Here is a 144,179-nt window from a genome sequence, read left to right on the forward strand (position 1 = left end):
GGTACAAAATGCATCTGAAAACATGGTCAAAATCTAATATTTGTGAATGCGACTTTCACCTTTTACTGCTTGATCAAACTAACTGATGTTGTGGTTCTGCTCTCCCTTTGTACCCCCTGCACATGTCTCTTGTCTTCGTGGTGTTCTAGATGAACAAAAAGCTCTACATCAATATATGGAAGAAAACACGACCTCACAGGCAACTGTGGCTGTCGGTGAAGAAACTGATGATCCGGATGATTGCAACACATTCATAGATTATGTTGACATCAACATCAGCACAGAATGACTAAGAAACAGTGTAAGTGCAGTAAAACTTTGTCTTGTTTCTTCAACTTTATTACTATGTCAATACACGCAATAACAACACGTTTCATTGTTATCGTTCTCATAATAATCATCATTACATCACAACTATCATCATTATTGAAATGAACATGACGCGATGTGATAGCTCAAGTGTTACACTTCATTATAAAAACAACCCCCAAATGAATATATCTGTTATTTCCTAAGATACACAGGTTATAAAGTAGCAAAATTTTGAATCCGTTTTTCTGGCATTTTTTTAAAAGTGGCGCTTCTTCGCTTCACCGTATGATTCTGCGGGTTTTGATTGATTGAGATAATTTCCTTTTAACTTTTGTAATTTTGTAAACATTTCAACTTATCTGACATTTGTTAAGTTTAGAGATACCTCTTGTTTGTCTGAGGCGCCCTCACCCGGGAATGCCAACAAGGTCCATCACGGCAAATTCTGTACCCATCCAAAGTAACATTCGGAGGGGGCGGGGGGGGGGATGGGTATTGTATTTATTGCTATTCGCCCGAGGCGCCTTCACCAGGGACTGGTAACAAGGTTCATCACAACAAATTTTGCATTCATCCAAAAGGGCCCCTTTTTGAAGAGGAGGATCTCCATTATAAACTGACGTCTTATTTTGCTGCACTTGTAGGCAGATATATATATATATATATATATATATATATATATATATATATATATATATATATATATATATATATATAGAGAGAGAGAGAGAGAGAGAGAGAGAGAGAGAGAGAGAGAGAGAGAGAGAGAGATAGATATATATATATAATCATTACTGCTACAAAAAAAGTAAACGAACATTAATTTAAAAAGTTATAGTAATAATTGCGCAAAATATATTTTGTAATTCTGTTGAAGTTCTAATGCATAATATTGGTTGGAGTTTTCGTATCTGCAGCCATGTATCAGCTGGTCCAGCAGTCCCACGGCGCAAGCTGCCATGGGCGTCGTAGTCGCATCATTTTCTGCTCGAAAACAAATGACAAAAATGAACGAATTGTCGCGGTTCGGTCGTTTCAGTTGTTTCGGCGATCTCCATTGCTGCTTTCTTCAATGTGATTGAGAGCCATGGTTCGTGTATTTAGGTGTTTCGGTTTCAAAGCTCAGGTGGTGTTGCCCGTCGTCGAAGAACCGATTGCCGTGTGTACTTCGACCAATTCCGTTTATGTGGCAACATCGGCCGGATGCTTGGAGGTTTTTCGATTACAAAAAGGCAAAGGTTGGAAAAATGTCTGTACAATCAACACAGAGGGACTCGCCCAACAGTTGGCTTACAGTGAGAAAGGTACCATTTTTTAATTTTTTTTTTAAATTTGATTTTAATCATCGTAATCCTCCATTTACCGAAAAAAAAAAAAAAAGGATGATCTCAACATTTACATACCCGCCCATCGTCTCGTCATTGTTACGATGGACAACAATAACCACCTATTGATTCAGTTTGTGAGGTATTAGTTTATTTTTCTAGGAATCTGAGGAGAAAAAATTAAGTAAACGTTACTCTTGACACATAAATTATTTCATACTCACGCAAAATACGGACCGTGCTAAAGTAATAACATTATTTGCAAACCCATTGTTTACACGGGGAGGGCGTTTTATAACTATTCTGCATTTTTAATAAACAAAAGATACGGGTTTGTATTGTACACATAGATTCGAAAAAGTTGTCACAAAACAAATATATAACAAATCAATGTTATCAAAGGCAAGATAAGTTACTTTTCCACCAAACTGGATATAATTTTCATGTTTTTATTCAATGTAACATGTTTATTTAGCTCGAAAAGCATACAGTGTTTACCGATGTAATGGAAAATTCAAAATGGCGCCCGACTTTCTCTTTAACACGGTAAGTTTGGGAAAAGGTGTTATAAATAATAAACTAGACAAAATACTATTAAAAACCCACCGAATATATGTCAACCTATGTCACGGTAATATATATTGAGCGAATTTCTAACAGTATTTTGTCTAGTTTTATATTTATAGCACCTTTTCCCAACCTTACTGTGTTAAAGAGAAAGTCGGGTGCCATTTTGAATTTTCCAATACATCGGTAAACACTGCATGTTTTTCGAGCTGAATAAACATGTTACATTGAATAAAAACACAAAAACTATATCCAGTTTGGTAGAAAAGTAACTTATCTTGCCTTTGATAACATTTATTTGTTATATATTTGTTTTTTGACAACTTTTTCGAATCTATGTGTACAGTAATAAAAACCCGCTCAGAACTGTTATTTACGGTAACTTGAACGGAACCTCTATTAAATAATATCTTTTAAGCACAAATAGGTCACAAACGAGTATAGGTAAGCAAAGACATTGTTTTTGACTAGTTTCTCTTCCTTTAAGAGTAATTTATATCGCCGATGGTAATGAATATTAAATATAGTAAGTTTTCACTTAAAATCATATCTTTAAAGAACAGAACGTCCTAAAATATGAAAAAAAAAAAAAATTTGATTTCTTTACATTCTATTTTATTTATTCTTTATTGATATTATTATAATATTTGTCAACTCTAATAAATTACATTGGTGGCTTCCAAATTATGCAGTCGAAGTTACCTGAATATTACTGAATTATTAAACAAAACAACTTTAATCGTATTAGCAGGTGAAAATTGCCGCCATCTTGTTTAAATCAAAACTGAAAATCACCCCCTTTTTGAACTCTCCTGTGTCTTACGATTGTTTTCATCAAATTCTATTTTTTATTTTCTTTACTAAATAATTTTCTACCTTATCGATTTTTGTAATTTTTGGATATAATCATCTTAAAAATACGAGGAATACGTAGATACCATTGTTTTCATGTGAAATTCAGTATTACGATTTCCTTTCCGAAATCTCGTCCCAATAGTGTAGAAGTGCAACTGCATTAAAGTAAAATGATAATAATAGTAATAAAATACCCGCGTGACTAAAAAAAAAAAAAATACCACCCGAAAACAATAATTGCATAATAGTAGTAGTAGTAGTAGTAGTAGTAGTAATAATAATAATAAACAAATTACACACGCACACTGTAATAAGTGTTCTTTTGCGTTTCAGGAACCCGGGTTTAATGCTGTGTGTTTATTTATTTATTTATTTTTTTCAACTGTTATAAATCTTAATCAGATTTTAGCGAGCCAATATTGGCGGCCATGGGGGGCTGATCTCGTATATAAGTACCAAAAAAAAAAAATAAACAAAGAGACAAACAATGAATATTGTGTGTATTTGTCTGAGCTTTTACATAGTCGAAATAAATATCGACGCTAAATAAAATATAGATGATCAATTGATCTTGATTTTTATTGACATGATAGTAGCAGTAACATATGTAGTATAACTCGTACATTCCCTTCCCATCCAAAAAAGAAAAGAAAAATGGGAGCATTCTTTTTCTCTCCCCTTTTCGTTCATTCATTCATCAAATCGTTTGGTAGTAGTAATTTGTAAGCTTGCTTGTATTTATTTGCTTTCCCACTGACCAAATTAGGCACAAGGCCGTTTTTTTTAATGTGGGGAGGAAAAACCAGCTCCCCCAAGGGGGCACTCTGGCAGGGTCCAAAATTAGCAAATTGTTGTAAGCTTGCTGCCTCTAACAGCAATCAACAACAGGTGTCTTTTTTTTCCATCTCAATTCTCTTGTCGGTTTTCGTCATATTCGTTTACGGGGGATTCTGGATGGTCACGATTCTTGTCGGAAAATACAAAAACGAATGGGTGAAAAAGAAAGTCTTATACATTTTCAAACATTTATTTATTTTTTACAAATTTAGAACAAGATTAAAAAAAAAACGACTGTCATTTAGTTCAATTACTACATAACATCATCATCACCACAATTTATAATGATTTTATCAATAACGTAAACAAAAAACAACAAAACGCTTAAATTGTACCTTTTGCCCCCTCGCTGTCACCAGGAAATAGGGTGCTTATGCAGTTTACAGACCGTACTGAAATAATAACGTTATTTAGAAAGTCAAGATTTTTTAGCAAGAGCAGGGGGTTTATTAACTATTATCTACTTTCACATAAAAATCAAACAAATAAAAGATACCATAAAAATTGAATTTAACTTGAAAATCTTATCTAAAAGTAACACGGTTCGTAAACTGCACAAGCACCAACAATAGACATGAGATTCTATTATTTTTACGTGCGATTACACGTCCGTCAACATACTAGTAATATCTGGTTAAATACAAATTAGAATGGGGGTTCATTATGGTGAAGGTGCAGAATAGTTAATAATAACCCTCCACGGTAAGAATGGGTCTCTAAATAATACCGTTATTATTTGAAACTCATTCTTAACCTGACTTTAAGAGTGGCGTTCTTATCAAGTCGAGGATACGTGCCCGGTGTCCTTTTTGTCTGTTTGACTGGTGTAACCCTGTGCAGTAGTTCTAAAATGTCCACTCTCCTAGACTTTACCTTCTCTCTCTTGATTGCTAATCGCACCAGGAACCTCTACCAGGAAATGCCGACGAGACTGCTCAGGCATTTTTTGTAAGCTAGAGTTCTGTCTCTTGAGCGCTGGCTTTTCAACCTCCTCCTCCCAACCTTGTGTCAGGTCTTCTCGCAGAACTTGATTTTAACTACTATTTCCTTTTGTATTTCCAAAATAAACACACTTTTTCGTTCTAATTTTTTAATAGAAAAAACACAAAATCCTTAAAGATCCTTAATCTCAACACTAACCCTAGCAATACGAGAGAAAAAATGGGTACTTCTTTTTTACGACCTGCCTCAGCGTAGTATAAACACCTCCAACCTCTCCATGTTAAGAACAGATTTAGAAATAAACGTCCCCAACATCGAAAGCCGTTCTTAACATGGGGAGGTTGGGTGTGTTTATATTACGCTGGGCCGGGGCAGGTTGTAAAAAAATACCAAAATATATACTGATGGTTCTGAAACAAAATAATGACTGAAATTTTTGGAAATATTAAAAAGAAAATGATTACTTGTTCTGTCCTATTCTATTGGGTGATCATTATGGCTATGACAACAGCATATTTTTTTCATTGTTTTGATTCTGGAGTATATGTCCGACACAGACAGAGTCTAACTTAGACACACTTAATCAGCCGAGAGAACCACATCAAAAGCATATAAGATATCAACAGATCAAAACAGTGAAAAGAATATGCTGTTGTCCTAGCTCTAATGATTATTAACAAAAATTTTTTCCGAAATATTTCCGTAGAATTGCCGTAAAATAAATAAACTCTAATTTTTACTTTTGCATTCTGATCATGGGGGCTAAGGGTAAAATTTTTTATCAAAAACAGATCTTTAAAATTTGTTTTTGTTGTTAATCGTTGCCGTCAAACTAATTACCCGGTTGGCCATACAATAATTCCGCTATGGAAACTGACACCCTCCTCCTAAACAGTCCAGTTTTTGGAGTCGATCCTCTATTAGTCATAAATCCTTACAATTTATGTATTTTTCGATTATTAACAACTTCTTATTTGGAATTTGGTTGCGTAAGAATCCCTGTTTTTGCAGCACAAAACGTTCACTCTGTTGACGTTTCGAGTGCTTCGTCCATACAGTGAACATTTTTGCGTTGCCGTAGTTTTAACACAGACAACATGATGGTACTCGTAATAATGTTGCATTTAGAAAAAAAAAAAAAAATGAAAAAAACAAAACAAAACAGAAACGTTTGTTTGAAAATATTTTTAATTATTATTTTTTTAAAAAAAACGTACCCATATTTATTAATCACACATTCTAAAGTTATATTCGTCATTGCCTGGCAGTAATTTTTATTTCGCCTCCCCCCCCAAAAAAATTATTTTTTAATTGGATTTTGAAATCAAATTTAGATTTTGATGTTAAATTGGTTATTAAATTATTGAAACAAATTGTTATAAAACTTGTTAAGGTAATGTTATTTTCACCTCTATTTATAAATTTATTGGATCTAAAATTAAATTTCGGATTTTTTTTTAGATGAGGATTGATAACTTCAATTGTTCGGATTACTCTTCTTGTTTTCTGAACCAAGTTCAGAGTTCAGTTTGAAAGTCCGTAGGTCACGATTAGATTCTAAGTTTGAAAAAAAATGGACCCAAAGAAAATAGGTTACATCGGTTAATACGTTATGACTATAACAACTGCGACGAGAATAGTACTGACTCGCAATAATCCAAAGTCGTACCCGGCATTGGCCATGGCCGGGTGGATGCTGTAAATAAAAATAATTCAGACAATAAAATAATTCTTGTAAATAGGACTAAAAAAAATTTGGTAAATTTTTATGGCTGCCCCAGTGCCCCAGCGTATTATAAACACCCCAACCTTCCCATGTTAAGAACGACTTTCGGAATAACCCCCCCAACCTTGAAAGCCGTTCTTAACATGGGGAGGTTGGAGGGGGGGGGGTTATACTACGCTGGGGTAGGTCGTAAAAAATACCCAAAATTTATTCCACTAAAATATGAGATGATGACTCAAAATTTATTCCATAAAATATGAGATGATAAAAAATGATCGTTTTTACCAAGGCGAGACAAGCGGACCCATACGATCTTGTCTGATAGTTTTAATACAGATATTATAAGAGCAAAGTATTTCTAGTTATTCACGATACTGTTCCTTTTTCCTTTCACAAAAACGTAAAAAAATATTTTTTAAAAATAACTTTTAAAAAAATAGGGGGGGGGGGGTAAATGTACGTTTCAAAGTGAAATCTATTTCTGTGGGAAATCCCCTGAAAAAAGCGCGTGTTGATTATCAGTCACAAAAAATGAGACGGAGGAGGGGGAGGTGAGAGGAGACAGCAGCAGCATCTATTATAAGGAGAAGGAGGAGGGCTGGGTTCACCCTACCTCGTGACTTGGGGAAACTTATTTCCTTTCACCTTATTATTTATTTTTTTGTTGTCTCCTGATGATATTTAAATTATTACTATTTTATTATTGTTTTTGCCTTTTTTTTTTTTTTTTTTACGAACAATAAAAGACAAATGCATACCCCCTCTGCCTCTCTCTTTGGAATGTGTATTTTTTTGTTTTTAATTTTAGACATGGGAACTTTTTTTCTTTTTTCTAGTAAATTTTTTATTCTTATATTCGTATACATTCATTAAAAATATTTTTTGCATGCTCACTTGGCAATATCAGCTCAAAGGTAAGGGTTACGTTTCACCCATCATCCCAGAGTTGATATTTACCACTATCCCCAACATTTTTTGTTTTATAGAAATTACAATACTGAACACTAGATTTATACATATACTAGCAGGTCGGCCGGCCTTGCCCGGTCATGAAATACGCTTGAATAAGATATTTTAATTTGTAAAGATTTCTTATTTACTAATATAGAACTATTTCTCTATTGATTATATTGTACCCATTATAAAATAATGATTTCAAATGACTTGGCTGCCTTCAACTAGAATCGAAACCATAATATTTACTGCTCCAGTCTTATTCGTTACCGTCTGAACTAACCGCAGATAGGTAAAAAAATCTTTAAAAATTAACCAACTTTAACATATAAATGTATATTTGCGCATGCGTAGAAGTAACATGTTTAATGAACTTATGTTTGTCAAGTTCCAATTTTTTTCAATTTTGATTCTTTAGCAGCTATTTTTACTGGCTAAAAACCAAATCAAATTTGAATTACAAATCAAAATCTCCTATATATCAACTTTCAAGTCTGTAGATCAAAAATTGACAGGTTAGTTTGGTAGAGATCATTCTGCACACAGACAAAGCCATTTATATATAGTCAGTTACTATTCACATAAACAACCTGTGACTCTTCATGACATCATTCAGAGTGGGGGGGGGCACAGCACAAACATGATCCACAGAGTTTTAGTAGTATACTAGACTCTTCAGATTTACGAGTAGTTCAGATAAAGGATCTGGTACATTTTTGATAACAGGAAGCCATTCATATTTGTTTCAAATGAATGATATGTGTGTGCGTGGTTGGTTTAATCCATGTGTGTGCGTGTGTATAAAGATATTCAAGTGTGTACATGGAGTTTGGCTGTAATACATTAAACTTATCATCCATCTTAAAAATAGCCAAAAGGGGCGATGGTGAAATTGTTTTTGTTTGTTTATTTATTTATTTATTTTTACTCATATTCACCCAAACAAGTCACAATGCCACTTGGACATGAGGGGTTACTTTTCGGGACCATATCTGGAGGGATATTATATAAGAAGTTGAGCAGTGAGATGTCTGTTCGCATTACGCTTGAACTTCTGCATGTCAGTACAGTCAGAGAAACGGTTGACCGGAGAGGAATTCCAAAGTCTGGTAGTTTGAGGGAAGAATCTGTTAGAGTAGAAGGCTTTCCGGCATTCTAGGTATCTCTACAGTGAGGGGGTAGGATTTTGCTGCTTATTGGGTTAGTTAGGGAGTATTTAGGTGGGGGGGGATCAAGTGCTATGAGTTCGTTCAAACCCATTGCTGTTAGTGTGTGATTCTGTGTCTTTCACATAGTTGCTGCTGGAATTTGTTGTATTTTACACACTGACATAATAGAATAAAATGTAAGAGGGTGAATTTTAGGCTGGAATTCTCAAACTATTTCAACGTGAAGACGTCAAGCAGTTAGACTAGTGTATCAAGTTTTGATGAGTATTTATAGAGCTCCCTCAGAACTTTCTAGAAACTTGTCATCACCAAGTAAGAATCTCTGCTAGGAGTAATAGTTTTAACAACAATAACAACAGATTTCCTTCGCAGAAAAAAAATCAAATTTGGGGTACACCATTTCGATGATGAGACAGAAGTCAGAGCTTGACTGAAAATGAGGATTTGAGACTTTTTTTGGATCCTGTTTAAGAGTGAATGCTTTATTGTACACATACAAGCATGCTTGTTATATAAAAGAAATATCACAACAATTTATTTGAGGAGAGTATTTAGTTTCATCTTGTAACACTACTGTATGTTGAAAACCATCCAGCAAATTCAGGGATGGAAGGATCAAATGTAACTATCAGTTTCTGGCGCAAAGGCCTCTTGGAATTTTCTGTCATATTTTCTCTGCAGTAGTATTCATTGTCGATGATAACCACAGGAACTACAACTAAAGGATAGGTGTTTTATTGAAGTTTAACTCCTCTAGATCTTCACAATATTCAGGATATAAGTCAGGTCAGGGGAGAAACTGACTCAACCCAACCAGGGTACACAACAACATACTTAGTGGGAAAAGTCCTATCAGTACTGTATAGTAAACATGCTGGAGTAAATGCACTATCTTCTCTTGATAATACTCCTTAGACAAAAAGACAATCAAAAGATTATTGATCCAGTTTTTAGAATTCACATACATTGCAAGTGATGCTTTAAGTTGTCTTTAAGTTGTCTATTCTACCATTCCATTGGAATATGGATGGTATGCAGTGGTATTCATGTTTTATCCTAAACGTCTTAGTAAATTCTTTGAATAAGAGTGACCATAACTGGGATCCTCTATCAGTTATCATATCAGGTACACCGTAATGAGAAATCCTTTCTCGCACGCCTGTCTCTGCCGATGTATCTTCTAAAGGTGTTGCTGTTAGCTACTAAGAAAATTCAATGACAGTCATGAGGATATATTTTTGGTTTTGACAAGTAGGTAGTGGTCCAACTTTGTTCACGTAAATGTTTTAATGTACGTTGAGATTCTAGAAAATGTGTCAAGTGGGGACTTTGTATGTTACTGTGTTTTATTTTGATGAAATTGTATATGTGCTGCAGTGTGTTTAATATCTATTACCATGCAAGGTCAAATCAAATGTTCACAAGTTAATGTCGAAGAGGCAGGCTTTCCAGGATGTGATAAGTTATATAGTCATTCAAATATAATATGTCAACGGATGTATATAAGGTCTAGGGCAGTTTCTTGGAGTATCATACATGCAAGATGAATTTAAAATGGAACAGGATATTTCTTCACTGTAAGTGATGAGTTGGAACTGAACCTAAGCAATGAAGGATCAGATTTCTTGCAAACGTTTTGCGACTAAGTGTATATTCAATTATAGCAGAAACTTGTATGAAATAGTGCGTTCGCTAACATGTTATCAACAACTTTAACGTAGTATATTTTATGTTTTGCTCCCTTCAGTTAGACCAGACTGCACATTGAGATGAGCATTCTCATGACAGTTTTCTAAGCCTTACTACTTCCGTGCTGGCTTCTGACAAATTGGGAGCAGGTGTTTTGTTTGTTACATAATCAATAGAAGATTACTTTACAGGACTCTTTCTATCCTGTTATGTTTTTAATCAGTTTCCTTCTCTTAAATGGATTGCCTTCCCCATGGCTGAGGAGCCCCCCCCCCCTCGGTGTTTATCTATGGTATGTTCAGAAACTAGCAGGCTTAGCTCATTCGCTATCATTTTGCCATTTTATTTCTAATCGTTACTTGAAATCATTGAAATTAATCTAATCAACAAAAAAATAAAAACGACATTTTCTCTCTCGTGAGAACTCTTAGTGAGTACAAAAAATAATAATAATAATAATAAGGAAACAGTTTTTAAGCTTATTAAAAGTGAAAGAAATCTTTGCTTTTTTATTTTTATTATCAGATATTATTGAGATTAAGCCTCTCCTTCTTTGCTCATAAAATTAAGATTGTATATGTGCTTATTGAAATGAATTGGATACATGCACATTCACTTTTATTATATAGATGAAGTCTAGCCACCTGGTTCTGTATACGAGGATTTGTCAGAAATTGAATTATTCATAGCATATATCAAGTTTATGACCCATATAGACCAATATATGTGCCACATATATATATATATTTATATATATATAAAAGGCAAAATGTGTGTGTGTTTGTATGTTTCTTTATACAGAGGCGATGGATTTTCACGAGATCGGTATCGTTTTAAAGCTCAACCCTTCGGATGACAACTATCGAAAAATTGGCTAAAAACATTAATTCCTCCACCCTCAACTGGACACTTTTCCATAGGGAGAGGTAGCAAAAAATCGTTCCTTTATTTAGCCATACACGCATGCGCAAAAAAAGTTCTGTCTTGAATTAGTTTAAAGTTTATAAAAACCGACCCAATTTGGCTGACGTGGTCATAGCTCAGTTGGTTAAGTAGCAGTGGCGTTATCTTAAGGTTGCATGTTCGAACCGAGATGTAAGATTTTTTTTTTTCGATTTTTAAAGTTTCAACATTGAAACAGGGTTATTTATGCCATTTTTCTGGGTTTTTTTCATGATGTTTGCCGTTTTTTTTTTTTTTTTTTTTTTGTGTTTCCAATTTTTTAAAGAAGTTTTAACATTCGCTTATTTTGCTGTTTTCATTGTTTTTTTTTTAAATGATATTTAAACAGGGTTATTACGTCCGCTTATTCTTTATTTTCTATTTTGTTTGGAGTTACCCCCCCCCACACACACACACGCACACCTCACCACACCCGGGCAACGCCATGTACCCCTGCTAGTCTATGATATAAATCTCACCTGTCTGTTTAAATGTGTGCATGTATGTTTGCCTAAAACTTTTGGCAGAGGCGATGGATTTTCACGAGATCGGTATCGTTTTGAAGCTCGACCCTCTGGATGACAAATATTGAAAAATTAACTAAAAACATTAATTCCTTCACCCTCAACTGGGTACTTTTCTACAGGGAGGGGGTCGCTTTTTTCGCCAATATTTTCGAAAGTCATCTCCTCTTTTCGATTGACTTGCCTTAATTTAAACATTCATGACTTCCAGTTTGGTGATGGGCAAAACAGCAAAGACGTAACATTTTTTCTTTTTTACATTCTTTTCATCCTTCGCGGTATGGGTTCAAGCCTGCTTGCCTACTACCACTTTTTTGTTTGTTTTGCTCAACACACACCTCCAAACACCGGGGCAAGCCAGGCACCCAGGCTAGTAACTTATAAAGATATATATATAGTGTATAGTTGGCAACAACTGTTTTTTAAAATTTTTTCTGGTGTGTGTTAAAAGCAATGTCTGTTTTTCTCTTAATTGAGATTTATTTTATATCTTTACCTCTTAGGGGGAAAACATATGTAAAAATGATACGGTAGCACAATTTTGACTGCTCATATAAACTTCATTTCAACAGCTACACATATTGAATCTTCTTAATGATTCATAGTACATTAATAATCAAGTTTGAATTTTGTTATAATAAATCAATAAAATAGCCCATATTTATATCATAATGCAATGCAATTTTATAATCGGACAGAAGACAACTTGAAACCCACTATATCGATGAAATGAATGTCTTTATATGCATAGATACACAGTATTGAATACACGAAATTTAAAAAAAACACTATTGCTTTTTTTACATAAAAATAAATTGCCCGTCACCGAAAATATTAACCTAACAAGATACCACAAGTTGAAATTGAAGGAAATTTCACTATATTTATCTACTTTCATATCATAAATCCTTTGTGATACCTATTTTTAATTGATTTTTCTTTATATATATATATATATATATATATATATACACTCATGTATATTTAGGCAGCATTAGTTAGTTACGGTAATCCATCCATATGTCTTCATTTATTTATTTATTTCAAAAAATTGTTTTATTTTTTATTTTATTTTATTTTTTATTTTTTTTAATTGACTCTGTGACTCTCTTGATGACTGAAGCCCAATACATGATCTGCACTGCTTTGCACGGATAGAGCACAGGAAGATGGGTTTTGATAGTGAGTGGCTGCCGCTCATCGGTGTCTCAGTGTGCGACACTCCAATTATTATTGCAAAGTTGTATTCTGAATAGACCACTAGCTGGAACAAAGGAGGCAGAGAATAGATCAAATAATTCTGAAAAACATGTCATAATAGTATTTATAAAAAAGACCAGGATTAGCAACATCACATGAGAGAAAGAGTGCAGAAAGGATGAGGCTAATTGTTTCCGCGCCTTTTTAAGAATCCTAAATCGGACAGAGATTCAGCAGATCAAGCATGAGAATAATAGTACATTCACGGTCCTATAGTGAATTGTACAGATAGAGAATAACCTCAAGTGTGAGAAAGTGTTTATGAATTACTACAAAGAGAAGATGAAAAAAGAAAAAACTATCCATATTTTATCCTGATTACCTGGCAACCCATTTTTTTTTTTTTTTAATGACTTGAAATGTTTCAACATTTTTTTTATTTATTTGTAATTTAAACTAAATTTCCTTTTCAGATTAATGCAGACTATTTAAGCTGAAAAAAAAGTTTAACAAAATCAGATTAATTTATTTTTTCAATAATTTTCTATTTTGTTTGTCTGATCCGCTTTTGTTTAGCAGTTTATTTTAACGAGAAACAACAAAGAGATGATATTCAATTGATGCAATCAGGAATGTGTGGCGTGGGTAGTTCCTGAAATTAAACATTGAGAGAATAGAAAGGTCACCAGTTAGCAAATGTTACCTAAAGCATAAACAGTTTTGTAGATGCAAAATTGGGAAAAACAAAATTTTACAACAAAACATTTTTATACAGGAGATAAAAATATAAAGGCTTCTTTCAATCATGAAAATATTCATTTATGCAAACTTGTGTTTGGATAAAAAAATTTGAATAAGTAGTCAAAAGTCAAAATGTTCATAGTGTGAATAATATGCATATGTGTATGCAATACACATATCTGAGTATTTGACAATGTGGCATTGTGTACGTGTGTTGGTTTACCTTATTCTTGTTACTGCTGTCAGTAGCAATTCATCTCGGTTTGCCTGACACCTGTTAGTGTGCAAGAATATGTATGCGAGATGAAGAAAGTTGCTATGTGAGTCATTGAGTTTGTTGTTCTAGTGGAATTTTCGACTTTCTACTTAATTTTAGCATCATGTAAAAAATACCTTATCTAACATTATTTTCACACACCTACATATAATCTTTTTTTTTTTACCTCTGGTTGGAATGAGATTCAAATCATAATTAACAGACATAAAAATATACGAAAGAAAAAGATTCATTGTATGTTTTTTTATTTAACTTTATTACAATTTATTTGTTTTCTGGCAAGGAAAATCAATGATTTTTTTAAATTTTACATTGAAGTTAAAAGTATTTTCTTTATAAATTGTTTTTTTTTTTTAACTTATTCAATGCAACGATGTTTACAGATTTTTTTTTTGTTTTATCTTTTAGCTATTGCTACAGATTTTGAAATGGAAAAAGCGGATTAGGATAGGGTTAGTTTAGTATAAGTTTAAGGTTATGATTAGTTTAATATTAGTTTAATGTGAGGATAGTTTAGGTTAGGATTAGTTTAGTGTTAGTTTAAGGTTAGGATTAGTTTAGTGTTAGTTTAAGGTTAGGATTAGTTTAGTGTTAGTTTAAGGTTAGGATTAGTTTAGTGTTAGTTTAAGGTTAGGATTAGTTTAGTGTTAGTTTAAGGTTATGATTAGTTTAATGTGAGGATAGTTTAGGTTAGGATTAGTTTAGTGTTAGCTTAAGGTTAGGATTAGTTTCGTGTTAGTTTAAGGTTAGGGATTCTGGATATGACCTTAAACTATATCCAGTGGTGAGGTCCCAGCTTGCCATTGCTCCCAGGTCCACTCTGACCCGGAGTGGTAGTACCTGTTAGGGTCCTATAGGTTAAATAGAAACCGACTTGAAAACAACAAATATATTCTTTTAAAAAGATTTCCTTCAAAATCTTTGGATTCGACATTAAATAACCTGAAAAGGGTTAATATGCCGTAAAACAAAAACAACCAACCAACTAAGGTTAGAATTAGTTTAGTGATAGTTTAAGGTTACGGTTAGTTTAGTGTTAGTTTAAGGTTAGGGTTAAAAAAAACAATTTGTCTTTTGTTCATTTAGCAGATGTTTGCCTACTAGGAGTATTAAGAATCACTCAATTTATATGAAAATTTCTGCTTCTCAAGCATTTTGATTGGCTTCAGCATCTTTCGACTGTTTATGTAAATTTTTTGTCCCCTGCCTCTCCTAATATAATGCTCAAAATTTTTGTACGCCTGTTTCCTGATATGGTGCTCTGAATTTGGCTTTTCTGGATATAATGATAGAAAAATTAATGTAATATTTTTTTTCTTTTTTCAGAAAACTATCTGGCGACACTGGAGATGAAGCAGTATCGCCAACAAAGTCTCACATACATTAAAACCTACCTTGAGCTGAACAAGTGGGATAACAAGAAGGAATTTCTTACAAGTCTCCGATTGGCAGAGAAGACGCCTGTCATACTACCCGACCAACCTGTACTTGAAGTGATTGAAGTACTTACCACCGAGCGGGCCGGAAGCATTTGTGTTTGCTCCCACACAGGTGCCCTGGCTGTGGCCTGCTACAAAAAAATTAACGTTTACCTGGTCCAGGAAAAATACTCTGCTGAATGTTCTCGCTCTTACAAAGACATTGTCCACAGCCTCGTCATTGATTGGGGCCACGAAATTCGACGGGTCATCATCAATGAGAGCTATATTGCCGTCTTCTCCCACCGTTATGCACACGTCTTCAAACTTAACTTCCACAATGGAAGTCGCAAGTCTGGAATACAAATGAACAAGTCAGCTTCTCTAATGGTTGCCAGTGCCTGTTCATCCACATCACAATTGCCCCAGCAACAGCCCATCGATATTTCACTCCTTCCTAGCGAACAGGTTCCTTTTCAAACCGGTTGCTTATCGAATTCTGCATCGACTTCGTCTTTCGTGGGTGGAGGAAGCCGAAAGCCGCCCTCTACAGACAGTGGTGCCTTGGTCAGTATTCAGAATGATGAGAACTATGTCCAGTGGGTGTTCAGCAGTGATCACCATGGGAGTCGGAACAAGCGTAGAAGTTTTGGTCAAGGTACTCGTCACTTGGCTCAGATATCAGGGTTAGCAAATATGCCAGCTCCCATCTACCTCCCAAAACTTCATGGTAACAGTGGAATCAATGGCTCTACAAAGTCTTTACCAAAAGTTATTGTTCATATCAAAGGTTGGTTTTTCAGATTTTTTTTTGTAAAATAATTTAAATAATTTATCTTTTATATATTATAATTGAACCCTTTTTTAACTACTCTGTTGATCGCTCCAAAACTAATTTACAGAATTACAGTAAATGTTGAAGAACTCTTGAGATGTGTTATGGAAATCAGATGTTAATACTACTGCTAATGTAACGTGAGATGCCCATTACTTTTTGACTGTTTTGCTACAGTTCAAACCTGTCTCGAACACCCACGCCATCTGGTAGCGTCGCAAAAGAACAAACAAACAAAAATAAATAAATCTAACTCTGTATTTTTTAAAAGTGGAAATGAAAGGCATTAATTCTTGTTCTTCCAAATTATTTCATTATTTTTCAAAAGTCTCTTTGCACACACATGCTTTTTTAAAAATCTCTGTTGCTGCCACCCCATGCTGAATTCATGGAAATTTCACAAAATGAGAAATATATTTAGTCAACAAATATCTCTACTATTATATAAAGGGGACTTTGTGTGTGTGTGTGTGTGTGTGTGAATTCATTCCCTATGGACTCAAACGACTGTGTTGATTTTTATGAAATTTCACACAAAGATACTTTATATGCCTGGCAGTGTTCTTAGATCGGTTTTGTATCGAATAAGTATTGATAATCGAAATAATCCGATGAAAGAAGGAACAAGCGATTTTGATTAAAGTTAATAGCTTACACAGCTTACACAGGCGATTTTGATTAAAGTTAATAGCTTACACAGCTTAACATCACAAGTTCATTTGAGAAGGCTCGACATACAAAATCAACGCGATGAAGGCCATCAACTTCCCATATGTCCTCCTATAAAAGACAATACGCTATGCAACGTACAAATATCTGTGCGTGAGTAGTAAAGCAACTGGCCCTGACGGCATTCCAATTATAGTGTTGAAATAGCTTCAACCAGAACTTGCCCCCATACTTACAAAACTGTTTAAGCATTGCCTTAAGGAGAAGTGCTTTCCAACACCCTGGAAAACATCATCAGTATGCCCTGTATTTAAGAATACAGGTGGTAAGTCCTCTCCCTCTCAGTAAAGACCAATAAGTCTCCTGTATGCTATGAGTAAGCTGCTGGAATCCATATTAAATAAAGTGGTACTTATGCAGAGAGTGATCCGGACGTAACTCACCGGACGCTCGGCTTGCCCCGTAAAACGACGTCAACAGCCGGAGTTAGCCGAGCGTCGGCGCTGAAAACATAACAAGAAAAGAGAAACCTACCTTAATGTAAAATTTGTTAAAACTTTTATTTACTGTAACGGAAAACAAATTTTTTTTGTATTTTTTTTTGTAAATGTAAAGTGTTTTTTATATACGTCGTGTTACGGGGCTAGCCGAGCGTCCGGTGAGTTACGTCCGGATCACTCTCTGCATAAGTACCAATAAAGTAGTAGTCAACCACCTCAGCAGAAATAACCTTCTTAGTGACATGCAATATAGTTTCCATTCTGCTAGATCTACAGCAGATGTGCTAACGGTTATATCTCGTAGGATTAGTGAATCTCTCGACAAAAGCTTCCTTTCTAGGGCAATTGCTCTTGACATATCAAAGGCCTTCGATAAGGTATGGCATAAAGGTCTACTTCACAAGATTTCCAGCTATGGTATTACGGGAAATGTTTTATCAATCATTAAATCATTTCTCTCTGATAGGCTCATAAGAGTAATGATTGATGGGCAGAAATCACAGACCCACAGTATTAATGCTGGAGTCCCTTAGGTGTCCATCCTGGGCTCAACTCTCTTCCTGATCTACATCAATGATCTCCCAAAACACATACTTAAATCATTCGTTGACATCTATGCTGATAACACGACTATCTATGGCAACACATCAAAGGCCGTAAATTACAAAGTTCTCTCTGATTCTCTCTCTGCTGATCTTGAGCGCGTGGTACAGTGGGGGAAGAGATGGCTGGTTACTTTTAATGCATCTAAAACCAAGCTTCTATTTTTACATCATCAACGCTCTGATCCCCATCTGGAATCAATTGAAATGGATGGCTCTTGTCTTGGGGAGGCTCCATGTTTACTGGGATTGACCATTACTCCTGATCTGAAATGGAATATGTACATCAAGTCTGTTGCCAAGGCTGCTGGAAAAATGGTGAGATCCTTCTAACGATCCAATAGATATCTCACTGCTGATGCAATTCTCTATCTATATAAGAGCCAGGTAAATCCAAGGATGGAATACTGTTGCTACATCTGGACAGGAGCTGCTAAAACAACCTATTCTGCCTTGACAGAATACAAAATAGACTTTGTAACTTAGGGGGGGGCTGGGGGGGCCCTTTCTCTTCCCTGCAACCGCTCTCCCACAGAAGAGATGTTGCGAGCCTGTCTTTGTTTTATCGTTATTTCCATGGCAAGTGCTCGTCTGAGCTCCAATCTCTGGTCCCTCCTTGTGAATCTTTCACGAAAAACACCCATCTAGCTGAAACCACTGTCATTAATTTTCCCTACTCTTTATCTGTGCCTAAATCAAAACGTAGATTCCATGAACAAAGCTTCTTTCTTAGAAGTGCATGCCTGTGGAACTCTCTTGCGTTTGCCTGTTTCCCACCTGACTACAATTTGGATGTCTTCAAGTCCAACATAAACAAATTCCTGATAAACCTCCCCCTTAAGTAAGACACTCTATCAAATATCCATTACTAACGATTACTACGATATTATCCCATTGATTACTGTACATGCAATAACTCTTATCCCCGAGTGGCCTCTAGGCCTTGATAAGTGGTGACTACTATGTAAAAAAAAAAAAAAAAACAACAAAAAAAACAGTAGGGTCTTTGATATGACTAGAGCATGTTCAAAATGAATATATCTGCTTAGAGCATAATTTAAACATGATACTTGATTTTTGCATTTTAAAATTTAATTCAAGCCATTATATATAAAAATAATTTTATAAAATCCAGTTGGTTAGCTACCGTGCAATGTGGACTACAATGTATTGCAGACTAAGTCACTGTGAGGAGGCATGTGAAACTTCCTCTTAGTGCACTACGATGGGTCCCCAACTAGAGCAGGCAATTAATCAATTAGATTATAAAATGGATGATTTTACCGATTTCGATGACAATAAAAATATGTGAGTGTGAAATATTTGTTGATCATCATTCAATCCTGGGCAATATCGCGTATCCTGCCAGTGTTTTGATAAAGCTGATATTTTTCTGAATAACTGAAGCGTTGAAATTAATGTTTTAACTTGGCGAATAAAAAAAAAAAAATCTGTCCTTCATACTAACGTGTACAAAAAATAACTGATCGCATAAAGCAATCTTCTCTTGATTTCTCAACTCTTCTTTTTTGTCATCATCACAAAATCACGATTACATTTCGACCTTATCGCAAAAAAAGAAAAACATCTTTGTATACAGACTTTTAATTGCGACAGTACCACGATTTGCATATGACGGTGGTTCTTGTGCACATCATTTTGTAATCTCAGTGTTGTTCAGCTCTGCTACAATAACACAAAAACAGGTTTTTTCTTGACAGAAAAACCAGTAACACGCAGCAAATATGAGTTTATTAACATTTTTATGAAAATAGTATCCATTGTATTTTAAATATAGAACTGACCAGCATTAGATAAATTAATAAGTACTAACATCTACTTGGAGAATCATATTGTGCTACATAGTTAAATACAAATAATAAAATCACTTTTAAGAGACAATCTTTAATTTACTCCTTCAGTCCAGCAGCTCTTTGCAGACAGTATTTTTCTCTGTTTCTTTCAAATGTTTTCTTTTTTTACATAATGTTTTGCTGACTTCTTTCTTTGGTGAAAACCTCTGCATGTTGAAATTCTTACAAGTTCCTTTCTCATAATGATCATATGCTATTATTATAATGATATTTTGAAAACAAACAAAGGCTATATCAAAGGAAGGTTACTCTTATATTCTTGTCCAAGGTTGCTAGATTGGTCTTTGTAAGGCCAAATTTAGCAAATTTGGCTTTTTAAGCAGTTTGGCTTTCAAAAATTGTATTTGCCCTTTTTAAAAACGTAACGTACACACTAACTAAGTAGGAAACACAGAATTTTATAAATATACTATTAATGTAAGCTGATGAAATAGATGTAATTTAGTAATAAGTTCACTTACAAAGGAGACAAGAATCAGGACTATAAAATAAAATGGTGAATCCTCATATTAATGAATTATTAAAACCCAATTAGTTAGGAAGTTTTTATGATGTCCAAATTAAAGTGGTATTTTGTGTGTGGTAAGACAAAAATATGAAGAAATAAATTGAATGAAAATGCTTCTGCATATCAACAATAATAATAATTTATATAGATACAACTGAAAAGGAATTATACTAAAATGAGGAGAAATTTAATTATATGTCGCTGAACGAACTTCTGTCTAAATGTTTTTGATTATCGGTTGGCCCAAATACATGAGCAGATAACTCTTGCTTCCAAAATGTTTTGGAGGCAAGGGAGATAACTTAAAGGGAAATAGATGCTTTTCTTTAATCACTATTTTTCCTAGATAGCATAGATTCTACCCAACAATATAACTTTTCCTGTGGAGCTTGGTATGTACATATGTAGCAATTACAATAAACACTTATAGACTTCTAAATTATTTTTATCTTTTAGAATTAATCGATATTTATGAAAATCAAAAATGCAGTAGTATAAAATATTAAAACAAACTTTTTAAAAAATCCTAAAAAAAATATAATTCAACAATAATTGGATTTCCATTTCTTTATAAACAAATCAGCCATTTTAGTAGTTTGAATTGAAAAAAAAAAAAAAAAAAGAATTACCACATGACACGTAGGTATTGAAAGGAATTTGGAAGCCTTTAAGCTGTTGAATACAGAATCGTTCCTTTCTTTAAAATTCTTAAATTCTCATTTACTTAATACATTGAAACTTTGGGAAATTATTTGCGTCAAATAATTTTATAAATAGAGATTAAAACATTACCTTCAGAAAATTGTAGTTGTCTAGTTGTCTAACAAGTTGGTTCATATAATAATTTCATACCTAAATAATTAAATATGACTTTCCAAATCCTATTAAATAAATAACTAATATGCCTTTAAATTAAATAACCCAACATTATTATAATAGAAAAAAAACTTCATTCATTTTTTTTCCAGCTAAAACATCTGCAGGAACCTGCTGATTCTAAAATATAAATTGGTTTTACTGTGAGATCAACCACTGATAACGTAGACATTTTTGCTTCATATGTTAATTTTCAAAAACTTTCAGCAAAAATTTTCTTTGCAATTATATTAAAGTAAAAAAAAAGCAAAGTAAAAAAAGGGTGCATATATTTAATTGTTTTATGATTTTGTCATTTCTTTTTTCTATTTTTAGATAAACTTAATTTCAAAAATGGAAAGGTAAAGGCTGACACACTGTTGTATAAAATAGCAAAGTCAGGAATTCCATGGGAACATTTTCAGTTATTATGTATATACTCAGGTAAGAATACCTTTGATTATTATACAAGTGAGAATCCTGTGGAAATTTATTTAAAATTGTCTTTTTATTTAAAATTTTAGCAGTCTTTTTCTTTTTAAAACAATAGATGTTCTCGACATTCTTACTGTTAAAATAATTTTGAGTTATTCTTCAAATCAATGAGCTGGTTCTAACAGATCAGGAGGCTGTTGCACCAAACATTGGTGTAATTGTTTCATTTTGTTGCGTTTTCCTTTGTAAAACTCAAGTCATGTTCCGCAAAGCCAAAAACAAAAAACAATTTTCCTCAACAAAACAACCAATCCAAACATCATGTGTAAATATCAAAACATTTACCATTAATTAACCAGAGAAGAGTTGATATGCTGTTAAACAACTAAAAAAAAACAAAAAAATCAATAAAATAAATATCATTTTTTTTTAAATATAGTTATTTTAAATTCTATTTAAATTCATTTTAAAATGCATAAAGTATAATTTGATTTGAGAAAAACTCATTTAAAAATGCATAAAAGCAGAAGTTTTCCTCATCATGGTAGTATCACGGACTGTGCTGACATTTCACTCTATTTTCCATCAGGTATGTCTTCATAGATGCATTGTGGGTTCTTTTCTAGTTGCTTGATGTTTGTTTTGTACAGTCTCTCTACTGAACCACATCCCTGTTTTGGCATCCACAAAAGAACATCACTGATGATTTCATCCTTTGCCCTCAAAAGATCTTGTTTGTGGGGTGCATAGATACAACGCATGTAGACATTAGGCTGGGATAGGAAAAATATCTTGCTTGGAAATTGACCACCTAAAATTTTATGTTTTTTTTACTTAGAAATGTTTTTGCCTCTTTAAATGAGTGTTTCTGTTAAGAAATCGAACTACTTGAAATCCTAAACAAATTAATGTCTACTCCAAATGCAAGACATCCTGGGCAGTAATTTTGTATGTCTATTGAATAACAGCTGACAAATCTTTAATGGTTTTATGATGTGATCCAACTACTATTTATGCATATTCCAGCAAGAATAAATTTGATGGGTTTAAGAGACAGATGGGCCTTTGGGCCTTAAACTGGTGGATTGCTTGTGTTTGGTTAGTAGATATGTTTGCCTTGATTTGCAGGTTTATTATTTAGCAGAAGAAAACAACTTCTCAAAATAAAAACATTATCAACTATTTTAAAATGGAATTTTGGCTTTGTTTGGAGGGAAAATACTTTTGTTACAGCAGTGACAGGAACCATATGATTGACACGCCACCCGGTGGAGGAATCAAGCACCAAATTTGAACAAAGACAATTAGTGGACAATAATGACATTTGCAGTGAATGCCGACAAACGCAGGTCCACATACTAAGTTTTAGTTTCTGATGAATTGTTTATCAAAATGATTACAAAAAAATAAATGAGGCAAATTTACTAGTTTAGATTTATCGTGCAATTTTAAAAACAGAAAAGATGTTATTAAAAACTTTTTAAAAGTTTTTAAATTTATTTATTTTTTTTGTCTCCAGCTGACGGTAATGAATTCCCAAACAATGCAGACTCTGACTTCCCTCTGCAATCATCAAAGTGTAATTCAAAGATGGAGATGTTTTGTTATTTGGGCAATTATCAAGAGGGTTGCCTTTATTCCTTGTCCCCACCGGCAGTCCAAAGGTTGTCAGCATATCGGTACACATCACCAGCCCTTCAGGTAACAAAACAAATATGTCATTATTTACTGATTGTGACTGTTATGCATGTAATTACAAATCTTGAAAAATAATTTTTGGTGTAGATAAAATTAAGCACAACAATATTGGGTAATTGTGCATAAAACCCGATCCTAACTTTCAAACACGCTGCAAGCTGGCATCCGTGTTTCTCAATTGAGGTATAGAATCCCAAAATGGATACAATTTTCAAAGATATTTTATGTTTATTTTTTTTCACCCCTTTATAATAAAAATATATAAAAATATGTAAACTTTTTTATCAATTTTTTATTTTTTAATCGCATGTCTTTTCAAATAACTATGTTTATTTAAGTTACTATGTTATATTAATTTATATATATTTTGTTAAAAGATTTAGATATTTTAAAAATATATTTATTTACAGAAACATGAAAAAAAAACTATGAATGTGTCACATTTTTTACAGTTTTAGCAGTTACAAAAAGGTGAATATGCAACAGAAAACAATTTGCTCTCTTTGTCCTCCCCTCAATTTGCTCTCTTCGCCCTCCCCTCAATTTGCTCTCTTCGCCCTCCCCTCAGTTTGCTCTCTTCGTCCTCCCCTCAATTTGTTCTCTTCGTTACAAAAAGGTGAATATGCAACAGAAAAGTTCTCTCCAATTCTCTCTCCTCTGATCTTGAGCATGTAGTACAATGGGGAAAGGAGTGGCTGGTTACTTTTAATGCATCTAAAACCAAGCTTCTCTCTTTACATCATCAACATTCTGATCCCCATCTGGCATCAATTGAAATGAATGGCTCTCGTCTTCAGGAGGCCTCAAGTTTTGACAAGCTTCTGGGCTTGACCATTACTCCTGATCTTAAATGGAACACGTACATCAAATCTGTTGCCAAGGCCGCTGGAAAAATGGTGGGATCTTTCTATCGATTCAGTAGAGATCTCACTGCTGATGCAATTCTCTATCTATATAAGAGCCAGGTACGTCCAAGGATGGAATACTGTTGCCACATCTGGACAGGAGCTGCTAGAAAGGACTTGTCCTGCCTTGATAGAGTTCAAAATAGACTTCGTAGCCTCGTAGGAGATGTCCTTTTCTCTTCCTTGCAACCTCTATCTCACAGAAGAGATATTGCGAGTTTATCTCTGATGTATCGTTATTTTCATGGAAAGTGTTCGACTGAGCTTCAATCTATGGTCCCACCTCGCAAAACTTTCACAAGAAACACTCGTCTGGCTGTAAACACTATCAATAATTCCCTCCACTCTTTATCTGTGCCTAAACCTAAACATAGATTCCATGAACAAAGCTTTTTTATTAGAACTGCACGCCTGTGGAATTGTCTTCCGTTTTCCTGCTTTCCGGCTGACTACAATATAGTTGTCTTCAAGTCTAACGTAAATAAGTTCTTGATGAGCCGTTCCATATAAGTTATCAAATTTAACAAATTTTCATTACTAATGATTATTATATTGTCCAATTTCTACTGTACACTCTTTAACCCTTATCCTTGAGTGGCCTCTTGGCCTTGATAATGTGTTGATACCTATGAAAAAAAAAAAGAAAAAGTCCAATGTAAACAAGTTCTAATTGAATCGTCCCCCTAAGTAATCCAAGTTACAAAATTCCCACTGTTTACTATGCTAAAATCACAATGACTAATGTATACCTATTAACCCTTGTCCTCGAGTGGCCTCTGGGCCTTGATAAGTGGTGATACCCATGTAAAAAAAAAAAAAAAAAAAAAAAAAAATAGTTTTTGCCGGCAAAGATCATAATAGATTACACAGGTTTAAATAAAGTATATTTAAATAAAGTACATTATATTTGAAAAAACAAAATGTAAATATGTTAGAAAAAATATATTAACAAAAAATATCTTAATACTTTGCCCAAATATATTAGTAAGCAGTTATGAAGAATAGCAGAAGTATTGTATCCATTTTGTGCTTCCATACCTTAACTGATAGATGCGGGTGCCAGCTTCCATTGTGTTTGAAAGTTAGGGTCTGGTTTTATGCACCCAATATTGGAATAATGGTAAAACATTGAGCAATAATTAATGAGTTTTTTTCATTCATTTTTATTTCCTCTATCGTTTCTTTTCTATTTAAAAATTGTCTTCTCTTTTTCTTTCTATATTTTCTTTTTCCTCCCCTCCCTTTGCACTCTTCCTCCCCTCTCTTTGCCCTCTTCACCCTCCCCTCTCTCTCTTCGCCCTCCCCTCTCTCTCTTCGCCCTCCCTCTCTCTTTGCTCTCTTCGCCCTCCCTCTCTCTTTGCTCTCTTCGCCCTCCCCCTCTCTTTGCTCTCTTCGCCCTCCCCCTCTCTTTGCTCTCTTCGCCCTCCCGTCTCTTTGCTCTCTTCGCCCTCCCGTCTCTTTGCTCTCTTCGCCCTCCCGTCTCTTTGCTCTCTTCGCCCTCCTGTCTCTTTGCTCTCTTCGCCCTCCCCTCTCTTTGCTCTCTTCGCCCTCCCCTCTCTTTGCTCTCTTTTCCCTCCCCACTTTTTGCCCCCCCCCTCTCTTTGCTCTCCTTCAGACCTCTCTTTTCTCTTTTCCTAAACGATTTCCTGTTCTTTCTTGTTTCTTCCTCTTAAAAAACGTTATTCTTGTTTAATATGTTTAATTATTTAATATAATTGTTTAATATAATTGTTTAATATGACCATTTTTGACACATGTACACCCTTTCTCATTTCAGGTCGTCATCAGTCCGACCATGTTGTTTGTTGTCACCAAAGCTGGTATTGAGACATACACATCTCGAGCTGCTACATTTGCTCTTTTCAGGAGAAATACTTTTGATAACATCGAACGAGTAATTCCTTTTCTTTTCATTCAACATTTTTTTCTTTTATGTTAAAATGTAAAGTTGTATTTTAGCCAATATTTCACTAGACTTATAGCACCATAAAAACATGCTTGATTTTTTGAAAATCATTCACTTAGAGTTTTCATGATTTTCTATAACAATAGTTAAAAAAAATATTTGAAGTTTAAAATATTGCTTAATAAGGTCGCAAAGTAATTCATTTAAAGTTTTTTTTTTTTTTACAAAAGATTAGAATTGTTGACTTGTTTACAAAGCAACTAAAAATATTCTTGTGGATTTAATTTTGTAATTATTTTTTTAAATAGAATTTTTAAAATTTATTGAATTTATTTTACAATATTGCATTTTTATGAATTCATTTATTTTAACTATGAAATTTATTTATTATTTTTACAATAATATTTTGAAAGTTAAATTTTATTACCATGGCATGATTTGGTCATTAAAAACGATTAATTGAACCAAACTTTTATAAAACTTAAACAAATTTTTGTTATGGTAATATTGTTTTAATCTCTATTTATAAAGTTATTGTAGCTTCCACAACTTTCAATATTTTAACGTGTGAGGATTTGTGAAGAATTTTAAAGCTAGAAATGAATTTCTATTGAACCATTTAAATGCTTCTAAATTCCTTCCAAATTTAAAGCATCACAAAGTATTAAAAAAAAAATTTTTTTTTGTTTCTGACTTTTTGAGATGAGGATTGATAATTTGTATTATTTCGACTACTGTTCTCCTCCTGAGTGTTATTTGCACAACGTTTTGGTTGATCTCTGAATTTCTTTAGGTGTACCTTGCCAAACTTCTTCTGTCAAACTTGGAAACCCGTGGCATAGTGGATAAGGTACTTGGTGAAATTTACTTGTAAGTTACACTCTTCTGAAAGTTGAAGGTTCAATCTTCACCGCTTGTGTGATACTATAGGCACCCCCACCCCCGGTGTTAGGAAGTAAAAGAAAAAACAGATATATAATAAAAGAAAAGGAAGTAGCTTTAACAAGTAACAAAATGCTTTGTCAATAGACAATAGATAGGAAGCTATTTACTTTGGTAGACAAAAGAACAAAAGGATTGAACAATGGACTTGAGATATATTTAGATTTGGTTTGCAGGTACTTTAAGATTGACTGGGGAGTGGCTATAGGTTTGTGACAGTCAATAGGATTTTAACAACAATAGGAATGATTTCCAGACAAAAGTCCAATTTACGGCAATACACTTGATGGTTGGCAGTTGAGTTGGACGCTTGCATCAGTTGGAGTTAGGATGCAGTTGAAGATGGATCGTGGCTAAAAGCAGATGGGGAGATGAATTGATCAATCGACTGACAGACAGCCTTGACAGAACGTACATGTGGACCTTAGCATGTAAAGGGTTGAGTCCAACTGATATATATGTGAAGTGTTGGAGTCTGTATTTTCTTTTGTTTTCTTGTTTTATTTTTATATTTGTGAGCCTGTGCGCTTCCTTCGGTAGCTGCCATTGTGAAAAACTGATGATACAGCCATAATAAGAAGATAAGACGATAACAAATCCATGCCACACAATGTGTGTGATTGACGAGTTGTCAGTGGGGAACGTGTGGTATCACGGGTGACACTTAAAAAAAAAAATAGAACTGCAAATTACTTAGGAATTCTACTCAGTTATAGCTGACAGAACGAGAGCATACTACCTTTGTGGGTTAAATAAAGGGTTCCATTCTAAATTCCATGCAGATGGCCGAGTCTGATAAGATACGCTTGAAACATTGCACGAATAACACTCATGATGAAAACAGTAGTCCAAATAATTAATGCAAAACAAAATTGTTTTCTTTTTACAGGAAATTAAAATGGTTGCCAGAAATTTTTGTAATAATTTTTTTTAAACAGAATTTTAAAACATTATTAAATTTATTTTACAATATTGCATATTTTTTTTTTATTCCAATGAATAATTGATTAATAATAAAAAAAATCTAATGTGTAAATATCAAAATTATATTGAGGTAAGAAATGCACACACACATACATGAAGTTATCTCATAATGTTATATTAATATAGAGATTACCATTTTCACCATCTTATAATGACATAACTCCATAGAATTCTTATTTGCTCTCTCAAGTCATTTTCTTTTATTTTGTTTTTTGTGCTTATTTAGAATAGCACTTTATTAAAAAAAACAAAACTACAAAAACTCTTTATGATGTACGTACTAGTTATAAAACAAAGACGTCATATTCCAAAACTTATGTAAATTGATGAAGTAGTTTAAGAAAACCAAATTTTATGAGGAAGCATGGAGAAGGCCGGCAGTGGCCATATTGTTTTAAATTTTGCCCAAATTCAAGGCTGACAATTCAATTCGCCTACAGAGACTTTTTGTTTGTATTCAAAATAATTAAAAATTTTTAATTGCTAAAAATTATAAAATTTGATTTCTTAATTAAAAAAATAACTACTTGATCAATTTATGTATCATAAAGATGTTTCTGTATTTTTTTTTTTTTAAATCAAATGTAATTCTAAATAAACACTTTTTTTTAAAAAAAGTTTTTCCACTTTCTCTTCTGTTCTAGACCATTCCTCCTGTTGACCTTGAACCTTGTCTATGTGGAATACAGCCATTTTTAGGTGCCGTTGAAGTTTCTGTGATTGATTCTCCTCCTGGCACAATTATGGAGTCACATGTCATCTTGCTATCAAAGGTTACAGAAACCAGGTAAGTAAAAGTATATCAAAATATTTCTTTTTATTCACTTACTATCCTCCTTGTTTCCAGATCAAAAATGTCAAGATATTTTGAAAAATTCGTTGAAAATTTTTAAGAATGTTCCAGGTTGTGGAATTGGTAGTCCAATTGGCTAATTCCAATTCAAGCTCCTGAAATTTTTAAAAAGGAGCTTACTCCAACTTCAGAACTTTTTTTTTTACTACTAATAATTTATATCTACTATAATTTATAGCATTTTGATTTTTAAAGTGTATGGTATATTTTTTAATGAAAGAGCCCAGAAGAATTTGTCAGCTTTGAGTAACAATACAAAAATTATTAGATTATTTTAGTTGAAGTTAATTTTCACTCAAACTTTTAAGGCAATAGATTTGTCCCAACACAGACTCCATTTATTTATTTATTTACAAATGAGACCTGAAGAATTCAATTTTTAAAAACAATACAATTGCTTTAGGATTCTGAGTCTTTGAAAATTTGTCAACTTTACCTAACACAAAAACAAAAATATTAGATTACTTTTTCATTTTAATTGAAGTCAGTTATTTTTCACTGACTTGGACTCTTGAAGCAAGGATGTGCACATACTCAGACTCCATAGTTCGAGTTAGTAATGCAGAACACAGATTTTAAAATTGTAAATTTGTTTACGCCATTTGAGAAATATCGCACAGATCAGAGGCATTTAAAAACAAACTCATTGTAACTTTTTTTAAATAAGCTAGAATAACTATCTTTTTATCATAAATAAAAATATTTAGGTAATACTATTATTATTGTAACTAGAAAGATGAAAACAAAACCTTACTAGCTTCAAAGAATATTAGATGTTTCTCATGTCAGGCAACTATTTTCCAAAGAGAAATAAGCTGTGTCCAGACTTTTATAGTTGGAACAAGTTTATGTGTAAACAACTAATTTGCATGCGTTAAAGACATAATTGAATTTGAAAAAGATCAATTAAAAGTAGCGTTGGTGTTGGAAATTTTGTCTGTTGTTACAATGTTGGATGGACGGGAGTTCCTTCTGATGTTTGGACTGTCATAGTGACCTTATGATAGGAGATTTACGTACATCTTTGTTTTTTATACCTATGCTAACCTATAGTGTATCAAGATTGGATATGAATTGGGTACTTGTCCAGAATTCTCCCTTTATAAAAAAACAAAACAAAATAAAGAAAAATATGTATGACGTATGTACCCATAACAAAAAGAAAATATCATACATCAAAAAATCACATAAATTGTTTAAGTAGTTTTATTTTTAGAAAGTAAATTATTTTTTAACAAATTCAAGTTTTTCGAATGCCCCCTTGCCTCCCCATTTTAAAAATGACTTTCTAAAATTTTTATTTAGCGTTATCTCTCTTCTTCCTTCAGCATGTTTTCAAGATGGTTTTAAGAGATTGTCAATCATATTTAATCATAAAATTTTATTTCATTTAAAAACTAGCGCGGGTGCCCGACGTTGCCCGTGTGTTTGTTGGTGTAAAAGAAAAAAAAAAAGATTTGGTATGGAGGTAGGCTCGAACCCGAAGCCTTGAGGCGAAGGTGGTGGAAAAGAAAGCGTGAAAAAACCCGACATTTTACTGCTTGGCCAGGATGAGAGAAGAACTGAAAAGCGTTTTAATTTCACAATTAAAAAGTTAAATGACAGGTGCATGAATTTAATGAGGTCAAACATCACGCAACTTGGGCGCTGCAAGCCAGTTTCTGTGTATTTGTTTGTTTCCTCTGCCAAGATGTTGGGGAAAACAGCTCCGCTAAAAAGGGGAGTGTCCAAATGATTAACAATTGTTTGATATAACAGGGTTTTTTTTTCCCTCACATTGATCAAAGCTGATTGCTTTCTGGATGGCTCGGCACGAAAGGCCGAGAACTTGACTTTGTTTTCATAGTTTCACTTTTTTTATACGGAAAAACAAAACAAACATGCGGCAATTTAAAAAAAAAAAATCGCAAAAATAGTGTGTAAAAGTCGCCCAAATTAAAGATATATGCGACTTCGTTTTGTAAATTCTAGATATTATAATCTAGGTAGCATATAAAAGGTTCTAAGAAACAGTAACCGCCCCGAGCATCTCCCAAAAGCTTTCCCAGACATACACAAAAAATGCCCACACTAACACACATTTTGCCTTTTTATATATATATATATATATATATACAGATAAAACTACTTAATCAGTTTACGTGACATCCTTATGACTAATCAGTTATAATTTGTATGGTCATGTAGAGTGTCTGTCTTCCTGGATAAATCACTGTAAAAGCATGGGTGCCTTAAATTGCAGGAAGATTGGCCAGCCAAGGAAAACTTGGAAGCAAGTGATTAGACAAGACTGTAAAGAGTGAAATTTGGAAATGGTTGAACCACGGGGATTGAAGAGGAATTTTGTCAAATATCAAGAAATGTCTGACCTCTGAAGAAGGAACATGTAACGTTAAATGAATAGAAGAAAAATGCCATGTAACTTTAAAATAGGATAATCGGTTCTTATTTAGAACTCGACTGAATTTAAAACCAAAAATACAGAAAAATCGTCATGATGTACAAATCCATCATAGAACGAAGATGTTACATACCAAAAATCATGTAAATTGATTAACTAATTTTATTTTTAACCAAGAAAATAAAATTGTAATGAGTATCTGAGAATTAGCTGTCTTGTCTGCCATATGAAAAAAAAATCAAGAATCAAAGGGACAATAATTCACCATCATGTTATAATGCCTACGAATTCCCATAATTGCTTAAAAATGATTAACTTTATAAAAAGAAAATTACTTGATCAATTTACATAATTTTTGGAATATGATATATTCGTTTCATCGTGAGTATGTACATCATAAGGATTTTTCTGTATGTTGTTTTTTAATTAGGTTGAATTCTAAATAAGAACTGACTTGTATATATTGATTTTTTTTTTTTTTACAGTCTGCTATTGAGCAATTTTTTTTGTTTGTATTTGAACCCCCCCCCCCAAAAAAAAATAACCCAAACTGTTTTATTTCTTTGTCAGCTTTAAAAAAAAAAAATGAACTTTTACTATTTTCAGTAACACAATGTGGAGTTTGTATGCCTTAGAGCCGTACACTGCAATGGACACGTACAAGGACTTGGTAAGTTATTTTATTTGTAATTTTAGGTATTATAAATATTTATATTGCTTGGATATTTAATATTTGGTGCTTAGTTAGAATTACACTTGATTAAAAAAAAAAAAAAAATACAGAAAAATCATGAATTGAATTCTTGCCCTTGAATTTTAGCAAAATTTAAAGCAATATTGCCGCTCCAGACCTCCTCCTTATTTCCTCCATAAATTTTCATTTTCTTAATTAAAACAAAGCTATTTGATTAATTCACATGATTTTTGGAATAGGACAGCTTCGTTCCATGATGAGTATATGCATCACAAAATTTTTTTTCTGTGCTTTTGTTTTTTATAACTAGTTACAATTCTAAATAAGCACCAAATGTTTTATTAACATAAAAGTATCACATACACACACCCTCTCCAATATTTGCATTGATTCAATTTTAATTTCATAATTATTTCTTCCAGGCTTGTAATAAGACCAATGCAGTGTTATAATAAACAAAAAGTGTATTAACAAAAATATCTTACAGAAGTAAACATGATTCTGGGGCCATAACTGCCACAAATCGCTACCCAGTAACTATAGATGTAACTATATTTATAATCTCTGGGTAAGTCTATTATTACTGAAATTGGTATATCAGCTTGTAAGAAGGATATATAATTAAAAAAAAATATATATATCTTACCTAGCGGCTCTTGGTGTACAATATGATTTGGCATTAAATAACTCATTGATCATTGCTATTCTGTAAGAACAAACAAGACAAAAAAGGATTTATTTTTTGTTACTGTTTTAAAATGGGTGTCTGTGCAATAAACACGTAAAAATCATGCAACAACAAAATACGATGAAAATTATGATACTTAGTCACTGGATGTGCAATGATAGTCCTTCAAGTTGCAACTGCATGACTCAATCTCAAGTTGTAATCGCAGCTCTCCCTCTACTTCTCCAACCAAGCATGATCACTCTTATTCCGTCCAAGGGGAATAACTCTTTTCTTAGATGGAATCTAACATTTTTATAAAAGTCTTATTTATTTCTTAAATGATTTATTTAATCACAAATCATTAATCTTGCATACCCACAAGCTTCTGGCAAGCGACTGGAACTTTTTTGTGAACCAAATCCTTTCAGTTTTGTCAAAATCAAAAGAAAATACATGAATGTTTCGTATGTATCATAAGCATTTTTGACTCTTCATTAAATCATCTTTAGGCAACAAATAAATCAACCAAATTAAAAAATAAACAAAAAACTACCGAGAATGCACTAAGTTAAGCCGTTAGATGTGAAAACAATAAACCGATACGTATCGCATTGTTGGCTGTTTTTAAAGTTCTTTTCTTTTCTCCAATTTTTTTTTTTTGTTCATTTATTTCTTTGTCACCTGAAGATGATTAAATAAAGAATCGAAAGTGCTAGTGATACTTCATTCATTTTTGTTTGATTTTGACACAAAAAAATTATTAGAAAAATTAAAAAAAAAAAAAAAAAAAAAAAAGTTATAGTCAAGCAGAAAATTATTTTATGCATACACATATAGTTTTATAAGGGGATATAATATATTATGTATAGATTTCCAGTATTTACTTAAACAGTGTCAATATGTGATTAGAATTAAATATAATAAAGTATGAAAATATATTTATGGCAATTAAGCTACACAAAGTCTTACTAGTTTCAACCCAAGAGGGAAATATTAAGCTATATATATATATATATATATATATATATATATATATATATATATATATATATATATGAAATAAAGAATTCATAAAATATGTTGAAAAACCCTTTAGCAAGAGTTAAAAACATATTTAATTTTCAAAAAGGAAACACAAATGAAGTGGATTGTCCTTAATTCACGGAGTTTCAAAAGAAATACTTTCCTTCTCATCATAGGAGAGGAGTTAGCACAATGCAGAATCAGATTTTGGTTGCAAAGTATTTAATGAAACTCCAAGTAAGCTGTAGAACATACTTCTAAAAAAAAAAAAAGTAAAAAACAGTGAAGCAGACGGAATGGGGGAAAAAAAATGAAAAATAATTTTACATGAATAGATGTTCAAGTGAAGAGTGGAAGATCTAAGGATGGTAAAATCCAAAAAGTTAGTAAAAGTGGAAGATCCAGATGTAAAAAATCCAAAGGCATCCCATTAATTGAAGATGTTTTGAGGTAATCCAAAAGACAGAATTCCGTGAAATAATTCACAAATGAGTACAAGGAGAAAAAGTGAGTCCGAGATATTTTTAAGAAAGATAAATTGTTGGGCAAATGGAAAAATAGAAGGTTTTTAAAACGCTGCTGTCGAGCTGATTTGAAAGCTAACAAATGAAGTCAATAACGATCAGCGGTGACTGAACTATTTTTAGAACAGAAAAGACAATATCACAATGACCCAGACAAAATGACGTTATAGTAATACAAAATTTAATGCAGAAAAAGGGGTCAAATTAAACTAGACAGGTAATGACGTTACGATGAAGTTATCAGTAGGAGTCGCAGGATTGAAGCTAATCATTAAATGAACTGGTTAGTCATAATTAGAATTGCTTCTAAATTAGGGGCTATGAGTTTATTAAGAAGATGTAGATATCTAATAGATTGGAAAGTGTATTTAAAGTTGTGATAGAATTAAAAAAAAAAAAGTTAAAGGTGGATAAAGCGACAGCTAGGAGGGATTGGCCAGCACCTACAGGTTCTGTTATAATGCATGAAATAAAAATTGTACACAAATACATATACATAAGTACATGTACAGGCATATGTACATACCAGCATATAAGCAAGCACATATATAAATTTATAAATATGTAAGTACGTACATACACAAATATACATGCAAGCATATACACTACAACAAAGTCTGCATATATATATATATATATATATATATATATATATATATATATATATATTTATTGGTAAATCTGATTTAGATGAAAGTTACTTTTCAGGCTAACTTTATTTTGAGAGCTCAATATAATTACAGAACAATATTAGAAAATTTGTATGGAAAAATCTCAAAGCATCATGTAAAGTATATGTAATAATTTATTTCATCAATGGTTCGATGGGGGTCTTCAGACATATGAACGAATTCAACTATCTCTGAAAGAAAGTATAAAAATGTTTAGAGTGGAAGAAAAGGAAGGGGAACTTCTTCCACAGCACTGGTCAGTATATCTGAAGATTCTGTCCAGAAGCAAGTGAAGTAAATTATTATGTAATGACTCTGATTGATGACCTGTGTATGCCAAGTTTGAATTCAGTCAGTTCCATAATACCACTTTGACTTGGGGATATTGGCAACCATGAAGATAGAATAATGCCGATCAACAAAGATGTATCATGCTGACTTTTATGGATTTACTTACTGTATTTATTGGTCTGATTTCTCTCCATATATATATATATATATATATATATATATATATATATATATATATAGAATAAATGACAAAAATTAATTAAAATTGTTAGTACGAATAGTTGGGTTTAATGACTTTGTTTGATAAAAATTCAAAATGGCGTAATGGAAAAATATAAAGGTATTTACAGCTTCTCTTCCAATTTTCGGATTTTAATCATGTCAAATCACACTTCATTTCCTTTTGACGAACTGATTGTTGCTATTTCTTCTGGTGAGTTAAGGGCATAATAGATTCACTGATTGATATAATAATTAAGTGATTGATTTTGCGCTACGAAAAAGATACTGTCAAGAATTGTATAAGTCAACTGAATTAAAGGAATAAATTATAAGATGGTCAACATCATGAATTTTGGAATATAACTTTTTGTCATTTATTCTCTATATTGCTCTGTAATTACACTGAGTTTCTTAAATAAGGATTGATGGATATTATAAGAAAATATATTTCTACAGAAAAATATAAATATATATATATATATATATACCATACGTGTCAAACATCATTTCCTGGATGTTAACAAACAAGCAAACAAAAAAAATGTTGAAAACAAAGCATACAGACTTTTACTACTAAATCTTTCCTGTTAATAACATGTTTAATAACAACATGACACGGAAAAAAATATTCTGATGAAGGCGTATTATGTGGAAATTATAAATAATTTTACACAAATAAATGTTTGTTTATTTTACAGAATCTTTGCATTGTAATTTGGCTTCAAGCATATAACATAAGTATTTTATTTTAATATATAGATATATATTGGGTGATTGGAAAGTGCATTCTCTATACTTTAAATTTATTACTGAAATATAATTCTGACAAGATGTTATATTTTTATGATAAGAAAAATGCTGTTTTTGGCGTCAGCTGTTGTTTTGAGTTGGTGATATGTAGAGATTTTAAATCCCCCTCATAGTATTCGTCACAATTCATCTTTCAATCTATCCATTTTGTTAACTTTAATATTCAAATGAATTTTTAGCCTTAATAAAGTGTTGACTCACAAGAAAAAAAAGTTTTTTGTGAAATCAGTTGATGTGGTTCTCAGTTGCCTTGAAAAACCAGCGTCGAATTCTGGTACCCAGATTTAATTTTAAATAAAAGTTCATGGTATACACTTTCTTATTATATCCATTTCTCATAAGAATTTTATTTCAGTAATAAATTACAAACACTTCATAATAGGGAGTTAATTTCCAATCACCCTGTTTATGTCTATATTTGAAAAGCTAACCTGATTTGTTTAATCCTTTTCTTTTAATTAAAAAAAAAACAGGACAAATCTTGTTTTGTAGATCAATAACAGTAAGTAAAAAAAAAATCGATTTATTTTTAATGAATTTCATAATAATTCTGTTAAATCTATGAAAAGATATTAATAACTTTTAATGGACTTAAATTTGTTTTTCTTGCATTAGACTTCTGTAATTTTTCTATTTTTACTAAAGCGCAATCATTTCTTTTTAAATTTAATTCTTTTCTTTTTCTATATTTCGGAAAATCACAATATCCTACAAACTTAATATTTTTTTATTTTTAGTTACAAATTCAAACCTCTAAATTAATAGAATTATAAAACAACTTCCTGTGTATGTGTGTTCCGCACGCCAATATAACTTTGATAATTACATATTGGAATATTATTTTTTATATTAAGTGAATATTTATTGAAATAAAAATGGAATAGCATAAGATAAAACAAGTTTTAAAATCCTATTTAAAAAATAGAATTGAGCTACAAAATTAAATCCATCAGAATGCATTTCAGTTTCTTAGTAAAAAGAAAAAAAGCTCCTTTCTCTTCACTTCCATACTAGGTTAACAGCATGTAGCCAGATTACCTCTCATTACATTTATCATGTAAATCTTCATTCTTTCTATTAGCCTGCCTGCTGATATTGTAAGCAAATCAGTTTTCTAAAGATGACAAAATCTATGTTTTCTTGATTTTTAGTTATAATTTTATAACAGTTTTATTAAATTAATAATTTTATGATCAAACAATATCATAATTAAATTTAATTTTCAGAATTTTATTCAATAAAAAAAAAAAACATCGAAGCAAAACAAAAACGGCATAGTTAAAATATGGTTATAAAATTCTTAGCAAATTTTCATGTATTAAAAGTTCCAAAATTTCAAAAGATATTTATATCCAATAATTTCATTGAGATTAAAATGCTAGTATAAAAATTAGTTTTATAACAATTAGGTTCATTTAATTTAATAACCAAATAATACCATAATAATTAAATTTGACTTTCATAATTCTATTAAAGATATATATATATAATTATTTACTATAATAATCATTAAATACCTACAGACACTAGTGTTTCATACTTTTGGAAATCATCAGTGCAGGGTGTCATGATTAATACCAGTCGAGAGATTCGAACCCAGCAACAGAAGTCATGTCTGGCTTCATTAGTGAGGACCCAATCCATTTGGCTATCGTCAACCGCAAGAAATACAGTTGAGATTTAAACATTCTTTTTAAATGCTTTTAACATCAATCAGTGATTTAATCGTTATATGACGATCTGCACATATGCTAAGTTGACCAATTTATTTCAACTGAAAGTGCTCAACGATAAGAAACAAGTTCAACTTAGCATTTGTGCAGATCGTCATATAATGATTAAATCACTCTGATTGATATTAAAAGCATTTAAAAAGAATGTTTAAATCTCAACTGTATTTCTTGCGGTTGACAGTAGAAGGGGCTGACATAATTATTTACTATGATAATTATTAAATACCTACAGAGACTAGTGTTTCATCCTTTCGGGAATTATTAGTGCAGGGTGTCATGATTAATACCAGTCAAGAGATTCGAACCCAGCAACAGTTCATTAGCGAGGACCCAATCCATTCGGCTACTCAGTTTCCCTGAGAATCTTTACTTTGATTTTGTTTTATTAATTATGCCATTTGCTTTTTTCTCCTTCCTACTATATATATATATATATATATATATAGTAAGAAGATAAAAACAAATGGCATAAACAAAATCAAAGTAAAGATTCTCAGGGAAACTGAGTATAAGTACAGATAGTTTGTCTCTATCCCATCGATGAAATGTTGCATCCCTCTGCCTGTTCTACAAATACTTTAATGGTGAATGTTCTTATGAACGACAAGCACTTGTACCTCCTCGACGTGACTACCCCCGACAAACCTGACAAGCAACTAATTACTAATGATTACTATATTGTCCAATTTCTACTGTACACTCTTTAACCCTTATCCTTGAGTGGCCTCTTGGCCTTGATAATGTGGTGATGCCTATGTAAAAAAAAAAAAAAAAAAAAATAAAATAAAATAAGTCCCATCCCTTTACAGTAGAGATCCCTATGTGTAAGAAAGCCTTTTACTCCAATAATTTCCTCCCCAGAACTGCAAGTCTTTGGAACTCCCTTCCAGGATTTTGCTTTCCCAACTGTACTGATATGCAGAAGTTCAAGTGTAATGTGACCAAACATCTTGCTACTCATTTCCCTTCATAATGCCCCTGCAAATTACGTCCCCGATAGTAGCCCCCTACTTCAAAGTGGCACTGTGCCTTATTTGGGGTGAAAATTGATTTAAAAAAAAATTAAAAAATTGAATTTTAATGGTAATGTAATTTTCTGGTTAAATTTTTTTTAAGTGATTTTCATTTGAAATGCGAGACAAAGAAAATTATGGAATAAATCCTTTTCTTGTGACTATCTTTATTTGTTCTAGGCTTAAAAAAATTGTATTTTCTTTTCTGGACAGGCAACATTTTTTTATAAAGCAGAGGTAGAGAATTTGCTGTAAAATATCCAACATATAACTCAACAAAAAACAAAAAAAAACAACAAAACTGACTGCTTCTTTTGAAAAAATTGCTACCTCCTGATCTTGATTCTCTACCTCTGGTAAAAACAATTTTAACATCAAACACAATAATTTGGCAGATATATACGACCTGTTCCCCCCTCCCATCAAAATGTTTTATTAGTGAATTTAAAAAAAAATAAAAACGATTCTGAATATTATTTTTATTTATTTATGTTTTTATTAATGAGTCATCGCTTATAAAGGATAAAAGCCACTCAGGGATCAGGCTTAATGAGATAGATGGATTGCCAGTTTAATGATGAAAAAAAGCACCAAATTTTCAGATTATATATATCTATAATATAAAGCTGTGTGTGTGTGCGTCTGGTCACGAATAGGCTCCTATATGGTTGACTATTTTAAAAAACTGATTACTTATAATGATAGAAGATGTATCGAGACACAGAAATGGGTATGTTTCATCTGGCAGAACGGTGGTTCATTAAAATTGTGGAGTCTGCATTTGCTAGTCCGGACTAGCTATAATAATAAACTCCAACAAAGTCAAGGGAGAAAACTTTAAGAAAATCATACACAAGGAAATGAAAAAATTAGGCCTAAAAGAAGACGTATCAGCTAACATAAAAATAACAAACTTCCCGGACGTCACATTAAACTTAGATAAAAACACATATGAACCATACTTAAAAAATAACATTACTCCAATTTACGTAAACCCTAAGTCCAATCACCCACCATCAATTATAAAACACATTCCTAACTCGATTGTAAGTAGACTCAGTAATAACTCAAGCGATGAAAATGCATTTAACAGGTCAACCAATATCTACGAAACAGCCCTAAAAAATAGTGGATACAAAAATATCGATATCAAATATATGCAACAAAACACCAATAACTATAATAAAATTAAAAATAGAAGAAAAAGAACTATAATTTGGTATACGGCCCCATACAATCAAATGTTAAAAACAAAACTTGGCAAGAAATTTCTAGATCTTATTGAAAAACACTTTCCCGCAACCAACCCCTTACACAAAATCTTCAATAAAGGTACCTTAAAGTTATCCTGCAGTTGTTGCGAAAATTTAGAGATGATAATTAAAGCACATAATAACTAAATACTAAATAAAAACAATGTAAACAACAACAAAATAAACAATAAAAAAAGTAGACACCATGACAAAAATAAAACCAACACTAGCAGAAATAATAATAATAATAACAAACCAACCCTGGACAAGAACAACCATACCATAAATAAAAATACTAATAACGAACAAGATAAATGCAACCGTAGACACCGCACACTTTGCCCAGTTCAAAATAAATGTCTAACAAAAAGCGTAGTTTATCAGGCAACAATATTTGTGAAAGAAAACCCGAATAACAAGAAATATTACGTAGGCATGACTTCCTTAGATTTCAAAACCCGATACATAGACCACAAAAGTACATTCAACAATAAAAAACACCATATAAAAACAACACTAGCGAATAAATACTGGGAATTCAAAGAAAGCGGACATTCGCCAGTAGTCGAATGGAAAATAATAAGACAAGCTACCACGTGTAGGCATTTAGTCGACCCATGTAAATTATGTCTTCAGGAAAAATTTACTATCCTGTACTTTAAAGGACCCCAAAATCTATTAAACTGTAGAAGAGAAATAGCAAATAACTGTGTTCACAAAATAAAACTTCCTCTATGATAGCGATACAAAATAGCTTTAAAACTAACAAAAACAATAGAAAATAAACAAATAAATAAATTAAATAAACATGAATATACATAAACGATCACACATATATGTATGTATATATATATATATATATATATATATATATATATATATATATGTGCATATATGTATGTACACATATGTATATTTATATATATATAAAAAAAAAAGGGAAAGGTCTGCGTTAAACCACTAACCTAGTTCTAAAACAGATCCTTTGTTCGATAAAATGCATGTCCATTGGCTGATAGGAAGGGGCGCGGTGGATACTAGAAAGCTGATTGGCTAACTAAAATCCTCAACAGAAGAGGACCATATAAAAACGAGAAACAACCACAGAATTCGCGCATAAGCCTGAAGAATCCTAGAGTGGATGAAACGCCGAATATTCAGTGTAGCTTAATCGCCATATATATTTTATAAATTACTAACTAGCTCTACCTATGTATTGAGCACTTTTGAAGTAAATACTTAAAGTTTACGCATAAATCTATACTTTCGTATATTAATTTTATGTGAGTAATTGAAGTAGTTATATATATATATATATATATATATATATATATATAAGGCTTTTGAAAAATTATTTGTTTAATTTTTAGATGAAATGAGAAGGGTTCAATTTTCTATTTAAGTTTAATGAAAATGTTTTTTTTTTCTACTTGTTAGTCTTTAATGAAAATAATCCTGTGGAACTCTGATAATAGCATAGTATCAAATTGAAAGCTGAATTTAGGATGCTAAAAATACATTCACTCGAAAAATGGTTTCAAATTTATTGTCTACATTTTCTTTTTTTATGTACATTAATTATAATTCATTTTTAAGAAAATTTATATTTATTTTTATTTGTTATTTATTTAAAATCAACAAAAGAGGAAACAATTTTTTTCGTTATCATTTAATTCCTTAGCATTAAAAGACTTAAAAATGTATAATTACAATGAAATTTTATTAATTATTATAGTGCACAGATCTTTTCAAAAGATAAGATTGTTCTAGTCAAATTTAAATTTCATTTTTATTTAATGGTCTCAAATCCAGAGTTGAACCTATTGGAATAATATAATCACCTTTTAACTAAAGTCTAATGTTTAAAAACATAAGATGTGTTTGTTTGAAAGTCAAATCCAATATCAACAAATACTTGTCATAAACAGTCTTTATTAGTCATCAAATTTTGTTCATTTTCATTCATCATTTTCAATCCCCTCATAATATTCTTCCTCATTCAACTTACTATCTATCCATTTCATTAAACTTTATTCTTGACAATTGGTGATAATTTTTGTGTAAAAAATTGATGTAATTTGAAAATTATAATAAAAATAAAAACGGTTTCATGGAGAAATTCTCAAGAAATATCAACTCAACTATTTTTATAGCAAACTGAATATCTTACCTAAAAATTGAACAAGTCAGTTTAAAAAAAAAAAAAAAAATCTGTTCATAATATGAAAAAAATGATGCTTGCTTATTATTAATCCTAAGATTAAAAAAAAAAAAAAACATTTTAGAAGATGAGGAGTTGGGGGTGGGGGGCATGTTGTATATTTCTGCTGATAATTTGTTAAATCTTATTCCTTCTTTTTCTAATGAAAATAAAAACAAAACAAAAATGTTAAGACATTTTATAAAGCAACGTTTTCTCTGTTTCTTGTATTTTAAAAATCTGTATTCAGATGTGGGTAAGTATTGTCTTTTCTCAACTTTTTGTAATCTATTTGCATGCTTTCAGTATTTATGGATCGCTACATCTTTTCTTGTCTAATTTTATCTTTTTGCTTAAATTTATTTTGTATTACAAAATACAGCGCCATTTTAAAAATCCCCCGTCCCATTACGAGTACAGGTTTATTTAAAAATTTACTTCGTACTAAAAGCACGGCTTTTTAAAAAAATTTATCTTGTATTACAAATACGACTCTTATTGGTGAATAGTGGAAAGAATGTTTTTGTCCTTTATTCCAATGAATCATAGTTGTTAGAATTCAAAATGTGCGATGTGTTTATGACACAGAAAGATCATTGAGCCGTTTACATCTTTGTATTAATTCAAGTCTGTGCTGATTTGATATAGTTTTTCTGAATTTTTGAGATAAGGATTAATAATATGTATTATGTAGATTGTTTGGACTAGTGTATCTTAGAGTATCAGCATTATTTTTTAATTTTTAATATTGTTTGTTGGAGGTAGCATGGCGAAAACAAATAAAGACAGACCCTCTTATGACAGGAAAGTAGGTTAATGCTGCTTCCACTGCTCAATCTTGGCTCATCACAACACTCTTTAAACTTTTATAAATAAAATTGATATATTATGTCTGAATAGACTTTGTAATTAAGAAAAAGTGAAAGGGATGAATGAAAACTTCTTTTCCCTCTTTTTTTTTGATAGCATATATCAAAAAAAAATTTTTCATATTGTAAAAATGAAAACCTAGCACACACATGTTCTTTCAACTAAATAATTTACGTGAATGAAATAGGAATTAATTACCTAAATATGTCTTTTAGTTTATCTATAATATAAATCTCACCTGTCTGTTTAAATCTATGTATGTATGGCTGCATAAAACTTTTGACAGAGGCGACGGATTTTCACGAGATCAGTATCATTTTGAAATTCGATCCTTTGGATGACAAATATTGAAAAATTGGCTAAAAACATTAATTCTTTTACTCTCAACTGGCCAGTTTTCTGCAAGGAGGGTCGATTTTTTTTTTTTTTTTTAATTTTTTTGTGTGTCGCCATTTTTGCAAGTCATAGTATTGGTTGGAATGACTTTACTAATTTCAATGTTCCAAACTTCTGGTCGCGTCATGGAGTAGTGGTAAGATGTCAGGTTGTTTTTCACTTTCTTTTCAGCCTTCACGTCACGGGTTCAAGCCTGCCTGCCTACCTACTACCACTTTTTTTTTTTTTGCTCAACACACACCTTCAAACACCCGGGCAACACTGGGCACCAAGGCTAGTTTTAGATATAAAAGTTTATTTTTTTAATTGAACTTTAGATCAGTCTCCAGCAATCAGCTTATATTCAGGCTCTCAATGTACAATGCTATGGTTATTTTTTACTTTTGATACATTTTTTTTTGCTATTTTCTAGCATATATCCCCCCCCCCCTCCGGGGAAAAATATGAACTAACTGCAATGATTCATCATCTAAAAACTAAGGCTTTAACTTTGTGTGAGCTGATCATTTTAGTCCGTTTGTAGCTTGCTTCATTTCTGGGCAAATAAACATGGCTTCTTGCTTTGTACTAGTTGATATCATTGTATCAGGATTATTTTTTTCAAATAATATATTTCTCTTTATGATGTTAGATGTTTTTTGTTTTTTTTTTTAACACAAACAATTGTTTCTGCTTATAACAGAATTAACTTTTGAGATTTAAAATATTTTATTTCTTACAGTTACATATTCGATCTATACTGTATTAGTGTCAAGTTTTTATTGATGTTTCACGAGTATAACCTCTTTTACAAAATGTTGGCCGACATGAGATCCCTATTGCTCTAAAATGGAGATACTTTAAAAAAGGTTATACATAGGAACGTTTTATGTGCACACACATTTTAACTCTTCTATCTTTGCTGCCCATGCTCCCGGGCAACGCTGGGTAACCATGTTAGTATATCCTCAACACATCAATAAAAATTTGCCACTGTTTAACATGTATTTGTATTATTCAGACTACTGTTCTCATTCTGAGTGTTATTCTAATAATATTTCAGCATATGTAACTTCCAACTTCCTCAGGTGTACCTTGTCAAACTTGAGGAATCTTTCTGTTAAATTTCATGAATATGGAACAGAACTCTTTATTTAATCGACAGAAGTAGCATGCTTTCGTCCGCAAGGACCCGTGACATACCAGGTAAAGTACTTAGTAAAAATTCAGTCCTAAGTGACCCTCTTCTGGAGGTTAAATGGCAAGTCCTCAGTGTGGACAATAACTAAGAATACAATTGCGAATTACTTCAGACTTTTATCAGGTCATGGCTGACGAAATGAGAACATGTTTGCTTCCGTGGATTAAATAAAGGATTCTGTTCAAAATTTTGTGCAGATTCCTGAATTAGACAGAAAATTTCTGAGTTTGACAAGATACACCTTAAGAAGGTCAGAGGTTACATTAGCCGAAACATTGTGAGAATAATACTCAAGATGAGAACAGTAGTCTGAATAATACAAATAATGCAAACTATAAATCTTTATCTAAAGAATTCAGAAACATAATACTGTGTAATATATTTTCATTTTTGTTTTTTTGTTTTTTGTTTTCTTGACATATTTCTTCCTCCTTGTTTGAAATGCTGAGTCTTAGTCCAGAGATTTCTAATCCTCAAATCTTTTCTAAAAAATAAATGATTAATTTTTTTATTTTAAAAATTAATCAAAACACTTATTTATGAAAATTGGACTTTTATTGTCCAGATGACCCAAATGACAATTGTTTTCCATCTCTCATGAACACTTACCCAGTTTAATAATAATCCCTCTGTGATGAACCGTGATTGAGCAATGGAATTGAGCACTGTAAAAGGGTTTGCTTTTGTCTTTGGCATGTAATTTGAAATAGGCTGTATCGCTTTGTCAGTGAGAATTTGTAGGTAGGCATTTCTCAAATCCAGAAACGGCACATCATTCCCTTGTTGCTCTTCCTACTCTCGGAGTCCTTGCATGTACACCTCTGAATTAGCAATAAACACATAAACAAAGCCATTCAGCTCTCGATAGTTGAACACCGGTCGAACCTTCTGCTTGTGCTCTTGCACAACCATCATCTATGTTTGTGCGAACAATGTGAGTTTGAAAGCCATGGTTTGCACTTGGTTATATTGATCGAGTGCCTGCACTAAGCTTGGCATCACTATGGAGGTAGCTCAAAGAGAACAAACAAAGATGGACCCTTTTATGGCAGTGATAAGGTAGGTTGATGCTGCTTCCACTGCTCAGTCTCGGCTCATCACGTCCATGACACCCTTTAAACTTTTATTTATGAAACTAACATTTATTGTTACAGATGAACTAAATTGTATTTATAAAGTTAAGTTAGATTTTACGTCCTCATCCATTTGTTATCAATAGGCTTTGCCTACAACTTATCAAGAAAAATCAGTTCTGTCAGTTATATTAGGCAAATATTAGTCTGTGTTGTTAAAAACAAATATAGTCAATTTTTAGATTTAATTTTAATCAATATTTTCTTCTTTATTAGATATAAATAAAGAAAGATGGAGGAGTTTTTACCCTCACAGTCAGACATTCTAATACTGCTACCCAAATCACAGAGTACTAATAACAGAAAATTATTTTTTGATATATGCCGTCAAAAAAAAAAAAAAAGAGGGAAGTCCCTTTCACTTTTTCTTAATTACAAAGTCTATTCAGGCATAATATATCAACTTTGTTTATATTTTGTTGAACAAATAAAAATAATGGGTAAGAAACGTTCACAGTTCTAAACAAAGAAGTGTTATCTTTGTTTGTACATAGACTTTTGAGTGAGTGATAAACTGTCATTATACTTAGAAATATGTCCAAGACTTATGTTGTTTTATTGAAATGCTGGTAGCAAGGAACTACAACAATTTTTTTTCTGCACCAAGAATCTGTGGCAGTCAGTAACACTATGCTGTGAATAATGTAGGCTCCTGTGCCTCTCACTGCATCTCTGAACAACATGTGACTGCTTGTTTATATATGAATACTATGGTTATGCAGCATTGCCTGGGGCAAAAGTGTAACATATTTCTATTAAAACTTTTATCTACCTCGTGCCTGGTCCCCCCCCCCACCACCACCACCACTCCTTTCTTCTCTGCTCAACCCATTCCTCTCTTAGGACGTACACACACTTTTCTAGATTACTTGAGAAATGAGTTGGCATAAGGAAAAATAAAGCACTAAAAGAAAAAAAATCGTAGTTACTTCTTCTTAGTTAGTACATCAAATGACTGGAAAACAGACCCCTTCCCTGATGAAATCTGTGACAGTTTAAGGTTACAGTATGAATGATTTTTTTTTTTTAAACTTAGGTATTAGGTCCGTTTTTTTTTTGTTTTTTTTTTTGTAGTTTTAGAGTTTTAGCTAAATGTACACATAGACAACTTCTCCTTATATAATAGATAACAGATGCCCACCTCCAAGAAGCGATTGTTTCTGATTGGTTGACGTCTGATATAGGAAGCAAATTGAAATTGAGTATTTTGATCCAATCAACACCAAGCTTTTCAACGACATAAATGAATGTTTCGGAAATTGTTTCTCTGGCACTGTTGTTATTGCTGGAATAGATATTCCACAGACATCTGTAAATACGTTAAATAGAAAAACAAAAAACAGTGTGTATTGAGTTGCCAACAGCAGATGGAGGGTAAAACAGATGAGAAAACTAAAAACAAACAAAACAACTATGCAAACTTTTCATTGTGAAATCTTTCAAATTATTTGCGTCAGAGATCCAATTAGATATGTGATTTTTATATTCAATTTAATATTTATGCATCTTATTTTTTATTATATTGTTTTCTTTTTGTGTTTTCTTTTTTTTTTTTAATTTGTTTTCATTTTCAAATTTGTGGCTTTTATTTGTTGCTGTCCATTTTTCATTAATGTTGTTCAAAATATTTTGAATAATATTTGTGAACATATTACTTAATTATAATAATCAGAATAATGTAATACTTCTACTTATCTGCTGAGGTCATTCTTCTAACCCCTGATCCATCAATCATTCTGTACACCCAAACTGCAAATTTTCATTATGTAAAACTTTTAGTAACAAAGCAAATCATCATCATCAAATTAAAAGTACAACAGATAAAAACAAAGGATGAATGCTAATTTTTTAAAAGGTTTGCTCTTACCTGTTTCGAAACTGATTTTGTGAAGATGTCTTGTGTTGCTTTTTGTGTTAAATGTATGGTTATTTGTGCTTTTATAACCTCCAGAAGACAATTTCTTATGAAATTTTGTTGTATTATTATTGTATATCTAATAAATTGAATGCTGTGAGCCTTGTTTTCTTATCATTAGGACTATGACAACAGAATATTCTTATCATTTTGATTCTCTAGTATATATATATATAATATATATATATATATATATATATATATATATATATATATATATATATATATATAATGATTCAGTTAGACAATCGAGAACCACATCACTCTATATAAAAGCATATAAGATATCAATGGATGTACACTCGAGGGTCAAAATAATGAAGAGAATATGCTGTTGTCCTAGCCCTACTTATCATATATTGCATCATGTAACCTTACAATAAAAACAATTACTTTGCATGCATTCATTGACTCTAAAGAAAATATTGTGAAGTTGCTATGTATGTAAAAGTAAATAAATCGTAAAACATGTAATTCATATAACTAAAACTTACTGACACTGAAACCTTGATTTTTATTTTTTTTTAACTTTTAAAAATTTTATTTATTTTTTATTATTAACTTGCTCCAATTTTGAGGTCCTGTGTATGACCTTCAAAGATATCCAATGCTGAGACCCACATTTAGGCAATGTTGAGTTGCCCCTTAGTAACCATTGCTCCCAGGTCTACTTTAGCCCGAAATGGTAATACCTGTTAGGGCATCTGGTGCTACCAGAATCAGGCTGTCTGAAGATATCGGCTTCCTGACTAAAATGCACCAAACATTGATGTTTTTTTTTTCCTTTCTCTTTTGAAAATTCAATCATGTTTTGCAAAGTCAAAAACAAAAACAAGAATTTTCATCTACAAATCAACCAAACCAAACACCATGAATAAATATTTGAAGATATTAAGAACTTGAAGCATAAACATTTATTCCAAAATTATTGGATTCTGTATTAAATAACCCCAAAAGTGGATGATATGCTGTGAAACAACCACTTTTTTGAACAATTATTTTTCAAAATTATAAGAAATGCTGAAAAATCGGTTTGTAAATAGTTTCTTTGTAGTTTTAAAGATATTTATTGTTAATACAAAGTTTTAAAGATATTTATTGTTAATACAAAGTTTTAAAGATATTTATTGTTAATACAAAGTATGGAAAATAAAAATGAAATTTGAGCATGACGGGAAAATGACAATCACTGATAGTGAAATTGCAATGCTAAATTCATAATCACAAGAGAAAAACAGCTTTCTAATATACTGATCATGTGTATGCGATTGACGTCAGGTGGATAACTAATTTGCATATTATTTTGCAAGAGGATATCTCATTAATTAACTTTTATTTTTTTATCATTTGATGATTGTTTCATTTTACTATCACACAAAGTTCTATTTACAGATATGCTTGTGTCCTGGATAAATGCTTAGCATTTTGGATGAAAAAGGGTTCTAGATTGTAAATTAGAATCAGAGCCCCATCCCCCAAATGCACATGTAAACACACACTCGCACACACTCAATGGCTCAGTAAAAAAATAAAAAATTCTGACACCTACTACCCCTATCTCTCCTCACACAGATAACCTTTTTATTTCAAAATTGTATTCCACTATAATGCATTTTGGTTCATTTGTAAACAAGTCAGCCGTTTTATTCTTTTGTTAAATTGTAAATTCAGACAATAGCACATCTCACTCTCAACACACACACATACATAATTCACATAAAGCAACCCCCTCCCACCACTTACAGCAATGAATATGGTACCACACATATATTACGTCATCCTTTCAGTAATTTAGCAGTTACAAAGAAAACATAAAAAATGACTTGTCTATAAAAAGAAAATATGAAGAAAGGATTTTAATGCATTAGTACTGACATTTTTTTTCTTTAGCAATTGTGTAGCCATTTTGTGAGAGGCTTCTACCAAGTATAATTCAGTTTCCATTCAGCCAGAGTTAAAATATGGCATTCAATTTTGCTTATATTGAAATAATGTTAAATAATTACAAAATCTTTTAAATTTGATAAAAAGAATGGAACTCTGCATGTTTTTCTCTTTCATTCAAGCTTTTCTTGAGATTATTTTTTGTTTTGTGTTCAATGTAGTAAACCTGCATAATCTTTCTTTTTTTTTTTATGTATTTGGATTCCTCAGACTATTTTTCTCATCTTGAGTGTTATTTTCACATTTCGGTCAATGTAACCTCCGACCATCATCAGGTGTATCTTGTTGAACTTGGGAATCTTTCTGTCAGACTCTGAAATCTGCACAGAATTTTGAACAGAATTTTTTATTTGATCCATGGGGATAGCATGATTTCATTCCATCAGCCATGATTAGGATAATCCTAAATAATTTACAATTGTTTTTTTTAGTGTTGCTCGTACTGAGAATTGAACCTTCAAAGTACAACTGAATTTTGCTAAGTACTATAACCACTATACCACAGATCCTATATTTTTATATCTTCAAAATGGTGGTATATTCAAATTGTTTTTCTACACAAGTCATAGCTATGGTGTCACCAGATTTGCGGTTTTGCATGCGTTTAGTCACAGTGGTGTGAATAAGTCTGCTGATGCCCAAGTGCAACTTTTTGATTGCATGCCCCAAAGACTCAAGTATAACTTCTAGTTATGAGAAATATTATGAGAAAAAGAGATTATTGCCCCCCCCACCTCCACCAACCAACCTAACTATGCGTGAATATGGAAAGAAGTGTTGTTATTCAAAAACAACTAGCCAGATCGCTAATCAGGGTTTATTTGAAATCCATACAACTTACGTGTACCTTCACAATAGATGTAAACACAAAACAAAAAATCTTGCACTTTTAAAATAATATGTAACCTGACGAACTGCAAGCACTTGTACCCCCCTCGACGTAAATACCTCCGACAGACCGACAAGCACCTAAATCTCACTCTTTCATAGCAGAAATCCCTAGATGTAAGAGAGCCTTCTACTCCAGTAATTTCTTCCCCAGAACCGCTAGACTTTGGAACTCCCTTCCAGGACCCTGCTTCCCAACTGTACTGACATGCAGAAGTTCAAGTGTAACGTGAACCGACATCCCTGTAACTTATGTCCCTGATAGTAGCCCCCCTACATCAAAGTGGCGATGTTGTTTGGGGTGAAAATGTTATAAAAAAAAAAATTTTTTTTAAAAGGAAATGATTTGAAAATGTTTATTTTCCAGTGACAACACTTGACAGCATGGAGGGGATCACAAGATGGGGTGTGTGTGCAAAATGGCAGAGAAATGATGTGTCTGCTTGTCCTTGTTGCTTCTCTTTTCTCGTCATTGTCTGCTGCCTCTATTTTATTGGCACGGATGATGTTAGAACATTCCACCACGCATTGTCTAAAATGTCGGTCAGTCCTGCTGATATAATCTCCAGGGATTCTACGTCTTCCATTTTGACTTCTTTGACGTCATTCCCAGAGCACCTGGATCCAGAATCTGACCGACTTTCCTTTGACGTCATCTTTGAAAGCCTAGACAGCTGACCACCCCCTCTGCTACCTACAACTCCCCCCCTCCACCTGTAACAGGAGGATCATATGATGTAGCACTGCTGTACATTTATCTTCTACTACTCAATCAGACCAGCTTGAACAATCTATCCTCTAGTGTCTAAGGTCTCTCTGTACAGAGGTTTGTCGGGACAACTTGGCATGAGGATACTTTTCCCTAGAACTAAACCCTGACCAAATATTCAAAATCGCATAGTATTCGTGGCCCAAATAAGATCTGCTTGGTATGGCTAACCTACACTGGCTTTTACAAGAAATGGTACACCTTCTCCAAATGATGTTGCCTCAAGTAGCAACATGAAACTGGATACTCCACCAGACTATATGAATTCTTGTCCTGGAATCCAGTAAGATTAAGAGACCAAAAAAAAATATACTACAACATATTTAAATGATCAATTAGAAAGGAAAATTATGTTCTCATTAGTGTCTGAGAGATAAAGAACTTTAATGGAACATTCAAATATCTATGCAGCTCGTAAAGAGAATAGTGTTAGCACCAGGTGGGGGTTCCTTGATTTCTGAGAACTTCAATTGAAATAAAATTAATCAATCGAGGTACATGCTTAAAAATTACACAAACAAAGATAACTTGACTGTTGCTCAAATTGAATGATGTTTAGCAGAGTTATGTTGAGCTGGGCATGGGCACTAGATATGTTCTAGTTCTGTATTATTAAAATGTACACTAATGTCCCAAACTATTATAATGAATATTGTAATGTGGAGTGGATAACGTTCACTATTGATTGGCTCAAATCTTACCAATTCAGTCAAACAATATTTAAAGAATTTGCTTGTTTTTACTTTTTAAATTTAAAAATGATATTCTCCGTTTTCAGATTGTATTCTCTACCAAATACCAGGACAGTGGCCAGGAAGCTTACCTCCACGTTCTACAAGAAGCCCACCTTATTCTTCGAGGACCTGTGATTGATTCTGAAATTGAATGCCTCGGAGAATATCAAGACTTATTTGACGAATCTTGCCAGAAACTTGGAGATTTTTATGCTTGGTAATTCTTTTCCTTTTCCACCTTCATTGAAATCATGTATAATTAATTTGATTTGGTATTCGTTATAATCGGGCCGTCAGTGTTACACTCTGTAACATTACCATAAGTGACTTGCAACATTGCCTGGATGGGGGACCTTTGTCAACAGAAAAAGTTGTTTGCCTCTTTGACAGATAAGTAGTTGCTTAGTGGATCATGATGTCTAGTTGTAAAGGTAGTCATAGTGGTGATGTAGCAGTTGACGTTTCTGTGTCTTCCCTCTTTCTCCTTGTAACTGTAATAATGTAACAAAATAAAAGAAAAGCTGCTAACACCTTTGCTCAATGGCATCATGCCATTTGGTGTTTTATTATTTTGCATTTTATGCTCCTAAGGAGGGGGGGGCAAATAAAGAAAGAGCGTGTCACTTCAGGCTTCCTATAAACGATACAACTTTTGGTACATGTAGCTCTAGGTCTACACTTTATTTCTAACGAAATATTCCATTCCTTTGCTTAATTGTGGGGCCAATGAGAGAACAGTACAAAGTCGTAGCACTCCTTCTGAAGCCAAGCCTGGGTTTCTTTGGACTTGTGGGCCGGCACCGAGTCCTGCTGCCACACTCAGGGTCTGTCAGCGGCTACCTGAATGCACCAGGGGATCACCACACTCTACAGCACACTAGGTACACTTTGGTGTTGACTTTTAAACCGACTTTGAAGATGTGAGGTGGCATGATGTCACCCTCACTTGAAACCATACCAAAGACCATAACCGAGGCTAAAACTTTGAGCTGTGCCTTCAAGCGTTGAACCGTTCAGATTTCCATTTTGAGGGTGCTAGCAATATTCCTGTTGTCATAACTTGGGTCAGTAGAGAGCATGAGTTGTACAGTGGTGCATCTCCGATCTCGCAGGTTGAACATTGTATCACTTTCAGACATGATAGAAGGCTCCTTTTACTCTTGGGATACAAAAAAAAAAAAAGAAAACCGGTTTTCATCAAATGGAAATGGAATCATATCATCTTTTCTGGGGTGACAATTTTATCATTACATCCTGTACATCAGTTTCATCAGTTATATAAGCAAATATCGGTTTGTATTCTAAAAAAATATAGATATTGCATTTTTGATTTCTTTTTATATTTAATCCTAATTAATATTTTATTTTTAATTAGTCATAGGATCTTTTACCCTCACACTGTTGCCTATAACACCAGAAACAAATTAATGAGATAATCTTTTGATATTCACTGGTAGTAAATTATATTTTAAATTTTCATTGCCTGTTACTCTCACTTCTCCTTTTTTTGATACGTGATTGACCCACATTTGATTGTAAAGGAGGAAATTTATGCAATTGATAGTGTCACCATTTCCTAATGTTGCATTGTTGTGGTACTTTTTTAGTCTATATAATTTTTCCGCATGCTGATATATATATATTGTCTATCAACCTGCTTTTACAAAAATAAGCTGACAAGTTGTTTATACAAAACTTTGTTTATTTTAACACATAACTCGGTGTATAAAGAGAGAGGAGTGGTGTGGGGGTGGAAGTGATTTGGTGTCGGCGATGACAACTCAGTCAGCTCTCTCTCTCTCGTTCTACCTTTTTCCCTGGTTAGCATCTGTTTATATTGACAATTTCCCAGTCAGGAATTCGTTTGATATTCCCAACCGAGACTAAAACATTCTGATTGTTCAATATCCGGGTCAGTATCAAGAATATTGATTTTTACAATATCTGCATATTCTTTCTGCAGGTTAACTCTCACTTGGAATGTCTCTTTGTAAAGAATCCACTGCATGTGTGCACAACCAGCAAAAACTCCGACATTGCCCAACTCAATATGCAACACTAATTGCCCCTATGGATCAATCTGTTAGTGCATACTACTTAGAAAAAGAATTTGCATATTTGAACCTCACCAGAGTTATAAGTATTTTTTTCTCTGATTCTGCTCTAAAACGAACTTAAACATTATAAAATACAGTAGTAAACCAATTGTTTGATTTTACTTTTATTTTCTGCTGTAATCTATATAATTTATGGCAATTAGGACCCATTGGCAATGCCGGGTAATTCCGCTAGTAGCTAATAAAAATCTGTGTTCATTTTAGTAATTTATCTTCTAGTAAGATCTTTCAAATAATATTTATCAGAATCTGAGTGTAACTACTCTATAAAAAACTCAATAATTTCATATATCTTCTTATGGTTAATAATTTAAAGTGCGAATTTCTAGATTTAAGATATATTTTTGGATGTAACAATAAACTATTGTTTTAAGCATTGCAAATCAAAATAGATTTTAATTAGTTTTTCAATGAAGCCTCTAAACGGTGAATAAATGGACAACTTTACTAAAAAAACAAATGACCAGTTTGTCATGATTAAAATGTCTTCATATTTTTAAGCCTTTTCTTTTTCAATTCAGCTCAACAGCTCAATGACATATAAAGAAAAGAGGCTGTTAACATCATGGGAAGATGGCATCTCTGGTATATTTGATGAATTCTTCAGTCAAAAGTTGTTAATTCAAATCTCCCAGAAATCTATATTTATATGACATTGCTTTTATTAGCAACTAGTTGTACCTATACTGCATCCCAGGTAACATCAGGAAGTAATTCAGTTTTTAAGTTTTATTCATTTTAAAAATGAGTTATCCCCCTTGCTGATTTTAATTTTCAGGTGATTATTTAAAAAATGTTTCATATTAGTGTTCATCTGGACAAGTTTATTTAATTTAAAAAAATGAATTGAAAGAAAAGTGTGTTCGGGTTATATTGTTTACAACATGGCACAACAATAATAAATGAAAATTGGCTAGTTGAAAGCAAAGTTTGATTTATCAGCTTAAATGCTATTTGGGTCTGGCATTGAAAATCTGACAAGATAATTGTATGTTATATTTAAAAAAATTGGCGCTTCCACACTATCAGAATGAAATTACGGAAATCATGATACTGAATTTCACATACAGACAATGGTATCTATGTATTCCTCATATTTTTAAAATGATTATATCCAAAAATTATGAATATCGATAAGGTAGAAAATTACTTATTAAAGAAAATAGAATTTGGAGAAAACGATCGTATTTGCTTATGTAAGATGCAGGAGAGTTCAAAAGGGAGGTAATTTTCTGTTTCAATTTATTTTATAATATCGAGATGGCCACAATTTTTCACCTGTTAACACAATTAAAGTTTTTTTTATTTTTTAATAATACAGTAATATTCAGATAATTTCAACTGCATGATTTGGAAGCTAACATTGTAATTTATTAGAATTGACAAAAAAAAAATCAATAGAAACCATTGTTTTTTTTTGTATGAAAACTACATTTATCGACTACAAAATTTTGTCCTATTAGTGTAGAAGTACCAAAAAATTTTGTAACCCTCAGCATTTATAAATTTATGTTCCTTTTTTTCTGTTGCAGGCATCCTACATCCGACTGGAAATTATGTCTGCCCTATTATAACATGGCAGGACTCCGGTTGAGGGAGGCACTCAACAAAGTGACAAAATTAAATGAACAACAACAGGTATGGCAGCCATTAAAAAAAAAAATCTTTTACAATGGTATTTGGTGCTTCTACAGTATGAGGCACAGGTGAAAATCTCATTCCAAGTAAAAACTCTTTTATATATTTATGCATCATAATATTTTCTTTGATATGCTTACACATCAAAATAAGTATCCTAACCAAAAATTGGGGAAAATTATTGAATAAAATTCTAATCAAAGATAAAAATCGGTTTTCATGTTTTGTTGATCTGCCATTTATTATTATTTGGTTAAATGACAGACTGACTTATCTCCCCCTGCTTTATAGAATTCCACTATTATCAATAGCAAAATGCGATAAAAACTGATATTTATTTCTTAATTGAAATTCTTATCAATAATTTTTCCTAATTTTTGATATAGATAGCTACTTCAGCCTACTTTTTCTGTTAATTTATTTGGAACTTCGATTTTCACCTCATACTGTATAAGTGCTAATAATTTTTGGAGATGAGGATTAATTTAGATTACTATTTGCACCTCTGTTGGTTTTTACACAACAATTTTTATTTATTTTTTTTTTTTTTGGAGGATATAACCCTTGACCTTTTTCAGGTACATCTTTTCAAAGTAAGGAACATATATGGAATTTAAAATTGAACAATTTATTTGATACACAGTAATAGATCATTCATGTTACATCGGTCATGGAAAAGTAGAAATGTTAATTAATTTTATGTCATTCTTGGATCTTATTGCTTGTAGTAAAGCTTGAATTCCTAGAAGATTGTCACTTAAAACTGATTGCTAATCAACCTGTTTAACCATTACACCACAAGCTTGTGTAAACAATCCTAGTATGAATTTTGGGAGATTAAAGCCTAATTTTGTCTACAGGTCTAGTATCTTTCTCTCTCTCTCTTTCTCCAGAATGGTTTTGTTCTTGTTTTTCAAGAGAGGTAGTGTTTGATCAACACTGCTGGGGTGCTATGAGATGAAACTTGTGTTTTTAAATCCTCGAAACAGTTTTATAGTCAACAACTAATAATCCTTACGATAATATTAGAACTAGCGTAAACTTTCAGAAGCAAAACTCGGGGCTTCTAACCTTTATGCTATCATCCAACACTTGCTAAATCTAAACAAAATCTCAATGTACACATTGTCAAGTGCCGGAGACCTCTTTTTACCTAATGAGTAATCCCCTAAAAGCTAGCGGCAATTTACAATTTCTTTAAGAGAACTCTATCCCAAAAGGATGTGTATATATCTATAAAAGTGAACGTGTCTGTCTGTGTGTCTGTGTACATTTTCATTCGCAATAACTCTGTTAATTTTCAGTTTACAGACTCAAAATTTGATATACACGGTACTGAGATTTGGGAAAATCCACGTGATCGGTTTTCGGCCAGAAATTTCACTGTTAAGGGGTCAAAGTTCAACGATTTGACCTTTGAGAACTCTACCAAACTCCTCCGACAATTTTGGGCCTAAACACTTGAAATTTTAGATATAGGTTCCTTGGACATGGATCTAACTTAATAATGTAATTTGAGACCAAAACAATAAATTTTAAGGGGTCATAATAGGAGTCAAAGTTAAAAAAATTGATCTTTTTTTATTGTTTTTTTTTTTTTTTTTTTTGCTCAACATACACCTCCAAACACCCGGGCAACGCCGGGCACCCATGCTAGTATATATACATATATAAAAAAGTTAACGTGTCTGTGTACATTTCTCTATGCAATAACTCTGTCAATTTTTAGTCTACAGACTTGAAATTTGATATACAGAGTACTCTTTATAATCTGTTTTCGGCTAGATTTGACCTTTGAGAACTCTACCAAACTCCTCCGCCAATTTTGGGTATAAACAATTGAAATTTTAAATATAGGTTTCTTGGACATAGATCTAACTTAATAACTTCATTTGAGCTCAAAACAATAAATGTTAAGGGGTCATAATAGGAGCTAAAGTCAAAAAAATTGACCTCTGCGGTCTCTACCAAATTACTCAGACAATTTCTGGTCTAAATATTTGAAATTTTACATAAAGGGTATTCAGAGATAGGGCCAGCTTTTTAATTAGTTTGGGTCAAAAATTGGAGCTATCAATATATAAATGTATGTATGTTTGCATGTCTGCCTAAAACTTTCGACAGACGCAACGGATTTTCACAAGATCAGTATCGTTTTGAAGCTCAGCCCTTCAGACGACAAATACCGAAAAATTGGCTAAAAACTTTAATTTCTTCACCCTCAACTGGGCACTTTTCTACAGGAAGGGGTCGCTTTTTTCGCCAATATTTTCGAAAGTCATCCCCTCTTTTCGATTGTCTAGCCTTAATTAAAACCTACGTCACTCCCGGTTTGACGGTGGTTGTAACAGCGAAGACGTCACGTTTTTTTTCCCCCGTTCTTTTCCTCTTTCACGGTATGGGTTCGAGCCTGCCTTCCTACTACCACTTTTTTTTTGCTCAACATACACCTCCAAACACCCGGGCAACGCCAGGCTGAAATGCTAGTATATATATATATATATATATATATATATATATATAATTACTAGCAGGGAGACCTGATGTTGACCGGGATTGAATGAAGATCAACGAATATTTTTATTGTCATTGAAAGCGTTAAAATTGCCCATTTTTCAATCAAATTGATTGATTACATGCTCTTGTTGGGGACCCACCACTGTGCACTGGGAGGAAGCTTCACATACCTCTCCCCAGTGACTTGGTTCACAATACATTGTAATCTACATTGCACTATAAAGAACCTACTATTGATTTTATAAAATTATTTCTATATAATGGCTTGAATTAAAGTTTAAAATGCAAAAAAATCAAGCATTGTGGTTCAGTTGTGCTCTAAACAGCAATATTCATTTCAAACGCACCCTTGTCTTATCAAAGAACCTACTGTTGATTTTATGTGCCTGGCTCTCCTGCTTGTGCAGTGATAAAACTTCTCAAATGAACTTGCAATGTTAAGCTGTATAAACTTTGGTCAAAATCACTGTTTCTTCTTTAATTAGATTTTTTTTGATTATCAATTTTTCGATACTTATCAATGGTATTCCAATACAAAACCTATCTAAGTACACTGCCAGACACATAAAGTACATTTGTGTGAAATTTTAAAAAAATTGTCCCTGCCATTTTGTATCTATACGGAACAAATTCCCATACACCAAGTGCCTTTTATATAAGTAGAGATAAAGATTTTTTAATAAATATTTTTTTATATCCATTGTTTTTTATATGAGTTGTTCCAAAAGTAAGGTCTCCTATTTGTGAACTAAAAAACTAAAACATTGAAGAGCTCCAGAATTTATTTTTCTACATGGTCACCACCATTCTTAATGCACGTTTACCAGTTTCTTTTGATGCTTAAAAGTCCAGATCGCGCTTTGTCATTCACATCTCTGTTGCCACTCTGAAACTGATGAACCCATCTCCTAACTGTGTTGACATCAACTGCATTGGCTTCATAAATGTTTAACAGGCACCGGTGAATATTGATCAATCCAATTTTTTCTGCATGGAGGAATTCAATAATACATCTCTGCTTTTGACACATGTCCATGATGGGTGGCTTTTTTAGAGTCTCACACCGTCAATATCTGCAACAGAGATAAAACTTTTAGGTTTTGAATGCATAAGTTCAGTCATTATAACTATGCAATTTGCAATCGCCTCCGATCCATTTAGGCAGAATTAAAAAAATAGGAGGCATTATTTTTGGAATGTCTCGTATATGCTTCAATGTTATACGTTTCAGTATGGATAACTGTACTAGTGGTCAGACAATTCGAACAGCAGATCTGTGTATTATGAACACTGCATTCTTACTGCACAAACACAGTGTTCTAATCTCCTGAAGCGAAAAAACTTTGCAACAGGCCTAAATTTGAACCTTTATTTTAATTTCTTTCAAAGTGCTCAACTTAACTGAACAATTATTTTTTTAATAAATATTTTTAATATCTGCAGGCTTAGATGTTTTATGTAAACTTACACTTGTCAGTATGGATGATATAACCATATTGACAGTCAGATGATTCAAACAGTGAATCCTAGTATTATGAATCTTGGCTTATTGCTAGGCCGCTGTGATGATCGTGTTTCCATTTATATATAATATAATTAATTCACAAAACTTTTTTTATATTTTTCAATGCATTTTTGGCTGATTTTTATCATTGAATGAAAAGGTCGTATGTTTGAAAATCCATAGGTTATGGATTATTTTCTATTTTTGATTTTTTGGTTAAATATTTGATGGATTAATTAATTTTATTCAATTTTTATTTTCATCATCAATTGTCTCATTTGTTAATTGCTCTATCTTTTTATCATGATAGGTTTTAATATAATAATTATTTTTCTACATAGTCACCACCATTCTCAATGCATTTTCACCAGCAAAACCTTCCTTGGTAAAAACTGGAGAGTTACCTGTATTTATTTTCATGTAGTTTAAACCACCATGGAATTTTATGTTAAATAATTTTTTTCCCGGTCTTTTTTTATTTCAGGCAATCACGTTTAGGAATGGAAAAGGTTTCCTTCACTATTTACGGCACAAAATATTTGGAACTTATGACTTAAGTGATCTGACCCAGGTATGTGAAAATATAAAGCTGTAACCTTTTTACCTATTTTTTTAAAATTAAATAAAAATTGAAGTCTTTTTTTTATGTATTTACATTTTTATTTTATTTTTATCGATATTTCTATCATTCCTCATTAATAAAATTCAGAAATAAACTTTATTTATAAATTTGCAGGTATTTCCTAAGAGTGAGGTGATAGAAATTTACAAATATACACTTGTCCTCACGGTTTGTAACTAAGAGCTCAAATTATAATATATTGACAAGGATCACTTGTTTTCTGTCTCTACTTTTATTAAAATAAAATCACCCACGCCTTCGAAAAGCAATTAATTTGAATGGCGTAATCCAAGACGTTTCTATTCTTTTAGTATTTGCTGTGTTGCAATATCATTCAATCATTTAAAGGGAGAAACAAGGTAAATTCTGGAAGCTGAAAGGAACAGATTAAGTATAACACCCTTTCTGACATAACTTTAGCCCTACACCTTCCATAATGTAAACAAAACTCATATTTTTTAATATTTTAATCTCAAAATAATTTTTTTCTTTTTTCTATATAATAAAATGAAGCTAGTCTATTTCTTAAAGTTTCTCATTGGTAACATTGCAGCTGACAAATCGATATTTGATTCTAACTACTCAATTTTTCTTGATTTTAGATGCCCACTCTTCATTTTTATTTGCCCCCCCCCTCCCAAAATGTTACCCATCTTGAAGAGTGCCACACAATCCATGTTTCTGTATCCCATCAAGCTTTGCTCTTTTTTTTATCTTTCACTAATCCCATTTTATCTCCCCACTAAGAAACTGTCTTGCTTGTTTTAGGCTCTTGAAGCAACCCAGAAAACCATGAGCAGCTCATACCTCAATAGATTTGTGAGGATCCTACTAACCACCACACTTAGGATTTTATTTTATTTTATGTTTAGCAATCACTGTTGTTTTTAGAAACCCCTCCCCAACGAAAAAATTTGTGGATGTTTTGTTTTTTTTGTTTTTTTTTTTTAATAAAAAAATGTCAAACCATTGGGGATATTGCTAAGTAGGTTTTACCTCTAGAGTGAACGTGGTATAGACTAATAGGATTACAGCTGATCCCCATCCCGGCATGTTTGAGTGAGATCAGATCCAATGTCATGTTAAATCTGTCTCTTTCAGCTGGTAGAATAATTTGGGTTCAGAATTTACACATGTTTTCAAATTAAAAAAAATTTCTTCATTTTAAAAATTGTTGATGAAGGTGATAAAGCGAGCTAAAGTAATCTTATTACATTTTAAGAATTGACTTTTTTTTTAATGTTTTTCTCTCAAACACTCGATTATTCCGTTTTTGTTTTATCTGATTGCAGGAAGAAGGCGATTTGATATTGTCAGTGTTTTACAAGTGTTCAGGCCTTGATGTATCATCGATCATCTTGCTTTCTCAGCTGAAAAGCTACTCTCCAGGTAAACAGCATTTGTTAATTTCCAAATTTCTACATGACTTGTTCTCAACATGAGGGAAATTTTGACTGTTTCTCAATTATCAAGTATCATAATAATATGTAAAATGGTTACCATGCGTTTGAAATGAACCCGAAACATGTGGCCGCTTCAAATATGAAGAAATAGAATGTGTAATTAGACATTTTAGCTCATTAAAAACAAGCAAAAGTTATAACCTGTGAACTTAGAAAGAATGAGTGCTTTATGTCGAACTTCTAGAGTAAACGCAGTATTGCGGTGACTAATTCCTATTAATCTCTAGCTGTACATTGAACGAATATCATACAACTTGGTCAATACAAAATTTCATCCCGATCAGCTCGGTAGTTTCAGAGAAAACGTGGAGTAAATGTGGTATTATGGTAACTGATTCCTATTAATCCTTAACTGTGCATTGAACAGATACCATAATACTTAGTTCGCTGCACCTTATTATAACAAAGGACCATACAAAATTTTGGCCGGATCAGACCAGTAGTTTCTGAGAAAAGGTGGAATGGTTAGACAGACTAAGAGAAACAATGCTGAGATAAGCGGAGAGCACATATAGCACCTGGAAGTCCCAAATGGTCACCCATTTAGTACTGACCAGGTTCAACGTTGCTTAACTTTGGTGATCCAATAGGAACTGGTGTGTCAACGTGATAATGCCATACACAGCAACACACAATTCATGCTTCTACATTCAGCAACTGCATTTAAAGGTTATCAAAATTGAAATCAGTGCTGGTATTACCGGCGCTTATGTCAATGGATCATTAAATCTAAGGGAGATAACCAGTATAGACATAGCAAAAATAAGCATATTTTGCAAGATATAATTTGGGATGCTGAAATAATCAGTAGGACAATGAAAGAACGTTAAATGAAAATAAAGGTTTTCTATTTCCGTTGTTTTGTGTACATTAATTATTTTATGCACCCCAAATTATACCTTGCAAAATGGAAGTACAGAATAGTAACAAAAAAAAAAAAATTAAATTAAACTTTAATCATTGACGGTTTAAATACTTCAAAATCTCCTTCAAAAAAGTTTTAATCATCCTGACGCTGACTGATTACCTAAAATAAAGAAAAACAAATTTCTTTCTTTTTTTTTAATTTTTTATTTTCGTTTAAAAAAAATTAAAATGATAGTTAATATACTTCAAAATCTCCTTCCAAAAGTTTCGTTATTTTCTTTAAATAACAAGTTTATTTAATTTTTGTTGTGGATTAATTAACATCGTTACAGTGTAGCAGTTTACTTTTGTTTTGTGTACATTAATTAATAAGTTTATTTTGTTACTTAACATTGTTATATTTTAAGTTTGTGGATTAACTTCGCTAACTTGGTTCCTTTTTGTAAAATACTTCAGCAATTTCCGGAATTTGGCTACAGTAATCATGTGATCAATTTTTTTTTTTCATTTAACATTCTTTCATTGTTCTACTGATTTTTTTCAGTGTCCCAAATTGCAAAATATGCTTATTTTGGCTATGTCTATGCTGGTTATCTCCCTTAGATTTAATGATTCGTTGACATAAGCGCCGTATTACCTATTTTATCTCAGTTCTTATTTTCATAACATTTCAGCTGATGTAACCTCTGATCTTCTGTTTGAACTTGGAGGACCTTGTTGAACTTAGAAACCTATATGGAATGTTATTTAATCCATGGAGGTAGATTGTTTGTGTTCTATCAGCAATGATCTGGTAGAATTGTTATCCTTAGTTATCATTATCTGTAGTAAGGATTGAACCCTCAACCTCCAGAAAACTGTCACTTAGAACTGATTGTTAATCGATGCCTCTATCTGTTGCACAACAGGTCTCAAGTTTGAAAAGATGCACCTCAAGGTCAAAGATTCCATCCGCTGAAATGGGATGAAAGTAATAACCAAGATGAGGATAGTCTAAAAAGCATGTTATTTTTTTATATTTTTTTTTTTTTTTGCATTGTTTGACTAATTTTTTTTTTTTTTTTAGTTATTTTTTATATTTTTCTTTCTTCTTTTTTTTTTTTTTGTAATATTTTTCCTTTTTTTTTTTTTTTTCCAGAAAAAGCTTTAACAATGATGAAGGACATTATGAAACATGACCAAACATTTAGCAAGCAAAGCAAACGCAGGTACAGTTCATTTATTTTATTGTAACAAAACAAATTTGTGATGAAAATGAGAATGCTAGTCTCACGATGAATTCACTGAATAAGAATTCCTTATCTCAAAAGCTTTTGACAAAAATGTTCATTAATAAGACTATCTATCCTGTAAATTACTATTGTGAAAGTTACTGCCAAAGTTTGTATGCACTTTTATTTTTTTTAACTATTTCAAAATGTATTTATTCGTTACTTCTAACAAGGCACATTAAGATGTAAGGAACTATTGTGAATTAGAAATCATAATTAAAGAAGAATCCTAAATGGGGAGTTCAGCAGCAAGAGGTTTGTTCACATTACATTTAAATTTCTATATATTAGTACAATCAGGTAGAAAGAGAGTAGGAGGGACTCCAAAGGCTAACAGTGCATGGAAAGAAGCTGTCAGAATTGTTGGTCTCTGCAGTGAAAGAGTAAGATTTTGATGATTTACAAGTCTATCCGGGGTATTTACATTAAAGTGACACAAAATCAGAAAATTGATGGAATTAATAAAAAATGAGGAGTAAACTTTGTTGTTACAATATTAAATTTTCAGCATGGTTACCATTCTTCCAGGTCAAATAAACAGAAGTTTATAGAAGCTAGAAATAATTGTAAGAGAGTGATAGACACAGCTAAGTCAGATTACTCTGAAACCACCAGAAAGCGCATCGAAGCACAGAAATTAGGAACCCGGGATTTTTGGAAAATCTACAACAGCGTAGTTAATAATGGACAGTCAATTATTCCCCCACTAACAAACAACCATGAGGTTGCTTGCACGGCAACTGACAAGGCTAATCTGCTTGCCAGTCGGTTTGCCTCAAACTCCACGCTGAACTCGGTACACCACTCACTCCCTGATTTTCCTCTGCGAACAGACGCCACACTTGACGATTTGAAAATCACCCCTTCTCAGGTACATGCTATTATAAAAAACCTAGACACCTCTAAAGCATGTGGACCAGATCTCATCCCGGCTGTGCTATTAAAAAAATGCTCTGCCGAGGTTGCTCCAGTTCTGTCCAAACTTTACAATAAATGCCTTAACGAATCTTGTTTTCCCGACTGCTGGAAAACCGCCTCTGTGGTACCAGTCTTCAAGAATTCTGGTGAAAGAACTGACCCACTGAATTATCGCCCCATTAGCCTCCTCCCGCTTTTCGCCAAAATATTTGAGTCCTTAGTTAATCAAGTCCTAGTCCAGCACCTAACAGCTGCTAAACTCCTGACTGACAAACAATATGGATTCAGGCAAGCCCGTTCAACAGCAGATATCTTAGCTGTAGTTTCTGAACGTATATGCCGTTCATTGGATAAAACAGGGGAGGGTAGAGCGGTGGCCTTTGATATATCTAAGGCTTTTGACAGGGTATGGCACGATGGTCTTCTAAGGAAAATTAGATCATATGGAATCACTGGAAGAATTCATAATGTAATTAAATCCTTCTTAAGTAATAGAAAAATCAAAGTTGTCCTCGACGGACGTACATCCAAACAACATGACATAAATGCGGGAGTGCCTCAGGGGTCTATCCTTGGACCTCTATTGTTCCTGATATTCATAAACGACCTCCCTGATAATATTGTTTCGGAGATGGGTATATTTGCCGATGACACCACTCTCTATAACAGATATGAGGGGAAAACAAATGAACACATATTCAAGAAAATGGCAGAAACACTAGAGGATGACCTCCAATCCGTAGTGGAATGGGGACAAAAATGGTTGGTCTCATTCAATGCTGCTAAGACTAAGCTTGTTTCCTTCAATAACTACAAGAAACCTTCTCTACCACCAATAGCAATGGCCAAGAACACATTGCCTGAAAGTACTTCTTTTAAACTCCTCGGCCTAACGTTTACAGGGAATATGAACTGGAATAGATACATTGAGAGCATTGCCAAGGCTGCTGCAAGGAAGGTTGGCTCCCTCTACCGTGCTAGAAAACTACTTACGCCTGCCAGTATCCTATACCTCTATAAGGCTACCATTCGCCCATGTATGGAGTACTGTTGTCACATCTGGGCTGGTGCATCTGCTGCTTGTCTCTCGCTCCTGGACAGGGTTCAAAAAAGAGTCGCCAACCTGATAGGTCCTGAACTGTCATCTAGGCTTCAACCTCTGTCCCATCGACGAGATGTTGCATCCCTCTGCCTGTTCTACAAATACTTTAATGGTGAATGCTCTGACGAACTGCAAACACTTGTACCTCCCCGACGTAACTACCCCCGACAAACCCGACAAGCTACTAAGTCTCATCCCTTTACAGTGGAGATCCCTAGGTGCAAGAAAGCCTTTTACTCCAATAGTTTCTTCCCCAGAACTGCGGGTCTTTGGAACTCCCTTCCTGGATTCTGCTTTCCCAACTGCAATGATATGCAGAATTTCAAGTGTAATGTTAACAAACATCTTTCTACTCTTCTCCCTTCATAATGACCCCGCAAATTAATTCCCTAATAGTAGCCCCCTACTTCAAAGTGGCACTGTGCCTTGTTTGGGGTGAAAATTGAATAAAAAAAAAAAAAAAAAAAAAAAAAAAAAAGAAAGTAGTTTTATGTTTTTTTTTTTTGTCGTTTTTAGAATCCTTTGAAATGAGGCTTCATAATTTGTGCATTCATTCTTTTGCGAACTGTTATTCTCATCTTTATAGGATGGGAATGCTGAGACGACAATTACAGAAAGTAGTAATTACTGGGGATGGAGTTACAAGACTCAACATTCCTATCCCATTACCTGGTTGAAGGCCAGAGAAATAGTTGGCCGAAATGTGGTTAAACAACAATTATGAAGATGAGGATAACAGTTTGCAAAAGAATACACAGATTATGAAACCTCATCTCAAAGGATTCCAAAGACAAAAATACTATACCATTCAAGACCAGATAAGAACACAAAATAAGATTTATAAATAAGATCATAAAAAATCCAATCTTCATTGCCTTTCGCCGTGGTGCAATGGATAGAGGCTATGAGTCTCTATGGTTCCAGGTGAGCATTGTCTGAAGATAGTGCTTTTAATCCTAACCAATCAGGTCAGAAAACTAGTCAACAACTATGGAAAGCAGTAATAACTTTGGATAGTTACAAGATTTAGCATTCCTATCCCATCGCGGTTAATCACCTGAAGAAGGCCAGAAGATCATTTGGCCGAAACGTGGTGAAACAACAACTATGAAAATGAGGATAACAGTTCACAAAACAATGAATACAAGAAAGCAGTTGTTTTAAGTTTTCAAGAAAAGGATAAAATAATCATCATCATTATATTTGGTTTTACATGGGTTGGTCGGCTTTCAGAAATTGACTTCTAAACTAACTTCTTTCTGACCAGGTCTTTATTTATCCCGCTTTCCCTAGGGTTCATTTTCATCACTTCCTCCCATATTTTCCTTGACTTGACCCTGCTATCTCAACTGTTCTGCACCTATGAAACCAAGCACCTTCATTCATTTTTTTCACTATGACCAAACCAACAAAGTTTCCTGTTCTGCATGCATCACTGTATATTGTCCAGATTTAATCTTCCTCTGAGATCACCAGATTTATTCCTTTCTTTAAAACTCACCTTTTACATTAATCGTATCATTTTCATATCATTTCTCTCCAACACATCTTCAACTGTCAACGATCAGGTTTCACTCCCATTTGTCCTTACACTGTACACACATGCCTGATAGATTCTTTTCTTAGTTGATAGCAGTGGCACTCTGTTGATTAATAAATAAAACGGATTGACATGGAGATTAGGGAGATGCAGACATGCAAAGAGAAAGCGAGCAATTTTCGTCACATTTATCATCTACTCTATAATAAAGGTCAATGTGTATTTATTTGTGAATAAATATGCTAAGAAATGAGAATTGGCAAAAAGCTCTTAGAAGCATCTTTATTAAAGTAAAAATTTTGAATAACCAAACTGTTTTGAAAGTATATTAAGATGTAAATATTTTATTTAAAAATAAAGAAGTTATTAAATTTTTTTTATTTTGAAAACATCCATCATAGAAGGAAAGATTTAAAAAAAAAAAAAAAAAAAAACTGTTTTGGAAGTATGTTATGTTATTTGAAAAAAAAATGATCAATTTTTTTTTATTTTGTATTATTTTGAAATGTTTTTTTATAAATTTCCGATAGTAAAACATCCATCATCATAGGAAAAGGAAAGAGTTTTAAAAAAATAAAATGTTCCTGACTCATATTATTGAACAAGACTGTGTGCTAATGTTCTTGCATGTGGTACTGTAGAAAAGAATTCTTCACTTCGAGTCTTTTTAGATTCATGTAAAAAAAAAACCCAAAAAAACCTGCTGAAGTGTGATAATGATGTGGAGAAATAAGTGGCCATGGTTAGCATGTGTCCACTGTAAGCACACAGTGGCACATGAACTTAGAACCCTTTAGATACAAGATGAAGGCAATTATGCAAATTTAGATGCTGTTAGGAGTCCAAGGTGGCAGAATAAAAGACATATTTTTTGTTTGACTGATCTTTTGATTTGATTTTGTTGTTGAAGCCAACAAAATCAAACCAATAAAATGCATATATGGTTAAATTTGTGCTCACTTTTGCATTAAACACTAATCTTTATTGATCTCTATTAATCTCTAATCATGCATCAAATGGATACTACTAGACTTGGTTCACTGCACCTTATCATAAAGGCTCATACTAAATTTCAGCCAGATTGGACCAGTAATTTCCAAGTAAACTTTTAGAGTAAAGAAGCCCTTGATATATCCAAGGCCTTTGACAAAGTCTGACACAAAGGGCTGCTAATGAAAATTAAATCGTACAGTATAACTGGACGTATACTAAATATAATTAGATCCTTTTTAGACAACAGAAGCATACAGGTTGTCATTAACGGACGTACATCTAAGCAGCATAACATTAATGTGGGAATGCCTCAGGGGTCGATCCTGGGACCATTGTTATCCCTGATATTCATAAACGACCTCTCTAATAATATTGTGTCTGAGATGGGTATATTTGCTGATGATACAACGTTCTATAATATGCATGAGGGAAGAACAGATGTACATAAATCTAAGACAATAGCAGAATTGCTAGAAATGACCTCCAGACTATAGTAGAATGGGGCTGCAAATGGATGGTAACATTTAATGCTAGTAAAACTAAGCTTCTCTCCTTTAACAATTACAAGACGCCTCTCCAACCCCCTATATCCAAGACAAAGAGCACCCCACCTGAGAATTCTACTTTCAAATCCTCGGCTTAACATTTGTGGGCAATATGAACTGGAACAAATACATAGAGGACATTGCAAAAGCTGCTGCAAAGAAGGTCGGTTCCCTCTATCAAGCTAGAACACTACTCACACCTGAGAGTATCCTGTACTTCTACAAGGCCACCATTCGCTTATGCATGGAGTATTGTTGCCACATCTGGGCTGGTGCATCTACTACTAGTCTTTCCATCTTAGATAGGGTTCAAACAAGAGTTGTCAATCTAATCGGTCCCACTTTATCAACTAAGCTCCAGCCCCTGTCTCATCGCCGCAATGTTGCATCACTGCCTGTTTTACAAATATTTTAATGAAGTTTCTTCCCTCGAACAGCTAGACTTTGGAATTCCCTTCCTACTGCCTGCTTCCCTGGCTGTACTGATATGCAGAAGTTTAAATGTAACATAAACAAATATCTTGTTAATCTTTCCTAGATATGGCCCTAAATAGTAACCTCTTACGTCCAAGTGGCGATATGCTTTGTAAGGGGTGAACATGAGTAAAAAAAAAAAAAAAGTGGTATTGTGGTGAGTAATCCCTATTAATTCCTAACAGTGTATTAAACAAATACTATAATACTTAGTTTGCTGCACCTTATGACAAACATCAATACAAAATTTCAATTTAATCGGTCCAGTAATTTCAGAGACAAAATGGAACAGATGGACATAGACATAGGCTAAGAAGTTTCGTGGTTCAATTTTAAATTCTGAAAAAACAGCATATAGAGAAATATATTCGATTTAAGAATTTCATGTTTGACACAAGGAATATATAGAAGGGGTTATTTTAATTTCCTTAATCCATGGATTTTCAACAATGGCTCATATCATCAGAGGAAATGAAATGCAGTTAGCAAAATGTTTAGGTGTGAATGGACGCTATTTTGCTTTTCAGCACAATTATTGAGAATAGTTTTTTGAGTGGTTGTGGATAATTATATGGAGAAAATTATACGAAAAGAGAAGCTGATACAACCTGGGTAGTCCATTATCGGAAGGAGTCCAATGTCATTCGAGGTTATAAATCCGGGTGGGCAGAAAATAGGCCCATGGGAAAAAGTGATATTCCCATATAGAAAAAGCATACTGCTCTTTATTGATATTTCGAAAAGTATACCAGGCAGACTTATTCGTTGTTGTGTTGATTGTGTGTTATTTGCTGTGGTCCAAATGCCTTCTTGGTGTTGACAAAGTATATCCGAAATTGGACGGATATACGATTCCATTGTAATTATCCCCATGAGTAATAGAATTTGAGCATTGAATTAAGTGTGCAATGGACCTCGGAACCAATAGTGTAGTTATCAAAATACCAAAGATGGCAAAATAATCCTTGAACCACGAAACTTATATATTGCTCTATTCTTAAATATTGAGCTTTTCCTTTTTGGCTAGGATCTCCTTGAAAGTATTACTTCAAATAATAGCTATCAGGATTTTTCATCTGAATTTCTATCAGTGTGTTATCTTGCTTATACATATATATATAGGGAGAGAGAGAGAGAAAGATAAAGTTAAGCTGAAAAAGTAAGTTTTCAATGAAAAGACAGTTTCTCCCCGCCTTTTTTTTTTCCCATTACTGTTACCATCTTTAACCTTATTAATATGATAATGTAATAAAGTTCTTTTAATCTTTATCTCCTTATCTTTTCATAAGTATGTATATGTATATATTTCTGTGGAAATATATTTTCTTATAATATTTACCAATCTTTATTTAAGAAGCTCAATGTAATTACAGAGCAATATATATATATATATATATATATATATATATATATTTATACTAGCTGACATTGAAAAATATTGGTGGGCAGAGGGTTTAGTCACATACTTTTTTGATACATCGAATATCTTATAATTTTCCTGAAAGTGGAGCACATTGTTGGATTTATGGAAGCACAAAATACATCAATTTTTGTCTATGAAAATTAAAGGGAAAATAACTCTCACAACTTAAATACATAAACTTCTGTTTTTAAAGGCAACTGGTGTAAGCTAATAATAATTGAACATAAATTAAATATAAATTAGATAATATTCCTAAATAGAACAATGAAGTTAATTCTATTACAACTAACATGGAGCTAATTATCAAAATTGATTTTCTTTAATGTAATATGCAAATTGAGTTACTCCTTGAATGTAGATTTCCTTTAAATACATAATATATACAGAAATCATACTTGAATTCAAATGTGTAAACATTCGTTTTCAGTATGAAAATTAATTTGTGAAACAGTGTACCTTTTTTGTATTAATCAAATTGTAAACAAACAAAAAGGAATATATTTTTTATTATAATAGATATACATTTATAATAGTGATGAGACGATTCCAAAATTCTACTTGATTCCGATACCATTACCGATTCTTTTAAAATCACTAAATAAATTCAGTTGTTTTTCTTTAGATTACCATAAAAACCCATGTGATATATTTTTGTGAACGTGTGGATGATCTGTAGATTTTAATTTTGTTTGTAATTTAAAACCACAGTATTGAAAAATTAAGTTTTAAACAAAAACAACCAAACAAGAATCGTTTCTGGCATTGGAAAATAGTCACAATTTTCTCTGATTTCGATATCTTAAAAAGTTCCGATTTTCTCAATTCCAATTAATCGTCCTAACAGTAATATATATATATATATATATATATATATATATACGACAATGATTGCAACCTCTTGTCAGATGAGTGCCACTCCCTCAAACACTGAAAGTCCATGAGCCCGAAAATTACTTTTTTTTTTTTAGTCCTGCTGGCGAATTCACACACTTGAGCAGACATGACACTGAAGACGGTCATTGGTATACACACACACCTCTATAAACATACATACATATATACATACATAATACACATACACACATATACACATACAAATACGTACACATATATGCTCATATGCATACATACACATACATTTATTTACATATACATATGCATTTATACACATACATATATATACATACATACATACACAAACCTATATGTATATATATATATATATATATATACATACAAACACATAAACATATATACACACATGTACATATATAAACATACATACAAACACATAAACATATATACACACATGTACATATATAAACATACATACATATACATACATATGTACACACATACATACATATATATGATGATGGCAGATCAATTATTGTATGGTTCCAGCATTTCAGGCCTACACGCATCACAACTTTTCCATTGCCACAGGACTATTTTTTATAGACAAATGCCTGAGGGAGTATTTATACAAAGATATTGTTACAGAGTTTTAGCTTTGTATGACAGCTAAATCTCTCTCTCAGTCCAAACTGTTGAGATCCAGCAACAAGCAAGAGCAAGATAGCCAGCAACAAGTCAAACTGCAGACCACCTTAATGCGGGTACTGGTCTCCCGCTTTATGGTTTTATAAATCAGAGATTTGCTTCTCCTAAAGGGGTTGCCTTCACCACAGCTTATGGGAGCCCTCTCCACCCCACATACACATGGAAATAAACACATGCATGCATATATACAGATACACGTAAACATACATACGCATGTACACACACATACAAACATACACACATAGAGGCATGTACATACATATGCATATACACACGTACACATACATGTAAAATACACATGAAGGGGCGTTCCAAAAGTCATAAATTCCCAATAATCAGGACAACGATGATGGTGATAGGTACGATTAAATGAGTTTGACATGAATAAAAAAAGAAAAACAATTCAATACAAACAATTTGTAGAAGAGACAATCACTCGTTAAGTGGTTGTGCAACTTTACAAATGAATGGACGTAGGAATCAGATAAAAACAAAATTCAACTGATCAGTATTTGAAACGCCTGGACTTTTTTAAAAATGTTTGTTTATAAGACTCATTTCTGCTGTAGGTAATGATGATGATGATGATAAATTTCACACATTATTTTACAAATGAATGGATGTAGGAATCAGATGAAAACAAAATCCAACCGATTAGTACTAAAACGCCTGGACATTTTTTTTTTTTAAATAAAATGTTTATTTATAAGACTCACTTCTGCTGTAGATAATGATGATGATGACAAATTTCACACATTATTTTACAAATTAATACTGATCTGTTGGATTACGTTTTTTGTATGATTCCTACGTCATATATATATATATATATATATATATATATATATATATATATTGTGTAAGCAAAAACAAGACTTCAAAACAAGGTGTTGGTGGCAACAAAAAGTGTATTTCAATTTATGTTACAATTGTTTCCATGTCCAGTTCGACAATTTCAAGCATTGTCGTTCGAAAATTTTCAAAACCAGCATTTCTTCAGACTTTATGAATACGCACACTTTGTGCAATGGGGCATTTTTTGAAGAGAAGGAAGGAAGGGGAAATCCCTAGCTAGAAAGACATGCGAAAAACATCTACTTTTGTTGTGGTTACGGAAAATCCCATTTAAATATTAATATATCGCCTAATTTTCGTATCCTTATTTAAGAGCAGAGTCATGACAAGTTGCTACAGGGAGCCCTAAGCCATTTAAAAGAATTTTTTTAATATATATCCCATTCATTGGGTTCCTAAATTAGATCTTGTTATTTCTTTGTTACCCAATAATTAATTTTTAAAATTTTTGTTTCGATATTATGGCCGTAACAGCCTTGCAAAAATGTTACAGTTAGTTTTAGTTTTGTATTATTGGCAGGTAATGTTTATGGATTATCGTTATATTTGTGCTCGGATTTAAGACCCTTTTAGTTTCAAAGTTTAATTGAATACGAGCGTAAATAAAATGGGTGTATTAAAGATATATATAAAAATCCTCGTATAATATTACGAGTGAAGTATTCTAATCTATTTATTGTTATTTATTGTTTTAAGATTCATTGTTATTCTACTTGAAAAATAACAAGATCTAATTTAGGAACCCAATGAATGGGATATATATTAAAAAAATTCTTTTAAATGGTTTAGGGCTCCCTGTAGCAACTTGTTATGACTCTGCTCTTAAATAAGGATACGAAAATTAGGCGATATATTAATATTTAAATGGGATTTTCCGTAACCACAACAAAAGTAGATGTTTCTCACATGCCTTTCCAGCTAAGGATTTCTCCTTCCTTCCTTCTCTTCAAAAAATGCCCCATTGCCTAAAGTGTGCTTATTCATAAAGTCTGAAGAAATGCTGGTTTTGAAAATTTTCAAACAACATAATGCTTGAAATTGTCGAATTGGACATGGAAACAATTGTAACATATATTGAAATACACTTTTTGTTGCCACCAACACCTTGTTTTGAAGTCTTGTTTTTGCTTACACAGTATATTAATGCTCAATTATAAAATTTGATAATTTTGTAGCTTACTCTTTAAGTCAACCATTTTTGGCTTAAAACTCATTGGTATATGAAAATTTACTGAATTTCACAAACTCAGTATAATTACATATAAGTCTCTCTCTCTCTCTCTCTCTCTCTATATATATATATATATATATATATATATATATATATATATATATACATACAGACACATACAAGATTCAAGCAGGCAAACAAGGGCATCTCGACGGTCCACAAAGTTTTATAATTATTAAGATATATATAAATAAATATGCATACCTTCTTTTATAAATATAGTTATTAGTGTGAACACTAGCAAAGCATAATCATTTTTCTGTCATTTTCGATGAAGGTGCACACTCATTAGATTTATAAAGAAGATTACTACTATCTTATTCATCATTTTTCACCCTGTTTTTAATCCAAAGTTTTCTGACTCTTTCTGAAAGATTTTTGTGTATTTTATTTAATTGCAGCTACCTCAATCATCTGGCCTGCACACTATTGCATTTAGATCTTTGTGAAACAGACCCAGCTGAGATGGAATTGTCCATGATACCAAAAGTAAGATTCCTGATATTTATTAACATTCGTATTCTTTCATTGCAAAGAATCTTTAACAATGGTTGACAACGTCTAAGGTGAATGCTACACAACAAACTTTTTGACAAAATTTAAACAAGAAATAAATTTAATCTTTGACTAACCTGTATATGACACTACATTGTTGACACTTCAGGTTTTCATAATCATGTTGACACTTCAGTTTTTGTTAAATCAACAAAGTTAAGCAACATTGAGATTAGGGGTAGTACTAGACGGGTAATCCTTTGGAAATACCAACTGGTGTATGTAGAAGGATGTCGACACGTCCTTACAAAAACTTCAAAAACCTAACATCGTTATTTCCTCTAATGGGGATAAAGTGGCTGGGATCTGCTTGTAAATTTGAGTTTCTCATAAAACTTCCTCCTTTGAAAGAAGCCAATTCAACCTGCCTAGGATGAGTGGTACTTCAATTTGGTGTGAGGTTTTTGGCACCCAAGGAGTTGTTTTTTTACATTTGTTAGTTAAACAGGTTTGTTGCCAGTTCATTATCATCTATTTGCTGAATCTTGTCTTCTGATCTTGAAGTGGCATTCACCCCGGATCGGTTAAGCCAGCTCCTTCTTATGAATTCAACACATCTCACATGAAAGCTGGTCAAGCCTGGTGATCCAACGCTCACACTATCAACAGCCAGTCATGGTTCCAACAGCAAACTCTGTAGATTGTGAAGCCCAAAATCAGTTTGGTATCTTGCTGAACCTTTCTGAGCCACATTTTAAGTTGACCACCACATAGCTCCTTCCAGTCTCGAGGAGGAATCAGATCGATGACTTCTCTGATAAGATCACCTCATTGACAGCGAAACGTGTAACCTTCCCAGTGAAGATGTCTCATAAAAAGAACCTACTGGAGGGAGGTGATGTGACACCACCCTTGGACCACTGCATTCAGTAGGTGGTGTTGCTAGGGCACATGAAGGATGCGACACAGACAGAAATGATCAAAAACCTGCCGTCTGCGAAAATCAGCAGACTATTTGCTGAATAGATAAATATATCTAGAAAATGGATGCGTTGAAGGTGATAATTGTTAGTGCGCTAAAATTATCTTCCTTGCAAGAACAAAGAGATATTTTAAAACATGATTAATGAAGCAGGAATATCTGTTCCTGCATAAATCAGAGGCTCGTACCCGAGAGAGAATTTTAAAATGGACGATGTTACCAAAAATTCATAGTAAATGGAGACAACTCGTTTATACCATTAAATCATCTCCCTTGCCAAGAGACATTTTTTTAATGCAAGTTTTATCTGTCTTTGAGGCTGGGTTATCTGCCCCTGCATAGACCAGACTATCTGATAAATAGAAAAATTCAAAATGGAGGATGTAAGCGAATATTTTCCTAATAATTATTAATAGTAATAATTTCTGTTGTAAAATTGTTTAATAAATCATTTATATTGTTGATCTCCATAAAATCGTTTTCATCCATTTATTTCTTCATATTTGTCTCTCACCAATTACACACCATTCACAATCAGAATGATCAAATCTAAATAATTCTAGTTGTGTTAAAATTAATGGATGACGATCTGAACAATTCACTTGTTAATTATATACATAAATTCTAGAACATACGGTTAACAACGGTATAATAGATAGCAATTTGGCATATATATTTAATTTAGTTTTAATGAAAAAAGAGTAAAAAAGGGCTAACAGCGCTTTGTGAAAATTCTGATTTTTGTGAAATCTTAACAATATCTATTAGGCATTAATAAATTTCTCCAAATTTCAGTTTCTTTGAAAGTATTTTAAGGGTTTTTTTAAGAAGCATAATATAGGCACAACCTCCCACTTGATAATTCAAAAATATCAGATTTGCATTGAATTTTATCCATATTTATTAGATAATAATTAAGCAAGATTGCTTGGATTTCAATTTGAGACGTTTTAAGCTTAAGCCTTAAATGTTAGACATCTTCTATCATCATATTCAGTTTAACATCTGTTTTACATGCTAGCATGTATTAGAAATTGACTTCCAAGCTATCCTATCTCTGTCCAGGTCTTTATTTATCCCTCTTTCAAATCTATCCTTATTATTTCCTTACATGTTTTCTTGGACCTTCTGTGAGATGACCTGGTTACCTCAATAATTATATATTCATTAGCTCAAAAACTTTTATCCATTTTTTTTTAATGCATTCATACCATTTACTGTTCTGCATGCATCTTCTTATACTGTACAGATTTTTAGAATCAAAGTCATGTAATGAATTGTGATCAGACTTATGAGGATTCTAGATATAAGGTTCAGTATTATTATCTCTTGATGTTCATCTTCATAAAGGGAGATAAATATGGTGAAAAGCTTCTGTTCAGGTAATTTATTTTACCCATCTTAGGATGGGTATTCTTGTACTGTATTTATAAAGTTCTGAAGTCTAAATTCTCAACTGGAAGTTTGTGATCATTTATACGAATTATAATTTGTGCAGTAATAAAATAAAATGATTTCTGATTTAATTGTTCTGATATTTTTTCTTTCTTTTTCCTTCATAGGTTGAACTTGTGCATATCTGTGTCCAACATCCGCAGTTGATGCATTCAGATTTTGTCAGATTATCTCCTTTGGCTCAAGTAAGTTTTCAATTTGCCTCTTTTGTTCGAGGTAAAAAGATTAGTTTCAAGTCCATAACTTTCCCCACCCTCAAGAGAAAAAAAAAATTGGTTTTTATTCAATGATGGTCATAATTCTACATTAAAAACAAATATAAAGAAAAATATATATGATATACATACCTGAGAGGGAAAGAAAATATTGTAATCCAAAAACCACATAAATTGATCAAGTAGTTTTATTTTTATAAAGTAAAACATTTTTAAGCAAATTTGAGTTTTTCCAATGTCCCCATATTAAGAATGACTTTCTAGAATCTTACAACTTTGAATTATTTAGTGTTCTCTTTCTTGTTTTCAAAATGTCGCCACAATATCGTTGCTGTTCATTTAGCCACAAAATTGATTTTCTTATTTAAAAAATAAAACTATTTGATTAATTTATGATTTGGGTGTACAATATTTTCTTTTCGTCATGAGTATGTACATCATACAGATTTTTCTTTATTTTTGTTTTTTGATCTAGGGGGAATTCTGGACAAGTACTGAAAAATCTAAAGAGTGTCTATTTACCTATGTTGAAAAGAAAATATTGTATACCAAAAATTAAGTAACTTGATCTGGTAGTTTTGTTTTAAATAAAAGAAATCAAATTTTATACCAAAAACACAAGCAACAATCTTTCAAGTTCATTTCGAAAAATAGTTTAAAGGACAAGGGAGATAATTCCAAATAATTCAAACTTTTGCCAGATTTTAAAAAGCCATTCTTAACATGGGGAGGGAGGCATTGGAAAAATTCATTTATGACTGTTAAAATAACTTTTCAGAAATGGTTTAAAATCAGCCTTGTATATAATTGTAATGACTATAAATTCTTATTAATCGTTTAAAATGTTTTTATTTATAAAAATAAAACTACTTGATCAATTTATATGGATTTCTAGTGTATGACATTTTCTATCACAGATACGTACATCATAAATATTTTTTTTAATTTGTTTTTTTTTCTTGGAGGGGGAGGGTGTAAAGAAGTTATGGAATTGCACCAAAGATTATATAGAATAAGTTGTCAACATTTACATTCATTTATTAAACAGTATAAACAAAACATGTCCCCCCCCCCATACAAAATAGAAATTCTACAGTTTGCTGACATTTAGTAGAAACATCCGTGCTTATGCAGTTTAGCAAAAAAAAAAATGTCTATAATGTACATGCCCATTATGGAATGGAGTTCTCATTAAAAAAATTGCTTAATTCGATCAAGTAGTTTTTTTTACAGAGGAAAATCAAATTTTAGTGAAGACGATCGTGACAACAGCCATTTTGGAAATGTCAGCTATGAAGAGAGGAGGAACAGGGGAGATAGCTCTATCTAATTTCTGAAGTTTGTCAAAATCCACATGAAGTTCTAATAATTTTATGAATAAATTTTGTAACGATTTTTGAAAAAAAAACAAACAAACAGAAAGACAAAATGAATCCCAATAATTATTTAAAACTGTAAAAATAATGTCATCAAATTTTGGCAAACTTCAAAAATTAAGATGGAGTTATTTCCCATGCACTGCCTTTTCATACCTGAAATTTCCAAGATGGCTGATTTTGTGATCATCCTCACTAAAATTGAATTTTCCTCTCTAAAAAACTACTTGATTGAATCAAGCGATTTTTTTTTTTTTTTTTTTTTTTTGAGAACTTTGCCGTACATCATAGATATTTTTCTTTTGTTTTTTAATATCTTTGCTATACTGCATAAGCACTGAAACATCCTTATTGTGTGTGATTGTTTTGTCTCTGTACTTTTAAATTTTAGAATAATGCCTTACAACCAAATTTGTTGATAATTTTTCTACAGGTGAAACAATAAAACTGTCACCCTAAAGAAAGCAACACTACGGTTTTATTTTAAAACTTTTATTGAAAAAAATCAATTCAGGTAACTTGATTATGTAATAAAGCTGATATCTATTCAATTTAGCTGCTGTCAGTCTCAATCTGCTTCTATACTGATCCGGAACAGGGAGTATACCTTTTCCACAAGTGCAGGAGCTCAATGAATACTCAGCAGTTGGCAGCAATCAAGCTGACTTTGGTGTTGTGGGAGGTCATGTTGGTGATGTTCTCAACATATGATCAAACAAAATAGTCCAGCGGGTTCAAGTCGGGGGAGCAGGGAGGCGAGGAGGCCAGTGAAAAGAGTACAAAGTCGTAGCACTTCTTCTGAAGCCAAGCCTGGGTCTCTTTGAACTTGTGGGCAGGCGCCAAGTCCTGCTGCCACACTCAGGATTTACCAGTTCCAACCTGATTGCACCAGAGGATCACCACACTCTTCAGCACATCCAGATACACCTTGGTGTTTACTTTCAATCTGACTTCAAAAATGTGAGGTGGCATGATGTGGCCCTTACTTGAAACCACAGCAAAGACTATAACCGTGGCTGGAAACTTTGTTTTCATCACTCTGGGCACATCCCTTTTATTTGTGGCAATCCAGCAATGATTCTGGTTGTTGTGCACCTGGTCCTGACAGAAGTGTTTTTTGTCTGAAAATGACCCGAGCATGTTTTTTTTTTTTTTTGTTTTGTTTTTGTGGATGTTTCAGACTTGATTATCCTGATATTCTTTATCTTCTCAGTCGAGATCTGGCTTGTCTGGTACCTGTAGGATTTACACTTCAAATCCTCCTTCACACATGCATTCACAGTTGTGTGTGAAATGCGTAAATCTCTAGCAATCTGCTGAATAGGCCACAGGAGTTTCATCAACGATTGTCTGGATCTTTTCAATGAACTCCTTGGTCTGGGTCTTCCTGGCAATGTCCTCGGCCTTGGACTTTCACCCCACCAACTCCAAAGGGTCGTCTGATGCGTTGAGCTGTGCCCTCAACTGTTAAACCATTCAGATTTGCATTTTAAAGGTGCTGACAATGGTCCTATTGTCATAACTTTGGATCGATAGAGAGCATGTGTTTTACAGTGGTGCATTTCTGATCTCGCTCATTGAACATTGTGTCACTCTCAGACATGATAGAAGGCTCCTATCGGTTTTGGGATTTGTACCCGGGCCAGCTATTAATATTAGACAGTCTGCAACAAAAAAAAATAAAGACTGGTTTTCATCAAATAGAAATGGAACTTGTGGTCTTTTCTATGGCGATAATTTTATCATTCCACCCTGTACACACCAAAATTAATCAGACGTTTGCAATATACATATATATATATATATATATATATATATATATATATATATATATATATTATTTAATGGCATAAAATGCGATTATGTACATTGCATTCTCTGTTAAAAATAATAGGTCTGGAGGATACTACACGTACACTAAACAGAAATTATTTTTTCTGTTAGAAACTGTTTAGCGATAATCTCCTTCCGTTATGTTTTCCTTGATAAATCTATGTCTTTATACAGGGGGCATTTATACATAGGTCTCTTTTATTCTTACTTCTTTTTTTTATGCAGTTTTCACAATTTTATGCATTTATGCAGTTCATTGGTGGAAGAAATATAAGGAGATGTTTGCTGAGAGTATCTAAAAGAATTGACTCTGGGAGGGAGAAGGAGAAAGGCTAATATTCTCGGTTAATTATTTAGTTGACTGAAATGAGTGACATGTGGACGGAGATATCCAGGTAACGTTTCTCAATTAGCAAAGTTTTACAGCATTATCCGCAATGTGTCTAAAAATTGCTCCAACAGATTTGAAACTATTTGTTTTTCTCTCAGCTTGAACCTCATACCTCTGTTTTGTCTGCCTGATATCACTTCTTTCTTTTTTTTTCACCTCCATATCGGGCCATCCTTGATTCAACCCTGGGAACAATTCTGCTTTGCAGATTTGGGTCATTATGACATGCACTCAGTGTGCCTAGGTCAAACTCTACACAAGCTGACCCAATTGCCATTGACATCAGGTCACTCATATGTAACACTTCTACCAAAATGAAAGTATATTCATTACTACAACCACAATTAATGCATGCACATTGAATGCCATGAATAATCACACCGTAACAGAGAGTTCATTGTTCAAACTCCTTGGCAAGTTGGACCCTGAAGAAATAATAGCATTCTAATGTGGAATTTATTTCTACTGAAACAGAAACTTTATTCAGTGGCTTTTATTTTAATAAATCAAAATTGACAATTTTTTTATTTCATCTTAGTTTTTGTCACGACATGGTGTAAAAAAGAGAGACAACCTTGGTTGCTTTAATTAGTTTAAAAGATTATATCTTGTTTTATGGAAATCGCTCGAGACAAGATGTGAAACCACGTGATGTAAGGGGTTAACAAGAACGAAAGCTGATTATCATTAAGATAGGAGATACCTGTTTACCTTAGTCTCTAGGTAGGAGGAAGCAGGAAGGGAGTTCCACAAGCTTGCAGTTCTTGAATACTTATGCCATGAAAATAACAACAGACCAGAGACAGGCTTGCAACATCTTTTCTATAGGAAAGAGATTGCTGGGAAGAGAAAAAGGCATCACCTATTAACTGGTTTTGGACTCTATCCAGGCTGAGTAGGGCCTGCCGAGTGGCTCCTGCCCAAATGTGGCAACATTACTCTATTTTAGGGCATACCTGGCTTTTCTACAGATACAGGATTGACAGTAAGATACCTACTGGAATGGTAGAGTAACCCAACCATTTTTCCAGTGATCTTGGCAACAGATTTGATGCACATGTTCCATTTCAGATCAGGAATGAAGGTCAGTCCTAGAAGTTTGTCCTCAAGACAAGAGCCATTCATTTTAATTGGAGTGTGATGGGGGTCAAAGCGATTATGATGAAAAGAGAGAAGCTTGGTTTTTCAATGCATTAAAATTAACCAGCCATATTTTTCTCCATTGCACAACATTCTCAAGATCAGAAGAGAGAGAATCAGAAAGACCTTGGTCATTGTTGGCCTTTGAAGTGTTGCCATAGATTGTGGTGTAGTCTGTATAAATTTCTACAAATGATCTAAGAATGTGATTTGGGAGATCATTGATGATCAGGAAGAGAGTTGGGCCCAGGATGAAACCTCCTACGTACGCTTTATCCATTCATAGTTTTCAAACCTGACTTTTTGATCTTGACAGACAATCGCTTATTAAGAATGTTCTTTAAAACGTTCAAAGTCACAACCTCCAATATACAACACATTTTCTTTCTCATAATATTGTATTAAACTTATGTTTTCCAATATTTTGACAGGTTTATTAAACTTTCTGACAAATTAATTGATGTATTTATTTTTATTTTTATTTAAAAAAACAAAAACAACACCAATTGCAGTTGATGAGAAAATGTTTGCCAAGTGTTTTGCTGGAAATTTTAGTAAAACTTCATGACAATGGGCAACTAGCCTACACAACAGCACTGGAATTGCTGCAGGTGAGAAGAATAAACAGTTTTTTTCCTGTACTTAAAAAAAAATGATTTCTTTTATTTTTCATTTTCTTTTTGAGTCCATTTATTATAATGATTAGAGTGTTTTTAAATGGCCTAAAAGATTGTGGTTCAATCCTTGGTCAAGCAAAATAAAATATACTTGATGTCCCTTGTATTCTTTCTAAAGTAAGGATTAATAAGTGGGGGTAATCATAATAATTAATTAGTGGGAGGAAAGGAGTTGTGCCCTCCCTTACATCTCTGAAAAAGGAGCTTTCAGATTGCTCTCGACTATGGTCTACATTTATTTTATCCAAGCACTTTTTTGTTTCTATCGAAACCTCTTATAAGTTTTTAGTGAATTAAAATGATATTTAATTGATTGCATAATTGATGTCTTTCCTTTTTCTAAATTTTTCAGGTGAAAGGGTCTCTGGAGATTTACAGAAATGCTCACATAAAAGAGTTTATTGAATTATTACTGCAAGGTCAGACATTTTTTTTTTTTTATGTCTCAGAATTTTTATTCAGATTTTCTGATCATAAGTTTGGTTAATTTTAATAACTTATGAATAAATCCTTCAAAAACAATTTTGTCCGCTATTCCAAATTTATAACTATAAGCCACCATAAACTGATGGTTTATCTTGTCTCAACTATACAAGGTCCTTTTTAAGCGTTTTCTTTGCTAATAATTTCTCCATTGGCAATATAAAAATCTCTCAAGGATAATAGTCCGTCAAGGTGTTGATCACAGATGGTCCGGCTATCTTTTGTTATGCAACACGTGACTTATGTGACAGGTTAATAAAATAATATTGGCACTTTTGAATTAGTTTATTTTAATTATAAGTAATCAACAAATTGTAAAGCTGTATTTGAATTAAACAAGATATATTTCAAGAATATTCTTCTTGCTATTTATATCTCATGTTCTATGAATTTAATCAAATAATATTTAACTTTATTTTGTGGAAGCTTATGGGGGTGGGGACTTGAAGAAGGATACGCTGAATATTCGCATCAATTTACTACTGCAGCTTGTTGCATCATATGTATTGTTAGGTACTTGTCATTATATAGTTTGGACTTTAGTATGACTTTAAAAGACATCTAGTTATGATGTCCCATTTAGGGACTCTGAAGAATGTGGGGTTGCCCCTTAGGTCCACTTTGGCCCCAGAGTGGTAATACTAGTTTGAGCATCTGTTGCTACCAGATTAGGCTGTCTGAAGATACTGGCTTTCTGAACAAAATTGCACTAAATTTTTTTTTCCTTTCCCTTTGCAAAACTCAATCATGCTCTGCAAACTCAAAGACAAAAACATTTTTTTTTCTACAAAACTGACTAAACACCATAAATAAATATTTGAAAGTATAAAGAACTTCTAGAATAAAACCTTTTTCCAAAATTACTGGATTCAGCATTAAATAACCTGAAAAGGTTTGGCATACTGTAAAACAAAACATAACTCCAGGAATATAATTTTTGAAGGAATAAAGAAATTGAATTATATAAAACTGTTTCCAAAATTACAGGATTTGGCATTAAATAACCCCAAAATGGTTGATATGCTGTAAATCAAAACAACTAAACCAAACTCCATAAATAAATATTTGAAGCAGAACAAGTTTTTCCAAAATTACTGAATTTGACATTAAATAACCCAAAAATGATAAACAAAATCAACCAACCAATTACATAATTCAAGTTGGTTGACCTGATGCTGATGCAGTAGAACCCCGGGATACAGCATTAATCCGTTCTGGGGTTGGGCCCGTAAAGTGAAATCGCTGTATGGCGGGGTTCTAAGCAAAATTTTATACAATACATATTAAAAATTAGTAACAAAATACAGTACAGTATATAATACACATATATATAATCAAATAACACTATAAATAACACCATAAGGCAAGGAAAATCCCATAACCAGGGTCCGGAAAACATTGTATTCCACATCGTAACCTGAAAAAAAAAAAAACCCTAGGGCTACCGTATCCCAGAGTTTTACTATATTGCCTTTTACCAAACTCTTCACTATTATTGTGGGGAGATAGTATCGTTCTAATTATTATAAAAGTATGCATCTTGCTATATATTCCAGTGCTTGTGCAGTTTACAAATCATGCTATTTTTTTTTTTTTTTTTTTTTTAGAAAGGATTTTAAAGTTAAATTCAATTTTTATGGTATTTTTTGTTTATTAAATTGTAAAATGAAAGTGCAGAATAGTTAAAAATCCCCCCCTACCCATGTTAAGAATGGCGTTCTAATTAATAATGTTATTATTTTAGTATGGTTCATAGACTGCACAAGTACTTATATTTCAAACATATCTTTTGTTCTTCCGTATGATAAGTTGTTTCTTTTCTTTTTCAGATAAAAAACGAATAAACATATTTCCAGAAATATCTGTAAGTCATTTAAAATTTAAACAAAAAATATTGTTAAATTAATTTATTGTATAATTCAATTTTTTGTAATCACTTGTAAGCATTGGGTGCATAGGAATCACAGGCAAGCCAAGAGAGGATAACCAGTTCTTGTACGACAATGAAAATAGATGACCAAATATATCTGGATGCTGAAGCTTTAATAGGTTGTTGAGAAGTCACTCCACCCTGTACTCCAATAGTATCACCTATTGGAGTACAGGGTGGAGTAGGTGCTAGTGTGATTGCAGGAGTTAGGAATGGATGAAGAAAGTTCAGGAAACTTCTGCCTTTACTATCTAGCAGGTCTATTCACCACGGGAAGAGACTATCTGCCATATATAATCAACATGATGGTGTATGGAAGTGAAAACTCACCAGTAAGAGTTGAAGACATGCATTGCATGGATAGAAATAATATGAGAATGATATGATAGATGTGTAATGTGAGTCTAAAAGAACCCTAAAAACTTGGGAGGAAATCATAAAAATGGACTAAAGATACAGGACAAATAAAGACTCGCCCAGTTCGTTTTACATGCTGGTATGCATTGGACAGCTTTAAATTGATTTCCAAACTAAACTATCTCTGGCCAGGTCTTTATTCATGCTTATTTCTTTCAAATCCTAAAAAAAAAATTTTTTTTAAAGAATAGATGAGAATTCTTGGGTTAGCAGATGTAGAACAGTTGAGGTAGCAGGTTCATTTCATAGGGGAAATCCAAGGAAATGATAAAAATGGACCTGAGGAATAAATAAAGACATGCCCCAAAATAGGTTAATTTGCAAGTCCATTTCTTGAAGCTGTCAGACAGATGTAAAACTAAGATGAAGCAATTGTTGCTTATTTTGGTTTGATATTTCAAGCTTAGTTTTAGCTCTTGAATGTTGATATATGTGAAAATTTTAAAACATGCCATGAAATTTCAGACAAAATGGAATGGTTGATACATGGAATTAGTGTACGAGTATGTAAACAGACTAGTTTAAATAACACAAACACATCTTTAAAAACCAACCAATATTTTGGTTGTGGGGAACAGATTAAGGTATGTTTCACAATTGAAATATCAGTTGGCTTTAGAGATGTTTGTTTTAATATTTCAATTAGTCTGTTTACCTACTTATTCACTGATTCCACGTATTAACCATTCTATTGTGTATATATATATATATATATATATATATATATACAAATAAAAACTTATAAAAACATTTTATTTTTTTCATTTTTAGAATCTTCTAGTAAATATTTACCTTCAACGACTCTGCAAGTGGGAAGCTCCTGGGAGACTTGCTCCACACACTAGTCCGTCCAAGATACACTTGGTAAGCAACCTAAAACTCATCTTTTGCTATTTGGCACAAAAAAAATTAAAGTTGAGCCTTCTTTAGGGAATAAAGAAAACACGGTCAACTTGAACATAAATGCAACATTCTGATTTCAGGTTGTTAAATACTCTCTGACTATTCCCTATGTATGTCAGCTGATTTGGCATTTATAGGCACTTAATTTCTCTCAATTCTTGTGTTAATTGTCGATGGCCTTGAAGTAGGATTCTAGCCTACAAAGTCATGGGTGACTTTTGTGACTGGGTTCGAATCTCTTGACTAGAAGTAATTATCACTTCCTACACTGATGATTTGCATAAGCATGAAACAGTTTCTGTAGGCATAAAAATAATTGTAAATATTTATTTTTAAATATTACATGTGTGTGTGTGTATATATATATATATATATATATATATATATATATATATATATATATTATAAAGTAAATAAAGAAGGAAAATGGAGGTATAAAAATTATATATTAATATAGATTTATTCATTAATTCCCCTACTATTACTCCTAAGAATGTATCTTTCATTTAAGTACTGTTATAATTTCAGACACCCCTCTAAAAAATATGCCAACATAGCATAAACCCCTTATTTCATGTAAACCCCTTCCATACCTACAACACATGTACACGTTTAATTAAGCAACTTCTTTCAATCAACTTACCCTATGTCCCCCCTGAAAATTTAAACGCACACACTGTCCACATGTATCAAACCTACTATGACAGATATGCTATATACATACATGCATTACATAATACAAACTATACTCCTCCTTTATCACAGAGATCGTTATAACTCTTCCAAACAGCCTCAATAATTTATTTCACTCCTAATGTAGCTATCACTAGATGTTGCATCCCTATTATGCCACCTAGCATACACTCTTCTACATTAGACTTTGAAATTGAGAGAGTCCTCACTTACCCATCACCCCTAATTGATGCATACCCTTATTGAATAAATGAATAAATCTCTATATTTTTTTTTACATAGGCATAACCACTTATCAAGGCCCAGAGACCGCTCGAGGATAAAGGTTAAGAGTGTACAGTAGTCAATTGGACAATATAGTAATTGTTAGTAATGGAAATTCGGTAAATTTATTAACTTAAGTGGAATGGCTCATCAAGAACTTGTTTACATTGGACTTGAAGACAACTATATTGTAGTCAGCTGGAAAGCAGGAAAACGGAAGACAATTCCACAGGCGTGCAGTTCTAAGAAAGAAGCTTTGTTCATGGAATCTACTTTTAGGTTTAAGCACAGATAAAGAGTGGGGAGAATTATTGATAGTGTTTTCAGCTAGACGAGTGTTTCTTGTGAAAGTTTGACGAAGGGGGACCATAGATTGTAGCTCAGTCCATTTCAGATTAGGAGTAAAGGTCAAGCCCAGAAGCTTGTCAAAACATGAGGCCTCCCCAAGACGAGAGCCATTCATTTCAATTGATGCCAGATGGGGATTAGAACGTTGATGTAAAGATAGAAGCTTGGTTTCAGATGCATTAAAAATAATCAGCCACTCCTTTCCCCATTGTACCATGTGCCCAAGATCAGAGGAGAGAGAATCGGAGAGAACTTGGTCGTTTACATTCTTAGATTTGCTACCATAGATAGTAGTGTCATCAGCATAAATGTCTACGAATAATGTAAGGATGTGATTTGGAAGATCATTAATGCAGATCAGGAAAAGAGTATATATTAATATATAGTTTTTATACCTTCATTTTCCTTCTTTATTTACTTCTAAATAATCTCCAATACAATTTTGTTGAGCTTTGTATTAGGTTGGTGCAAAAATAATGTTGTTTTTATTTGTATAGAGGAACATCAAAAAGCAACATTATTTTTGCACCAACCTAATATTATCCCGATAAGTCTCCTCTTAAAGAATTGATTCTATTCTCTTCCTTTAACTCCTCCACATTATATATATATATATATATATATATATATATATATATATATATATATATATATATATATATATATATATATGGCTTTTAGCCAGGGAAAATTGGTACAAAAGTGTGAAAATTAAAAAAATGGAATTTACCAGGTGAAGGTTAAACAATAGCATTACAAATATGCATGCATAACATAATAGCTATTGGTTCATGTTTTAATTATTAGCCTTGCAGCAAACATGTCTTCATAGCTCAGGCATTAACGTCAAAGGAAAAAAATAAATCGTAAGCTGAACATTTTAGTGTTGATTCTTGGTGGTGGTGCACAAGTCATTTAAAAAAAAATTTTTTTAAATCATTACTATATATTAGGTCCAATATAATAGTAAATACGAAATCTGCAGTAATCAAATATCATAGTTAAGCGTATTTTATGACCAGGCAATGCTGGGCAACCTGCAAGTGTATATATAATTTAATATATCACTTAATGTTTCTTTTTAATTTTTATACAAATGTGTGCACCACTTAAGCTTGATTATATGTAATTTTATATTACTTAGTTTTAATTATAATTATTATTTTATCTTTTACTAGCGGGGGGTACCCGGCGTTGCCTGGGTGTTTGGAGGTGTAAAAGAAAAGAAAAAGTTTTAGTAGGAAGGTAGGATTGAACTCCGAAGCTTTGACGCGAAGGTGGAAACGTAAGGGAAAAACAGCCAGACACCTAACCGTCTCAGCCACGAGGGATAGGAACTGATAAGGGCATTAAGTGAATTTTTATGAAGCGAAATAAACAGGTGCGAGGAAGTGATGTGGTGTCTGACCTAGTTTTGCGCTGCAAGCTAGATCATTCGCTTTTCGAAGCGGCCAGCTGGTAAAAGTCAGGCAAATTAAATACACACGTAACCCCTGTTCGTAACTCTTAGATATTATCATTTAGACGTGTATATAAAACGTTTTAAGAAGGAGTAAGCCGACTGATCGCTTTTCGGGAAAAAGCCTTTTGCGGACATACACAAAAAGCGAACATACATACATACACGCACACATTTTGCCTTTTATATGTATATAGATTATTCATCATTATTTTTATTTTAAATTATCTGCATTTTTTATTAAATTTATTTTTTATAAATTTTTTTTTCAATTTAATACTTATTATACTCTATATTTCTATAGTTTAATGGAATTTTCTTTCAATGCATTTCCTTTTAAATTATTTTTTTTTAATAATCTCTAATTGGCAACTTATCTTTTCCATTTTGTTTTGGTATTTGAAATGAAAACGGTCTATAAAAATTGTTACCCTTTGTATAAATAGTATTTGTAATTACCTGATACAACCCTTATAAGCATTTCTCTAAGTAGATTATATTTAACTCTTTATAGCCTATACTCCTGATTTGTTGTATAACCTTTTGATATCAAATATTTAACATTTCTATTTTGATATCTAATCCTAGTGCTGATAATGAGACTTTATTAAAATAAAAATAAAAAATTGTATCATCTTAGAAATGATCGTACACCAATTGGTTGTTACTGTTGAATGCTTGGAGCCTAAGTAAATGATTTTTTTCATAAATCATGCTTCTAAGAAACTGTAATCACTAACAGAGCACGAATAATCTCCCAAACATTTTAATTTGCTACCGAATATAGATATGAGATGGTACCACTAATTATGCATTTCAATTTAATTAAAAAATTCTGTTTGATATGAATGTGCATCTGTATGTATTTACTGCACGGGTTGTGATTGTCTGTTCATTTAGTGGCGCAGGTTATCTCAATATTCCATAAGAAGCTTTCACTTAGTGATACAACCACCAAGTGAAAGATTGTTTCAGCAATCTGCCCTACTAATTATTTTCATCTGAATTTGGTGCTTGATTTGAACACTGTTTCAATCATGTGGTCTCAGTCAGTGCTGTAGCAAAGAGTTTTCTCTTTTAAATAAGATTACAACACAAGTCTAAGACATGCAACAATGTTTTATTTTGAGATTACAATGATAATCGGCTTCTCCCCCAAATAGCAGATTTACAAACTGGACAAACATCTCTCACAATCAAGCACAAACACAGAGTTCATTAGCTTAAGGCCCACAGAAACCTAACTGAACCTCCTGCTCATTCTGGTAGAATATATATAGATATCATTTGGACCACACTGCAAGATCATTCAAGACTTGTCAGCTGTTAATCTATGAACATAAAATTGGCTATGAGACCAACCATTTCGTATGAATATAACTTTTGCAAAGTCTCAGGTGGTTTGCAATCGCAACATTGAACCTCATATTCAAGAAGATAGTATTTCAAAGAGCCAACCAATTTCTTGGGTGATCTCACTCCAAACCAGACTTTTTTCTTGTCACCCGCCTGTCATCTTTAGCATCAACCTATGCATCCCACTAAACATTCAACATTGTGCATGTTTACATTAAGAGATTTGTCTTTCACAACTAAAAATGCAAATTTTTTTGTTTATTTTTTTGTTAACCAGAATTCCCCTTGTATTAATAAAGAAAAATCTGTATGATATACGTGTTCATAATCAAATGAAAATATCATATTCCAAAAACCATGTAAATTGATCAAGTAGTTTTATTTTTAAATAAGAAAATCAAATTTTATGAGTAACAAGAGTGGCCGAAAGGGAGATAACTCCACAATAATTAAAACTTGCAAGAGTGATGTTGTAATGTCTATAGATTCCCATTAATCACTTAAAAATGATTTTTTTTTTTTTTTTGTAAAAATAAAACTACTTGATGAATTTATGTGATTTTTGGAATATGATATTTTTGTTTTGTCACAAGTATGTGACAGATTTTTCTTAATTTTTTCTAACAAGAAAGGTTCTCATCCAGAATTCCCCCCATATTAGAAACAAAAATAATTGTTGAAAATTTTTTCTGTTGAATTGTATTTGCCTTTTTTTTTTCTTTTTTTTTTTTTTTAGCCCCAGGGTGTTGGGCATTTTGCTGTGCGTCATGCATGGTTAGATTTTCTGCCTCCATTTCAAGGCGCTAAATCCTATCAGACAGTGTGTCATTACCTCCGATCTCCAGCAGAGATTCATCAGCAGCAATCTATCGCGTGTCCCTGTATCAATTGTAACGAAGATCTCCTCAAACTCCAGGTAGGAAAACTGCGTTTAAAACTTTAACCCAATATTCTTATTAAATGACTGAAGTTTTGAAATTAACAATCTATATTCCCTTCCCCTACTTCTCTCTTTCTGGTAATGGTTTGGCGAAATTTGTGCTACTAAAGAATCTCTACATTTATGGAAATTTCCTATGTATATAGATTATTATTTAAAAGAAGCCATATTTAGAGGTATGGTTTTCTTTAACTTGTCTTAAATAATACTGTTATCTCTCAAGTGAAATGCTCATTAACCTTGGTAATCTTAAGGTCCTGGTGCTACCAGATCAAACTCAGCTTCCTGCACCAAGGATTGATGTTATTGTTTTTTTCTTTTCCTTTGAAAGACTCAATCATTTTCTGTAAAGCCAAAAAAAAAAAAAAAAAATATCTTGTCTACCAAACAACCAAACTAAACACCATGAATAAATATTTGTAGCCATAAATAATTTAAACCATAAAATATTTTAAAAAAATACCAGATTCAGCATTAAATAGCCCAAAAGACACAACAACCAAACAAACTACCTATGCGTACTGTCATGATAAAAGCACTGAGATAACGCCAGGAAGTGCATTGAACCTACAAAAATCTTGCATCGACTAAGAAAATGACTTCCTCCAAAAATTTGTTCCATTTCACGTTATGTAGTTATAAGTGAAGACCTGGCCAGAGATAGGTTAGTTTGGAAGTCAAGTTCTAAAAGGTTTCCAACAAGCCAACAGCATGTAAAATGGATATTACACCAAATATGATTGGTTGGTTGTTTTACGGCATATCAACCCTTTTCAAGTTATTTAATGCCGAATCCAGTGATTTTGAAGAAAAAATTTTTAATAGAATATATTTGTTTTTTTCAAGTCGGTTTCTATTTAACCCATAGTTGGGACTCTAACAGGTACTATCACTCCGGGTCAGAGTGGACCTGGGAGCAATGGCAATTAAAGGGTGGCTCCACACTCCCCAAAGCCCGCAAGCTGGGGCCTCACTATCGGATATAGTTTAAGGTCATATCCAGGACCCCAAATATGATGATGTAGTTAAAAATAATGATCAGTGTAATTTAACACCCATATTCAGTTTAAAAGATATTCAGTTTCAGGTGCAAACACACAGACACAAAATCTCCATTATACAACTGTTGTGTCCATCAAGTCTGAACACACGAGATGATTAGATATTCACCAGTTGTTTTTATACCAGTCTTGATTTGCCTTGACATAATTCTTGAAACTTTCGGGTTGAATTGAACAATTGGATTCATTTTTTGGTAGGAGGTATGATTCGCTTTTGTTCCAGAACATTTCCCCTGCCAGGTATTACCTTCTCCTTTATTGTTGCTTGCTTGAGGCATCCCTAAATGCTGATGGGTATGTTCTTGGCTATTTTTGCACCTGAGCAGTGTCTCCTTGAGGAAGCTAATTTTTTTTGTCTTCTGGACTGGGATGCAAGTTAATCCCAACTGATTATTTTTTTTTTTTATACCCATGTGCCCAAACTTTATGGACACCCTGTAAAATATAAAGGTTTACAGGTTTCTCTTTTTTTTTTTTGAGTCTTATACAACCTATCAACAGTCAACAAAGCGGTTTAATCAGAAATTATAGAACAAAAAGCATAACAACGCAAGCAAACTGATAGATTTGCTTTTGTGCTTTCAAAGTTTAAAACCCCTTATATATATTTCTTTGTGTTTGCATTATGGTTTATATATTAGCTCAAGAGTGTATAATTTCAAGGTGTTAGTAATCTTCTTGTAGCCTTGGCCATCTTTATGTACGTTTTTTAAGATCCTAGTGTTAATTTAACATGATATAATCCTAGTTTATTCAAAAAATACTTTGTTCACAAACTATGGTTTCTGTCCATTTCTGGCATGCTAAATTTTTACCAAACATTCACAAAAAAAGCTTCATAAGTTTGTACTTATTTTTTGGCGTTCACTCTGGGTTGGTTGAGCACCATTCAACAAGTTCACCACATTCTGTCTAACAGCCGACCAGGCATGGCGGTCCGAGGCTGTTTCCATTAAGAGCCTCAGCCATTATCAGTTCCATCGGCAGAGCCCAAGGATCATTTCAGCATCATGTTTCATCGTCCTGAACCAGGTTTTGAGTTGACCACCGCGGCGCTTCTTCCAGCCTGGTGGTGGTGCTGGGTTGATGGTTTCACGAATGAGGTCACCTTGGTTTCGCCGAAACACATGACTGAACCAATGAAAGCGTTTGGCAAGGGGGGATTGTTGAAGGGAGCGTATCTTGCAGCATGCCTGGACCGTGTTGTTAGACATGAATTGTTGCCTGCGGACACGTAGAATGCAGCGTAGGCAATGATGGTCGAATACCTCCAATTTGCAAAGGTCACTTACATGCATAGGTCAGGTTTCGCAGCCATAAAGCCGAATAGTGCGAACTGAGGCCTGGTAGATCTTAACCTTTATGTTGAACCTTATTTCTTTCCAGAGCCACAATCACAGTCGACAGAAGGCGAGACGAACTTTGCTTATGCAGTTGTGGATATTTTCTTTCCCTTGGCCTTTTGCGGTAATGATAGAGCCAAGGTATTTAAATTGATTGACCTTTTTGAGTGTTTCGGTTTCAAGAACAATGAGCTGTCTTTCAGTTGGAAAGAAACCAGCAGTCAGAATCTTAGTCTTATTGGCGTTAATCTTCATGCCGATCATTGATGCGTAGGATTGCATCTTGCTTATGGCTGATTGGATGTCAGTAAAGCTTTCAGCTAGAATGGTGATATCATCGGTATAGTCGAGGCCTGAAAATTGGAAACCACAACTGACTGTTATGCCGGGAAAATTGGCCAAGGCCTTGGATGTGAGCCATATATGCAGACTTTTGTGTGGGTGAAGTGGTAGTAGGCATTGATACGGTTGAGCTGTTTTGTGGGATGTCGTCGGCATTCATGATTGTGATTTTCATAAGATTGGCTGAAAAGAAAAAAAGAAGATGCATCCAACACTCATTTAATTTTATTTATATACGTATACTCCCAACTTGGCATTTATAGGCACTTAATTTTCTTCAGTTTGTATGTTAATTGTGAGTAGCTTTGAGATAAGATCCTAGTCGAGGGTGACTTTTTAACTGGGTTTGAATCTCTCGACCAGCAGTACTTATCACTTCCTACACTGATGATTGCGTAAGTATGGAACACTAGTATCTGTAGGTATAAAAATAATTGTTAATATTTAAAAAAAATATTATATATATATGATCTGTGAAAATTTAACAAAGTTATAGAGTTTTTAAAAATGTTAATCTTGCTTGCCATTTTTCATGTTTCTATTGATATAATTTCTGACTTTCCTTAAGGGCATCTTTTCAAACTTAGAAACCTATACAAAATTTCAAAATGAACCCTTTAAAGCTCCCTTAATCTATGCTAGAATTGTCCACATGGATCAATGGCACAATGGATAAAGGCATTGATTACAATTCTAAATGAGTCCTTCAGAGGTTGAAGAGTCTTTACTACAGGCAATAAATCTATAATATAAATCTCACCTGTCTGTTTAAATGTATGTATGTGTGTATGTATGTATGTATGTTTGTATGTCTGCCTAAAACTTTTGACAGAGGTGACAGATTTTTTTTTTTTTTCTCTTTTTTCCTCTTCTGTCTTTCTCTTGAGTTTGCTTAACTGCTGCTGACGTTGTTGGTCATGTGACTAATTTCTGCCTATTGATTGATCTGTGCATACCTGTGTTTTGTGATAAAATTCAAGCTGAAGTTGGCAGTTCAGACTTGACACTTGAAATGTATTGACATGCTATCTTCTTTCCGTCTAACAGGACATTAAAATGTTGGAGTGAACTCGTGTAAGTTACCTGACAAAGTTTATACTCTTGAAGTGATTGCGTTTAAGTTACCTGACGAATTCGTATCTTGTTGAGAGAAATCTACTTCAAGGAAATCTAAGAAATCTGTTGAGGACTTGGCAGTTAAATATGTCGGAAATATACCAGCTCACAGGAGAGGAAACGTATGTGGGAAATATTCTCACTAGGAAAGATTGAATTGGAAGTGTCTATTACCATGAGTAGATATTTTCTCCTAAGGCCTGAAGAAAATGAATACGTCTCAAGCTGCAGTTTTTCTACGTCAAAAGAAAAGAATATTTCTATCCTGACCAGACTCAGAGAAAGAAGAAGTTTTTTTACCAGACTTTTTGCCTCTTCAGAGACAGAATTGTGTATTTTTTCAGGTTATTCCTTCAGGAAAATGAGGAAATAAATTCCTTGCTATAAAAGGACACTCTCGGAAAGATGTTATCTTTATCTGTAGATAGTTCAACTAATCTACTCCTGAAAACTTTTATTTTAAAAAGACAACATTACAAAATGTAAGCTTAAATTGCAAACAAAGGGAGCAAACTCTTTTCGACTTTGCTAAAGTATTTCGACTATTCTAAAAAAAAAAAAATCCTACATTGGTTGAAATCTTAAAAAAAAGGCCTTCTTAACCCATCTTTCTTTCTCTCTTTCTATCTTTCATAATTGTTACCACACAAAGGACTTTCTTTGTAGCTGAGAGCAGAATCTTAGCAGCCCGTGAACATTTTTTTTTTTTTTTTGGAGCTCTAACTTTCTTTTTTTTTTCTTTTCCTAATAGAATTGTTTGTTTCTATCCACCAAGTCTTTTCTGTTATTTTCTGTTGTTGCTTTCTTTGTCTTTGTAATGTTTTTATATGTCAAAGTGACCTTCATTGAAAGTAATGATAATTTCAACAAATAATCTACTTTGGTTAAAAGATGTTATGTTAACTAGGAAATAGATAATATTTTTTGATAGAATTCTAATTAATAATTTCTTTAAAGATTTTCTAATTTTTTCTTTTTTTTCGCTCCATAGTCTTTGCTGTGTTCTCCATATGCCAAGGAAACCCTTTTTCAAACAGTAGAGATTGCATTTGAGTCAACAGCCTCAGTCTCTGGCCGCAGCAGCAGCAGTAGTCGTCCTTCTAATGGGGAATTCCACAACAGTCGACTGTCCTTAGATTTGTTATGTAAGATCAGCATTGACGTATGTGATGCCCTTGATACCATAGTTGCAGACCACCCACATATTTTGGCTGAGTTCTGTGCATCAATGCTTGACTCACAACCAGAAACGGTAAGTAATTATACCCCCCACCCTCCCTCGACACTACCGTAACAAATCATTCTGAACAGCTCAAAGACAGAGATGAAGTGGGGGGAGAGTTCTCTCTTTGTATGTCTTTTTGTTTTCTTGAAATTGACATGTAACTAATTTGTCTAATCTAAAATATATTTCTCCTCCATCTTGTAAGGGTGCTACCAGATCAGGTTGTCTGAAGATATTGGCTTCCTGACTTAAAATGCACCAAACATTGATGTTATTTTTATTCATTTTTTTTTTTTTGCTTTTCTTTTGCAAAACTCAATCATATTCTGTAAAGCAAAAAAAAAAAAATAAATAAATAAAATAATTTTTGTCTAGAAAACAACCAACCAAACAAACATCATGAATGAATATTTAAAGATATAAAGAACTTGAAGCCTAAAAACCTTTTTCCAAAATTACTGAATTCTGCATCAAATAACCTGAAAAAAGGTTGATATGCCATAAAAAATACAATAAAACAAAAAAAAAAACGCTAAACCAACCATCTTGTAAGAGTGCAAATAAAATAAAGTACAATGTTTTAAAACAAATTATTTCCAAATTTATATTCTCTAAACTATTAGAGAATTTTCAATCTGCAAAAATGTCTATGAAACTGATTCTTATTTTGCCCGTTGAATTTATTCATAGTGAGAGGAAAGGGTGAATAAAAATAGGGCTTAGTAGTATTGCAAAATTATTACAATTCAAATGTAATTCTCTCAAAAATTTTTTCAAATAATTTGTATTGAAATCATTACTAAAACCTTCAAAAGATTTTCTTGATAAAAACACTAACTTTTCACGTGATTTGTAATGTATTTTTTTTTTTATTTCAGTGGAAATATTTAATGACAAAGTTTCATGATATTCTCACTACTGACAGTCAAGACAAACAACTTTACCGTTCTGTATTCCAAGGTAATTTGAACTTTCTTCTAACTTTGATTTTTTTTGCAAACATTCATTAACCATCCCGGTCGACATCTGGTAAAAAAAGTTAAAGCTACAGATTAGTCAAACTTTAACAATATGAATATATTTAACAAAAACAGAGAACATGAAAGCACATTGAATAAAATGATTGATAAAATAAATATATAACAATAAAAATAATATAATTTGCTTTAATTTACTTTGAAATAAAGATGTAAAAAAAATTACAGATGAACAAAGTATTTTTAAATATTTCCGTAGGAATAAGTTATTAATAGGAATAATATTAAATTTATTTATTGTTGTATGAAAAATACGCAAACAATAATTCTATTAATAAAAGTAATCATAACTGTAATATAAATTGATGTAATAGAAAAATAAAAAAAAATAACTGTCCATTGATGAATAACAGCTAGCATGTAAAGTAACTGTAAATGACAATATTAATAATGAAGAGAAAGTATATATAGAAGCTATAGAAAGCCCATTTATGGGTGGATCCAATTATTATAAAATGATATTTGAAAAAAATAATTGGGAAATCTTCAAATAAGCACCTTCTTGTAAAAATAAACAGAGATTGTAAATTACATTTTATAGACAAACTAGTGAGGGGTACCCGGTGTTGCCCGGGTGTTTGTAGGTGTGTGTGGAAACTCCGGGGAGGGGGGGGGGGGTAAAAAAAAAAGTAAGTATGAGAATCGAATCCGAACCCTTGAGGCAAAGTTGTAAATTAAAATGTGAAAAAGAAAAAAAAAGTGTAACGTTAGCATGTCGCAGTGGGGCAATGGTTAACGTTACATGTTTGAATTTATTTAATTACTTGGATTTAGCAGGTGCCCGTTTTAATGAGTTAATGAGGTCAAGTTTGATTGCGGGATTTCATTTACTGCTGAACGCTTTTTTTTTTCCCCACCAAGACGTTATAGGAAAAAGACTAACCCACATGCGGCGAGCGATAAATGTTGAATATTTATCTTCCCGAAATCGAGCAAATTAAATAGACAGGCGAGCTTCATTGTTAACTGTGAGATATTCTGATTTATATGTGATATAAAAAGTTTTAAAAAGTTGTGAAGCGAGCGACCGCTTCTCTGAAAAAAGCCTTTTGTAGACACAGAAAAAGCGAACACACATACATACATACATTTTCGCTTTTATATTTATAGATACCAAATTATAAACTAAAAAAAAAACAAATTTATTTCTGAAACAATAAATAGTAGCCAAATGCAGACATAGTAATAAATATTTGCTTTTGTTATGTAAATACTGATTTTTTTAGAAATAAGTAATTAAAATTCACAAAATTTTAATAAGAAAAATTTTTTAAAATTCACTCAAAATTGCCATATTAACATTTTTTTTATGAATACCATTTCAAATTAAAGCAAACATTTAATATAGTCTCTCAATATTTTGTCTAAAAATTCTTAAGGTATTTATTGATGAAATTATGAAAGTAAAAAACAAAATGGTCAAAGTTATTCTGAATCACATTATATATTTGTATCCTTTGTTTCGGATATTCATAAACTACCTAATTCTATAAATTCAGAAATTAAACCATTTGCTGATGATGTGAAACTACTTGTCAGCCAATTGGATCTAAATCAGTTGTCATATTGGCAAAGTATTTAGAAATAAAAAGTTAACATAGAAAATTGTCAAGTGGCAAATGTTGCATCTAGAAATAATAATGATAATTTTAAAGTATCAATCATATATTGAGTGCAAATGGAATGATTGAAATATTTCTAGCTATCAATCCAAAGAAAAAAACGGAATCAAATTTTTTAGCATTTTACATACTTTTTTAAAGCCAAGTTTTAGCATTCTATATATATTGAAAGCCAAGTTTTAGCATTTTTTTCTTTTGTCATTGTTAGATTTGCTTTCCAAAATGGTAAACAAAGTACAGACAGCAGACCTTTTACTTCTGATTCCACCCGATGCGAGTGTTTCTTACTTCCTGCCATATTTGGAACAGCGTTGCATCAATGACCAACTGGATGCCTTACAAAGGATTATGGTTGACAAAGGACAAAGACTTAAAAAGATGGAATGAAAAAACAAAAAAATTAAAAAACAAATTTACGCAATTTGTCATCATTATTCTTATGACTGCTGCTGATGCTGCTGCCACCATTACTCACCATTATTGGAGCAGATGTCTGTTACCCTAACAAGAAAGGCTGTGATTCTGCTGTTTATAATGAAGACCGTTTTTAACCGAGATTAAGAAAAAAAAAAAAAAATAATAATAATAAACCAAAGACAATTTAAAGAAAGGTTCTATTCAGATGCAAGGGGGCTGATCTTTTTTTTTTCGTTGTTTTTATTTTTTTCTATCATTTGTTACAATTTGTCTCAAGTCTTGTTGTAATTCATTATTATTAGACATTTTTTTTCTTTTCAGGATGACATTTAGGATTGTGAGAAATGTTTTCGAATCTCACAAATTTATTGTAAAAAAAAAAAAAATTGTTGCTGACAAAAGTTTATCATTATTTTATATTTTAATTGTTTAACCCAGATGAACTTTCCTGCTGTTTATTTTATGAAAATTATCTGTAATCATAAGTTTCTACACGTTATTTGTATGATGTTTGATACACTCATTTTTTCATGAAAAACTAAAAATGTTAAACAGTCAGATAGTTGTATTCTTAATTCAAAAAGTTAGAATTAACTCCCATCACAAAAAAAAAAATAGTGCCTGATTATTTTTTTTAAACAGTTCAGTTTTGCATATGGATACTCTAATTACAATCTCTGAAAATCTTGGCGTATTTTGATAGCCAATAAATAGTTTTTATTCCATTTTTATTTGAAGTATTACACCATAGTATTATGGGCTTCAATCATTCATGTCTGTAATTGACTGAAGTGGCCTCCTTGGCCTTTTGGCTAAAGTAAAATGTAATATCTGTTTTGATAGTACACTTCATCTTTTCTGTCTTTGATCAATGAAGGAGAAATCCTTTTTAATTTAAGCTATCTTTTTTTTTTTTTTTTGTATCAATCCAGAGTGCCCTGATTTTCACCACATTAAAAAAAATGATCTTATGTTAACTTTGCCCTCATGGGAAGGCAAGTAAATATGAACTGTTGTGTCATAAATAGGTCATTTTTTCTTTTACATTGACTTTTTCGAAAATCTATTAATTAGCTTTGAATTATTGAATTTTAACGAAATTTGTAATTTTATTTCCCAAATTCCATAATTTTTTACTAAATCATCTTAACTTATCTCATTTGGTTTTATAATTTTCTCATTTGGTTTTATAATTTTCTTAGTTTTATAAAATTGATTGAATATCTGTAAAAAATGGTAAAATTAAAATATCTAATAATTTAAGTTTCATGCATGTGCAGTACAATTTTATTTAAAATAAATACATTTTTGGTAAAAACACAATTAGATACTTACGTGTCATGTTTAAATTGGTAAAAATTTCGAAAATTATAAAAAAAATAATGGAATAGAAAAATAATGACAACTAAAAATAATTATAAAGTTATAAAAATTATAAAATTTTATCGTATTTGTTAATGTTGAAGAGTTCTTAAAATTTAGGAGAAGTAATTGCATTCTCTGATTTTGATAAAATCTGCCATTTCAAAATAGAAAATGGCAGATCGGTAATTTCTTTTTTCCGTAAAAATCTACTTCTAGCAGATTGTTTTTTGTAATTTTTTCAATTTTTATTAATTTTTACATGATACACAAGTACATAATAGTGTTTTAATCTAAAGTTCATTTTTTTTAATCAAATTATATTGCACAAGAACAAAAAAAAAACAGTGCAACTCAATTATCTTATAAAAACATTATTGCAAAACCGATTAAAAAAAAATTTTTTTTTAAATAACATTCTTTCAATAAAGTATCTTTCAGAAATTGTAAATATTTTCTTACATAAATCAATTAAGAGAAAAGATGGAGGAAGGGGTGTGCAATGAACAAAAGAGATATAAAAGTAAAAACTTCTACCACGTTTAATATCGCTTTTAATGTATAATTAATGGAGTATCTATGGCCAAAATTGAGTTCTTTAAAAAATAAAAGATGAAGGCACCTTTTTATAGAGGCAAAGAAGCACGTGTGGTAATTAAATTAAAAAAAAAAATGTCCTCTTTTTTAAAGTGAGTCAATACATTGGCCAGTATTTTTCAAATAACTTAATAAAAAATGGCTGCTTTGCAATATCGATACATCTTAAGAAAAAACATATATAAGGCTATCACAATGCAAGAAATGGAAATATGCCGGTGTTGAGTAATCTAAAAATGTATAACTATGTCCTATGATAATATTTTGAGGTAAGACCTCTTTATCAATTGGTATCACTGGTAATTTTCAAATTTGAAGCAGTTATCATTTGATGAAGAGGTCTCACCTTAAAATATATCATAGAACATACTTACACATATTAGATCACCATGTTGAGACTGAATCAAGTAAGATTTACTTGGGAGGGGGTGACTCACCTCGTTTTTGTCCTCCTACTCAACACTGTTACATTTCCACTTATTGCATTGTTAGAGCTTTCTATAACCCCCTCCCATATACATATTACACACAATGTTTTAAGCAAACTACATTATTATACAAACATGTTATTTACAATCTGACTGATGTCCTTATCTTGGTTTTTCAACTATTCCAACTGCGGTTGGGCTTCCTCAGATATCGCGTTTCTAAATTTTCATGAGGATTATTTATATTAAAGTACTAAATAAAAATCCTCAACGCAAGCAATACTAAGAATACGATTGCAGAATTACTCAAGACCCCTACCTGGTCTTGGCATGGAACAAGAGCATGCTAACTCCATGGATTAAATAAATGGCTCTGTTCAAAATTCCATGCAGATTCTAGAGTTTAGCAAAACACACTTGAAGGTCGGAGGTTACATCGGCCTAAATGTTGCGCAAATAACACAAAAATGGTAGTCCAACTAATACAGGTTTTTTCAAATATCTGACGATGATAATTTTGAAACAGATTAGTTTCTAGTGGTTGATTTGTTCTCATTACGAGACTAAAGAGTGAAAAAAACAAAAAAACATGTCTTTTGAAATAGGAAATCACTTTAGATAATATGTGCATGGGACTTGCCTGACTGATTGTTTCAATGGCATTTTAATTGAGAGTTAAATTTTCTTTTTAATTTAAACTGCTAATTAAAGTAATGTTTTTTTTTTTGTTTTTTTTTTAATCTCACTAATTTTAAAATGAAGGTGTAGTGCATGCTTGCTTTTTATATATACTTGGAAGGACATTAAATGTTTAGTATTCATTTACTTGTGCATTGTACAAACTAGATTTCTCTTCAATGTCCGGTATGGCTGGACCAATAATAGCAGGTTCTTGTGCATCTATGTTACCGTGCTGAAATAACATTATTTAGAAAGCCATTCATGACATGGGGAAGAGAGGGTGTTTTGTAACTATTCTGTACTTTTACCTAACAATTTAACAAACAAAATTATCATAAAAATTGAATTTGATGTGAAAATATTATTTAAAACATAACAAAACAATAATTTGAATGGATTTCCAAATGTTTTTAACGGTGCTCAGCATATTCCAGCAACGATATCAGGTGCCGGTCGAGCCAGAGTGGACATGTTCATACAATGCAATTGCACCATTATTAGTAATCACCATCGCTACAGTATAGTTCATAAGTTTGGCACTATTTATAAGTGTTGAACTTCTCGTTATAAAGCATGCATTACGCATTTCCAGTAAGATGTAAGGTCTGATATCTTCAAAGACTTGAAAAATATATTGTACTGTCAAGGGAAAAAAAATATCTACATCCTCTATGCTAAAAAAAAAAAAAAATCAGTAATAACAATCAAGGTAAGGATACCAGTCTCTAAATTATTCTTTCATTTTAATATACCAGACAAATATTTAAAAAAAAAAATGTATATATTGTTTTTTTTTACATATGTAGTCAAATTGTAATTTTTTTTTCTCGTTTAATCCTGTTTTTGTGAACTTTTGTCAGATGAGTGCCTGATTGAAATGATAAGAAACTTGTGTTGTAAAATGTTTCATTCTCAGATTTTGTTTCTTTATTCATTCAACAAGGATAATGCAATATTTGTATGAAAAAAAGAGAATTTGTTAAAATATGAACGAAAATGCAACACTTTAGCCATCCTTATTAATACTTGCCTGAAAGAACTTTATCTGGAAACTAAATAAATATATACACACACAAAATAAAAAACAAACACTGACCATGAAAAAAAAATCAAATTATTCGGCAACCTATTTTTAGCATAGAAATCCAAGATTAATAAAAAAAGTTTAAAGGGAAGTAATCTACTTACAATAACTGAATTACTTCCCTTGTCTCATCACTTTTAAAAAAAATTTTTTTTTTTTTATATAAAATTATTAAAAATAATTCTGAGATCCAGGTGAGCATCAAAAGTTATTGAGTATTCCGATTAAAAAAAAAAAAAAATCATGAAAAAAGTTATTTTGGGAAGTCGCTAACAAAACTGACAAATATGATGAGTAAAATCATAGCTTCGTTGTTGGCGGTGGTGATTTATAAAATTTATATAAAATCTTCCAGAGCAAAGGAAGATCCATGGGGAGGGAGGGGATCAAAAAATAAAAGCCAGAGTTTTATGGGTTCTATTTCTTTTTCTCTCTGCATTCAACATTCCAACCAACTATGTGACGAACTGAAGAGCATGATGGGCAAATATGGATTGATTTCTTGCGGCAATCTCTGCTGCTACATTTTTTTTTTTTTTTTTTTTTTTGAGGACATTTTCCTCTCTTGACAAAAAAGAAAAATGAATAAATTTGAATATTTTCCATTTATTTGTTTTGTTGAGTATATTTGTAAGTAATTTATTTATATATATATATATATTCTGCAAGAATTTTATTAATGATTTCATAAAAACTCAAATTAATCGACTTGGCTCTCTGAAGATCACAAGTTTGATAAGCCTAATTTACAAAAATATATAGTATTGCCATACAAGGTTCAACTCGTATCAGATGTAATTGTTCACTTAAGCTCTAATATTTTGGAAAATGTATGGATATATATATATATATATATATATATATATATATATATATATATGAACATTGTTAGTTTCATGTTGTCATCAAATGAATCTCGCTGTCAGAAAATTATTTTAAACTAGGATCTTCCCAGAATGCAATTTGGAATCAGAAAGGACTGTTGCATCATTACTTTATTTTTTAGTACTAAATTTCCTCACCTCTCTCTCTCCATTTTCCTAACCCCATTCATCCAAACAAGCATGTATATTTGGAGCTTACCTAAGTAATCTTGCGTCCATTCCACCAATAGTCTCCAATCCTTTTGTGATGGCGATCATCATCCGATCAACAATTCTTTTAACTATTATCCTCAAATCGCTCCTTGGACTTGATAAAAGGTTACCTATCAGAATTATTATTTTCATTTTTCGTATTCTGGTCAAAAATTTGAGACTAGATGTTTCGTGAATGACTTCCAAATGATCCTATCTATTACTATTCCGCTTGTGCCGCCTGTTTGGATCAGGTTGCCATCAACTAATCATCTATATTTTTTAAACGGCCTACCATATTGCTTCAGGCTATCAACATTAATGTGGAAAAAGTAAAAGTATATTGATTAGAAGATACTATAAGTTATTGCAAAACATAACTTGTACCTGGTTATATTCCTATGTTCTATAAACTTTAAATAGAAAATAAAGAAGGCTAAAAACAGCTTAAGGAAATAACTCTTTATTCTTGTAGCAAAAGTTACCCCCCCCCCCTTAGCTGATTGTTCTTCTTAGGTGATTAGCAGGCCACCCAGCGTTGCCTAGTTGTAAAATGCGCTTAAATATGATACTTTAATTCATACAGATTTTGTATTTATTCTTATAGACCCAATGCTTTCAAAAGTTTTTAAAAATATATATGCCGGGTGCAATCAGCTAGAATCGAAACCAAAACATTCAGTGCTCCAGCCTTAGTTGTTAGTGCTTGAGATATCATTAGTTTTTAACCTCTCTTATATATCTAAGCAACTTCAAGCTATGAATATATATTTGTACATGCACAGAAGTAACAGGTTTAGTAGACTTACTCCTGCCAATGTCAACTGTTTTTTTTTTCTCTAATTTTGATCCCTGAGCAGCCAAAACCAAATTGAAATTATTCCACAGGTCCAAAATTCCTTATATATCAATTTTCAAGTCTGTAGATCAAAACTTCAGAGAGGAGTTTGGTAGAGATTGTTCTGCATACACAAACAAGGTCACTTATATAATATACTAGACCACCCGTGACCCGTTGGGTCAGTACGTTATATTAGCTATGGAATTCATGTATGAGCGTGACACTTGTGGCATAAAGAAAATAGTTTTTTTTTACATAACAGAAGCATTTCTATGAAAGTATATTAAAATGAAAAAAGAATATAGATAGATTTCTATGAGTCGTTCTGTTTATTATAATTGTTATTTTTTTTTTAAATTACAGTTACTGAATTATAAGTGGTTGGTCATACTTATGCACTGAACAGGTATCATAATCCTTATTATAGTTAAATTCAAATTTTGATATATCATCTTTTAAATGAAATTGTTAGTTGAAAGTACAGAATAATAAAAAAAAAAACACTCTCCACATGTTAATAATGGCTTTTTAAATAGAAAATGAAAATAAAATGTAACTTTTTTCATTTAATTTAAGCAAACATTCAGTACCCATTGTGTAAAGGAAAACACTATTTAATGTAATAGAAATGTGTGCATTTACCGATTCAGCTTTCGGTTTGGAAATGTAAGCAGACGACTTTAAAAAACATGGGAAGAAGAAAAAGAAATTTTTTTGTAATAACGCCCTCTAGTAAAAAGGTCTGCATTAGTTAAGGGGGATATCTCTATCCAGTTTTACGTCGCTACCTTTTTCTCTCTCTCACACATACACGTAACTATTTCTCGCGTACGTAACGAAAACAGAGGGAGTAGGAGTGTTGAAATCTATTAGAGGGAAAGTGAGAGGTGTTTTCTTTCCATAAATTGTATAGGGTAATATTTCATATTATTAATAGATTCATAGATAAATAGATTTTATAATATATATTATAATTATCTATGAATCTATGTATTATTTGTATATATAAATAACTATTTGATCAAATTAAATGAAATTGTTTGTATTAAAAGCGATATAAAAATTCCGGAATTGGAATAACGGATTGAAGACGTTGCTATTTACGCATGCGCAACCGGATGTTGAAAACCGGAAATCTGATTGCAAACATACAAGATCCATAGACTTTTAGTATTATATAGATATATATATATATATATATATATATATATATACATACACAAACAAGGTCACTTATATACACACACACACACACACACACACATATATATATGAGAGTGATAAATACATGTGCATGTGCTAGAACTGTTTTATCCTAAATGCTACACAATTATGCACAATATAGAAAATATGCATGAATAGAATCGAGCATAATAGTTAGATTAAACCAATCATTTAATAAGAAGCCATAAAAATAAATAATTAATTAATGCTTGTTTATTTAAAGAAATATGCAAATTTCTTAACCTTCATGAAGTCGCTCACATGTCCATGACTGAGTATATTAAGAAGTTCATTCTAATAATTTTTAAATAGGAAAAGTAGGCTTTTAATATCAATATCAGTGTGACAAAAAAGTTCAACTTTATAGGTGTACTAGCAGAGAGACCAAGCGTTTGTTTGAGATTGAATTAGGATTAACAAATGTTCTATACTTCTAATACTTTTATCGTCATTGACATTGGTAAAATTGCCTTTTTCAATCAAATCGATTGATTGTCTGCTCTAGTTAGGGACCCTCCATCGTGCACTGGAAGGAAGCTTCCTGGAGTCCACAATATATTGTAGGCTATATTGCATTGTAGAGAACCTACTCTTGGTTTTATAAAATTATTTTGATATAATGGCTTGAATTAAAGTTTTTAATTCAAAGTATCATGGTTCAGTTGTACTCTAAACAGAAACATTCATTTGGAATGCACCCCTGTCTTATCAAAGAGCCTACTGTTGATTTTTATATGGTGGGGTCTTTTGCTTGTGGTGATAAAACTTCTCAAATACACTTGTGATGTTAGGCTGTATAAGAGTGTTAATTTTGGTCCAAATTGGACTGTTCCTTCTTTAATTGGATTTTTTTCGATCATCGATTTTTGATACTTAGAGGAATCTAATACAAAGCCTATCTAAGATTACTCTCAGACACATAAGTACATTTGTGTGAAATTTTAAAAAAATTGGTCAAGCTATTTGTGAGTCCATACGGAACAAACTTCACCACAGACAAAGTGCCTTTCTATATATAAGTAGAAATTTTTGAAGAATATCTGGTACTTATGTAGAAAACGACTTATTCTTTTGTGAATGTTGCTGTGACATATTCTGGCAGCTTATGTAAACTGCCGGAATATGGCAAAATGCATAGTCAATGAAACTCGCTTGATCAGATGACAATAGAAATGCACCGTGTGGGTAGCCAATGAAAATCTCAGCAGACGACAGTTAATAAATTGGAAGAAAATATTAGTTTGAATTGTGCACAAATCGAAATTATTAAAACTAAATCATTTCAGTAAAGCCGGTTTGCAGATTATGTTATAGTCGCTGGAAAAAGTTCTTTCATTTTGCGAGGAACGGAAATTAATTGGAAGCCATATGAGATGCTGAATGTGTGCAAGAAAATGTATTCAACAACAACAACAACAAAAAAAGTACTGCGATTGATGTATTTACTTAGAGGTGCATAAATGGCCAATATAGGCAGTGAACCTCCTTGCATCATGGGACTTTATTTTCCAAGTTCCATCTAAAAAGTGGGAAAATAAGATAATATATATGTGATCTCACAACATGGCAACTGTACAAAATTTAAAGTGAGAGTGTATCATTGGTTCAGATCACAATGTGACTGATTGGAAAAAATTTTCTTACAAGGCATTTGTTCAGAATATTTCCTTAGGAATCCGCAGCAGATGAGAGGCCTAAGGCGCACTGCAAATTGACGAATTAATCTTCAACAGAAGAAAACATGAGGTTAGGAGGTTCCTTGAACTGCTCTGGGTCTTCTGAGTATATGACTACACTAAGAAGGAGTGTTTCTTGGTGACAGTACAGCAAGACTATCCTTTCCATGGCAAAAAAGTATATTCTGCTGAGGACTATGGTTTTGAAAAACAAATTTTGTTTAAATATGGGGTAGACCGAAACAAAATAAATTTTTTCTTAAATTTTTTAAATACTCCTTAAAACAGTAAAATTTCTTAGAAAAAAAAACAAAAAAAAAAACAATATAAAAAAGAACTTTTTAGAAAAAAAAAATATGGAGAAGACCAAAACAAAATTTTTTTAAAATCCTAAAATTTTAAAAAACTTCTTAGAACAGTAATATTTCTTTAAAAAGATAAATATAAAAAACTTTTTCTATAAAACAAAATATTGAGTAGACCAAAGTAAAAAAAATGTTCATAAAAATTAAAAAAAAAAAATAAACAAAACTCCTTAAAGCGGTAGCATTTCTTTAAAAAAAGATAAAAAAATTTTCTTACAAAAAATAAAAATATGGAGTAGATCAAAATAACAAAAAAAAAAACAAACAAACAATTGTTCCGTAAAATTTTTTTTTAAATCCTTAAAACGGTAACATTTCTTAAAAAAAATAATCAACAAAAACTTTTACAAAAAAAAAAAATGTTCTCTTCTCATTTGTTGCTACACATTATTTTACGAAAAAAAAAAAATGAACTTACCATTGTATTTTCATTATGTTTTCTATCATAATGTTTTTTTTTTATCATTTTAAAATTAGATCAGCACTCTGCATATTCCAGCAGTTTACATAAGCTGCCTGAATATGCCGGCACAACACCCACAGAAAAATGGGTCGTTCTCCACATAAATACCAAATATCTATATGTTACTAAACTGGATTCAAAATATTTTTAAATAAATTTTAGCCATAAACATTAAACAATAACAATTGAAAATTAGTTATGATAAAAGTTTTATTTGTCAGCTTAAATGCTACTTAAGTTCAACTTTTAAAATCAGAGCAACGTAACTTTATAGGTTAGGAGATGGAGTTCTTCAACTGTGATGAAGACAAAGCATCTAGGAGAAACATCTGCTGAAAAACAAAACTGGATATTGGAATGCGTATGCTGGAAGCATCTACCATTTGGTTTTAATGTCTCACAAGCTATCTTCTAAGCAAAAATGGGCTAAATCCTAGGAAGCCTAGATGGTGTGGCCAGCATAGCCAATGATGTAGCTGTATTTAGTCAAAATAATGATAACCATGACAAAATTTTGCTTGCCTGAGCAGCCGAAACTGGACTTGTATTCAACAGCAAAAAGCAGTCCAGTATATCTTTTTTTGGAAACATATAAATTTCTATTGGAATAAACCAGACCCAAATAAGGTGTACGACATCAAGCAAATGCCAAAGTCACAAAACGAAGGGGAACTACGTGTTCTAGGTATGCTAAATTACCTTTTCCCCCTTTGTTGAAAAGCGTCACCCATTGTGCGGTCTTCTTAAATCCCAATCACCATGAATTTGGGACACTGACTATCAAAAGTGCTACGGCCAGTTCAAGGAAATGATTTCTGATGACACATGCTTTTCACACTATGATCAGACTAAACTCACATCATTGGAGGTGGATGCCTCACAGAAGGGCCTGGGAGTGGCACTGATCCAATATGACAAACCAGTTGCATTTGGATCAAAAACATTAACTGATGCACAAACCAGATACAGCAACATCGAACAAGAGATGTTGGCAATTGTGTATGGTATTCAATGATATCATAGCTACCTCTATGGGAAAGCTTTTCCATCATCACAGACAATAAGCCATTGATTACAATATATACTAAATCATTGCATTCAGCACCACATCAGCTTCAGGGAATGCTATTGAAGATCCAGGGCTACATACCAAGTAATACACAGAACAGGTAGTGAAATGATCATTGCTGACACCCTAAGTCGATTACTTAACCCTGAAAACAACAAACCAGTTGAGCTAGATGAGAAGGTGGATTGCATAAACACTGAAATCGATGAAGATCAAACCATCTCAACCATCAACTTCTCATTCAAAAAGCAGAAAATGCTCTGAAACGGAAGGTCAAAGGACCCAACTATGGATCTTGTTAAGGCGATTATATACCAGGGATGGTCAGATAATATCTGTGAATTACCTGCCAAGATCTGATCATATTGGTCCTTCTGCAATGAATATACCATCAAATCTGGAATCTTTTCAAGGACAAACAAGTACTCATCCCGGACTCCATGAAGACATAGAGAAAACTTGTCGACTTGCGAGAGGAAGTGTGTATTGGGTAAATATCAACAAAGATATTGAAAGGATGTACATGTTGTGCGCACACCTTGTTAGGAACAGCAAGATGCATGCAGATACAAACCACTGCACCCACATGACATTTTATTTCAACCCCGGAAGGGAATCACATCAGACTTATTTGAGATGTACAGGTACTCAAAGTATCCAATCGTCGATGTAATGCCAACACAAGTAACCTGCAAAGAAGTGGCAGATAAAATGAAATATTATTCCTCGCTTTTTTTGCTCGTCCAGACAAAATCATGATGGACAATGGCCCACAGTACTCTGGACAGGCTTTCCAAAGCTTCATCAATTCATGAGGCATCAGGCACATCACAAGCTCACCTCCTTGTGCTTCATAGAGAGACAAGTGAAACATATAAAATCAACAATAAAAAAAAATATAAAAAATACAGATCTAAGATCCAACTTGCTCTGCTACAGATTAGGGCAACATGAACATCATCTGCTGAAATACTTTTTTGGAGGATCTATACCAACCACTTTGCCCAGCTGATCAGAACCAGGAAAAGAAGAACATGATGAGAGATCAGCAACCATCAAAACCATCATAACCATCAAAACCATCATAACCATCAAAACCATCAAAACCATCATAACCATTATAGTGAAACCAGAAAATTACTACCATTATTTCCAGGTCAGTGTGTACAGGTATTAAATAAACTTGACAGCACATGACATCCTGAAACCATCGTCAAGAATGTTGAAGAACCTAGAAGTTACATAGTAGATTTACCCAATGGGGCTAAAAGTTTGTCTCAATCGCACCCATTTGTGCGCCATACCAATTCCAGTGACAAAAACCGTTCACTTCGATATTCCTGAACCTGACACCATACAGGACATGATAAGACCAATGGAGGTTGATGTTGGAAACAAATATGGCCCACTTCAAATTAAATTTGGCAGAATAACACCCTTGTGCTACAAAGACTGATCTTATCCCAAAGATCATAACACCATCACATGTTTTAAATCAAAGAAAAAGCAGTCAACAAATATATACATACAACTAAACAGTAGGAATGTTATAGTACTACAAATACTATTCGCCTCAGTACCGCCTGGTACCAGATGTAAACCTTACTTGCCTAGGGGTGCTCTCCTAAATAAAGTTGCTGTCATGCTCGATCTGTCTTAACTAAATACCAACAGTCATCACTTCATCTGTTGCTATAAAGTGCCGAATTATGTTGTGAAACAAATATTTTTAATAAATGATTTGTCTTTAAATAAATTTGATATAATTCACAAAAACATTTTACTTCTTTTCGCTTTTTAACCTCTCTTCTTTCCAATTGTTTTCATCAACTAGCTTAAGAAACGTACATTTTGAAGAACTTTGTGTTGGATATTTTAAGGTTGGTTGGTTTTGTTCTATGGCATATCAACCCTTTTCTGGTTATTTAAGGCTGAATCCAAAGATTTTGAAGAAAAATTTTTTAATAGAATATATTTGTTGTTTTCAAGTCGGTTTCTATTTAACCCATAGTTGGGATCCTAGCAGGTACTACCACTCCGGGTCAGAGTGGACCTGGGAGCAATGGTAATTAAAATGTGGCTCCACACTCTGCAAAGCCCGCAAGCTGGGGCCTCACCACTGGATATAGTTTAAGGTCGTATCCAGGACCGTTGGATATTTAAAATTTTTTTCTTTTTTTTTACATACATAATACTAAATTGATTCTAACACCAATACGTTCATCGTTGAGCATATCATAATCTTACAAAATACATGGGTGCTTCTTTGTTACTAGAGCGAAATTCAGAAGTCGAAAAAAATCAATTTTCATTAAAACTAATGGTACCTACTTATTTTTAATGTCAATTTCAACTAACAGCAAAGATATCTACTAAATTATCATGTCTGAATTAGTTAAATATCACTAAATTATTAAATAAAAGATTTTTCACGTTTTATTGAAGAATGCTTGGCCATATTTGTTTGGAAAACGTGATGTAAAAACAAGGGAAGTTTGGAATATTTGAAAACTTCTCTAGAATTGGTCTAAGATTTTCAGTTTTCCGAAAATAATTACCTCCCCTGTTATGATACAATCTCTTCTATTTATTTTTTTAAAGCAAAACTTTCAATTTTCACAAATTTTCTTTGAAAATAATTTCCTACCTTATTGTGTTTTGTAATTTTTGAATATGTCCTTCATTCTGACATGACAATTAAGTAGATACCATTAGTTTTACTTGAGATTCAATATTTTGATTTTCGAATTACGCTTCAATGACAGAAGCATCAAAACATTTTTTGAGTTATTACATATCATTTTTTCAATAAAATTACATGGGTCGGGAAACTACATGATTACCCATTTTTTTATATGATATGGAAAAAGAAAAAAAAATCAAATCAAGTTTTATAAAACAAATAAATAAAAAAGTTTTACAAAGTAAAAAAAATAAAAAAGATACCGAAAATAAGAAAATAAACAATTTTAAATGGCCGAAATGTTGAAAATAGTAATATGACCCAAAATTCTGAAAATTCATTGAGTTGTTAAAAGTAATTTTGTAGAAAATGGGGAAGACGAGTACTTGCCATGAAAATAACGATAAAACAGAGACAGGCTTGCAACATCTCTTCTGTGAGAAAGAGGTTGTAGGGAAGAGAAAAGGGCATTCCCCACTAAGCTACGAAAACTATTCTGAACTCTGTCAAGTTTTCCTAGCAGCTCCTGCCCAGATGTGACAGCAATACTCCATCCTTGGACGTACCTGGCTCTTATATAGGTAGAGAATTGTATCAGCAGGTAGATATCTACTGGATCGATAGAAGGATCCCACCATTTTTCCAGTGACCTTGGCAACGGATTTGGTGTACATGTTCCATTTTAGATCAGGAGTAAAGATCAAACCCAGAAGCTTGTCAAAACATGGAGCCTCCCCAAGACAAATAACCAGAAAAGGGTTGATAAGGATTTCAATTGATGCCAGATAGAGATCAAAACGTTGATGATGTAAAGATAGAAGCTTGGTTTTAGATGCATTAAAAGTAACCAGACACTTTTTCCCCATTGTACCACATGCTCAAGATCAGAGGGGAGAGAATCAGAGAGAACTTGGTCGTTTATGGCCTTTGATGTGCTGCTCTAGAAGTGTAAGCTATGTTTAGTTTCAGAACAGTTTCCGATGGTTCGTTGTTACACACAAGTCCTGAGAAGTGACTGGTTTGCAGTAAACAGTTCCACAGAGCAAAATATTCTTATTGTGTCGAGACGGAAAAAACATGCGAAATTGCTACAGAAAAGGTTTAATATTTATGGAGCAATTCTGGTTTCTGATTGGTTGGTAGCAGAACGTGAATTAATTCGATTCGTCAGTTCTTAGCAGCATCGTTTATAAATAGAATCGTCCGACTGTGTGGGATCATCCCCCATTATGAATCAAAAATATTGCAACAGCTGCCATAGATGGTAATGTCATTAATTGTATGGTATTGTCTATGAATGATCTAAGTATGCCATTTGGAAGATCATTAATGTAGATCAGGAAGAGAGTTGGATCTAGGATGGACCCCTGAGAGACTCTAGCATTAATACTATGAGCTTCTGATTTCTGCCCATCAACCACTACTCTTATGAACCTATCAGAGAGAAATGATTTAATAATTGAAAAGACATTTCCAGCTATATCTTGTGAAGCTGGAGATCTTGTGAAGAAAGATTTGCCATACCATATCAAAGGCCTTTGATATGGCAATTGCCCTAGAAAGGAAGCCTCCATTGAGAGTTTCACTAATCCTATGAGAAATAACCGTAAGCACATCTGCTGTAGATCTAGCAGAATGCAAACCATATTGCGTGTCACTAAGAAGATTATTTTTGCTGAGGTGCTTGACTACTTCTCTATTTAACACAGATTCCAGTAACTTACCCATGATGCACAGGAGACTTATTTGTCTGTACTAAGAGGAAGATGACTGATCACCTGAATTCTTAAATACAGGGCATACTGATGAGATTTCCCAGGGTGTTGGGAAGAAATTCTCCTTAAGACAACGCTTAAACAGCTTTGTAAGTATGGGAGCTAGTTCTGCTTGAAGCTTCTGGAGCACTATAATTGAAATACCGTCCGGGCCAGTTGTTTTACTGGAATCAAGGTTTTTGATTAGCTTGACAACATCACATACAGATATTTGTATGTCGCATAATGTGTTTTCTGATACAGGAGGAAATATGGTGGGGAGGGGGCTTGGTCGCATAGGATAGAATTAGCTGCAAAGTTCTTGGCAAAGTGTTTGGCTTTGTCTGATGCTGACAAGATTACCCCAGGTCCATTGATGATGGTTGGGATAGAGCACACGTTCAGGGTCCTGTTTACTATTTGCCAAAACTGGTGGGAACCAAGCTGCTGCTCAGCCACTTTGGATTTGACGGACTGAGCATACAACTCTCTTGCGTTCTTCATTACTCTTTTACAGTGGTTGCTGGCAGTCCTGAAAGTGGATTTAGTCTCAGTACATCTATTACGTTGGAAGCAACGGAAAAAGTGATTTTTATGAGCAATGGCAGCAGTACATTCTGAAGAGAACCACGGCTGGAATTTTTTCGAGGGTATGAAACGGACTATACTCACAATTAACCATTCCATCACGTAATACTATAGAGAACACATCCTTTTGTAAACATAGAACACAGAAGTAGATCTAATATAAATGAACAGAAGCTATCCCAGTCAGCCGATATACTGTACGATGGTGAGGTACGTCTGAGGACTTATTACATTTTGTTTTTATTTTAAATGATACAACAGTAATCGGAAGATCCCAGTGGAGACAGAACAGAAGATGAACATGGCTCAGGGCAATTTGTGAGGAAAAGATCCAGCCATATCTACTACTATCAGGAAGCGAAGTCTATGATTTGCCAGTCACTGCTAGAGGAGCAAGCAAGAGCTGGTGACGAGCATTGGATAACCTAGATCCACGTTCATCCAGCAAATTGCACATGACGCCAACTGTGATCCTCAAAGATCTAAGGTAGTTGATGGAAGACAGGGAACTCTGGAGAGAGAGAATCACATTGGTCTGGGCAAGGAGCTCGACGATACATATAAATGTTACCTATTGTAAAAATGCAGAAGAAAACGAAAGGTTACAAGCTTTGACATGTTAGCACTGTTTTGTATGTTGAATACCCAATTTTAAGTGTAAGAAAGAACTTGTGTTTCTAGTAAAATTTTTCTTTTTTAAATAGTATTTATTTACATACTAGCAGAGGGCGACTGATTGTAAAATATGCTTAAATATATTTTAATTTATCCTGATTTCGTATTTATTACTACGGAGCTAGTTCTCTATTGAATATTATATTGTACCTAATATATAGTAGTGATTTCAAAAGATTAAAAAAAATAATGACAACTAGAATCGAAACCAAAACATTTAGCATTCCAATTGCATTCCCTACCATTTGAGCTATTGACAGATAAGATTTAAAATGAAACCACTTCAAGTTATGAATGAATTTGTGTATGCACAAAAGTAATAGAAATATGTCAGCAAGTTGAAATGAACATTTTGCGTTTCAACTTGTTGACATATTTCCGTATGTGTTGTTCATCCATCCAAACAAAGACTTTACTTGTTATAAACCATACTTTGTGTATGATTACTATTTCCTGTTAAAAATCAGTTGTCGTCTGCATCTTGCTCATTTATACAAAGCAATTTGTTTTAATATTACTACTACTATACTGTAGTTTATTGTTTCGAATTTGGATGAATTACGTCCCTTTGATTTTAGCACATGTGTGATGATAACATGATATTTTTCTTTGCTTCTGATTATCTATGAATTATTGCAATTTTCTAATTCTGTCCCTTTACTAAAAACAAAAATGTAACATTTCTGTTGTTTAAAATATAAGAGAATTAAATGTTACCTACTGTAAAAAATGGAGAAAAAATGAAGGGTTACCAGCTTTGAAGTATTTGCCCTGTTTTGCATGTTGGACACCCAATTTGCAGTGTAAGAAGGAACTGGAATATGTAGTTACGTTAGATTTTTATTTATTTTATCTTTAGGCAGCATTCATTTGCATATGAGAACAGCTGTTTTAAAAAGGGTGAGGATATTTATTTCTTTCTCACCGTGAAAAATATGACACGATAGCTGAAATAAATATTACCATTCATTTTGGCACCGTTTTCAATTTTTAAATCTTATCATAGTTTTTGTGTACGAATCCCAAATTGTGGATTAAAGTATAAGAGTGAATTAAACGTTACCTACTGTAACAGTGTGAGAAGGAACTGTAGCGGACCAGGGTATAATACCCTAGCTCGCCACAAGAAAATAATGAAACGAATGGAATTGAAGGAAACAAAGACTCAATTGATGGATAAGATAAATGTCGTTTATTTGCTGTTGAAAGAATGAACGTTTTAGTTATAGCATGTGTTCATGTCCGCGCATATGTAATCAATGTTCGTTGCGGGGTTGGTGTTTTAGAAGAATAGGAAATGTGTGTTCATCTCAAGTTCGGGTCACTATCGTTTGTTCGCGTGTGGGAATTGAAGTGAGTATTGTAGTGGAAATGAGAATCCAGCGTTTAGACAAAGAAGAGAATATTAGAGTTGTCATCAGTTAGTAGTCAGCTACGCGAAGGTGTTTCCAGGGACCAGTAGTAGATAGAGAGAGAAAGAGTGGGAATGGGTACATACGGTCTGTTAGCTCGTGCCCCATACATAGTAGTAAGTGGGCGTGAGGTATGCGTGTGCGCGCGCCGAAATGGCGGCGGCTAGCACGTCGACCAGCCACCTAGGAGGCTAGTCTCGAAAAAGGAAGAAGCCGGTTGTTGCTCTTTGTTTTATTCCGTTTCCGGTGGTCATTTGCGCATGTGTATAATTCCTTAGAAAGCGGAAGTGACGTCGTCCATGTGTGCGTTCGTGTGCGCGTGTGTGAGTACATATGTGTGCGTTAGCGTGTGTGTCTATACACGTGAATGTAAGTGTATGTACGCGAACGTGAATATGTGTACATGTGTGATGTGGGCGCGTATGTATATGACATAGCTTGAAATGTGTTTTTTTGTGTGAGACTTGAAAAAGGCTCGTACAGAACTTGTGTTTGTAGTTACGTTAGATTTTTTTTTATTTATTCTATATTTGGGCAGCATTCATTTGCATATGAGGGAACAGCTACTTTAAAAAGAGTTAAGATATTTATTTATTTCTCACCGTGAAAAATGCGACACAATGGTCAAAAAGTGGGACTGAACAGTCAACGCCCCAAGGAGGAGCAGTCTGACCCTGCAAAAGATGTTGGCACAACCCATTGGCATTCCACGGTATAGGCATCCGAGGCAATTAGCAAACAGAGATGGTAATCTTTTCATTAAATTGTTAGCTAAAAAGTACAGAACAAGTAAAGGAAGGATACCCCACCCACCCCCACCATGTACAGAAGGGCTTTTCTAAATAATAACGTTATTATTTAAGAAAAATATTCTTAATAAAAAATAACCGAGAAACAGACAACAGGAAGTGAAGTGAAAACAGTAATCTTAAAGATAGCCTCAAAATTAGTAAAAATTTTAAAATATGAAAAATGATCGAGTAAGAACAACAATTACAAGTAAAAATAAAATTTATCGAATTATAGAGTTTTTATTGTACTTGTCAAAGAGTTTTTAAAATCCACGGGAGGTAACTCTAGTTTATAATTTCTCTTACTTTCAATCACAATCTGCCATTTCAAAATAGAAAAAGGTGAACTGTTAATATCTATTGTTTTTGTTTTTTTTAAATAGTTTTCTCATTGGATCATTTTTTTGTACTTTTTGGAATTTTTACACGTAAGTATGTAATAGTGTTTTTTTCGCTAAAATGTATTTATTTGAAATCCCATTATCATAATGCACAAGTACTAAATTTACGCTAATTTCCTTATATGACAAGCTAACAGCATTAAAGTTGTAATAGTCACATGTTGACGAACTTCTCATGTAAGCTTGTATTGATATGCAGAGTGATCAATCTATTATTTAATGAAAACACTTTGCAACGTTTATCTCCTTCCCACGGCGGGAAAATGTGACACAAGATTGGAGAAAGTGGGATTTGAAAAGCTAGTGCCCTAGAGGTAAAACACTCTGAGTAGCCCCATCGGCATTCCCTGGTAGGGACGCCTTAGGTTATTGGCAATAAACTAATTCTTTCTCAGAGCGTGGGAAGGCTGAGAGGGTGGACCTCCTAGAACTGCACGGGACCATACTTTAGCAAACAGAAAACAAGCCACCTCAACAATGGCCTAGACCAAAGGTTTTCAAAGTTTTCAAACGGGGTGGGGGGCATATTACGGAGTTTTTAAAGATACACAGGTCAAAATAAATAAAAAAAATTACCTGGATGTGTTTTATACTGTTTTGCTTATTAGCTTTGCTTTTTAGTGGGCTGGATTTGGCCAAGTGAAAAGTGTGAACAAATGAACGGACAAACAGGAGTGAAATACCAGGTTGGGAAACTGGCATGGTCTATCCTTCTCTCAAGGGCAGATGGGACTCTCTTAAGCCGTAGATGGAATCTAGTGATGGCGTCACAATAAAAAAATACTGTTCTGGAACTCGCGGCAGTTATTCCTCAGAATCTTGCTTTCAAGTACCTACAATACCGTCCAGCAGTCAAACTTTAGAAAGCGTGCGTTGGGCAGACAGATAAACTCAAATTAACATAACGAAAGCAACTATTACGTTGAAAACGCTTTATTAATTAAGTAAAAAAATCTGAAACAAAAACAAAACAAATAGTTAAAAGGAGAAAACATAATTAAACAAAAGGAAATAATACATGAAAATAATTATGTTTTGGACAGACTTCCAAATTAACAGATTCTAGGATATCTTATCTTTTTCAATCAACTGTTGAGTGAAAGTCCGTAACAGTTAGAAAAGTGTCTTTTCTCCACTAAATTGTTAGGTGAAAGTCTGGAGCGGCTAAAAAATGTCTTTTCTTTTTTTTTTTTTATTAAATCGTTAGGTGAAAGTATGGAGCGGTTAGAAAATGTCTTTTTTCCTTTTTATTAAATCGTTGGGTGAAAGTATGGAACAGTTATGTCTCTTTTTCTACAAAGGTTGTTATTCTAGTGCGGTGCATAAACTACCCAAGCGCCCACGAATTAAAAATAGAAATAGAAGTCTGAGAAAAGATATAAGTTCTGTGCGAGCGAAGAAGGAGAGAATAAATTGGAATTTCTCCAAATTGAATATAGAAGTCACACATTAGATTAATTAAACAGAAATAGGGTTTCAAGTTTTTCAAAGAAGGAATAGGCAGGTAAAGGAATAACGGGATGTTCTGAACATACCTCATGGTTTAGAACGGGAGAAGCCCAGTTCATGGAGTCGAGTAAAGTCTGTGCGTATCGTTTCAAATTCCGCAGTGAAAAGGAGGAAGGACAGAATCACAAAACGAGACTAAGACGAGATCGCGTGGGAACTCGGAGTTCTCGAAAGATGACGACATGGAGTCTTTTCCTTTACCTTATATCCCTTTTTTTTTTTTTTGAATGCCTAAACGGTTAAGTTTTTTTGATAAAGAAAGATCAGGAAGGGAAGAAATAAGAAAGAAAACTATATAAGAAAAAACTCGCATAGAGATGAATGAGAACGAGGCATGAGGCACCGGTGCTCTTAAAGCGTGTGTCCCTTGTTAAAAAAGAGCCCGGTCTGAAGACAGAACAAATACCGTTGATAGCCCTGGCGAAGCATCAAGTATTCAGCTACTGACAAGTTTCGAATTACACTACAAACTTGTGTAGTAAGTTCAATCTCGGCTACGGCTGCACTGAATGGATGAAGTGGTAGATATGATGTGACAACTATATTTCAAATGGAGGCCATTCGAGGATAAGGGTTAATGGGTATACATTAGTCAATGTGATTATAGTGTAGTAAACACAAGTAGTGGGAATTTTGTAAATTGAATTACTTAGGGGGACGGTTCATCAAGAACTTATTTACATTGGACTTGAAGACAATCAGATTGTAGTCAGCTGGAAAGCAGGCAAACAGAAGAGAATTCCACAGGTGTGCAGTTCTAAGAAAGAAGCTTTGTTCATGGAATCTACGTTTAGGTTTAGAATCAGATAAAGAGTGTGGAAAATTATTTATAGTAGTTTTGGCTAGACGAGTGTTTTTCGTGAAAGTTTGGCGAGGGGGGGGGACCATAGATCGAAGCTCTGACGAATTTACATCTTCATGACTTTCAGAAAATATAAAGCATTATGATCAGAATGAATCATAAAGACATCTGTTTTTGAGGAATGGCGTATACTAGCAGATACCAGACATTCATCTGTTATTTCAGAGATTCCAACCGAGAGATCTTTTTAAGACTCTAACTGTCCCTTTAAGTGCAATTGTTTGTATTTCTCTTGCACTTGGTTCACCAGGTATACCCGTCAGGAAGTTTTTGAAACAACTACTGCTTCAAGCTCAAAACCGGCCAGCAATAAGTGTTACATTGATAGATTCTGACCCAGCAATTTTTTCTCCTTTGTCAGAAACATCGTTCGTGGAAAAAAAAATAGTATAGAACTCTTTGGCACGTTTGACCGTTACTATTTGACCTTTACTATAGTTAGAAAATCACTCAGATGAATTGAAAACTTTATTATCTGTAGACATTAATTAGGTTAAGCAAAATCGTACATTTTCATACATAAACATTCAAACTACAAACATATATTCTAATAAAAAAACAACTGTTTTCAGCTGTACCCACAAGGCCATACAACAATAGCATATCTACTGTGTGATGCACTAATAATTTAACATGTCGTTTGTTAGCTTTGCGATTTCCTTCTTGCTCCAACGACAGTACTAAACGAGCAAAAAAATAAATGTTTCTCATTTTTTTTTTTTTTTAGATCAGGATTGATAATTCGTATTATTTGGACTACTGTTCTCATCTTGAGTGTTATTTGCACAACGTTTTGCTTGATGTAACCTCTGACCTTCTGCAGGTCTATTTTGTCAAACTCAAGAATCTTTCTGTCAAACTCGGAGATCTGTACAGAACTTTGAACGGAACTGTTTATTTAATCCACATGATTAGCAGTCTTTCATTCCGCAAGCCATGACTGCATAGAAGTCCTAAGTAATTTCGAATTTGTATTTTGGTGTCGACTGCATTAAAGATTGAACCTTCAACCTCCAGAAGAGTGTCACTTAGAACTGAATTTTACCAAGTACTGTATCCACTACATCACGAGTTTTACAATAACACTCAAGATGAGAACAGTAGTTCAAATGATAAGAAATTTAAATGTAATGCATAAATGGTCACATGAAGTAGTTCAGATGGGTTCAGAGACCAGTCAAAATGCAATTTTATTTTTACATTTATCTTACTGCCCGACTCAGTTGCCACCTTATAAATCTGGGCCTCTATCACAGTAACCCCTTATGTTTCAGTAGCAATATGCATTCTTGGGGGGGGGCGAATAAAAGTAAACAAATAAAAGAATATAAATAAGATATAAAAGGAAAAAAATATTTACATTGTGTTTCTTTGAATTGTCCTTATTTATTCCATGTTTTGACCGATATGCTCTCCAGCCTTCTTTTTTTCTTTTTAATTTATTTTTCACTCCAAACAAGACATATTGTCACTTGGAATGTAAGGGGAGACTGCTTGGGATTGTGTCTAATAGGAGATTGTCGAGAGTTGACCAGCAAGATGTGTGTTCACATTACATTTAAACTTTTGCAGATTAATACGGTCAAGGAAGCAGGAAACGAGGAGGGAATTCCTAGCAGTCCAAGGGAAGAAACTATTTGAGTAGAAGGCTTTACAGCACCTAGGGACCTCAATAGTGAAGGGGTGAGATTTTGCTGCTTGTTAGGTTGGTTGGGAGTAAGTATGTCGATGGGAGTAAGTATGTCAGGGCACAAATGGTAAGAGTTCATCAGAGCACATTCTGTTAAAATACTTGACAAACAGGCACAGAAATGCAACTTTACGGTGATATGACAGCTTGGCCGACAGTAGGAGACCTATTAGATTTTAAACTCTTTTTTAAATCCTGTTTAAGAATGAGAGACTAGTGGGAAATACACCAGCCGAGATGTGGCAACAATACTCCATGCATGGGTGAATTGTGGCTTTGTAAAGATATAGGATGCTCTCTGATGAGTGATTTTCTAGCATGATAGAGAGAGCCTACTCTCTTTGCAGTAGACTTGGCAATGTCCTCAGTGTATTTGTTCCAATTCTTGGTAGTAGTGGGGCAGGGCATTATTTGCCATTGCAATCTGTGGTTGAGAAGGTTTTTGTACTTATTATGTGACAGTGTTGTCGGATCGAGTTATGGCCAACTTGTGCTGGGTTTTGGGACAAGGAAAACTTGCTTTCAAATTGATCATCAGAATTGATGGGGCCTGGTAAAAGAAAGAGTCCTGTTTATTTCACTTTAAACTGGAAAAGAGGAAATGTTAATATGATAATGAAGAGAAGGGGCCTTGTTAATTTCAATTTTCCCCGGAGGACTTGGGAAATAGGAACAGTTGATGTTTTGGCATTTATCGAGGTATGTTGTTGTGTCAACAGTCCCCATGATGTTTGGTCATAAGTAAGTGGTTGGGCCATCTGGCTTGTATAGGCCACAAAACAAATGTCAACTTTAGCGATAATCAAATGAGTGAACAGTAAAGAGTTGATGTTAAAATGCCTTTATAAACAAACAAGCTGAGCATGAGGGGTCCCCCCTCCACGAGTGAAAAATTTACTTTCACTATGTTTGTGCAAATTCTTTTAAAAATCCAAGGCGTGGTTATTGAGAAAAGTGTGAACAAATGTTTAGATGAACGATTTGAGGAAAATCTTACCCCTATAATGCCCCCTAGGGGGTGGTGCAACCAGAGTTATCCCAGAAAATCCGTTCTGGCAAAAATTTACTTTCACCATGACTGATGTCAAGAAGTGTAAGCCATGGTTAGTTTCAGAACAGTTTCCGATGGTTCGTTGTTCTACACAAGTCCTGGGAGGGGACTGGTTCACAGTAGACAGTTCTCAAGTTGGAATCCACAGAGCAAAAGATTCTTCCCGTGTTGACACAAAGAAAACATATGCAAAATTGTTACAGAATTGTTATGGAGCAATTCTGGTTTTTGATTGGTTGGCAGCAGAACGTGAATTAATTTGATTCGTCAGTTTCTAGCAGCATTGTTTATAAATAGAATCTCTCGACTGTGCGGGATCATACCCCATTATACTGCAAAAATATTGTAACATTTCATAAATATTGCAAAATCTTTTAAAAATCCAAGGAGTGGTTATTGAGAAAAGTGTGAACAAACGAACGGACAAACAGGAGTGAATTACTAGGTCCAATTCCTCCTTTGTTGGGGGACAAACAAGAAGTATAGCTGACCAAGTTCAGCACTGGTCACTGAGGTTGATCATTTGATGATACGAGAAATGAACAAATTTTTTGAAATGTGTTAACTGATAAAATTGCTTACCAAAACTAACAAAATAAAGTGAATAAACAGAAAGATCACTCATTATTGTGGGTGGGTGGATGGGACGGGGGAGGGGGAGATTGGTGATTGATTAACTGCCAAAAGATATTTTTTCATGAATTTTTTAGTTATTATCACCTATAGAAGACTGTCACTTAGAACATGCTCAGCACCATTATATGTTGCATCACAGGTCCATGAGCAGAAAATTCCATATAGATGCCAGAGTTCAAAAAGATGCACCTGAAGATGGTCGGAGGTTACATTGGAAAAAAACATGAAACAACAACCAAAATGAAAATAGTCTGAATAATTCAAATAAACATTTTTGTTAAGAGATGGAAGAATAATTCCATGTAGAAAAAGATATTTAAAAGTAGACAACTTGTTTATACCATAAAATTATCTCCCCGACCAAGAGACATTTTGAAGCAAGATTTATCTGCCCTTGCATAAACCAGGCTACCTAACAAATAGAGAAATTCAAAATGGAGGATGCAAACGAATATTTTCCTAGTAATTTTAATAATTTCTGTTGTAAAATTGTTTAATAAATCATTTATATTGTTGATCTCCCTAAAATCGTTTTCATCCCATTTATTTCTTCATATTTGTCTCTCACCAATTACACACTATTCACAATCAGAATTATCAAATCTAAATAGTTCTAGTTGTGTTAAAATTAATTCTGGACGGCATAGTTTTAAAGTAATTCTTTTCCAGTTATTTTTTTTAGACTCCTTCAGTCTTTGACAGACTCTTGATACCCACCGTAGGGGTGCCTGCACGTTAAATTTTTGTGGCAGGAGGTGTGCAATCTCCAACCACACCTCTCCTAAGTCAACATTGTTAAATACCAATGGCAAGTGAAGTGCATGTTCAGGATGACTGGAAACAACTGCTAAGATAAGCAGAGAGTACATAGAGCACATAGAATTCCTAAATGGTTACCCATTTGGTACTAACATGGCGCAATGTTGCTTAACTCTGGTGATCTGACAAGAACCAAGGTGTCAACACGATTATGTCATATCAGTTATTATTTATGTTATAGATAGTTATTAATTTTAATCTACAGAATCGTTTTCGTCCATTTATCGATCTATCTATATAATAAAATGATTGCAGAAATTCCCCTCTGGACCAAAATACCGTAGGTTTGCGACAACAGATGCCACATACAAATTTATCATGTCTAGACTATTAGCCACTATCTTATGTAACTTTAAAACCACATTATAGATACATTTATTCATTATAATAAAATCCTACATTCCATCCTAGGAGCAACATCATCACATTCACACCGTCTTCAGAGGAAGTAGTTCCTATTTTGCCCTCTATATCTAAAGTCCTCATACCGCACCCAGTCATCACCAAGAAGATATATACACATTATAACTAGATTTTCCTGTCATCCTTCATAACTGAATAATAAACTCTTAGATATACTATTATCATTCCATTCCCCGCTCCAAAAATAATAATTTCTCCCTTATAAATATCTGGCAGCTCTCATTTGCTAAGCTCTGAGTATTCTCATATTAGGGAATTCTATTCTTCTATATATAAACGAACAGTTATTAAAATTAACAAAAAAAAAAAAAAAAATGGCGTCACTAAGAAACATTCTTGACCCAGCAAAGTGCCTGACACAAAAAACAAGCCATCTCTTTTTATAACGATTGCAACAAAGGCAAAAAATATTTAATGTCTACATAGAGATATTCAGTAACCTTAAAATATATTTACATTTTTGTATTTTATTTATTTTTCTTTTGTTCACGTTACTTTGTTTACTTTGTGTGCGCGGCCCGCCATCATGTGTTACCAAAGAAAGACACAACTTTCGCTTTGAAATACTTAGCAAAAACATTTATTAGATATTAATAAATATTACAAACTGCAAATTCTTTTTTGATAATTAAATATCTATGTAAACAGACATGTAAACATCTATGTAAACAGACATTTACATGTAAATAAACATCTCGGTCGCTATGCATCTCCCTCTCTCTCATATCTAAAATATCCACAATTGTTCAACTATTTTTATAGTTAACAATATTTTAGGTTTACTTTTGTTTACAATAAAAATATATAAACATACGTAAACTTTTTTCATCTACTTACCTGTATCATGCACTATCATTCACTGGCTGGCACGCATGAGAAACAAATCTACTTTGCTCATACCGACACTGCCACCCACAAATTTTCTTTTCTTTTTTTTAAAGCATTTGCGGGTGAGTATGCTGACAACGATTATCATGGTTGGATTTGAGGGAATTATTTTGCAAGATCCCCACCTCCACCCCCAAGAGGATTGTCTACTCCGAATATCGTTCTTTACATGGGGATGTTGGGAGTGTCTATTCCGAATGCTGTTAAGATGGGGAGGTTGGTGGTGTCTATTCCAAAAACCATTCTTAACATGGGGATGCTGGGAGTGTCTATTCCGAATGCTGTTCTTAAGATGGGGAGGTTGGTGGTGTTTATTCCAAAAACCATTCTTAACATGGGGTGTTTGGGATGTCTATTCCGAATGCCATTCTTAACATGACAATACTCAAAGAAGTGAAGTGAAAAAAGTTATTGTTTTGTTTTAAACGTTAAAAAAAGACAACATAAACCTGGAATTTAATTTAATACTATTGGTGGAAGAGTTGGAAAGAACAGAAGAACTTGAACAAATGGAAACTGCTAGGACTGCTACCACTGATTTCGATCACTCTAAACCATCCATATACGGTGAGAATCCCTAACCTCTAAATCTTCTGTTTATACTTTCCATTATTATTCGTAATTTTATTAATTCATACTGATTTATGAATTCCCTTAGCTGCTTTTTTAAAATTCAAATAGTACTTGCATGTTATCAACCCAAACTATCAATACTCGCTAGTGAAAGTCAGATTATTTTATTTCAGCCACAGCTGCCAGTGTCCACATTTGTTCAGGAATGGCAAGGCCACCAACAACAACCATAGTTTACTTTTTTGCAAAGGGGGGGGGGGCGCAGGCTTCAACCGGGCAACGCCAGTTAACTAGTCCTGCTAGTTTCTTCATATTTGTGTCTTATCACTTACAAACCACTTCAAAACAAAACTGGTGTGATAGTTTTAAAGATCGATAGACAGGTAGATGACCGTGCCTGTTATGAAAAAACTTTGACATATCTAAACTTAGATATGTCAATTTAATGTGGACGTTTAGCAAAAAAAAATACAAAATTTCAAACAAAAATGTAGCAGGGTGACAAAAAATACTGTGAAGCTAACAAAAATTAGATATTCTGGCTTTTATGTTTTTTTTAGCAATGTACATGTTTGAGTATCTTTCCCAACAAGAGCCTGATATTTTGTATGTCATGTGATCTGAAACTTTGTGAGTTTTCCTTTTCATCAAATCTTTTTTGGAACTCATCACATCCATTGCTCTCATAAAGTTAGTAAATGAAAGTCTTTGATTGTTTGGTGTCTTCAGTGTATTCTCAGAATTCGTATCTTTGATCATGTTTCAAATGTCACAAATCCACACACGATTTAAGCTTTCTTGAGGAAGCACAGCCTATCAGGAGGCTCTGATGGTTTGGACATGCCCTTTGTCGTCCACCTGCTGGCTTGATTTACAAGGCAAAAAAAAAATACAAAGACCACGACTGGAATCATGCAAGAATGTTGAATATTGACCTGGAGGTGGCACACATACACATTTGAAGTTATCTACATTCTTGTGTCCTATAAAAATGACCTGAATTGTTACTATCACCAAAACAAAGAAAGCCTTACATTCGAGGTCGGGAAGTTAAAATTGCATAATACAAAATAAAGAAGAACAATGAAATATTTTTAATATATACATTTCAAGAATGTCGGTTGATGTGTTTGTAAGACACGGATAACATAAAAAAGGTAGGTAGAGAGAAGTAAAAATAAGGCTGTGAGTTGTCCAGTGTAAGGTACAAGTTCTATCGTCGCCTGACCCCCCCCCCTCACACTCTTACTGATAAACACAGTTTTTTGTTTTTATTACATTTTCACCCCAAACAAGGCACATTGCCACTTTGATGTAGGGGCCTACTATCAGGAGCATAAGCTACAGGGGTACTATGTTGGGAGTTGAGCAGCAAGATGTCAGTTCATGTTACACTTGAACTTCTGCATGTCAGTACAGTTGAGGAAGCAGAGAACCGGAAGAGAATTCCAAAGTCTAGCAGTTCTGGGAAAGAAACTACTGGAGTAGAAGGCTCACTTACATCTAGGGATCTCTACTGTGAAGGGGTGGGATTTAGCTGCTTGTCAGGTTTGTTGGGGGTATTTATGTTGAGGGGGCACAAGTGCTTGCAGTTCGTTGGAGCATTCACCATTAAAATACTTGTAGAACAGGCAGAGAGATGCAACATATCATGATAGGAGAGAGGCTGAAGCTTAGATGACAGGGGCAACAACTACTAGGGTACTATGTAGGGATTTGGGCAGCAAGATGTCGGTTCACATTACACTTGAACTTCTGCACGTCAGTACAGTTGGGGAAGCAAGGACCTGGAATGGAATTCTAAAGTCTAGCGGTTCTGGGGAAGAAACTACTGGAGTAGAAAGATCTTTTACATCTAGGGATCACTACTGTGTGGGGGTGGGATTTAGCTGCTTGTCGGGTTTGTCAAGGGTGTTTACGTTGTGGGGGCACAAGTGCTTGCAGTTCATCAGAGCATTCACAATTAAAATACTTGTAGAACAGACAGAGGGATGCAATATTTCGTCGATAGGACAGAGGCTGAAGCTTAGATGCCAGTTCAGGACCTATCAGATTGGCGACTCTCTTTTGAACCTTGTCTAGGAGTAAGAGACTAGTATGCACCAGCCCAAATATGAAAACAATACCGCATACATAGGCGAATGGTGGCTTTATAGAGGTGCAGGATACTTTCGAGCATTAGTGGCTTTCTAGCACAGTAGAGAGAACCTAGCTTCTTCGCAGCGGTCCTGGCAATACTCTCAATGTAATTGTTCCAACTCATGTTTCCTGTGAATGTTAGGCTGAGGAGTTTAAAAGAAGTTCTTTCAGATAATGAGTCTTTGATCATTGCTATTGATGGTAGAGAAGGTTTGTAATTATTGAAGGAAACAAGTTTAGTCTTTGCAGCATTGAATCTGACCATCCATTTTTGTCCCCATTCCACTACAGATTGGAGGTCTTCCTCTAGTGTTTCTGCCATTTCCTTAGATATGTGTTCATTTGTTTTGCCCTCGTGCCTGTTATAGAGCATGGTGTCATCAACAAATATACCCATCTCAGAGACAATTTTGTCAGGGAGGTCATTTATGAATATTAGGAATAATAAAGGTCCAAGGATAGACCCCTGAGGCACTCCCGCATTTATATCATATTGTTTAGATGTACAACCGTCGAGGACAGCCTGAATTTTTCTCTTATCTAAGAAGGATTTAATTATGTTAAGTATTTGTCCAGTGATACCGTATGATCTGATTTTCCTGAAAAGACTTTCATGCCATACTTTGTCAAAAGCCTTACGTATATTTAGAGCTACTGCTCTACCCTCCCCTGCTTTATTCAGTGAATGGTATATACGTTCAGAGATTACAGTTAGGATATCTGCTGCCTAAATCCATATTGTTGGTCAGTCAGAAGTTTAGCACCTGTAAGGTGATGGACTAGAGCTTAATTATAGACTCAAATATTTTGGCGAAAAGTGGGAGGAGGCTAATGGGGGCGATGATTTAATGAGTCAGTTCTTTCACCAGAATTTTTGAAAACTGGTACCACAGAAGCAGTTTTCCAGCAGTCCGAAAAGCAAGATTAATTAAGGCATTTGTTGTAAAGTTTGGAGAGAACTGGAGCTACTTTGGCAAAGCATTTTATTAATAGCCGGGATGAGATCAGGTCCACATGCTTTTGAAGTATCAAGGTTTTTTATGATAGCATGCACCTGAGAAGGGGTGATTTTCAGATTGTCTAGTATGACGTCCGTCCACGAAGGAAAGCCAGGGAGGGAGTGGTTAGCAGGGTCCAGTATGGAGTTGGAGGCAAACCGACTGGCAAGCATGTTAGCCTTCTCGGTTGCTGTACAAACAACCTCATGATTGTTGGATAGTGGGGGAATTATTGATTGCCCATTATTTACTACACTGTTGTAGATTTTTCCAGAAATCACAGGTTCCTAATTTCTGTGCTTCGATGCGTTTTTCGGTGGTTTCAGTAAATTCTCTCTTAGCTGTCGCTATTTCTTTCTTACAGTTACTTCTAGCTTCTAAATACTTCTGTCTGTTTGAACTGGACTTATGTCGGTTAAATCTGCAGTACGCATGCTGCCTTTGCGCAATGGCGGCTGTACAAGTAGAAGTAAACCATTGGGGAGAGTGGGGCTTGCTATAAAATTCCCCGCATGGAAACATGCTTCAATTGCCGTTTTGAACCATTCAGTGGTCTCATTTGCGCACTGTTCAGCAGGAAGAGAAAAGATATTTCCCCATGGGGCATCTCTGTTGAGATCTCTGATGGCTTCCCAATCAGCCTTTTTTTTAATATCTTGTTGTTTTGAGCAATGGCTCTTCAGTTTTGGCTCTAGAGTTTAGGGCGATTTCAACCATTATCACTGCATGATCAGCGTTCCCAAGTGGACTATGGGCATTCATTATACAATCATCGGGAACTGTGGTCAGAAACAGATCTAGAAGTGATGCGTATTGTTCTTGCTGGTCTGGGAAACAGGTTGGAAACGTAACCATCTGTGATAGGGAATGAGATATGGAGAAGCTATGTGTTATGCTATCGGCTGCGTCTGTGTAGAGAGTTGTTCTGTTATGTCTTTCATTTGTCAATGGCCATCAGTGAATTGTAAACAAACTTTGTACACAAAATTCGTTTGCGTTGATTTTGAGAATGACAAAAGAATTGTCAGGGTATATAATTTCGCAAGCATTTGAAAAGTGCAAACTGGAAAATCAGATATACATTCAATAACGCAACAAAAAACAAAAGTGGTGATCAAAGGAAGATGTGGCACGCGACTGTCAAAGCTAACTTGGAAGTTATGACCGGCCCTAGCGTTTTTGGTGTGCTGTGATGAAACTGCGAATGGCTGAGATATGTTGAAGACTTTTTTTTCCCCCATAGGGATCACCACTTATCAAGGCCGGAAGGCCACTCGAGGATAAGGGTTAAAGAGTGTACAGTAGAAATTGGACAATATAGTAATCATTAGTAATGAAAATTCGGTAAATTTGTAAACTTATATGGAAAGGCTCATCAAAAACTTGTTTACGTTAGACTTGAAGACAACCATATTGTAGTCAGCTGGAAAGCAGGAAAATGGAAGACAATTCCATAGGCGTGCAGTTCTAAGAAATAAGCTTTGTTCATGGAATCTACATTTAGGTTTAGGCACGGATAAAGAGTGGGGGTAATTATCGATAGTGTTTCCTGTTAGACGAGTATTTCTTGTGAAAGTTTGGTGAGGAGGGACCATAGAGTTGGCAGTGGAGAGACCTAGACAGACTGCCTTGATTCATGATGCAGCAAATTTACTTGTAGCCAGTTCAACCCACTCCGGGTGAATACTGTCACATATAGTCTCAAACACTTTCTCATATCTGAAGCTATTCTCTATCTCTACAAATCTGTTGTCAGATCATATTGTAAAATTAGCAATAAATCATTTTATATTGCTGATCTCCATAGAATCGTTTTCATCCAATTTATTTCTTCATATTTATGTCTTATGATTTTCACACACACAGAGAAAAAGAAACAAACAAACAAAGCAAAAAAACAAAAAAAAACAAGGAAAAAAACAGAGTGAGTAACACTTCTCATTTAATAACCGTCATTTGATACAGATTTGGAGTTGTCTTCAACCGTCGTTCGCTCAACAATATCAGCAAGTACATCCAGTAACAAGGGGCATCATGATGTGAGTCAATTAGATTACAGTCAGTTGACATGGGGTCAACTTAACCGAGACTTGGTGGTTTGTTGTCAAACTTAGCTACAGCAACGAGAACATCCATTAATATGAAGTAAGCAAGAGAGGATGTAAGTTAATAAAACACCATTACGACTGTCAGTCCACGGAAAATTCAAATCATTTTTTTTTTTACGAGTGACAAATTAAAAAAAAAATATATATTATTGTTTTTTTTTTTTGTATTTTATTTTTTTTGGAGTCCACTGTTTGTCAGATTGTATATCCGATAATAATCAAAGGAAAAGATGGGAGAGAGTTTGGGAAGGAAAATTGTTTGGTTATGAGGCTTTGATATTTTTTTTTTTTTTTTTTTTATGATGGAAATAAATAAACGCTCACTTTTATTACTTCCACCACAACAGGATTTTTAATTGGGGGGGGGGGATTTTTTTTTTTTTTAAATTTTGTCTTGCTTTATTATTATTATTATTATTATTATTACTTCATTATATTTTAATAAGCAGTGTCCAAATGTTCATTTTATATCGACAAAGAATCAGAGTATATTCAGTGGTGCTTTGGTTAGATTAATGATGTTTGGTGTGAGTGGGGGTGGGGAGAAAGAGGCATCAATGACAATTGTCTGTCTCACGAAGAAGAACTATATTTTATTGTTGTTTGAGAATTTTTTTTTTTTCATAAGATTTCACATTATCTTTTCAAATTATCGATTTTACTTTTCAGGTATTTCTTTTTTGTTTTTTTTTTCATTCAAAAACATTTTTTTTCTTCGTGAGAGGGTTGTTTTTTTTTCTCTTTTTTATAACCTTTTTAAATATATATTCTTGTCTATATATTAAAAAATAATATTAAACTATTTAAAAATAAAAATAAATAAATAAATAAATAAAAGTAAAATACATAAAAAAAATGACCCAACAATTATACTCAGTATTTCAAAGGGATGAGCTCCCTTGGAGGAGTGGATACTTCCTTAAGGACAATTAGATTCTCTAAGATCCTCGACTGCAAGTAAATCACTAATGCAACTCTAAGTATCACCAAATTTATGAACGACTCAAGAAGAGAGAGAGAGAAAGAAAGAAAGAGAGAGAGAGATATGCAAATGTTGTTTAGGGGAAATGACAAAAATGTTCCTTTAGTTCCTGTTAGATTAAGGAATAGGTAAACATTTCCTGGTTCTTGTCCAAAATTCACCCTAACAACAAGAATACAGAAAAATCTGTATAATGTTTGCACCCATAACGAAACGAAAATATCATATTCCAAACATCATATAAATTGATCAAGTAGTTATAATTTTCAAAAAAGAAAATCAAATTTTATGAGTAACAAAAGAGCAGTTGTCTTGTCCGCCATTTTGAAAAGAATCTAAAAAAAAAATAAATAAAAAAAGACAGATAACTTGTGAGAATTATGTTGTAATGCCCACAAATTCCCTTTAATCACTTAAAAAATAATTTTCTTTATAAAAATCAAACTACTTGATCAATTTACATAATTTTTGGAATATGATATTTTCATTTTGTCACAGGTACATATATCATAAAGCCTTTTCTGTATTTTTGTTGTTTCAATATAGGGGGAGTTCTGGACCAGTACCTATTTTCTAATGATGAATGGAGATTGTAAAATGGCCAAGGATGACACAGATACACAGAGCTAATAATCTGACAGAAAACCAAACAAATTTATTGAAGGATTCTAGATTTCCCCCCTTTTTTCAGCATTAAACTCTCCTTAAGGTTGATATGGTAAAACAATTCACCCATCTTTTATTTTTAACTTGAAAATTATCTGTGCCTGTTGAGAAGACCGAGAACAGAGGATGTCGCAAAAAGAAAAAAAAAAATGAATAAAGCTGATAAATTTATATGCATTTAAAATTTGTATCTATTTTTTTAAGCAGATGTATTGAATTGATAAAAACTTTCATATTCAATGAAAATAAAAATTTCAACAGAGAAAATAAAACAACCTCTCTCCACGAGAAAAAAAATTATTTAAAAAACTTTTTTAGAGAAAAAGAATGTAAACAAATGTAAAAAGAAAACAAGATGATTTTCCATAAATGTTTGAAAGGAGTGAAGTTTGAAGAGAAACTTGCAAGAACTGGAAGAAAAGAATATGAAAACAAAAAAATCTTAATAATGATAAAAAAAAAATCAGAGATTCAATCATAAGGAATCAATTTTCAACCAAATCGAGAATTTTTTAAATTGATTATTTAATTCACTAAAAGCAAAAAAAAAAAAATGTGGAATTTACACCTGGTAAGGTGAGTTCAAGTTCTATCAAGAGTGGAGCTAATTTGGGGGCAAAAAAAGGGGGTGGACCTATAACTTGACTAATTTATAATCTTTAAAATAGTATTCATTTTCAAGAGAGTGACATTATAAGCTTTAATATTAATCATTTCGTCAACTGTAGAACTTAGAAGCAAAGTTGCATAAGCAGTCATAAAATGTTGCTAACAGAGCTCATGGAAGCCATATATGCATAGCAATATTTTAACTCAACTTAATTTTAACTAAAAATGGAAAAATGAAAAAAAAATGTTTCAGTTTTAATTAAATATTATTTTTGCTTACCTCTAATATTTCCACATAAAAAAAGCAATTTTAAAGATGTAAATAGATACATGGCTTCATGACATATTGCTACATAGATATTTAATTGCCCCCCCTCTCCTTACCACCACGAGAGGCAATATTTGGTATAGGGTTGCTTAATGGTGAAGGCTTTGGTAACTGTAGCAGCATTAAAAATTAATACCAATCTTCTTTCTTCCCTATTTGAGTCATATATATATATATATATATACATATATATATATATATACACACACACACACACACACCACACTCTCTCTCGAGGCATTATTTATCAAGGCTAAGAGCTATTCGAGTATAAGGGTTAATTGAGGCATAAAAAAATTGCCTCTTGATTCAATAAGAGAGGTGCTGCTTGAAAGAAGCAACTCCCTGAAAAAAGGGCTACTATAAAATTGTCTAGAAGCCACGGATGGCAAAGAGTCCTCCATACAAGGTGTATTCCAGGTGCCAAGCAAGTATATTGTTACCTGTATGCTAACTTCCACTGCAAGATGATTGCAGATCATTGGGACTGGACTCCTTGCAGGTTAAAGCATTAACAAAATTTCTCAATCCAAGATTATCTGAAAATCAAAATCTAGATTTGAAATTTAATTTTTATCTTGTAGGTAAAAGTGGTTTAACTCCAGGTGGATGGAAATTGTATACTTTTAATTCCTTGAAGTTTTAAAAGATAAATGAACTAAGCAAAAAAAAAAAAAAAAAAAAAAAAAAATCTTTTTATATTCCTTGTTTGAGCATTTTATTAACTAGTAAATATTGTTAATTTTTATTTTCATCATTTCAATTTCTCTTATACAGTAAGTCTTCAAAAAATGCACTCTCACTTTAACTACCTCTTGGTGCACGTTATCTGGACAACAATGCTCATCAGTCTGAACATTTGTGAATATGATTCTTCAATTACACTTGTCTTCTGCATTTGAAGCGATTCCATTTCACTCTATGTATGGTGTCTCAAAAGACATTTTTTGAGATACCTTATATATTATTATTATTTTTCTACACCTTACAATAGTTGCAAATGAAACGCAAGCTCTCAACTGCACTCGATCCTTTATTATTATCTTATTTATATAATATATATATATATGATTGCTTCATCTTTACAGATGATCGCTGTCCCACCCAACAAAACCCAGCCCCCCAGGTCATCTCACATGGCCACGCAGGTGGCTCTTCAAACTAGCAGCTGACTTACATGGCCTGAAGCAAAGATGACACAAAGTCAAGTGTCTGCACTGGGTTAACTGGACCACTCTGTGGTACAGTGTCCCTGTGCACAACTATGTGCCTCTTCAGACCAGCAGTTGACTTGCACTTTCTGCTACACACCACACATTGTCTCATCAGGTCATGGAGGTAAAGGTACATAAGGGCATCTTTTGTGTGAGTTCATGTGTATGTGTGTGTGTATATATATATATATAGTCTTTGAAGTTTTTAACCTTTGAAACTATACAAAAAAAAAAAATTTTTTATCATTCGTTAGAAAACCATCTAGTCAGTAAGTCATTTAATCACCTGCAATCACTGCATCAGATCGCTCTAGAATTTACCATAGCACTAATAATTTTTTTTTTTAAGGGATCATCAGTTGCTTACCATGAAACACTGTTTCGGAGATTTAAAAACAAAACAGCATATTACATCATGGCTCCCCAGCAGTCTTGATCAAACACCACCTCCCTTAATCTTAGGAAGAAGACATGTTACAAATATTTGATCTAATTTCCTATTCTTCATTGCATTATCTAACCTTTTCATGCTATAAAAATGAATTTCTTACCTGTGTGATTCATCAGTTTCCAAATTCAAAATGGATATATTTTTTAATTTACCAGTTTTGTATTTATAAGATTAGGATTAATCCATTTAACTACTTATCACCCCCACTATGATTAGTATTTTGTATATTTACATTCATATTTATTTAAAATTAAATATATAAAGGTTAAAAATATTTATACATTTTTTAAATGTAATTATAATTACATTTTATACATTACAAATATAGTTTTGGATTTCCTTTATTAATATAGTCTGGTTAATCTTAAACGATTCAAAAGCATCAGGATAACGAACAAATGCTTTATTTAACTTTAAATATTTTAGTTTTATCCCCACCTTGTTTTATTATCCTTATTATTAAGCCAGAAACTGGGGGTATAAAATCTATTAATTTTAAAGTAACACGAACTATTCTCAAAAACTCTGACATAATGGTTCCATAAAACATAAAAACAGAGCAGGTACTATCTTTATGCAGCATACATAATATTTGAAAGGGGAAAGCGTTTCTTTTATCAAATATTTTATAAAGAAAAATCCCATCCTCAATTTTAATATCTAAATCCAGAAATGTAGCCTGTTGTCCTATATGTTCACAATTCAATTCTAATTCCTTTGGATATATAAGATGCTTATTTTTTTTTTCGAATTCATCATTATCGCTTATACATATAACATCATCTATAAATCTCCTACACCCATTAAAGTTATGTTTTAGATATGTCAGTTTTTATTAGTGATGACATATATATATACTCGAGTCTATGTAAATACAGATTTGCCCAAAATGGTGCAGAATCCAGTCCCATTGGGATACCTATCGTTTGGATTAATATTTTATTTCCTATTTGAAAATAGCATTCTTTAATAAGATGACTTATAAGTATTTTTAAAATACCTTTAGAAACACTAGTTTTGATATTTTTATTTTTACACCAGAAAGCTTTAGAGTTTGAAAAGTCTATATATTTACCTTTTCCACCTTCAAAAGCTAAATCTACAGTATCATTTAATTCTTTTATAAGTTTTTCGTGCAGAATTTTAGTATATAGCATACTAAAATCATAAGTAGCTATAGATTTTGCTTTTATTTTGGAATTTATTTTATCTAATTTTTCTTTCACTGGTTGGGAATTATTTACTACCCAAAATAGATTTATATTACTATAGAATTTTCTTTTCAGGTGAAAATTATTTATTTGATTTATAATTAATTTAAATATTTTAGATATAGCTTTACTAATATATATATATATATGCAATTAGATTATAAAAGACTATATGTCAAGCTCAATAATATTAAGACTATATCTTTATCAAGATAGAAAAAGCTCAATAATATTAAGACTATATCTTTATCAAGATAGAAAAAGCTCAATAATATTAAGAGGAGCAATCTCATATACTTATCTCCCCCTTCCTAGTTATATTATTTATAAAGATTTTTTTTTTCTCGCAGGTCGCTACCTTATACTTTATACCTACTTTTAATATTTCTTATTCATTCTCATTTCCAATCTAAATGATTAAGTCAGTTTCTATTAATCTATATTTACATCTTGTATATTTTTGGCCCTTTTCTTCAAATGAAAAGCATTTAGCTTCGAAATAGCATGGCCTAAAGAGGTTCCTTTTTTCTTCTTTCTCTCTTTTACGTCTCCTTATTATTCTGATGTTATAATAAAGTTATATGTAACTTATTATTTATCTTTTACTTACATATGCATATATATATGATGATTCGTATTTAAAAAGTTGGCATCTGAAGAATCGTCTTAAAATTTCTCCATTTCTTCATTCCATGCACAATTTATCTATCTTTTTATAATAATATTTTGAAGTCACTTTTTTTTTCTTTGTACCCATTTGTGAATTATTTCACAGAATTCTGCCTTTTGAATGACATCGAATAATTTTCCAGTAACGCGATTCCTTTGGATTTTTACTTCTGGATACGAAACTTTAATCAACTTTTCTTGGATTTTACCGTTATTGGATATTCTACTCTTCAACCCGACCATCCATTAACGTGAAATCATTTTTCTTTTTTTTTTCCCATTCCCTCTGTTTCACTACTTTTTAACATTTACCATGTAAGCTCTATGGCTTACTTGTAGTTTCATTAAATACTTTGCAAGCAAAATCCGATTCCGCATTTTGCTAACTCCTATCCTCTGATGAGAAGGAAAGTATTTCTTTTGAAACTCTGCAGATTGAGGACGATCAACTTCTTTTGTGTTTCCTTTTTGGAAATTAAATATGTTTTTAACTCTTCTTAAAGTGTTTTTAGCATATCTTATTAATTCTTTGTTCGTATTATAAGCTCTATTTCCTATTTGGTTTTATTGAGCTTTTACATCTAGTTAGCATTACTTTATAAATATTAAGTCTTTAATATTTATAGTATATTTTAAGTTTGCTATTTCAGATTATCTTGGTAAACTTAATAGTAATTCTTATTTCACACACACACACACATATATATATATATATATATATATATATATATGAGTACTTAAAATTAAAATATTAAAAGAATATATAAATATTTATATATTAATCTGATTTTGATGAAAATGGTCAATACTCGAGAACAATAAACGTTTGTAAATCATGATTTACACAATTTTAATTCTCCTCACATAGACTAATTTAGGGATCGACCATAGTTGAGGGCAACACATAGGCTCGTTTTACATTCACTACTACAGAGATGTAGGGGAGGATGTTACTCTATTACTCCACTTATCCTTGATTATCTTATAATGTTAACTCTTTATCCAAGTGGTATTAAGTAACATTCTTCGGTATGACTCAACAAGAATTGATACCCAGTCTCCTGGACAATTAGCGCCTACTCAAACAACTACATCAACTATTAAGTTATTAAGAAACTCCTTTTTGAGACAGCACCGTCTAAATGAGTCGTAATTTATATCATATCCTAAAACCTTCACAAATGAGAAAGTATTCAAGGAATAAGTCTTACAAGAATAACACAGTGATTGCTCTACTAGCATTTCACTCTCAACCAATTGACCGAAAAATAGCTCAGACATGAGACAGCGGCTGAATTATCACATTCATTTTCTAACGTTACTTCTTTCAGCTTGGAGTCTTCCCTCTAACGTAACAATTCATACAAAGAGTTACAACCTGCTCCTTTTTACTGTTGCTAAAGAGCGAAGGTCTGATATCTGATCCAGTAGTGTGGACTTATTTGGAAATAATGTTGGAAAATGTATTGAGTTTTTTTTATGGATTATTTTAAAGTGCAGACAAAGCAGGAGAAAGGAAGGAGTGTTTTTTTTTTTTTTTTTGTGGGAGTGAAAACTGACTCAAAATAGAACTTACATCTGGGCAGGGAAACAGAATTTAATTTGTTCAGAATTAAGGCCCAACTTTCAGTTTTATCAGAAGCAAATCGTTTTCCAAATGAATCCAAACATGTTATTTACTTACACACGCACATATACATAACAATGTGTGTGTGTGTGTAAATATTTAACCGATAAACTCTTAAACTATTGGTCACATAACACCAAAATTAACAGGAAATAGTAATCATACACCAAGAATTGTTTATATCGAGTAAAATCTTTGTGTGGATGGATAAATAACGCATACAAACATATATGAGCAAGTTGTAATGTAAAAATCTTCATTTCAATTTGCCAACATATTTTTACTTCTTTCTGCGCATGCCCAAATTCAATTCATTTCTTCAAATTATTTAATATTAAATTTTTCTTACCTATCTCTCGATAGCTACATCGGTGGGAGACCTGGCTAGAGCACTAAATGTTTTTGTTTCGATTCTAGCTGATGGCACCCAAATCATTTTCTTTTTTCTTTTTTTTTTTTTTTTTACTTTTGAAATCAGTACTATATATTAGTTACAATATATAATTCAATAAAGAATTGGCTCTGTAATAATAAATAGGAAATTTGCAGGAATAAAAATATATTTGATCATATTTTATGACCCCCTCAAGACTGCACCCTCCTCTACTAGTGTGTGTGTGTATATATATTAAATAAGTTCAAATGTATTGAACCAAAAGAACAATATTTTTTTCAAAAGTGCTCAATAAATAGATAGAGCTATTATAAGTGAAATCATATAAAGATCAGGAAAAAAAAAAAAAACTATGCAGATTAATCAACGTTTCAACGAAGCTAATTGTCTCATCAGAGGTTTAACAATGACTAAAAATAATTAAATATACGATTATTTTTAAATTATTGAACCCTGGATGAGATGCTTAACATCGTCGAAATGTTGATAAATCAACATAGGATTTTTATGATGTTTACATAATTTCACTTATATATATATATATATATATATATATATATATATATATATATATATATATATATATATATATGACTCACACTGAAGAAGACCAAAGGATCAATAAAAAATTATGTGCTTTTGAAAGAAACATTTTTGTTTTCTTTCGAAAGATTTTTTTGTATCCCTACACATCAACACATAGGAAATAAATACAGAAAAGATATAAACATTTATATATTTTTCATATTCATTTTTATCCATACATATTTGTGTGTGTGTATATATATATATTTCTATGTAAAATTTGTATGCATGTGTATTTATATATTTCATGTGTATACATATGCATACGTATCTGTATGTTTTCCCTCTCTACATAAATTTAAATCTCTTATACCCTTACATTATATATATATATATATATATATATATATATATATATATATATTCCCCCAAATTCACAGATCTTCTGTTATGTGCCACTTTCTTCTTTTCTTGCTCTCTTGATAAAGTCTTCACAATAGTGGGCAAAACGTTGAGTTTTTAGGTCTTCACTATTTTCATTTTTAATTTGCATGTGCATATGTTGGATGATGTGGTATTTTGATTTGTACTGCATGAATTTAATAACTGTCATTTTTAAATCTCCAAAACGGTTACATGGTAAACAGCTGATGATTCCACTTTTCTATTTCACGATTTAGTATTAAGTTCCTTCCTTATGATTCATGACTGATAGAGTTTGGCCTCCATTTTAGTGTTTTGTGAATTTTCCAGTAGTAAAAGTTTGCTTATACAAGTTCTAAGTTTACAATATGCAAATTTAGTTAGTATTCCTAAAAGACTGTAGATTAGTGTTAGTATAGTATTGCTGTCACTAGGAATACAAAAGAGGGGAATGCTTCCGTATTGTTAGCAATGAGGTTCTTTCTGTGGATGGCGTTTCTTGTAGATGGCCTATATAAATTGTGTTTTTTTTACTTGCATTTTTAATGTTTTATTTTTTCTCTCTCAATGTATAAATGACTAAGAGTTTTTTTTTTTTTTAAATCTATAATATAAATCTTATCTGTCTGTTTAAATGTATGTATATATGTATGTTTGTATGTCTCGCAAAAACTTTCGACAGAGGCAACGGATTTTCACAAGATTACTATCATTTTGAAGTGCGACCCTTCGGATGACAAATATCGAAAAATTGGCTAAAAATATTAATTCCTTCACCCTCAACTGGGCACTTTTCTACAGGGAGGGGTCGCATTTTTCGCCTATATTTTCAAAAGTCATCCCCTCTTTACAATTGACTAGCCTTAATTTAAACATTTGTCACTCCCAGTTTAGCGATGGGCGCAACAACAAAGATGTAATTTTTTTTTTTTTTTTCACATTCTTTTCCTCCTTCACAGTACGGGTTCGAGCCTGCCTGCCTACTAGCACTTTTTTTTTGTTTTTTTTTTACCTCACACATTCAAACACCCGGGCTAATATATATATATATACATATATAGTATCTGGGGCGAATTTAAAACCACTGGGCGAGATATAGCCTCAGTTTTCATCAAGGCATGCATCTAGAAAAAGGAAAACTGATGTAAAAACCCGAGGTCTACTCTCTGCTTTGTCATGTGATCTGACTGAGGTTATCATGGTTTCAAAAAGTTGGGATGGTCCTACACAAAGTCTTCATCACTTTAAACAAATTCCTTGCATGGATTTTGGACAACTAAGTGATCTGCACTTTATACTTCTGAATGTGACAAGAGACTCCATTTAGATATACATATAATTCAAAACTTGTGCAGGAATGTTGACTACTTTGCTAGCAATCAGACTTCAAATCTTAGTCTATAACACTCACCACGTCTAATTACACTGAAGAACTGTAATATGATGAAACAGCTGTCTGTGGATGACATATATATATATATATATATATATATATATATATATATATATATATATATATATATACACACACACACACTGGAATAAACATCTGTTAATAAAAAAAAAATTAATATTACAATGATGACCAGCAGAAGTTTGAAGCATTGATATAATTTAAAATTTGTTTGATATATTTTCAAATTTAATCGACTTTTTGGACTTTATTATAGTCA

At 32.8% G+C, this 144,179-nt stretch overlaps 2 protein-coding genes across 29 annotated transcripts in view; one reads left to right on the forward strand and one right to left on the reverse strand.

Moving 5' to 3' along the window:
- The first annotated feature begins 1,231 nt into the window (after positions 1-1,231).
- On the forward strand, positions 1,232-101,099 carry LOC145239773 (BLOC-2 complex member HPS3-like). The gene is made up of 22 exons (XM_080103216.1): positions 1,232-1,616; positions 15,387-16,268; positions 21,658-21,765; positions 23,276-23,457; positions 26,137-26,253; positions 28,836-28,978; positions 32,052-32,115; positions 52,423-52,595; positions 56,028-56,133; positions 60,639-60,725; positions 62,069-62,165; positions 64,245-64,314; positions 75,423-75,510; positions 78,061-78,138; positions 83,421-83,519; positions 83,938-84,004; positions 85,898-85,932; positions 87,187-87,279; positions 92,175-92,354; positions 97,232-97,492; positions 98,344-98,425; positions 100,333-101,099. The coding sequence occupies exons 1-22, from the start codon at positions 1,400-1,402 to the stop codon at positions 100,509-100,511; spliced, it is 3,408 nt and encodes a 1,135-aa protein (XP_079959342.1). The 5' UTR covers positions 1,232-1,399; the 3' UTR covers positions 100,512-101,099.
- Positions 101,100-133,221: 32,122 nt separating this feature from the next.
- The window catches only part of LOC145239774 (rho GTPase-activating protein 39-like), a 1,121,368-nt gene continuing 1,110,410 nt past the window's right edge, over positions 133,222-144,179 (reverse strand). For all 28 annotated transcript variants that reach the window (XM_080103220.1, XM_080103221.1, XM_080103223.1 and 25 more), the window contains one exon: positions 133,222-144,179. This exon is cut by the window's right edge and continues 16,690 nt beyond it. The gene's annotated coding sequence lies outside the window, so the exon portion shown is untranslated.

This window comes from Euprymna scolopes, chromosome 19 (assembly GCF_053919585.1).
Source record: "Euprymna scolopes isolate OS-2025 chromosome 19, ASM5391958v1, whole genome shotgun sequence".
Classification (NCBI taxonomy): Eukaryota; Metazoa; Mollusca; class Cephalopoda; order Sepiida; family Sepiolidae; genus Euprymna; species Euprymna scolopes.

Excerpts from the sequence above, each read along its gene's own strand:
- LOC145239773 (XM_080103216.1), top strand. The coding sequence starts at position 1,400 with ATGGTTCGTGTATTTAGGTGTTTCGGTTTCAAAGCTCAGGTGGTGTTG. Across the intron at positions 1,617-15,386 it reads GTTGGCTTACAGTGAGAAAG|AAAACTATCTGGCGACACTG; the intron begins GTACCATTTTTT and ends TTCTTTTTTCAG. Across the intron at positions 28,979-32,051 it reads TCAAAGGTTACAGAAACCAG|TAACACAATGTGGAGTTTGT; the intron begins GTAAGTAAAAGT and ends TACTATTTTCAG.